At 36.2% G+C, this 144179-nt stretch overlaps 5 protein-coding genes, 1 long non-coding RNA gene and 1 other non-coding gene across 7 annotated transcripts in view; 6 read left to right on the forward strand and 1 right to left on the reverse strand.

Annotated features, from left to right (window-relative positions):
• The first annotated feature begins 6233 nt into the window (after positions 1-6233).
• LOC139690130 (uncharacterized) lies at positions 6234-21974 on the forward strand. Its single transcript, XM_071587376.1, has 12 exons — positions 6234-6397; positions 6497-6683; positions 6756-6891; positions 6985-7202; positions 7288-7348; positions 9989-10117; positions 13707-13861; positions 14066-14270; positions 17197-17279; positions 20593-20659; positions 21346-21370; positions 21464-21974. Exons 1-12 carry the CDS (start codon positions 6361-6363, stop codon positions 21496-21498), a joined length of 1338 nt encoding a protein of 445 aa, XP_071443477.1. The 5' UTR covers positions 6234-6360; the 3' UTR covers positions 21499-21974.
• On the forward strand, positions 21826-32576 carry LOC139690129 (arylsulfatase G-like). The gene is made up of 8 exons (XM_071587374.1): positions 21826-22097; positions 23957-24144; positions 24475-24618; positions 26562-26745; positions 26858-27078; positions 27458-27630; positions 31166-31439; positions 31885-32576. The coding sequence occupies exons 1-8, from the start codon at positions 21826-21828 to the stop codon at positions 32160-32162; spliced, it is 1734 nt and encodes a 577-aa protein (XP_071443475.1). The 3' UTR covers positions 32163-32576.
• Positions 32577-50650: 18074 nt separating this feature from the next.
• Positions 50651-104449, forward strand: Gyc32E (Guanylyl cyclase at 32E). The gene is made up of 26 exons (XM_071587937.1): positions 50651-50992; positions 51071-51208; positions 67569-67748; positions 69198-69315; positions 70069-70218; positions 70975-71011; positions 71090-71170; positions 75625-75709; positions 76446-76598; positions 79478-79702; positions 85801-85979; positions 87075-87189; positions 88534-88576; positions 88649-88788; positions 88879-89055; positions 89300-89420; positions 91258-91446; positions 92811-92842; positions 92878-93023; positions 94467-94607; positions 95168-95291; positions 98060-98306; positions 100644-100834; positions 101408-101525; positions 103259-103569; positions 104261-104449. Exons 1-26 carry the CDS (start codon positions 50651-50653, stop codon positions 104447-104449), a joined length of 3972 nt encoding a protein of 1323 aa, XP_071444038.1.
• A 4976-nt stretch (positions 104450-109425) lies between these two features.
• TRNAS-GCU (transfer RNA serine (anticodon GCU)) lies at positions 109426-109507 on the forward strand. Its single transcript has one exon. It is a non-coding gene; the product is annotated as a tRNA-Ser (tRNA).
• A 694-nt stretch (positions 109508-110201) lies between these two features.
• On the forward strand, positions 110202-118201 carry Ras64B (ras-like protein 2). The gene is made up of 4 exons (XM_071588069.1): positions 110202-110586; positions 110874-110961; positions 111055-111266; positions 115817-118201. The coding sequence occupies exons 1-4, from the start codon at positions 110482-110484 to the stop codon at positions 116027-116029; spliced, it is 618 nt and encodes a 205-aa protein (XP_071444170.1). The 5' UTR covers positions 110202-110481; the 3' UTR covers positions 116030-118201.
• Positions 118202-124443: 6242 nt separating this feature from the next.
• Positions 124444-125087, reverse strand: LOC139690881 (uncharacterized). The gene is made up of 2 exons (XR_011701519.1): positions 124982-125087; positions 124444-124699 (listed from the first exon to the last, which is right to left on the reverse strand). It is a non-coding gene; the product is annotated as an uncharacterized lncRNA (long non-coding RNA).
• A 164-nt stretch (positions 125088-125251) lies between these two features.
• Positions 125252-144179, forward strand: part of FucTA (glycoprotein 3-alpha-L-fucosyltransferase A) — a 162146-nt gene continuing 143218 nt past the window's right edge. The window contains exons 1-2 of the mRNA XM_071588752.1: positions 125252-125360; positions 125457-125574. The gene's annotated coding sequence lies outside the window, so the exon portion shown is untranslated. The remainder of the gene's footprint in view (positions 125361-125456; positions 125575-144179) is intronic.

A 144179-nucleotide genomic window follows, 5' to 3' on the forward strand; every position in this document is an offset into this window, starting at 1 on the left:
TTATGTCCCCACCTACAAGTTTTGGCTCATGAGATGAACTATCATCAACATAGTCGCGTCAGCTACAGAAAGAACTTTTAAGTCCAAAGTTATTTCAAACTAATTTCAACAATGTAATTAGACATTCGAACGGCCAAAACGAGCTTTCCTGCCATCGAAAACTTTGTTGTGGGAAAAAATACATTTGCACTTTTCTACGAATTTTGTGGAAACCTGTGGAAAGTGAAAATTCGTCTTCCCACTACATCTCACCTGAATTTGTTGAATGCGTTCAAAAACTATTTGCGTTGTTTCTGTTTTGATCAATATTTCATTTCACTAGGATCGTAAATCGCCTATCGGTTGCCGGGTAAAAGCGTAGACCCCTGAATTTGTACAAATCCGCCATTATTCTGGTGTCTCATTCTTCCACTGCCATCGCTCCAACTGAGGATGGAATCAGGATGCTATGATAAGCTCTCCAATGTGACGTTACCGTCCAACCAACACTTATTAGAGGCAACGGTCGGCCATAGGCTTCCCTGCTTATCCCTGAAAAACTAGCATATTAATTTATTGAAGATTTGGTACATAAGAAGAAGTTCGTCAAACGGAGAGGACGCTTCGTGGCAAAATTCGCTCTACGGTATGATGTATTTGCTAATATATTCCCATAAAAATAACGCTAGTGATGTGACATAGAAATAGCGACAGCTCTCTCACGTCAATACTTCACTAGACGGCAATTCATCACAACGTCCTACTTTTCCAAATGGTGGATATATCATTTGGAACAACATGATACATGAATTATGAAGTAAGATTAATTAAAATATTGAATATAAGTAGTACTCTTAATGGACACAGGGTTAAGCTTTCCAGATCCTTGATATATTAATCGTTGAGCTAAGAACTACTACATAAGCACACCAGCGGTAAAACAAGTTCACCATTTATTACACTACCCGCAACACAAACACCTTGAGGAGGAAAAAAAACATTCGGTTTGATACAATTACGAGACTATACTAGGCCCAAGCGAATCAATCCCGTTAATTATGGCTGGGAACCAAAGGTCAATGGTCCCAAAGTGCGTAATTATGAGACCCACCAACTCGTTGGCGATATATAGGGAGGAGGGAAAACTAGGAGGGCCGCATATGCCTTGCATTTTTCAATTGGTACATTTTAGGGAAAAATAAAGCATACTAAATTTAAATGCATTTATTCCAAAGCGTGAAAATCATTCCCATTGAGGAGGATTCGATTCTGGATTCCTCAATAAACCGCCCAGTGCTGTAGCTAATACTCAATTTATTTTTATACTCAATGTATTCCTTTATTGAAAGCATAAAGAACAATATAACTCATTGTTGCAGAATACTGGGAAAACCCAAGGAAAATATGTGTATGCGTCACTGATCCTTAACAGTGGCACCCAAGCAGTAGCCAATAATGGTCTTGGCAGAGACTTAAGGACATGTCGACATCGGGGCAGAGACTTTCATCGATAGGAGTTGGGAGACGAAAGTCACAGGGAATAAAATCGCATGACCTAAAAAAAATAACATGCGCTGCTTTTAGAAATGATGCTCTACCTTCGGGACAATGCAAGGAATTTTCCAGAAGATTTCACCAATTGCTTAGAGAGCTTCGGGGGGCCGATTCAAATTGCTTACATCATTAGGAAGGGAAGTTTTTCTCGGATATTGAAACGAATTTCTTCACTTGAGGGTCCGAATTTGCATCAGAAAATCCAAAACTGGATATTAAATACTGGTGACTCGAAACCAGAAGCTAAGCACAGGATCGAATGTTTTGATAGGAATAGTAAAAATCCTTCTTACTCTCCGCAAACTCGGCAAATTTATTTTTCTGCCGAATTCTGAAAATCAGCGAATTTTATGCTAAATCCCCTGCCTATTATCTGCGAGGCATTTTTTTATGGATAATTATATTTTTTTTAATGTTTCATATTTCAGTATTGACATTTCATTAAGATTCCACTGTGGCTGGCTTCGATATATTCTCCCCTTAAATTATTCTCGTATTTCAATAAGGTATTAAAAATCAATCAATTCCAGGTTATATTTAAAATGCATATATTTCCGATTCGTGTAGAGTTTGTTTTCTTAACCGAGGACTTCAGTAGCATTAACAAGTTGTCGTCGTATACGATCGAAATTTTTTCAATACATGAAGTAATATATAATTTCATTGTTCACAATCTTATTGTAGTATTGTTAATTATAGGTACCCCTTTACTGTTGATATGATTGGTCATTAGCACATAACTTTGTAATGAATAAGACACGGTATTAAACAAACGTAATATGTCCGATCATAACAGAAAATGAATTCTCAAGTTTTTCCCGGACGCCATACAACGCGAGCATTAAAATTCAAAACGTGTCAAATATTCACCTCATTATCAAATACTGAGAATTTGAGAACCGAAACTGGGAGCGTGACAGGCACCGTGATCAAGTCACCCTGAATGCTCCATGAAGTCTTGCATCTGTAAGGAATGTAAGGCCTATGTCTCACAGTGGAAGCTCAATATTTTCAATATGAAATCAGGCCTAATTTGTTTATTTGCTTTTTATCATGGCGAACAGAGGCGGTTTTCAATACTATAGTGCCTTCCGATTTCAGTTTAGTTTGCATTCTCCATTGCATGCCTGAATAATTTCCAACTTTTTAGCTTTGCACAAAGCCATTCTTCCCCATCACAAGACTTGCCTAATTAGTTAGATAGCCATCAACAGCGCTGGAATGGAACTGGAATGCGCATCAATTAACACGAAATTCATGTTACAACCTCCCACCCGTGGAAGAGATAAACGCTAGGATGAAAATGTGCCCAAATACGATTAGATGAAACTGCGTCATTCATGTTATTCCTAACTGATAGGAATCAAAGTAATTTAGTTGACAAAAAAAATGGATGACTTATCCTACCAAACATATGAAAATAACACACTTACACACCTTTTAATTAAAATATAAGTAAATTTTAATTATACATAGTTATTAATAAAAAAATGGAATAGTGACTAGATACTTACCAAAAATTAAAATGAGAAGTATCAAGTCTGCTGAAATCAATAAGTACTCCATGGGTAAGGTATCAAAAATGAGTTCAAAATCTAAAAGAAAAACTATGAAAAATTACCTATTCACAAAAGGCACAAATTATAAAAATAGGCTCCAACAAAAAAATAAAAAATCAGGTTTAAGTTTTTGAACTAATTTTGTGTCCATGAGTTCAAATACTCTATAAGGATTTACCTATTTAAAAAATTTACATTTATTTACTGCAATTAATAATTAAAAGCCTCTTGATTGCTTGCATAATCAAGTGACAGAATGATGATGATGCCCCTTATGCATGTAGCTATTTAATGACAGCAGGGATAACAATTTTCGGGCAGCAGTGAGAAATGGAAATACCCAGTTCAGAGAGTTGTATAGAAAAACATTATGCTCCATTTTCTTGGAGAAATATTTTAGCCCTTAACAGACAACAGAGGTTTAAGACTGGGTATGAGAGGGAAAGTTGACTATGTCTCAAATGACAGAGGATAGTTGTGATTGACCACTACTTTTCTTCCAACCATTCACTCGATACCTTTTCCCTATCAGAAATCCTGATTTTGCAGAAGTTCCACTTTATCCGACCTTAACGCTCATTCAAAGATAACATCTTTCGAATAATATGCTCATCTCTGCTTTGTTTCACATGATCCTGCAAGATTAAGTTCACTCATCATTTTATCAATATATAGTCCACAAGAATCCCTTGCCCTCCCTTTTCCCACAACCGAGCACCAATCACTTGATATAACAGACCAAAGAAACTGAAAATCCTGCGTCAATTTTTATGTATACCTGATTGTGACCCACGATGTGAATGCAGCATCATATAGGTGTTTTAAAAGGTGAGGATCTCTACTTTTTATTCCAGTGGTAAGAGCCAGATGAGAAATCATGGGTTAAAAGTTATCATAGAACAATGACAATTCTGCATTGATAAAATCTTGAAAATGTAATTGCCCCCTAAAATCCTCTTGCACACCTTCAGCAGTGGTTCTCCTGCATTCCAGCTAATGCTTGGAACTAGGCTGGTTCCCTATGCCCTAATAGCAAGCCTCGGACCCCTTTTATGTCGGGAGGGTAAGAGGTTTTAGATAATGTTCCTCAAGAAGGAATACACAATATTCCCATGCTCCAGTCTTGATCTGACCCATGCTCCATGTAAGCATAGTATACATGGGCATCTCTGTCAGCTCCCAAGATTATCTACTTAAAAAGGCTTAAAATTCTTAAGATGTTATAGCATGCATCTTTAGGGTGAGGAATGTTTTCTCACTCTTTCTTATCTCTATAAAAAAAGCCTAAGAAGTGCATCAATGGACATGAAAGACAAACTGACGTTTCCTAGATTTAATATTGGTTCTTGAGTAATTCCTCTCAGCCTCTGGGAGGGTAATTTTTTCTTCTTTTGGAGAAAATTGTTCTACTTCTTAGTTACGAACTTTGGTGGTGGCTCAAAATCATTTGAATCTTCTGCTTGGAGGCAAAAAAAAATTTGATGATCTCTAAAATAGAGAAGTTGTTAACAAAAAGAGGTTATCACAGGCATTTTTATGAAGTCTGCAAAGTGGTTTACAGCAAGGAAACACAGGATAATGATAAAAATGGAAGCCTGAGGGACTTACTCAGAAAAGGTATTTCATAGCCACACTCTGAAGCTATTATTAGTCAGAAAATTATTAATAAACATGGAAAGATTGCCTATAAAACCCAATTACGTCACAACTTTTAAATTGTATAGATTTCCCCTTTTAGTTTGGCTGACTTTTTCAATATAAAAAAATGCTAAACAAGTAGAAATACATGTACATTTTCAATGATTGAAGTTCAACATTCTCACCATTTATGTGATCCTTGACCTGCTATGAGGAAATACACCTGGATATTTGAAAGTATGATCTGGCTATCAAGGCACCAAACTTAAGATGGATTAAAATAATAATTTATTTGCTCAAGGACCTGATAGTACAAAAAAATTTGCTTAGTGTAGCACAAACCAAATGAAAACCATTAGCAACAAGAAAGTTATTCACCACCCTTTCCATCAACATTAGTAAGGAATTGTATTAATAGTACAGGTGATTATAATTTATTTTATATATATATATATATATATATATATATATATATATATATATATATATATATATATATATTGTTTCCCGGGTCCCGGGTTCGATTCCTGGGCAAGGCACTCTAGGCACCTGCAGCTCCACCCAAGCTCTGTGATTTTCCGGGTACCAGGTCTTCCTGGGAAACCATAACTGGCACAGGGAAAGGAACTGGCTCCCCTACCCTGATGTGTGAACACGCCGTATAGGGCTTAGTACTGGGTGATCTCTACCATCACCTACTAAAGTGACCTTCGGGTTGATTACTGTGTTTATGGTTTATATATATATATATATATATATATATATATATATATATATAATTATATATATATATATATATATATATACATATATATATATGTGTATATGTATATATATATAATATACATACATAATATTATATTGTTATTATTATATAGTTTCATAATTTGACGTATACGTTTCAATATACAAGTGAACTCTAATCCAGTGGGTAGAGCATAGTACTACTAACCATAGGGCCTGGTTTTGATTTTCGCTGAGGTCTCTGGACTCTCTCAGTTTCACTGAAGGTCCCACAATATACAGGTCCTACCTGTGTATCCTTTTGTGAATTTCACACATTCTACATGTACAGGGCTTAATATTGGTATTAGGTAGCTTTGCCATTACTTCGCCGTCCCAACTTAGAAATGATTATTTTGATTTATACATCCACACGCCCCACAAAATACGCAATAAAAATAAAAAAGGTGCTAAAACGTGTGTACAGTAAAAATATATGCATACAATCGGTAAAATGTAATTATTTTCTTTGGTGGTGTTGATATTAACAAAACGATGTTAACTACAATTGGACCTTAAAAGTCGCCGAGTGATAAATAATTGTTTAATGAGTTTTAAAAGGTTCAATCAGCGCATCAATTCATCGTCTACCTATTCATGAAATTTTATGTTCAAAAATTAACTTACGCGGGAAACGAGTATAGCTTCGAAAGCTTCTGTAAAGCATCGTTGATGTCGCTACGAGGCGGATTATAAATGGGCTCGTATGGTTCTTATCGAGCAAATGACGTCTGCTGCGGTTCTAGAGATTCCCTGAGAACCTTGTACTAATTGACTGCGTAGAGCATTAAATGAAATTTTGTCTTCTGTCTTGAAAGCATGTGAATAATTCTGAGTCGATGTGGATATGTCTGTGTCGAATCCATTATTGCGAGAATTAAAAGGTTAGAAGATATTAGCTAAATATCTTTATACTTTACCCTAATCATTATTAATATAAGGTAAACAATTTTTGGTGTTAAAATCTTGGATCAAATTTTCAGGTTACGTTTTGCACTTGGTTCAAGATTCTGTGAAAGAGGAAATCACTGATCAGTATGAACATTTACAACCACTTTGTCAAATTTTGGAAAATATTTTGCAGCAAGGTCTTTTTCACAGTTACTCTATTGGATATAAAGGGGCCGAAAGTTGGAATTGGCTAGAAAAAATTACAGAAGATCATTATGGGTAAAGTATAAAGCCAAGTTAAAACTCGCGTATTTCTTTGAAAGAAATCTCACTCTCTTTTATCATTAATAGGGCTACATTTTCTTATAATGCTGCAGTGGAGGAAGTGAGGAATTGCCGTAAAGTAGTAACACCTCGTGGAAAATTAAGACTTCTTATCCGTACTTGCCTCAATAAAAAATGCCTTCATGTCCCAGTTGAAGCAATTGTAAGTTCAGCATATGGTGTAATATTATCAAAATAAAAAGGGGTGTTCTAGGGTTTATCACATTTTTATGCGATGCCTACCTATTCATATCAGGTTAGATACAAATATCCTACAGGAGTATACCAGACCAAAGATTCCATTCTAGGAGACGAAATTCTTGGCGAGATCTTCCTTTCAGTTCTTTTGCAGTGCAGCAAAATTGCGTTTCGTTTATGTTTGAAAAATGCAATATTTCTAGATGAAACTTGGCAGTTAGCTGAATATGTCATCCATGAATTTGTCCCATGCAAGATCCTAGGATTAAACGTTGGGTACGTTTTTATTGTATAATAATGAAATTATTGTTACAATATCAATTTATTGTTTAATTGACCTAGGTATACTTCATATTTATAGTTTTGTGAGAGAGAGAGGAGTAGTTGTTGGAGTGGAGGAAAGTGGAGTTGCTGGTGAAGATGTAAGTTTATAAATACATTATTGATTGCATTTTTTATATTTGGTATGACTAGCCTGGTGGAGCCTATACAACTAGGCATTATTGAGATATGGTAGCTCAGTTAACATTAGTCAAATCAAACGAGCTCAAATTCTCCAGATTCTTACTGTCATCCCGAAATTCAGAATTAAAATTATGAAACAATATGTTGCTATCATTAAAATTAATTGAGTCATGGGCTTTCAAGAGAAAATATTGCTGTGCTGTGTTTGTTTTTTTTTAAGGTTAGGTTCTATTCACTTGGTAGTTGAGAGATCCTGTCCACTGGTCACCAAGAATGTCATTTTCTAAGATTCCTAGCATGCTAAACTTAGTCAGTGAGGTTATTCCAAAGTTTGCAGCTTTGAATCTCATCTCATAAAAGAAGAAATTGCATCGTACAACAGGATGAAAAAGGGAAAGTAAATGGACTAGCACTTAGAGAGCACTCATAGGATAAAAATAGGAACCAATAGAACCAGGGAACCATGGTGCAAAGAGCGGTGTGAGAATACGAAACATTTCAGAGGCAGGAAAAGTAGAAGTGTATGAAAGGAGGTAAGAAAATTTAATGATGTGATAAGGGAAACATTATATTGATCAAGTGTGAAAAGACACTTGAGCTTTTCCTGGAGCTGTAATAGATTCAGTGAAGGTAAATAAATACAGAGACCGCTTTACAGTAAAGAGATAAAGCTAGCTTGGAGAAATTGCTAGGAAATGCCACTTAGATAACAAAAGCTTGGGCTGAGGAATGCTTGATAGATAGAAAAAGCGCTCATGGGGATAGGTTCAAGCAAGACAATAGGAATAATATCCTCACAGAATTATTAGAGTGCTGATGAAAATGGAGAAAGAGATTTTTTGGATCTATGTGTAATAATTTTGAGGAAGGGATTTGGCCAGAAGTATTCATGAAATCAATTTTAATTCAATCCAAAAAAGAGTAAATCAACAGTGTGTGAGGATAAGTTTATTTTTACATGCATCAAATGTAGTTCTGAGAATCATCAATCGAAGGTTACATAACCCAACGAACTACCTATTTTTTAGTGTTCAAAGACCAGTTTTGGTTTAGGAAGGGAAATGTGATACACAATATCTTTGCCGTTATGAGAACATTAGCAGAAAGGAATAGAGAATATAATCAGGATGTCTTTTTGTATTTCATTGATTTCAAGAAGGCCTGCAACAAACCATAGCCAACAGAGTAGAGTAAATAAATCTGATGGAAGTATTGCTGAATATAAGAGTAGACTGGAGGGATAGGTGACTCATTTTTATTCTATATATGAATCATGTGGCACAATTTTGGTATATAAAGTTCTGTATTAGGTGGGGTAGTAAGTAGGGCTCCCTTATCACCAGTAGTTTTAGTTATGAGGTTATATTCCAAAGAAACTGCAGGAGAAGCCGCAACAGTAACTTTTGACGGAGTCATCCGCTAATGTGCATTTCAATGCAACAATTTCAGAGATTAAAAATCATTTGCCTTGACTGGGATTCGAACCCAGATCCCTCAATATCCTGTTAAGTGCTTTAGCCACTTTAGTTAAAGCACTAGACTTAAAATTTCAGAGTTTAAGAGGATGCCTCGATAACTTAAGTGGCTAAAGCACTCGACCGGATATTAAGGGATCTGGGTTCGAATGCTAGTCAAGGCGAATGATTTTTAATCTCTGAAATTGTTGCATTGTTATGAGGTTATACTCAAATTATACCGACAAAATGTTTGAGGGTGGCATAAGATTGGAATAAGTGGATGATTAGAGATTAGTTAATCGGTCATGAGTTGCTATTCTGTACAGGGTTGACCCCAGAAATATAGGATGAAGTTTAACTGAAATAAAGCCATAGTAATGAGGTTCTCATGAAGTAGAAGTAGCCATTAGGAGAAGATAAGAATTGACAAAAGAAGACATTGCAAAAGGGAATTAAAGACAGGTATACTAAGTTAAGCCATAGAAAAATGATTAGTAAAGATTTGAATATGTAATTTAGATGCAATAGGATTTTGTCCAGTGGCTCTAGTGGTCTAACTAAAATAAGCAGAATCATGAGGCTAATCAAATCTGAAACCTGGCTGTTGCAGCAAGAGGACAATTGCCTCATGGCTGATCCATAAAATGGGCTACCAATACAAGGAAGGGTCAAGCTAACCTTTGTTGTTTCCAAAAAATGGTCGGGTTTATTGCTGAGTTGGATCCCAGTGGGTAAAGTTTTATGTTTGGTAACTTTTTCACATTGGTAGCCAGTATTTTATACAGAATGCGGAATGTCCATCATGATGCCCAGGGCAATAAGGTATTGAATTCTGATAGCTTAAAAGAGTTATTATTAATTGGCACCTTCTGCTATGGCTAGTTTATCTTTTATTCAAAATTACTATAAACCAAAGGCTGATTGGATTTTTGATAGTATGTGCATTAATTTTGGCAGGAATTAAAATTGTAATTGGTCATTTGATGTTCTTATTTAATGAAATTGCAGTATTCTATCATTTTCTATTTATTGAGACAGTCTATTGGATAAAATAATATTCCATTGTCCCTATGTGCTTTTCAATTCCCTCTTGCTCAATTATTAAAATTTGTGTTCATGATGGCTCATTTGTTCTCGTAGGATAAAGTTGAAATTGGTGATTTGGTAGATGAGCTCAATGGGCATTGGATTAGAGCTACACAGAGAGGTCGCCTGTCTTCTTACATGAAACAGGCTGAAGGGAAGCCTATAACACTGAACATACTCAAGGTAAGGCACATTTGGATAATATTTTATCTTAAACACTGGGTACTCTTTGTCAAATGTACAAAGATTTTATCATTATTGTGAATATGGACAATATTGGTGAAATGGTTGACCTGTGAACTGTGCCAGTCAGGATCATTCAACACATGAATGATAGCGTTGGAATAAGGCATCCAGTTCCATGGCTATGTATTCTGTGGAGTTCTCTCTTGGACCTTCTACATTCCTAAAGGCAAAATGTTAGCAATATTTTTTTGGAAGCTGTTATTGCTTTTTCTTAAGATAACTATGACAATTTGGTAGTTGAAGTATTTCAGTACACATTGCAAAATTTTAATCAATAAAGAATTATGCAACGCAAAACATTTTTTTAAAAACACTAAAAGTATGCATATGCCCTGCTATTTCCACTTGCAAAATTCAAGAGGAAATTTTAGATCATAACCCTTTAAGAGCATTGTTTATTTATTGAATGTTGAATTATTATGAATTAACCCTTTTCAAAGGTGTCAATAGTTGAGGAAATACTAATGGTGAAGTTTTATCCCGATAAAATTATTATTTATAGGTTAGGGAGTTGAAGTTAATGTGCTAAGCTGTTTTTGTTAAAATGTCAGGCACAACTGGAAGTCTGGATAGAATTGCCAAATGATGACATATTTTGGTAAAATTTCACCAGGAGGCAATTGTTCATATTTTTCATTGAATGAACAAAATATTTGGAACTCATCCAGCATTTTTATTTGAAAATGTCCTCTCATACTATACTTAATGTGAGTGTAAATACAGCCTGTAAGACAGGCCACATCTTTTTTGTGAGTGGTGTAGTCATGAATGATTCCATTTGAGTTGATGGATGCATTTACAATTTCCAATTTGCAACCATAAGTATGCCTCCCTTAATATTTATAATGTGTTATTAAGTCATGTCATCATTTATAAATCAAACAAAATATGCACGAGCCAAATTCAGTTTTAATATTTCACAATTCAAAACACTTCATAGATGTAATGTCTTATCTAAATGTCAGACACAGTAAGTCCACATTGTGAAATCTTGATTATACCCCTTTTCAAAGTAATTTACAGAAACAGCAATGATTTTCATGATGTATTTACTCCATGCATGCTTCAACAATGCAAGAAAGAAAATTCAACTACAAAGAGATGGATGTAAGATCTGAATGATACCCATTTCTGTCGCAACAGAATATACTTGAACTTATGTGCATGATATAGCCTGGGTATAATGGCATGTGTGAGAAGGCAAAATCAGGATCATGAGATTCAGAAATGAATAAATTTTCAAGGAAAAATCAATGATTAAGTGAAATCATCATTGCTGGTTGGTTAATTTACTTCCTGCTAATACAAAAGTCAGAGGTGTGGGAGATGCTGCAACGGTAACTATTGACGGAGTCATCCACTAATGTGCATTTCAATGCAACAATATCATAGTGTAAAAATCATTCGCCTTGACCTTGTAAAAATCATTTGCCTTTAGCAGATGACTCCCTTCTAAGTTACTGTTGTGGCATTTCCTGCAGTTTCTTTGGACTTTATCAAGGTATAAACAGCCTAAGTGTTTAAAAGTTGGCTTTAACCTTGTGGACTGTGGCACGTCGCGCACTACTATGACTGCCTATGACATTGTATGCACGGTATTTTGTTACAACATCTTGTTCCTTTAAAAAGCCCCCAAATTTTCAGAGTTTAAGAGGACGCCTCGATAGCTTAACTGGCTAAAGCACTAGACCGGACATTGAGGGATCCGGGTTCGAATCCCAGTCAAGGTGAATGATTTTTACACTCTGAAATTGTTGCATCGAAATGCACTGTATGGGTATTTACAAACTCTGTATGGTTTGAACTTAAGAACACTTATGAGAAGCCAGAAGTGGTTTATCAGGATTCTAGATGCAAATAAGCCACCAGATACATTCAGAGAGTAAAAAGCAATCTTTTTCCTAATTTACAAGTCACAAAGTGAAATTTAAGAAAATTTATCTGAGTGAGTGAGGCCAAATAAGCTGAGGAATATTTCATTTTCACTCAAATCACCTGTTTATAAATCAGTTTATCAGTAGTTCTAATTAATAGGAAAACTTCTGCCATTAAACTTAATGTTTGTTTGATAGATGATAGCTGGATTGTACTAAATCACATAGTGTGCAAAATTCACACATGACATTTTCTTTCCCTATGCTGCCATGGGCACCACATAAGAGACACAAAAATACCATATTTTGATTGAAGCTGTAGGTAACCAGAGGCATCATCTAGATTTGAATATGGACCCTTATTTAAACTTGAAGAAAATGCTTCAACTATTGGGAAAATATAGATCTTATCTTGGAGTCAAGCCAAGCCAAGATCTTTTATGTAAATATTTTATTAGTATGGCTATTCTATGAGACATCATTTAAAAGCATATGTTCCTATTTAATTTCAATTTTATATCTATGGGGAAAATTTGTTAACATTGTAACTGGATTTATGCTTATGAAACTGTTATCAATGAAGTAATTTATGTTATGATAGGTCACACCACTGATCATGAGTGCTTGCCTTCATATTTGTTGTTAGTTTCTTCTTGAAGTTCATTCCTTATCTTCCTCTATTTCTACGCATCCATTTTTTTTCTATTGCTATCTTTATAAGGGTGGTATGCCAAAAAACTTGTCCATTGGAAGCCATTTTGTTTTCTTATTGTTTCCAATAGTTGTATGCCTGCATCTATTCCTTTTAGAATTTTCTTGCCAAATTGCTTTAATCTGCATTCTTAAGTTAACCCTCTTTCTGTGACTCCACATTTCTAATACTGTAGCTCTTCTATTTCCTGCAGATGATACTTCATGTAACTCACTTAAATTCATAGTGGTAGTTGCTAGTTAGCTATTCTTCTGGGTAGCTGCTTCTTTATCTAAGCAATTTTGTTCACTGAATAATTCTTGCATTTTTCATTACTGATGATCCTCTTTTTGCCACATGCATGTAAAAATTAGTTTCAATGCGGTACGTTTCACAACCTTGAGCAGGTGATTCTGTCTAAAGAAAAAGGGAATGCTTGAATGTTTTGGGAAATGGCTACCCTTTACACTGAAGTCGGAATTCAGTTTACATCATTCAAGTTTCTTGTTCTGTTCTCATTATATCTTCCATTTTCATTAATTGTTTATCCATTCTTTAATGATTCGAGTTTCTGAATCAAAGAATTCATTGGTGGTTACCTGGGCTAACTTCCGTATTCCTTTAACCTGTATTTGTTTTCAGTTTAAATCAGCTAATATTCAATGTCTTGATTTAATCTATTTCACCACATTTTTTTCATGTTGTTTCCTTAAGATTTCAGTATAATATCTGTTCAAAAATGTCATGATTTACTTGTGTTTCTAACCAATCAATATAACAATTTTCTGTATCAAACCACTTTTTCTGTACCATTAGTTAAATTAAATTTTCTCTGCTTTAGAAATAATACTGTGCATGTTAACTAATCCATAAGGTGTATAACTTTTAAGTAATTATTTCCTTTCCTTCTCCTATTTTTCTGTATTCATCCACTTCCAATGATTATGGCATGACTGTATAGGGTCATAATGCAGTGGGAGAGTTGTATCCCCCAATTGTCAGACTTCTCGGTAAGCTTCAAGTTGACACGACTGCCCTAGAAGCTCGTTTTAAGGCAAAATTGTCTTCCAAAGAACAGCGTCCCATAAGTGGAGTACCTAGTACAAAGAATGAAAGGTAATCAGTACCTTTAACTGTAATGTGTAAAATTATGAAAAATATTTCACTTTTATTAGATTTTTCAATAATATGCATGATTCTCAAATTTTATTCTTTGATTATTTTTCACTTAATTGAAAATATACTGTAAAATAAAATTTAAAAAATAAAAAGTAAGCTGCTATTAGATGATATGATTCTGAGATTGATTGTAATTTTTAGGGCAGGCATACCAGTACGTTATTTGGGCATAGTTTCAACTGGTAACAGAGGTGATGTAAATCAAATTGATCGAGCCATCACTGCTGTGCTTCGCAATCGCATGAGCAAGATTAAATCTGGGGAAAAATCTAAAGAGGATAAGGAAGAAGGTCAATTTGAAATACAGGACATGGGCATACAAGTTTCGTCAAGGCAGACAGGAAAGGTAAGGAGTTAACCTGGTTGGGAAATGGCCAAAGTCAGATTCAAAACGATAAAACTGTGGACTTAGAAACAGTATTGCTCAATGTATTATGCAGATTCTAAAAGCTTCAGGTATGAACTTTGTGCATACATAGCCCTGATTTAAATTCTACTTTAATGAATTTTGCCTTGAGAAAATCATGTAAAGGAGCTGAGAAGCACTGTATAATACAGTTGATCAACTTTCGGTGGCCATGTATAAAAAATTTGTTTTAGCTCACAAAAATTTCATCACAGAAAAGGGAAGTTATAAAAAAACTGCATAAACTACTAATAAATATGGTTTGTATTAATAAAAAAATGAAAAAATATTTCTTGAAATGTACATCATAGTATGAAAACATTGTTTAAAAACTTTCAAAAATTTTATAAAATTGTTCCAAGTACTTCATTCATGAGATTTTTTGGACCTTCCACGTCATGCCAAAAACTGCCCTTCCAGTGAAGCTTAGAGAATAGGAGCATTTGACTGGCTAACTGAAATTTCAAAGACTGCTGTCATAAATCAAGGCTCCACCAGCACATTTCAAATGATCCTAGTATTGCTAAAAGGGTCTTTTTTGGCATCATGTGGAGTCCTAGAACAATCAAAAAATAAAGTAATACAAAAATTTCATGCAATTTTTTAACAATTTCTATTAGATTATATGAAGTTTCATGGCAAAAATCAATACTCTCTGTGATGTTATTCACATTTTGCAAACATTGGTAAACCTTGAAGGGATCTATTTTCATTGATACTTCAGGGATTGGCTTGTGTTTTTATAGCTTTTGTTGTGTACAGGGTCCGTACAATAAGTATCGGGACTGGTTCCAAAAATCAACATTTATTGTAGTTATCATTACAATTACTTAATCATCTTCAAAATACATTCCTCCTGCATCGATACCCTTAGTTCGGTACGTCTGCCACTCATCAAAAGCCTGCTGGAAGTCAGTTTCCGGAATACTCTTCAGAGACTTTGTTGTCGCCGCTTGAACTGCCTCGATGGAGTCGAAATGATATCCTTTGAGCTCCTTTTCAACTATCCTTTGAGGTAATAACGTTATCAAGAAAATCTTCATCTTCCTGGGTGCAGTCCAAAATTTCTTGCAGAGTGTCCACCCACGACAGTTTTTGTTCCTCGCTCAAGACTTTCAGCACCAGCTTCGCGCACGCTTTCCTCATCGCAAGATCCTCTGTTACAATGGTGTGGACGGTTCCAACTGAAAGGCCAGTTTCCTCACTGATAAGAGTGATGGTTAAATGTCTCTCGGAGTCCAAAATGTTTTTCACTTTGGCCACCTGAGCATCGGTTCGAGTGGTCATCGGGCGTCCAATGCAGTGCTCATCTTCAACAATCTCCCGGCCTTCCTTAAACATTTTTTGCCATTCAAAAACTCTTGTGCAGCATAAGGTATCATCTCCATAAGCCTGTTTTATGAGTTTAAGGGTCTCCGATGCAGATTTCCCGAGTTTAACGCAAAACTTCACAGTGTAGCATTGCTCGACGGTGCGCTCCATGCTGGCGCAACGATACCACAAACAATCACACGTCCCAAAAATCTACCTTCTGTTTGCTGGAGGCATGCCTGAAGGCGACTGAAATAAAGTGCGCCTGAGTGGTGGGGGACCTCTCTACCAAGCCAACCGGTCGAACTCTCATCGACCGCTCCATTGAGGCTACAGCGAACCAGTCACAATACTTATTGTACGGATCCTGTATGGTGAAATTTTCATCAGCTTGGACGCATTTATTTGTGTATTGCATTTTAAAGTTGACCAAATGTACATTTACCGTATATTTTAGCCCTTTTTTGTAGTTTTACCTTGTTTATAGCCATTGAAGTAAAATTTAATTAATTGATTTGTCAATGTGTATGACAAAAGCCACCAGAGTAACACTATCAATCTGGCAGTAATCTGCTTCAGTGATTTAGGGTGAATTCAGGTGATTTGCATTCTTTTTTTTGTAAGCATGCAGCTCATGTTTACAAAAAAACCTGATCCTCAATGAATGAAAATATGTCTAAAAAACTATGGGCAATGTAGTATAAATGAATGTTATTGTGTTAAAACATAAAAATTTCTAAGTTTTGTTACGCAATGATGATTTTATCAACCTTAATATTTTTGTCCTGAAACATTATGGGTTTAATATATTTAAACACAGCAAAATGAGTAATATTTTCACCTTATTTTGAATCCTATGTTATTAGATGTTTGCATGTTTTCTCGATGAATCAAAAAATTAAAACTTGTGATATGACATAGTATTAGTGTGCAAAATTTTATCTTTATGGTCAATGGATAATATTGAAAATTAAAGTCCAATTTTCTGTGCCTCTGTAAATATACTTTCCTTTTCAGGGTGTGCTTATTCATTCCCCCAAAATTATCCTAACTTATACATACTCAATATAATAATAATGTGTTAGGTAATTTTCATTTTCTTCCCTGATTCATGTAGCAATGTAAAAATCATGATTTTTTGCAACCTAATTTATGGAAAGAGAATGAGGATGATGTATGTTAGCTTTCTTGTTCTATTACCATGCAGTACAATCAGGATGTATTACCTATAGTAGTATCTACCTGAAGATAACTACACACAATGATAACCTCTAAATCCTTGGCATTCATGCTATTTCAAATCAATGCTTAGACAATATGTCTCATGCCTATGTGCTATGCTCATATACTATGGAATTGGTTTTTTGTTACCAAGTTCATGAATCATTCAAAGGACAAGTTTGAATTTTAATGTCATTTTTTAAGAAGTCCTTAAGCATTCACAGTGTTTGTTCTTGTGCAAGTTAAAAAAACCTATTCTTCTGCATTATGCACACCATGGTCTGTTTTTTTCTGTTTCTATGCCTCTCAGAAATAATTTTATAATAACTTTCAGATATTTTTGAAACATTCATACATGGAAATATCATCCTGTGGAGGGCGTTCTGATCTGCCAGATCATTTTGCTTATATTGCTGGGTGAGTTATATGTTTTTTAAATATCAAAACATTAAGGTTGTGATTTCTTGAATTTTTGCAGTATAATATGTCTGTTTTGTCTGAAATTCATACTAGGGTATAATTTTCTTGTATTGAAACCTTTTTGCCACTAAGCATGCCTATTTTAATTAGTAAAAGTGGTAACAACTATAATTTCTTTAATTGTTTAATCATATTCACCTAAGAATACTATATTTTTGAGATCCAAGATTCAAGGTTGCAAGGAAAAAGCTAAGCGGTTTTCTTCAAGTAGGCTTAAAAAATTAGAGCAAATAAAATGTTAAAATAGGGAAGGTATCTATCAGATTTATATAAAATATAAAAGTATTTTGCTTATTTTGTAGTAATTTATTGAGTTGAAGATTGTGTAGTTTATAATTGAAAATTTATTTTAAATATATGCATACACACAAGACCACACCCTGTATATATTTGTGTGTGTGTGTATATATTTATAAAAGGAAGTCCAAAATCGTGTTAGTTACACCATTTATAAATCGAGAACAGCTGTACCGATTTTCATGATGTTTGGTTTTATCGATACGACTCTTTCCAGAATAGCATAGTAACCATTTAAATATCGTAAAAGTATCATATCATCGATTTTGGCGATATATGGTTTTTTGGATTCATCTCACCCCAGAATAGCAGAATAATCATTATAATATCGTAAAAGTATCGTATGGTAATATCGTATCATAAAATATTGCATCGTATCGTTGATTTCAGTTATATTTGGTTTTTTGGATTCATCTCAGTTCTGAATAGCAGAATGACCATTTAAATATTGTTAAAGTATGGTATCATATCATAATATTATATCATAAAATATGTAATCGCATCGCTTCATTGAAGAAATTTCAGCGTCGGGAGTAAGGTGATGCCGTTCCTGGTGATCCAGATGTGTGTTCTACTGGTGCGTGCTCTTCTTTTGCATCATTCGTTTCGGAATGAAAACTAAATTTGTTGCGATGGTTTGTGGGAACAAAAATTCCACGACAGTGGCTGACCACAACCTCTCATCCAGAATAACATTCTGCAGTAGTTTGCGGGAATATTACTTCCTCGCCAGTGACCAACTAGAGACACAAACACCCAAAGCCTAAATTGGAATCCTTCACAGGGTTACAAGGACTCTGTTAAGGATACCTGGTTTTATGAACACATTAAAAGTATCATATCGTTGTATTGAAGAAATTTCATAATCAGAAGCAGGGCGACGCGGTTCTCCATTAAAATATCGTTAAAGTATAGTATCTTAATATTGTATCGCATGGCCTGATGGAAGACATTTTAGCGTCGGAAGAAAGGTGACATGCTTCCTGTCGTTTAGGACACAGCAATGGCTGAAGCAACTATCTCTGCATCTCTAAGTCAGATACGCACATTATTTACTATCATCCTTTCGACATGCTTGCAATCCAATCCACGTACTTTGTAATTCAGAATCAAATTGTTAATGCACTGCATTTATTCAAATCTATTGACTTTGTAACAAACGAATACGAAGTCACCAATTATCTATCTGAATTTTTAAACTCCTTGAATGTGCCTGGCTTACCAATGCTCAATTTTATACAGCTGAAGATTGGCTTGGTGGTCATGATGCTTGGAAACCTAAACCAACCAAAACTATGCAATGGAATGTATTTGGTGATAAATAAAACTGATGATTAATGTCATTCACGCTACTTTACTCAAAGGAAAACCCAAAGATGAAAAAGTTCTCATTCTGAGGATTCCTATGATCCCTACCAATATGGCAGTTGAGTTTAAACGAACACAATTTCCTATTTGTATTGCATTCACAATAACGATTAACAAAAAACAAGGCCATTTGTTGAGTGTTTGTGATCTGAATCTAGAAAACCCATGTTTTTCTCATGGTCAATTGTATGTGGCATGTTCACATTTTGGTAAACCATCTGCTTTATTTGTTTTGCACGTGATAACAAAATAAAATTTTTTGGATATCTGAAGGTGCTTGACTCAAGTGAATAAACCCGAATGTATACATGTATACATTGAATAAAGAAAATGTCTTTCTGACAAGCCATTGTAATACTTATTTTTTTAGTTTTATTGATTTTTTTCTTACATCATTATAAGAAGTCGGATATGATTAAAATTGGTACAGCTGTTCTTGATTTATAAATGTTATAACTAAACTGTTGTATATATATATATATATATATATATATATATATATATATATATATATATATATATATATATATATATATATACATATATATACATATATATATATATATACATATATATATATATATACATATATATATATATACATATACATATATATATATATATATATAATGTATAACACTTAGCACCTTAGCACTAGTGGACAGAGACAAAAACACAGAAACACACAAAAAAGAGACTCACTATTTTTCGAATTTTCGGTGGTCGTTGCCACCTTTATCAAGGAAGAGAGGGACAGAACTCTGTTAGAGTTCTGAGAACAGAGAACAGAGTTCTGTCCCTCTCTTCCTTGATAAAGGTGGCAACGACCACCGAAAATTCGAAAAATAGTGAGTCTCTTTTTTGTGTGTTTCTGTGTTTTTGTCTGTGTCCACTAGTGCTAAGTGCTATACATTATTATTCACGTCCGTGAGACTTTCAAAAAGTGTTATATATATATATATATATATATATATATATATATATATATATATATATATATATATATATACACATATGCATATATATATATATATATATATATATATATGCATATATATATATATGCATATATATATGCATATACATATATATATACATATATATATGCATATATATATATATGCATATATATATGCATATACATATATATATACATATACATATATATATATATATATATATATATATGCATATACATATATATATATATACATATATATATATAAACCAAAACACAGTAATCAACCTGAAGGTCGGTTTAGTAGGTGATGGTAGAGATCACCCAGTACTAACCCCTTTACGGCGTGTGAAAATTCACACATCAGGGTAGGGGGGCCAGTTCCTTTCCCTGAGCCGGTTATGGTTTCCCATATACATATATACACACACACACATATGTGTGTGTATATATTCTCTATCTTCCGATGATGACGGAGTAGAATTCCGTCGAAATTATCAAGAAATAACGTGAGTGATCCTTTTTTTGTGTTTCTATATTGTTTGTTACCATGTAATGTACTATATACATACATATGTATATATTTTTATACTTTGTAATTTGTAAAAGAAACTTTAATTTTTTCAGGGAAACAAGCTGTAACGTCGCCAAAAGTTTTAACTGCTATGTCTTCCATTGCCCTAATGAAGACCAGGTAAGCTAGGTGAAATGATGAATATTATTATGGCATGTACATGTAGACATGCTTTTGTCAGTACTACCCACTGCTAACAATGATTGGCATTACTATACCACCAACTGCCATGGTAAAATGTAAGCTTTTTTAGTAACTTTTAGCCATGAAAGGAATAAGTAGATGAGGATTTTACGGTGTTAATTTCTGATGAATTTCATTTTTTATTATTTTAAATATCAGTATTTTCATTTTTTTCTGAAAATTAAATTATGCAAAAGTTAATTTATTTACCTGTATCTTCCAGCAAAAGGCAAATTCTTGTAGCTGGTGGTAATGCGCTACTTCGCATTCAAAACTTTCCATCAATATTGTGAGCCTAGCTTGATGAAAATATAATTAAATGATTCCAAGCTTTATATTTCTTTGCTTTACCTTTCTCCTCTTTGCCTTGGGTACAATTTCTGGTGGCCTAGTCAACTAGAGGATTTAATGGGAGGAATGGAAAGCATTTATATTATTCAATTTGACTTAGGATCAACATATATTTCCTATGCTTTTATGCTAAGTCCTATGTACTAAAAATTGACTGTCTGGGTGACACCATACTGTTTTTAAAGCCTTTGCTATAACACAATTCAATTTTTGGCATTTCATGTATGTTTACATTTCACAATTTTTTACGATTGGTCTTTATTCTCTTGCAGATTCGATTGATTTTACAGAGCATCGGTGAGTTTTAAAATATCTTATCTGGAGTCATTGTTTTTTTTTCAAATGTTTTGTTAGCCATGCTAATAATTGTTTTTTTAAATTATATTTCAGGCCAAGGATTTCAGAGGACTCACTGGGCAGTTTGAGTCAAAATTGCATTGATGTTTTTGATGTCCTCAAATAATTTTATATTAATCTTTCTATGATGTTAAATTTTTAATATAATTGACCTGCAAAGTCAAGATAAATATTCAGCAGAAATTTTATGCCAAAGAACTATTCCAGTCACTTTTATGAAACTTTACTATCGTATGATGTTGTAATAAGCAATGGAAGAGTTAGGACTTTTTAAGTGGTCTCACGAGCAGTTGTTGGTATAAATCCAATTTATGGTGGTAACAATATTTTATCAGTATAATTCTTCAAGTTACATCCATCCTTAAAAAAGTTAGCTAAAAGCATCACTGCATATCATGAATTATTTAAGCATATTTCACATGGTTTTACTGGGGTTTATACTTCACCCTTGCAATGGTAAAGATGGTAGTCATGATCATGTTGATATGTTGGAAAGCCTAGCTTTTGAAAGAAAACCAAACATTGTGTTGTTGGTGGCTGATGACATGGGTTGGGGTGATTTGGGTGCTAACTGGCTTTGGGCTCCCAGCACTGTTGAGTTATTCTTGCACAGTAAGGCCAGGACAGCTACCCCAAACTTGGATAATCTTGCAATGGGAGGTCTCAGGTTTGTCTACTATTTTAATGTTGTCCCTTTATATGTGTAATTTTTAACAGATGTTACTAATAAAATGTGATGGTCCAGTTTAACCCGTGTTTGATTTTACTGCAAAAATTCATGTCATGGAATGAAAGTTTTAAGTTTAAGAGACATTGAAAAATTTTTCATTAAAGAAATTCTGTAATTCTGCAACTAATCAAGATCTGCTTTTTTACTTATGTTATATTTCCATGAATTTATTGCATGCAAGTTCATTTAACTATGGAATATTTTTCTAGTATTTTAATGCTGGTTACTGGAAAAACTTTCTTTCTGTCAAAAAATTAATGTTAACATGTCAGGAATGGATTACAAGTCAATGCATTATTAAATAGAACATTTAAAATTTACAATGTGTGTTTCAAAATTAGCTTGTAACCACACTCAATAGACATTTTCAGACATCTAATCGGAATTTCTTATCAAAATTAGTGGCATTTTAGTTCAAAACACAAATGTTAAAAAAGAGGTAAAGTTGCAGGTACTGAAATATCATATTTGAATAATTGTCTCCCCATTTGTTGGCACAATGCTTGCAACAAATATCTGGCTAGAATTTCATTCATTGTTATGATAATTTTTAATTCATAGATTCATCGGGAAACAAATTGAGATTCGTCCTCAAAAGTTATGAAATTATCATAGCAAATTAATACAGTTTTATAAAGTAATTTAGATGAAAAAATATTGAGTGCCTCCTGAAATTGAATTCCTGGATTAAATGAATCCTCCCAATGTGATTTAAGAGTGAAAGAGATAGGGTGAGGCCATTGGATTTGCACACTGGTATTTTTTTTCGATCTAATTCTTGGACAGACAATTTGTTTCACTATCAAATTCTGTAAATTGACCCATGCTTAACATTTTGTAAAATCTAATCTAGTTTAACTCTTTAGGTTAAGAATTTCCACATTCATTTATTATTCCACCCTTGCGACATCCTATAATCTTGGAGTAATAATTTATCCAAAACAGCTCCCTGTTTTGTGTCTAATATGAAGGGTCAATCGAAGCATCAACATGAATAATAAATTCTATTGATCTTGTAAACTAGTATTGCATATTAAAATACAGCCGTATTGTATTGCCTTGTTGCTTTAGCACACACCCATTTACCCCTGGACAACTTAATAAAAAAATGAAATGCGTCTTAAGTTCACTTTAATCAAAGAATCATTGTAAGTATACTAAACTGGCTTCCGAACCTCTTAATTTTAGATTGTGGTTAATGCGTAGGCCCCAAACAACCAAAGCGAATTTAGCAGAAAATCAAAAATTTGAACTTATGATGCAATGCAAATGAAATATTACATTATTGGTGGCTGAAAAGTTCATGGTTAAAGCTCTGTCACATTTGAAAATAAATTATTGTAGCTCTGATGAGCATGCTCATTCCAAATATCTCCATTTATTCCAATACTTATCTTGCATCAAAACTGAGAAAAAATTTTTAAACCATACTGTTCAAGAATGATGCATCATCATCTAAGTAATTTCTGGCCAAGGAAGATATTTATGTAAAGAATCTAATGCCAGTCATGAGTATCCACTTTTGATGCAGTAATGATTCTTTTTATGATTTATATTTTAGTATCTGCTAACTTATCATATTAAAAAAAATCTTAGTTAATTATTGATGACCTCCTATAATATTTGATCGGAAAGATGTTTTCATAACTGCTAATCATTTTAGATGAACATCCTGAATTTCCTTCCTTATAAAAACTTAAAATGGGCTTTGAGGTAACTACCATATCAAAAGATTAACAATACTTTAGATCAAATAAGAATATCAATCGATAAGAAATGCCACCCAATTTTTCTAGGTTTACTGATTTCCATACTGCAGCATCTGTGTGTGCACCTTCAAGAGCTGCTCTTTTAACATCAAGGTTGGGACTTCGTACTGGAGTGGTTCAAAATTTTAATGTTGATGCAATTGGAGGACTACCTAGCAATGAAACAACAATTGCTAGAATGCTGTTAGATACTGGATATAAAACTGCTATGTTTGGTAAGAATCAAGCTTTTCATTTAGGTACATGTATTTAATCTAGTGGAAGACTGGAGGTCATAAAAATGAAGATGCTGTTATCAGTCCAACTAAATAATTTCTTTGTAATTGGAGATTTGAATGGATATAAATTAAGATGCTTACAGCAATTAAGTCAGAAAATTACTCATAAAGAGTGTGAAGTTTCCCAGAGAGATGAATAGTCAAGAGACACAGAATTGGCATTTATCTTCTCTCAAAGAAAAGATTAGTTACTATTTAACCCCCTGCACATAAACCATATTGATGTATTTGTAATCATTTTCTATAATTTTGGTGGTATTTGAATAGGAAAATGGCATTTAGGCCTCTCTGAAGGTCACCACCCATTGGACCATGGCTTTCAGAGTTATTTTGGTGTGCCATATAGTGTTGACATGGGCTGTACAAATCCACCTGGTTTAAATATTCCACAGTGCTCTGGTTGTGCTCAAGGTAAGAGTTATTTCCTACAATAATTATGACAATATTAGTGTAAATGCTTGTCAGTAAGGAGGTAATCAGAAACACAATCTTGCATTAACTAATTTTTAAATTTAATAACATCCTATTTTCATTGAAATGTCATTGCCCAAGGTCCCTCAAGTATCAATGCTGTCTATGCCTCGGTGATAAATATTGCCACCCAGAAGATCTTTTTCATTAATAATATCAATTGAAATTACATAGCCTTTTGTTTAAATGCATAACAAATATTTTCTTGGGAGCAATATATTAAAGGCCCTCTTTTGAATTTGTAATTCCAACCATAATTAACAATAAAACTTAAAATAAAACTCCTATTACTACTAAGTAATCCAGGGATGGATTCATCTTCTTTTGACTTGACAGACTAAAAATCATGTTGTTCAATTTTTTTATTTTATTTTCCCTTCCAATTTCCTTCATTTTCTTAATATGTTACCATTTCCAATATTCTGTCCCTGTCCTCTCCAAAGGTCCAGAGACCTTTGTTCCTGAGTATGTTACATTCATTTATGTTATCCCAAATAATTACTATATCTTGGAATTTCTTTTCCATATTAACAAGCCATGCACCCTTCGTATTTTATTTAACAATTACTTCCAAATCCTACTTGTTGTTTTGTCTCTTCCATTCTCTCAAAATTTTCATAAACTGCAACTTTGATTTTGCATTTGGTGTCAGTATTTTTTCTGTATCCATGTGCAGATTGTGATTGTACCTTCTCCTATATGCTATATTTTCTCTGGTTAGGTATATTTTTTTTCGAGATCTTCCTCTATTCAATTCCCAGTTTTTCCATCATGCATTTTTCATCCATTGCAAGGCATTCAGCTGCATAAAGGGCTTCTAGCCACACTATGGGGCAATAATGTCTCAATTTGGCATTTATGGATAAAGATTTTTTATATACATTTTTTAAGTTGATAAGCCATTTCTATTTTTTTCTTCCCCAAGTTGTGCAATCCCATCCATTCTTCTGGACACTTTTAATTTTCACCTTGCATGTTTCTTTTTGCAATAATCTCTATATATTTTGGACTTCCTTTTTAAGTCATATATTTTGTTTTCTGAAATGGTATTTGTAAGCCTGAATTTCCCCACATGTTTGGAGCTGACTTATTATGTCCCCTTGTCCATACATAATGAGTCAGAGAAGATTACAAGTTTACTCTTGTATGCCAAAACAACCATCATTGAGTTCCTCCTGTTATACTCTATTTGAATCCCATTCTGAAAATCCTTACTACTCAATTCCTTTTACTGCTTTCATATTATTTTTCAATGGAGTTGAAAAGCAGAGGAAAAGCCTGTTCCCTTGCTGTACCCTTGTCTTTGGTTTGAATTATATATATATATATATATATATATATATATATATATATATATATATATATATAAAATGAGGCCCACTTCAAAGGTAAAGGGAGCCAAATAATAATTAATGGAATTAAACTTGGGATTGAGAAAAATAAAGTTAAAAATATGAATGAAGAAATTTAATTGGTGGAGGAAAATTAATCTAATGAGTGCCATGGATAGATGAATAGTTGTCTCCCAGCTCTGGGAGTTTCTAAGGTGCCTACTGCATCAAAATTTCTCGTATGATATCCCCATGCTAGCAGTTCTCAAGGAGTCTCTTGTGTCAAATATCAAATTGTAAAAATTATAATATATTGTCAGCACATGTTAGAAGCTTCCAGAGATAGGATACATCAGTCAGTATGAGTCCTAGTGTAGATTTTACTTTATCTAATTTAATTCAAAAAGATAATGTATCAGTATTATAATATTAAAATGAAATATTCCACTTTAAGAATAATAACTTTTAGGAAAGATGAAATTAGATTTTTCTACCGTATTTTCTAGTCTGCTCAATTATCCACTTGGATAATTTTCTCTTTCTTTGTTTCAGATAATGATTTACCAGAATGGAAACATGATAGACAAAATAAGTTTATCAATGTATCAATATCAAATTGTAGGGGTGATATAGCTATTCCATTATTTAGCAATCACTCAATCATTCATCAACCAGTGAAGCTGGAAAAACTATCTGCTCTCTATGGAGCCTTTGCAGAAAACTTTATTTTCAATAGGCAAGTTACTTTTTCATTTAAATCTTTTTCATAAAGGTGTTATAAATACCCAAACGTATCCTCCTCTATTTGCGAAACATGAGTTGATAACCATTTGTGTATTCATTCACAGTGATGATAATGGCCCTCCGTTCTTCTTGTATGGTGCATTTTCACATGTACATGTCCCTCTCCTCACGGCTCATGGGAGTAACCAGAAGGATAAAGTCTTTGAGGAAGCGCTTGCAGAAGTTGATGAGGTTGTAGGACGTATAGCGAGAGCAGTTTATAAAATAAGGCTTCCTCTTAAAAAATCCATTTCTTCATCTCGAGAAACCCTTATTTGGTTTTTAAGTAAGTTTATGGACTTATATTTTTGTTCTTGTTATTAAATCATGCAGTGTAATAAAAAACATAATTTAATAGGAAATTTTCATTAGAATATCGAATATTTAACTTACTCAGTGGATATACCTGACCTAATTAGAACTGTTGGTGAGAACAGCCGTGTGTTCTTGAGCCAAATTATGTTTTTGTTCATCTGATTACAACAGCTAATGGATCAAATAATGCATTCCTATGCACAAATCTGTAGTCTTATGTACTATTCATTTAAGTGTCATTGGTTGTGTATCATTCCAGCCCATTTACAATCTCAACAGCTATGTTGAACATTTATAAAAGAAAATCTAGCAAAGGACCTCATATTTCATATAAATATTGGCTTTGTCAGGTGATAATGGCCCTTGGGAAGTAAAATGTGAGCTCTCTGGATCATGGGGGCCTTTCAATGGAGACTGGCAGAGAAATCCATATGCAGGAGGAGGTGGAGGAGCATCAAAGCAAACTGTTTGGGAAGGAGGGCATAGAGTCCCTTCCTTTATTCACTGGCCCTCACGTGTTAAGGTTGGTAATAAGTTGTATGACATTAAAATTGCATCTAGTATATAATTGTTTTTTTTAATAATCTACTGTTAATATGCTTCTATGGCAGGATTGATTTTCATCTGAAATTTACCTGCAGAAAAATTAATAGTGTACATATGTAATTACATGCTTAGGGCAAGTAGGCTTTGTAGTTAGTTAGTTGTCTAAACCTCCATAGTGAGACAACTCTTGATTGATATATGCTGAAATAATAATAATAAATCATAAACACAGTAATCAGCCCAAAGGTAGGTTTGATAGGTTACTGTAGAGTTCACCCAGTGTTAAGTCATAGCCTGACGGCATGTTAAATTCACATGCTGTTGGGCAGGCCAGTTCCTTTCCCTGTGCCAGTTGTGGTTTCCCAGGAAGATCTGGCACCTAAAAAATCTCACAACTTGGTTGATGGTGAGGATGCCCAGAGAGGTTTACCCAAGAATCAAATCCAAGCTCTCGATCCCTACTTGAGGTGCTTTGTGGAGGGTACTTTGAGTGAGTACGCCGTCCGTCAGATGGGACGTTAAACTGCGGACCTCTTGGCGCCTTTCGTAAAGAGTAGGCTAATGCCGACGCCGGGTTTCTCTCCACCCTTCATCCTTTCCTGTCCATCCCCTATGGCGCAAATGACCTTAGCTGTCGGTCGCCTCCCCTCAAAACTACTACTACTCAAATCCAAGCCCTCAAGGCAGTAGTCCAATGCTCTACCCCTGTGCTACCACAGCCCACGTAATAGTAGTAATGAATTTATTTGCCCAAAGGTTATATTACAAAAACACTAGGTAGATGGTGCATGTACATTATATAAGGCATGTCAAAAATGAGTAAAATGCATAGAGGCTCAACTGAGATACAAAATATGGTACTAACAATTGCATTTAAATGTAGCACCTCATATTAGCACATTACACGTAACATACATACCAATATCCATTAAAAATCAGACAGCAATAATTTAAAGTAGACTTAGAGCATTGCTATTAACTTATAGTATGGATCCATATTAAAAGGCCTTGGTACTTTTCCACAAATTTTTATTATAAAGCACAATGTGTTTCACCGACTTGCAGCATCATCAGGTACAAATATACTTAACAACAGTGCGAAAATATATACGCTCAGGACAGAGTGGGGGTGGGGAGGGGAAGGAGGGCCTGAGAGGGGAGGGGGCGGTCGGGTACATCGAGGGGTTGGTTTGACCAATTCCAGGCTAGTTTCTCAGAAAGGAGTGGGGTGGGGGACGGGAACAACTGCTCATCTCAAAGTGTCAAGTTGGGGTTTGCAAGGTGCCTTGGTATTTCCATTTGCTCGAGAGCGTCCAATTTTAATCCTGTTGGGAGAATATGTAATATTTCTGGGAAAAAGTCATTGCTATACAGCCGTACTGAAGGGTGATTATTTTGCATCTGCATCAATACACTGTGGAGACGTGTCTGCCACTTCTGGAAGGCACCCTGAGACTCCTTGATGGGAATGTCTCTCAGGAACATTGTAACATTATTTTGGATGTTTTCTATGCTATCCCAATACTTTCCTGTGAGCTCTCTTGTCAGTCAGGGAAACAAAAAAAGTTGTATGGAGCCAAGTTGGAACTGTAAGGGGGCCGGGGGTACCACTAGGGTGGTACTCCGGGTTAGGAAGTTAGTAATGATGAAAGACATGTGGCAACACTCAGCACAAGCTTCACACAGACCTTGTGCATTTCCAGATCCTTGGGCACTATCCCATATACTGTAGATGTGGATCCATATACTGTAGGGTGTCAGCACTTTCCTGGGTGCGTAATCGACGGTCGGAATGCAAAACTTAACGCACACGATTCATGTCTTTGTCGGCTCTGTCCGTTGTTGGGCGTCCAGAACAGGGCTCATCGGTGATCTCCTCCCAGCCCTCCATGAATTCCTTCTGCTATCTCCCAGACTGTGGCCTTGGAATTCAGTCTTCCTTGGAGGCCTCTTGAAGCATCTGGAATGTTTTGGTTGCATTCTTTTCAAGCTGTACCCAAAACTTAATGGCGTATCACTATTCAAATGAATGCCTCATCGTGCCATGTCACAAAGTCGAAAAACACACTTCACGTGGAGATGCACATTTCCGTTGAGACTGCTCAGAGCAAGCTGGCGATTGACTGCATTGAGAGTTTAGATCCCCCCACCACATTTCCTGACCACTTTTGCCATGCTGCCATGGATGGTTGCATCACAATAAAATCATGTGCATTACTTTCATAATATGCGATGTATAGAATATGATTACTTTTTTCAGGTTAAAATAAATCAGAAATTCTATAATAAAAATCCCTCAATGCGTTCTAATATGTCTAACTGGAGTATTAATCACCATAGGAATACAATATTCCATTTTTATGTTAAGGGAAATGCAGAGACCTAGAACAAACACGTTTTCAGGGTAAAGTCAGAGAAACAAAACAAAAGTTTAAAATTTTGTAAAACCGGTGCACATCTCTGTGGTCAGTGGCAACAGTTAAAGCTTCAGATATTCCTAGGTATTCAGCCAATGACAAGTGTCAGCTGGAAATGAAAGCACTAATTTAAAGCAGTTGGGAATTGGAAATGTAATCTAAAGAGATAAGGAATGAGGAGCTTAAAGTCATTGCTAAAGAGTATTTTTATTTGGGAAAAGAAGTGTGTAAATATATTAGTTCTGTTCGCTGTTTCCCTACAGTTGTGGTCTGATTAACAAATATAATGATTTAAAAGTAATTTCCACATGGAAGTACAGAAATCTTCTCATTATGTGATGGTTCATTCTATGAAAAGTGAATTCACTGAATGTGAATTGAGAAATTACCTTGTAAAAGCAGGACAGAAAATCCTGAAAAATATTAATCTTATATTTCTCTTATTTTTGGTTATGCTCTTTTCTTCTGAGGTATGATGTCACCATATATGGATAGTAGTTCAATGACAAGTTTTATCAGTTGTTGTGTATTGTCATGTTTGTTGTTTGTAGTCAATATAAATTTAAGACTTGATTTCAAATTTAAAAGTAACTCTGTGCATGTACAGTTAACTTACCCTATGTTGGTGATAAACCAATTTCACGAATTACTTCATTTCTCACAGTACCTCCTCTTTCTCATAGTATGAAATTTTATTCAGGTGACCTCAATTTTGCATCATGGTGAAAGTTTGCATAGTAATATTAAATTCTTATAATAATAGGTCAATAATATATTCAGTTATAACAATTTATAAGTTAATTGGGCTCCTGCAGCTCCACCCAAGCTATGTGATATTTTGGGTACCAGATCTTCCAGGGTAACCATAACCGACACAGGGAAAGGAACTGGACCCCCTACCCTGATGGTTGAATTTCACATGCTGTCCAGCTTAGTACTGGGTGAACTCTACCATCATCTACCAAACCAACCTTTGGGTTGATTATTGTGTTTATGTTTTTTTTCAAATGATGTGAGGTCTGATAATTCACATTGCCTGATTTATTTGATGTACCATTAGTTGGCCTTAGCCAGTTCTTTATGTGGTATTTATAGGGTGGAAGGGTATCTAAAGAATTACTTTCTGCAATGGATATCATGCCAACACTGGCATCCATCAGTGGAGCCAACTTACCAAGAAATCGTTTGTTTGATGGACAAGATATTTCTGATATCATCCTGGAAAATAAGAAAGATCATCCCTACTACTTAGGAAATGGATTGAGTAGGACAAGCAGGACCTTGTATCATCCGAACAGTGGAGCTTCTGGACATGATGGGGAAATTGGTGCTATTCGAATTGGAAATTATAAGGCAGTCTTTTACTCAGGTTTGAGGGCCATTTTTGTTTAATTGCAAGTACAGTCAGTAAGACATCCCTTTCTGAGTTAGAGTATTGTGCTGTGGTTTTGGTTACATTTTGTAACTTTATCGTATATATCTGTTTTTCTATAAGTGTTTTATTTATCCATTGAAAACTTATAAGTCTCTATTTATAAGGCAAACTGAATGTTTCAATTTTGGTTGCATTAAACTTACAGAAATGAATGCCAAGATGAAATTATGAAAACTCTTTAGTCTGCATATGCAGGTGTGACTTTGTGGAAACGAAATCTTCTGCAGTAAAAAAAGTGTATTTTTATCACTCTCTCTTATTCAGCAATTTATTGTATACAATACATTTCAATATCAATGCTCGATGGTGAGTTGTGTTGGAAAGGTATGTACCTTCAATCAATATAAGTGAAATTAATATGGTTTTTATTCTGTTTCAGGGGGAGCACCTGATTGTTCAGGTTATTATCCTCCTAGAGCAAATCATTCTCAAGATCCACTTGTATTTGATTTATCAATTGATCCTGCTGAAGCAAGCCCTCTGTCTTCTAATACCGAAGTTTATAGTTGGGTGAAATCTCTTGCTAGTGATGCACTTATCTCACTCTACAATAGCCTTAAAAGTGATAACATAAGCACAGTAACATTTGCAACTAATCCTGAAGCACGGCCATGCTGTGCAAAAGATAGTTTAGTGTGTCGCTGTCCATGGGATTAAGCAACTCTAATTTGCTTGGTGAACATTATCACTTTCAGTAATCAAACATCCTAAGTTTTCTAAACTTTGCAATCTGAAAGCTGAACTGTTCGACTGCAGTGGAACTGAAATGCAGTGAACTTCCTTGGACTGCATAATTTGGAGAGTGTAATTTTGTGCAGAGTGTGTGGATCAACTTGAAAATGATATTACATGGATAAGAATAAACTTCATGTGGTGGCTCTTTGACACCACAAGGAGAGTTTAAGTGTGCAAAAATAACCAGAGCCCCTGTGGAAGACTTACCTAATAGAAATATTTTTACATGCTTGGAGAAATTATTTATTTCATCTCTTGTCATCAATAGCATGTATTTGTTAAATTAGCCATTATATATAATTTACATGTATGCAATTAACTATTTCTTTAATAAGACTGCAGCTTAAGGATTTTGAAGCACTCTTCTCTTATTCAGCAGTATGCACCTTAGTACAAAGGTTGAGAGTATGACTAATTGGAGGGATTTTGACTAGTGCATGTTTTGGGGCAATTTTCTGAGTTGCTCCCTTCTCACTTTGTTCTTGTTCTTCACCATGTCATCCTAATCTTCTAGGATGGCATTGAGTTACTCTGCAGGTGCCTACATTGACAGGACAACAATCCTGAAGCAGTATCTGAAATGACTTTGCAAATTGCAGACAGGGTGTATGCAAAACTTCTGCATCTGCTCTAATTTTCTGCTATGTCCAGAACAGACATGGCAGAACCAAATTTTCTGTGAGATGTAAACACAATATTACTCTTATCAAGTCTGCCCCATTGTCAACTGTTGATGCCTATTATAATGGAAAGTTGGCTGACAATTAGGCAATAATAATTAATTCTAGGATAAACATTCCTTTGGGTCATATATTTTTTATTCAGGATACATTCACACATGGATACATTATAGGATTTATTATAGGATACATTCACACATGCATATAAACTCATTCACACAGTGTATGTAGTCAGTGATACTGTATGATGGAAGAAGTGTGGAATATTGATGAGTAAATGATGTGCCTTTGCTTCTCTACAAGTCCTACTCTAAAGCCTGTGCTATGTGGTTTAAGCGCCATAAACTTGTTACTTGTGAAAAAGTTTTAATTTTGCAATAATTTGAACAAATGAGATACAGCATTTCAATTAAAATAGCTTAAAAGTAATTTTAAAATTCATAACACATTACAAATATTATCTTCTCGGATAAAAAAAATTCTTCCTTCCTCTTCTTCATCAAGATGTGCTAAGGCTTCATTGATTCCATTCATTCCCCAACCTAGGGTACAACAATAAAGCAATTGGGAAAGAGCATTACAATGCCTGTTATCAAGAAGTAGTTGTATAATTGCTGCACAGGCATAATTTGGTATTATGGCTTTTGGGAAATAAGAGGAGAAATATGTGAGAACTATTTACTTTATAAACTAAACATTACTAAAGGAACCCTGGACATATTGCAATTAATAAACTAAATTCCTTGCCTTTCTGAAAGAAATGTTCTATTCTGATTCATTCACTATTTTGATCCATAAGCTGATCATAAAGGTAAATATCTCATATTTATTTACCTCCTTCTTTATGCTGTCATAATATTCTCTCTATTTTCCATCTCTATTTTCTCCTCTCTTCCTTCATCCATCCCTTATTTTCTCAGTCTCTATTTCTTCCATCTTTTTTCCCTTTTGTCTTCTTTCTGCTTTCCTTCTCTCCTAATAGCAATTATATCATGACTTGGCAAGGAACCTGTAATGAAGGAATGAGAAATTTAACAAAATTTTCCTTTCCTATTCTGTTGAAAATTTCAATAAAATGCAAATAAGTAAAACTATGTCTATGGCAACTGTATCAATTTCTTAGAGAAAATATGGAAACCAGAACACAGTGGAAAATCAGCCAATCTTCAACAATATGGGATTATGTGAAAATGTTTCTCTAATTAGCAATATGATGATAATAAACATTGTATTGCTGAATAGGATAAGAAACCCCAATACACACTGAGTGATCAAGTTCACTAGTCCTAAATGCAATTGTCATGCAGGGTTGGGTATGTATTTCCCACACCCACATTTTAAAAGCCTCTAATCTACGCCTATCATCCTGCTTCAATGGCCATGTTGTCACAGAATACATAACTACCCTCCATATCAAAGTTTTAACAAGTCTCTTCTTAACATCCTCACTCATTGTCCCTGTCGTCAAGTCCTTTCTCTTTATGAAAGCTTTTTTGCCCAATGTATTTCCTTATGTCCATACTTATTTGACCATTTGGTCCAAAACACTTCCAAGACACATAAACTGGTCTACCTGCTCTAGTTTTTGCCATCCTATTTAAATGTTTAGCTTAGCCTTTGTCTTGCTGGGAAACTGCATAACCTTTGTTTTATTTATATTGATTCTCATCCCATATCCATCACCTGAATTTCCAATTCACTCAGCAATGCTTCTAACTCCTTGACTGGCTGACAAAATAGAGCTTGGTCATCAGCAAACCGAACTGATTTTATGAATTCCCTGCTGAGTTTCATTAATGTGTTCATGCTTGCTGGCCTAAGTTCTTTACCATACAGTTCTTCTATATATCCCTTCCATCTCTTACCCGACTTCTCTCTAACTGTTAATTCAAATTTTCTCTTCTTAGTTTTCGATAGTGTTTTAACCTTCTTATGCAGCGCACCAATTTCACCCTTCCTCTGCAAACTCTCCATAACCTCGCTCTGCATCTTCCACCACGCTTCTTTTCCGTTATTAGTTATCGGTCTCAATTTATTATTTAAATCTTTGTACTTTCTTCTGCCTCTGTATTTACATTTTTCCATTTCCTTCTCTTGTCTATCTTTCTAATCATTTCATCCGTTATCCCTGGTCTCCTTGCCCTTTTCCTATACTGATATATTGGTTGTGGTTCTTTTGTACGGCTATCTGACCTTCAAATGTATGGTTGCAGCGTTATAAATTCCACAATGCCTAAAACGGCAAAACTTACTCGACATTTTCTATCATTGCTCTCGATACTATCTTTTCTATCATTTTAAACCAGCGAATCAATTGCCACCAAAATTAATGAGATCTCTAAAATCAACTAAAATAAATAAAACAATTTATGGCGTCACTTGGTGGAAATTCATCATATTGAACTTAAAACTAAACCACTTAGCTTTTCCTCATAAAATTTTTATTTACAACCTAGTTTTCATTATGGTATAACATCATCAGGTAAAAATACAAGTCAAACACAGTATGTATAGCTGGGGAGAGGAGGGAGGGAGGAAAGCAAAGATTGGTTGAGGTAGGAAGAAGGGGCGGAGGAGGAGGAGGAATGGTAACATTGATAAATTAGCAGGCTGGGAGAAGGAATTAATACATTTTTGAAAATATAAAATAAAAAATATATACATTGTTGAAAAAATATATATTGTTGAAAAACGTTTTGCTTGGCGTCGATTAGTTGGCAGAGGAGTGGGGGAATGGGTATTCCGAACGGCACTGGGTGATTAGGTGATTAAGTAGCAGGCTGGGAGGAGTTCTTACATTGTTGAAAAGGCTTTGCTTGATGTCAATTTAGTTGGCAGATGGGCGAGGAAAATATAATAACGGGGAAAGCGAAGGGTAAAGAAATTCGTTGGTCAAAACATCTCCGTAACCCATGTGCTGAAGTATTTCTAATTGCTCCAGCACATCGAGGCGGTGACCTTTCTTCTCAAAGTGCAGGATTTCGGGGATTAAATCGCTGCTGTGACCACAGTCTCTCAGATGTTTGGCGAAGAAGGACGTAGAGATGTTTTTTCTAAAGCATGCTCGGTGCTCCCTTATTCTCGTCTCAAATCTCCTTCCCGTCTGGCCTATGTATATCCGGTTGCAGTCTTTGCAGAGGAGTTTGTACACCCAACTCTTGTGTATGGGTTTAACTTGGTCCTATTAATTTTGATTTATTGTAGAAGGCCGGTCTCACCTTTTCTTTTGGGAGGGTTCTTTGTACTTTTAATGACAAGTGGCCAAGAAAAGGAAATCTCCGCCACTGTGGCTGGTTTTCTGCAGATGTGGGAGAACTTGACAAGGCTAACTTGGCTAAGCGGGATAGTTTCTTGGCCGCAATCAAAATTAATCAACCTGTTATGCCACACGAAGGACCATGGATGGAAGGAAGGATGTTATACACTGGGGTATGTCAGAGAAAACGGTTCTACTGTGCAGTGAATGTACTTATAAATAAGAAATGGCAAATAAACATAAAATGAACAAAAGGATAATAATTTTATGACTGAAATTCTACGGGGGAATTGGTGATTTTTTGGAATATACAGGGCGCGGCAACATAACTTTCTTTTTTGAAAGCGTTTAGCGTTCCAAAAAAGGAAGTTATGTTGCCGCAACCTTTTTATACCTTAATCGGGAAAAAATGACGACACATAATAATTCTATCAAGAATTACAAAAATAAAAAGAGAAACTAAACAACAGATCACATTATATTGACTGACGATTGAAATACTATAATCGCGAATGAGCCCTTTAAAATTAATAGACTTGGGGAAGATCATTCAAGCCATAACGAAATGAAACCAGAAACCTCCCTTGTTTTGTAGGATAACACTTAGCTTAAAAAAACCCTAAAGGTCATACTATTCCATTATCCATCCTAATCCTATTAACGCCTGTCCTAATTTTTTCTTCCTTCCTTAAACCCTCTCACCTCACCCAATTACAAGCCCAACATAACTTCAGCCTCCGTTTCATTACATATTCCAGATGGCGTCGCAGGAATAACTCCACGACGAGTTCGGCATTTCGCACATTTTCGTTCGTTTTAGTTTGTCGCGTCGAATGGGACGGAGGGAGGAGACCCTCACCAGTCAGAAGAAAATGTGTTGGGGTCTCGCAGCACGGATCACATACTCTACACTGAACGTAGAGATGGACTTGCCAAAGATGCATCGCGATCGAATTAGAAAATTCTCCTCACTTCCTCATTTCAACTACGAAGGAATTTACGTAATCACATCTCAATTCATGTCGAAGAAGTAGATCCCGTTCAAATTGTAGGCTTTTATTCAATCTACTTTTTATCCGAAATCAGAAAAATTTCACTCGCTAAAAACACATTCGACCGTTGAGTCAAAATTGTAGACAAAAAATTACGTTTCAGTTTGACAACCGGAAACCCAAATGTTTGCATTGATGAAGATACACAAACTCGGCAACAAAATGGGACCCATAATCACAGCTTCAAACTCCCCCTCCTACAAAATTGCCATGAGACTTTCCATTCCACTATTAATTTGCTTATGATCTAAAATTAGAACTTTCACAAGAAAAAGGAAATACAAGAACACTTCCCCGCTCAACCATATGAAATAAGACGTTTGGATAAACTCATTCGCGTTGAGTATGTGGCAAAAATGTTCCATTCCTATTCTTTGAGAAAGACCCTTTCAGAACGAAATAACTCGTAGAAAGTGAACTTTTATTTAAAAACAGCTTTTGAGAAATTAGCCCATTTGCTCTCCAAAACAATACAGAAGGTTCGCAAATTTAAAGAGCAAGGTAATATAACTTTTCTAAGAGTTTTCCAAACGGCTAAAATGAGATGAATAATAATATCGCCGGTTATTCTTTAATCCAATTTTAGGCTGGAGGCACATATATGCCACGAAATTAATATTATCTTCGTTTTTGCGATAATACACACAATTCTAGCTTTAAAGACATACAAGAGTGCATATATAAATGAATCATTTATAATGGAATACAAAGCGGAAGACCAAAGTAGCTGGAAAACTAATCATAACGACAAATACACACCTCTCACCCCGACGACGACTCGGTATTAACTGGACTGCTCGAACCAATCATATACGGGATCATGTTTTCGCGGTGGTTGAGTGACGTCACGAACAATAATTTCAATTGAATAAAATATTTTAGAAAGCAGCAAAAAAATAAACGAAATCACTTAACAATATTTCATTAAAATTCTTATGAATTTATTAATCTTCATTTTAATTCCTTTATAAATTTGTCTTTCGATTTTGTCATGAGCAATCACGATGTTTGGCTTTAGTAATGGCGCTAATAAAAGCAGCGGGAAAATCATAAAATAATTAAGTGCTACTTTTAAGAACTATTAAAATAGAATTTTTTTGGGGCAAAGTCTAAATAATTTGATGATAAACTCTCTAAGGTTTAATAATTAAATTGCTAATATTTTTTTCAAAAGGCACCGTTGCAATTTTATTTAAATATTCCAACGATGTTCGTATTCATAATATCAGCGGTTTACGCATAATAAAATGGAATACTTTCATGTACCATTTATTACTTGTTAATGATTTCACTTTACGAAAAAATCTCGTAAAAGCTTTGCGAGCATGTTTATTTCTTTGCCTCGTTAATAAAAACTAAAGAAACTACATTTTGACACTAAAATGTTTTTAAGGATAGCAAATAAATATCCAATTGAACCCTAACTGAAATAAACCTTTTATGTTGAACCTTTGTTTTGGCTTGAAGTGTATTCCCTCGAAAGGTAACACCGGCTCTTCTTTTGAAAGGTAGTTTTTCTATCAAATTGAAGTCACAAGGGTAATTCCCAAACCGGATAGGAGATGGTTGGCAAGATCCAAGTGATGCATTCCTTCGCTTCACGTTACACTCAGTAATGCAAAAGCATTCAATGACATAACATAGCCGGGGTTTCTGCGGGACTTAGCACTTAACACTACTTAACACAATATCCGTGGCACTTTACGTAACTGAACACACAGAATACATTCCATCTCACTTCATCAAGTCCATTATTGCGTACTCTTCCCCCATCTCACTTTCACCCACGTTCACTTACCTGTCAGCCTTCTTAAGAGAATAGTCTCACGATACCACTTTTCGTCCACGTTTTCTGCCTGCCTCAGTTTCTTAGACAGGCGGGTACTAATTCATGGTATACCAACACAAGTTTTCATTTTTATTGAAAACAATATCCTTCGATTCCCTCTCACTTTGAATTCTTGTTTAAGATGTCACTCTCGAATAGTACACACTAGAGGAGTGACTGGAGTTTTGTTTAACCGCCGAGAATGAGAATTCAAAGCCCAAATTCCGTCCCTGCTCTCAAGTCGAAGATATAACTGAGCGAGACTAGCGGCCGAGTAAGAACATGACGAGAGCTCCCGCTGATTTTCCCGACTTCTGTAATGCGTTGATGAACACTTGAGGCAGGGTGTAGGATGTGTGCTAGAAAATTGCCAAATGTACAATAAAATGAGGAGGATAGTACATTTGAAATGTGTGCACACTCAAAAATGGACTTCGTGTTTTCCTTACCCTATTCGAACAGTGCATTCGGTTTCTTTCCCTAAGAAGGAACCGAGCTTTCGTGGCCTTCCGTTTGGACGAATGCTGACGCATTCCTCCTTAACAATTTTCGTGCCTACTATTTACTCTCTGTTCATGGTCACGTAGGTACACTGCTGTCCACTTTGCAATGAGTGTCCTACCCTTAAAAGAATTCATTTTATTAAAGTTCACGTTGCTTAATCGGTAATAACGTTTTAAATTAATAATTAAACATAATATTTTTGACGATATGCTTTGAAAACTCTAAGGTTTCGTTATAAAACCTAATTATTATAAGAAACCAAACAATCGCTGTGAGTCCTTCGACATCACTACGATTCTATTCGGCTGGAGCAGGACGTTTTGCCGGTAGTCAAAAGGAAACCTCATTACAATGTGAAAGCTGGATAGAGTATGCCCTGACGCCCGAGCACGTCAACAACAGACGACACATGGATGAAGTGAAGAAAATTGTATTTGCCAATCGTCGAATCACCGTTAGAGAAGTTGCTAAGTACCTAAACATATCGATTGGCTATGCCATTCGATTTTTACCAAAGATTTGGGTATGACACGGGTCGCCACGAAATTTGTACCAAAATTACTCAATTTCGACCTAAAACAGCCACGCATTGACATTGCTAATGAGGTGTTGGACTCTATTCGCAACCAACCAAATTTACTCGAGAGGGTCATTACTGATGACGAATCATGGGTTTATCGTTATGACGTGGAAACTAAAGCTCAATCACCACATTGGAAGCTGCAGCTTGAGCCAAGACCGAAAAAAGAGCGCCAAGTTCGGTCGAATGTGAAAGCTTTGCTTACAGTTTTCTTCGATTGCAGGGGCGTGTTGTATCATGAGTTCTTTCCACAGGGTAGAACGGCAAATAAGGAATATTACCTGTAAGTTATGCGCAATTTGCGCGAGGTAATCCGCCACAAACACCCGGATTTGTGTAAGAACAAAAATTGGCTTTTGCACCATGACAACGCCCCTGCTCACACATTGTTACTTGTGGGCGAATTTTTGGCCAAAAACAACACACTTATGATGCCGCAGCCACCGTATTTCCCAGATCTGGCCCCCAGTGACTTTTTCTTGTTCCCAAAACTGAAGAGGCCCATGAAAGGACGACGCTACGCTGCGATTGACAAGATACAGATTGCATCGAAGGAGAAGCTGAACAAGATCACAAAAAAGATTTTTTGAAGTCCTTCGAGGATTGGAAAAAACGTTGGCACAAGTATATAATATATAGTGGGGATTACTTTGAATGATAAAAAATAGATATTTATGAATAAATCAATAGTTTTTGAAAACACACAATAGTCGCGATACGTTTTGAACAGACCTCGTACACCCAAGTTGTATCCCTCATAGCCGACTCTGTTGGTCATGCCCTTCTAGCTCCTACACCAGTTTCCTCTTCTGTCCCACATCCAAATCCTCCCCCGCCTCTTGAACACCAACACATTTCATGCCAATTACGGAGTGCCATAAATTAGTAAGATGTATCGCTCGTTGGACGGCTATTTTTTCGCATGGCTGCGGATTTAGCCAATACTCTCAAAAACCTTTGACTGGCAGGCATTTATGTGATTTGTCCCCCTTGCTCACCTCTTCTTCCCTCCGCTCACCTTTGCTCGATTATGTAAACTCGAAACCTCGATCGAAAGTCACCATTCTCACGATAATAAGCCCTGTTCTGGGATTCTAAGTAAGTGTAATGCCGCATCTGCAGCGTCGTCTTCCGCGTACAGAACGTTGTTTGCCTTATGCGAGGCATTGCGCCTCGTGAAGGAGTTTTGGGATTTAAGCTGACCCGATGTAGACCGTGATCCTAGAAGTAAGTCTTCAAATGCATGTATAATATTTATTCATCCTTGTTTTTATTTATCCTTGGATTGATAGAGGCTTGTTGCACTTCTTTCAGTGATGAGAGAGAATGATCGACATTTAGAACAGCAGTAACAAAGGCAGTTGTGTGAGAGTTGCATTCTGTATTGCGCACCTTTTAGTTTTCTTTATATATTTGTATGCATTCATCCAAAGAGGTGGTGGCCAGCTCGCGGAAAGGATGTCTCAGGAAGTCGGATCGTAAGTTAAATATAATTTACTTTCTTCCAACCATTTAATTACCCAAACCTTTGCTCATTCATATAGGCGGCGCTATAAAACGAAATACAATTGGATGGCGTATGTATGTATATGTAGTACTACTTTTTCTTCTGCTAAATTCCGTCGAAATTGTTAAGAAATAACGTGTGAGTGTTCTTTTAATGTGTTCTTATATTGTTTGTTGCTGCCCAAGTTTTTTATTCAACACTTCCGTGTTACTTCGACGAAATCATATATATATATATATATATATATATATATATATATATATATATATATATATATCAAATTTTGAGATTTTTAATGACTACCAATTTCTGAACCCTTCTGTGACCACTAGAAAGCATATGAAGGTAATTCATGAAAAAACGAGACGCTCGAAGACGTGACTTGGTGTTAATGTTGACGATGTAAAATGATATAGTGAGGGGGCTCGCACTGGGATATTCAAACGTATTCCACTGAATCTTTTCCTTCGCAACCGAAGCTGAAAACATCCACAGCATTAAAATTTCCGGTAAGTCCCCTAGGCAAAAAGCAACTTCAACATCGACCGTTGAATTGTCTTCGAATAACTACACCACCCACCCGCCACTTCCTTAATCCTCTGGCTTAGACCTTTACGTGACCGCCAGCGAACTCAGCGGACTGAAAAGGTGATGAGGGCGAAGAGGCGAAGGAACCCGATGGCCGCATCAACATTCAGAAATGCTGGATGACTGTGTGGAAGAGAAAAAGGGGACGCGATGAAGAGACTGGGGGAAACGACAATAAAAGCGGCAAGAAGGGGGGGGGGCAGATTTGAAAGCAGCCTGGAGTATGGGAGTCGGGGAAGGAACCGCTAGCCTTTCCTCAGCAGCCAAGATTTCCGACTGAACAAACAAGTGACGCCTTTTAAGTGCCACGAAGACACGGGGAACAAGGGTGATGTTTGCCCTCCACGCTTCTTATTATTCCGCCCGTAGTGCCATCAACACATTCGCCTTGCCTCCTTTCGCACCCCTATTCTCTCCTCTTCCTCCTCCTACTCCCACCCCGCCCATGACCACCCACGCGTCGCCAAAGGAAAGAGCGAAGGAAAAGAAGAGATTGTTTCCTTCTCCTTCCCTCCCCGGGACCATCGCAACTCATACTCGTGAAATCCTCGAATCCCCTCGCCTATTGAATATGTATTTATTTTTCCGGCGGAGGCGAGCGGAGTTGGCGAGGCGACCCGGCCAATCAAGCGTGAAAAACGAGCGAAGACACCCGTCGCGCACTTCCGTCGTCCCGTTCGCACCCGTAGCTGCCTTCCGGAAGTGAAGAAAAAACCCTCCGGTGAGTTCCCTTGTCACAAATATACAGCAATCAAATCTGGGTTATTATGTGTCGTCTCCTAGTTAACTCGCAAGTCGATCGATTTTTGGTTTTTCCTGTGGAGTAAATTTTGTCTTTATTATTTGATCGATTCAACGCTATACGCTGGGAAACAAGAGAATTAGGAATCATGTTTACTAATTGCCGTATGTATATTACTCGTACAACTTTGTATATGTAATTATGATCAAAAGATCCTTTTAATTTTTGTTCACCAAATTTACCCTGTTTTGTTCCAAATAAATACCGTTTTGTAATTAATCACTAGAAAAAATGTTTGTTTTCGTTCTTTACATCCGATGATTCTTTTGTTCCCAGCAGTTGTTTTTATATATGATTTGAATTCAGCAAAGAATTTAAGCTGTGTCTCACTCACTCTTCCTGTAGGATTTGTAGCTTCCTGATATTTTACAGTTTTCAAATAATCATTTTCTTGGGCAAGAAAAATTCGAATGAAAGGTTACTGGTCTGCAACCGATGAAAAGACTGATTACTTATCCTCCGCTACTCTCATATATGTACATCTAATTATGGTGAGCAGTGAAGTTATTATATAATTCAAACTTGAATGGCAAGTGTTGAAAAATACAGTCATTTGATATTTGCTGAACCATCGAGTGAAATTTACATTATCCTCACATATTTCTTTCTGGGTGATAATATTTATTTTTTTCAACGCACGACACAGTTTTTACTCCTAAGTACACGTTTTTAAGCCGCAGTGTTTTTCTATCTACTGATGGCAGCCTTAAATTAATGTGGATTTGGCCAATTAATGGCATTACATTTAAATCCGGATTGCATTTGAATTGCAATCGCGGTCGAATGATAACTCGAGATTTTTTTCAGATTCCGGAAATGGATGGGTTAGCTCATGGGACCATGCGAACATTGATATGGGAAAGAATTGCGAACACTGAACATTAACATAAATTTTAATTATTAAAATATTTTAACAGATTTATTAAGTAATTTCTACTTTTAATATTAACCTTTTCCACTATTTCGCGTTCTTACAAGGGCAAACTGATTACTTTATTAGCTCACTTTATGCAAATTTCTGCGCGTCTATCCAAGATCCACCACAGCAAGGCATAAATCATTTTTTTTAAACCAGTAAACGGAGAAAAACTGTACTTTGTACTGCTTTATTTCTGTTAATAATTAATATAAAACAAAACGTCTAATAACCCATGGGCCTATCGTTGTCAATGTTTGAACCTTAAAATGAGCCTCCCGTTTACGTAAAATTGATACATGAACGTATATGACAGTTTTATGCCAGGAACACGTGCTATAAAATAAAATACTTAGATGTCAAGAAATATCTGAAACTAAAATCCCTTTAACGATAAAATTATTAAGAATGTGCGAAGATTTTATTATTAATGGAATAAAAATTAACATTTTGCCAATATATATAATGGTTTTAATACGTTATGATATTAGAGCTGGTATTATGATTCTCTGTTAATGCCAATGTTGTACTCTGAGTACCATTTTGGCTAAAGGTTCATAATGAATCTCTTTTAGAACTTTCGTTACAATTAAACACTGTTTAATTAGTTACAGGATAAATCCGTGGTAAATTATTGTAGCGAAAGAAAAGTTTCGAAGAGCTCCCCTAAAAGACCTTTTGCAATGAGAGCCTGCTGGTTGCTTTAAGCCCTAGAATACCAATTATTGCTCAACGTGGGACATGCTATAGGGTATGCATGTATGAAATCAGAAAACATTCGTAGTATTATGCGGAATTAATCGAAATGAAAAATACATGAGAAATATTGATAATACCACGAAAACGAAAAATACTTACCTTTTGAATAGATTTGTTTATAACATTTTCCAGGGAAAAACTACGCAAAAAATATCGGTTTTCTGGTCATTGAGACCAGGGTAAAATGACTATTTCATTTTTTTCGGCACATCATATTTTCTTCGCCTAATGATTTAAAATAGAGTGCAGGGCCAAAGAAAATCATGACAAGGTACTTATAAAAACTTCTACTAAAGGAAGAAGACATTTTCCTGAAAAATGTGCCTTTCCATAGCTCACACTTTAGTACCCCCTGTTATTCAGGGTAGGATCGTTCTCGGAGGACTTCACAAACCGGATGCCTCCTATTTTACTCCTCCTCCCGATGCATTCATCCGACTTGTCATTTATTGCGGAGGAAACGTTGCAGAGAAGTGCGCTCCGAGCCCATTCACTCTGGAACCATTGTGAAGAGCCCACCCACGGAAGGTGGAGGCATGTCGCTTGACTCTGTCTCAAGCTCAATGCCCTTGTCCCGCCACCTCTTCGCCGCCACGCGTCACCGCGACCCCTGCGAATTTTAGACGCCTCCCACGCAAAATCCGAGTCAGGCGTGATGTTGTAGGAAAGGAGTGATCAATGGGCATGATTGAGGCGTAGTATTCACTAGACTACGCCAAGCGCTAATTTATTATTTCCGAAGCGAAGAGCTTTTATGGGCAAATATTCGAGTAGAAAGGAAATGTAGTCGAAGAAAAGCATTTAGTATGGAACGGTGTATAATGGGTATTATATCGTCTACTAACAGTTAAAAGATTTCTCTTTCATAGACGATGATTAAATCATAAATGGAGGGGTATTATTGACTACCACGAGATCAATGACCAAAAGTGAAAAATGCAGTACTAATAATCTTTAGGATCAGATGAAAATAAAAATATCTCATGAATTAAACATCTTATTCCTGAAAGCTTATTTGCTTCCTATTATCAAACACTTAAAATAGGTGAAAAATATTTTTTTATTTAACGCAGTACAATTTTTCGCTGTGGTTTATAAACGTTTTATGCAGCCCTCTAAATACGATTTAGTTCACTTTTTAGTTCAATATTTCATAAATTCGAATCTGCATTGTAAAGTTAATCACACCACCTCATTCAATTGAAAAGGTTTTCACGGTAAGTACTTTTATATATTAAGTCAGAAACATAGATAAAACTGCCATTAATATTTTATTTTTTAGGCATGGGGACAGGATTGGATGAATTTGATTAGTTGGTCAATTACTATGGAATACAACCACGAACTCATAGAATCTCAAATCCCCGCTCTGTGGATTGAATATCTGCTGCGTCGTGACCAATAACAAAGGGTCACAATGCAGGGTAATTTGTTTCATGGAATCTGCAAAGGTTTTTTGATATGGTTGCCATTATTTGACGTTTCCTGCTTATTCCATACACAATTTCTAAGCTAGAAAATTTTCGTAGCTTTATTAACTTTGGCACATAGTACGGATGTGTGGGTTCTTTAACGTCTGAAAGAGGATTAATTCTCCACGAGAAATACCTATGAATCTTATTCCAAACAATGGTTTATCTAAATAGATGTTAAAATTCCAAAATACTACTGGAAATTATCATATGAACTTCGCTCGTAGCATACAGACACGCATGCAAAACTCACCACGCATATACTTCACCATCAAATATTATGTACATTTTGTATCTGTTAAAAATTCATAGACGGAATGTACTCATTATGGAAATAATGGACATAACGAGCCAAATGTGTTCAATATTGGATGTTTTGGCGTTGTACGTAAATAAGATCGCCCTGCGTAGCCACAATGCAAGCATTGAAGACAAATTGCAGCTACGAATGCACCACCGGTTTTAATGAGCTTAAATTATTTTTGAGCAAAAATAACGAAAGACAAGGAGGAGCTTCGAGTAATGTGCCATTTACCATTTGAGAACAACAAATATAGTTAATTCTTGACGCGTCATTATGAAATACTAAAATATATCATCCTATTGTCGGAAACCGTGACGGAGTAGCGTCGAACCAATCTTAAAAAATTATCGCATAAAGACTGCGGTAATAGTATGTTCCAAAATTATCCATCAAGCCATTATAAAATCAATGGTACAGCGTAATTAAAGTTATTGAAAATATTTTAAAGGTGCTAATACCGAGCCTTTTGGGCCCATTCGTCAACTTTTCCGAAGTTTAGTTCTACCAGCAGGCCAAGAAGTAAGGTGTGTGTAATAAGTGTGAATTATTTTAAAGCATCCTTGACATTGTGTGAAAAATTGCTTGCCCAATAGTTTTCGTTGCGCATTTTTTCTCTGAAAAATGCAAGGTATGAATGCAAAGGAGGCGAAAGAAGTATGAAAGGGTGGTGCATAATGAACGAAAGTAAAGGTCAGCTTCCTACATGGTAATTTTAAATTTGGCTTCCTCAGATAAAGTCTACCCCAAAGAAGACGAAGTGAAGGGTTTCATGTTCGGTTTCAGTCTATATATTATTAAATTACACAATAGCTCGTAATTTTAGTTTTCCAGATCGACGTTTTAGCCAATATGGGTGACCAAGGACCGGAAATATTTCCGACCCAACTGCTATCTTTGAAATCAAATGTCTGTTATTCACTTGTGTGTATAAAACTTGTGAAAAAATAGGTGGATGAATATTATTATATTAACATGTTCCTTTTTGCTTTTGCAAATATTTAGATGGAGACACCGACTGTAAAAGATTAATATTGTACTATCGGCGTCATGCAATTCATTTAAAATGAAACCCAATTCATGAGGAGACAAATAGCATTTTAGAATCCTATATAAAAAAGGCTTTTAGAATTTTATTATTTCACCAAGTAATTAGAAAAGTATACTTATCTCAAAATAGATTAGTTTTTTTAGAGACTTTACCTCTTTTCTCGTCGATTTGAATATGTGCATTAAATTTTATATAATTCAGAATGAACTGCAATTTCCTCTAAGAAAATCTGTTGATTTAATTACCAGTTCTTCCCATCCATTGCAGTTTCATCAGTCATGTGATAACAAAATTATCGCCACAATTTAACGAGAGCTCATTGAAGTATTTGGACCCTTGTTAAAAACTGACGTACTCATTTCTTCACATCACTAATTGCTTCCTTGTGTCGAAGAGGTATTGTGATTGATTTGAATTAGAAGAGTCCTCATCAATTTTCAATCAAAAATTAACATCCTGATGGCACGATTTCGCAGTATTCCGATGGCTACTTAAAATCAATCCCAATAGAAATCAATTAAAAAATTGTTTTGGAGTTTTATAAATAACTGAGCTTATTCTTGGCTTTCAGTGAAATATTTGATTGAATTTTCCTTGAAAAACCTATCAAAGTAATACATTTATTCTAAATGAAAAGCATTTTCAAATTTCAAAATCAGATTCTCTAATAATCCGAAAGCTGTGATAGTAGCAGCAAGGTAAAAGAAGACATTTTTGACGCAGGTTATATTTTCATAAGTACCCTCTTATGTGACAAAATTTAGAGTAGAGATATTTCAATTGGTAATTTACATTGAAGTCAAATGCCGATGTGCCCTACTAGCCATTTCTCTTTCCATCTCAATACCTTTCACTGCTTTAGTACATTGTTTTTTAACTTAAAAGTGATCATCACAAACGAATGAATATTTCATATCAGACGCCACGAGAATCAATCCGCGGAGAACGTCCTGATGCTGCACTGCGAGGAACTTCAATTCTCCGAGGAGGAAATCTTTCGGAATATTTTTTTATCATCGTCACAACGAGGCCTATGGGGTAAAATTAAGTCAGGGTAAGGTCGCTCATTAAAAATTGAATAATACAAGTTGTTCGTCAAGCCCTCTTATTCAAAGATCGCGGGTTTGAGTCCTGCTTCAGGCAAGAATTTAATGTAAATTCCAATGATTCAACCCCTGAGATAAATGGTGACAGGACAGCAGGTTAATCGAGATCCAGGGAACTCATGTGGCAGCATAAATGACCGAATTGCAATTACATAGAGTTTCAAATAGTATAAACGTCGGAAAAATAACACTGTTGCCGTAGCAGATAAATTTGAGTTCACAAAATGCCGACTGTGCTTTATTACTTTATCAAAATAATTTATGAAGGCTGCATCGAGTATCCTTCTTTCAGTTTTACAATGAGTAATTTGTCAAAAGTAACAAATAAATTTTCCAAAGCCATGTATCGATAACTAAGTGTATAAGGTACGATCCCATATTCTGATTATTATTCATTTTAATTCATAAACTCAATTGGTGGTTACTTTTATTTTGGAAAGAAATGCACGTTGATTACCTGAGAAGTATCTTTTATAATGGGGAATTAATGTATTGATCATGCTCTAAAAACGCTTTAAAAAGTGGTCTATGGTCTGGAATTTGTAAATCGAAGTCAAAGGGTGATTTTTCTGGATTTGCTCTCCAGCCTCGGGTCGTATCTGCGAGGCAGTGCACCACATGACAAATGAGACTCCAACTAGGAGAACCATTTTCAACTAGCAACTACCAGAAGTCTCGTTGTATCTAAACTTTGAGCATCGGACTCAACGCACATTCAAATGCTTAGGCATATTGTTAGCCCTTTTTCATAGTTAGCCAATCGCTCTTCTGTTATGCATACGATGTTTACATATTAGTTACTATACGTGAGTGATTACCTGAGAGTGTCCAAGGATTTAGAGAAGTTGATCTTTACTGTTTGGATGGGAGTATGTTCTTAAGGCCCGAAACATAAAAAATGGATCGTTTCGAATTCTCCAATCATCCTCTTTTCTCTGCGCGTGGCTTGACGCTTGTGAGGAAGCCGATGTGATTGATGACACCCATCCCAGACGGGGCGTGACGAATAGGCGAAATCTCCGATCACCCGAAAGTACATGATCCGAGTGTCTGGTTGAAAGGGACCTTAAACAAAAGGAGGGCAGTTTAAAATCTTATATTTTTGGCATGCCTTGCTTCGAATAGCATTTATTATCGCATATACATCACCTGTCACACGCACATCTCTCTTCTTCACTCCCGTGAGAATATCCGCGTGTCCGCCCCCCCACACCCCCAATTCATGTCATCCCTCCCTCCACTAACGCCCCATCCTCCCCCTACTTGCGGACCCCCTCCTCCCCTTGCATACACCTACATCGCCATCCGCCTTCCCTCCTCCCACGAGGTTGAACACCCCCCGCCCCCCTGAACGACCGGTCCCCCTCCGGTCGCCACGCCAACGCACCGAAGGGGAGAGGATGCCACGCGCAGGGCTGCAGGAGTTTATTTTGCACCACCCTCCCCGCCACTACCCCCGCACCCCAAGCGCCCCTTCGGCGTCTCGGCTGACCCGCATCTCAATCATAACATACTCCGCCAACATTCGACGCGTTGCCCGTGGATACGGCAACGGGGACCGTCCCCATAACTTTGATCCTACTCTCTTTTCCCTCCAAATTTCCTAATTCACTCGGACAGGTAATAATCTTTTGAATTTTCTCCCCTTATAAAAACCTCATCAATCTCTCTCCCCTTACCATTTCCAGGGAAGTGGAAAACATTCCGGCGGGAGTTGGCGCGCTTTTTTATCCAACTTTCTCTTTACCCAACCTTTGATCTCGGAACAAAATTGATTGAACGCGTTACTAATCACCGCTACCCTAGATAGTTCTCCGCTTTATATAGTAAAGTCATGCTTCTCCCGGGGCCTTTTTCGGAAGAATTTCTCCTTTTCCCCGCCATCTCGGGCCTGCGTCTCCGCACGAAGATCGTCCCTCTACTCCTTCTCCTGCTTCCCTGCACCCTTGCTTCCTCTCCAACGGTCCCCGAGTCCCCGGCGAGCATCGCTGACTCCTCATGTCCTGACATGGCACTTCCCGGAAGAGAGGGCAGCACCAAGAGCGAGCCGACTGACACCGGCAACGGTTCCTTGTCTCCTCGACTCGAATCCTCCGCATCATCCAGCGGTGGGACGTACCTTCCACTCCACGACTACCTGGCGGGCACGTGGGCCCAAGGTCCTAAGGGCGACGTCACCATAGGTTTCCTAGGCTCCTACGACGACAACAGGGTTGTCCTGGGAGCCCTTCCACTGGCCGTAGCAAGAGTCAATGAAAACCCGAACCTGCTGCCGGGCAGGAAGCTGCGTTTTGTGGCCGCCAACATCGGCTTCGCGGACAACCCCACGGTGGAGGAGATGTGGAGGGCGGCCGACGGCGCGACACCGACGGCCACGGCAATGGGAGGCACAGGAGGTCACCTGCGGGCCGAAGATCAAACGATTCAGAGGTCCCACCCGGCAATCTCCATCCGCAGGATGACGGAGATGAGGGACAATGGAACCATCGCCTTCATCGGCCCCGACAACACTTGCCAGCCCGAGGCCCTTGTGGCGGCTGCGTGGAATCTCCCCATGATATCCTACGTGAGTACTCCGTTGAGTTTCGATCGAACAGCCATTAACTCAAGATAATCAGAAAAAAATGAGATAGTTTTCCAATAAAAAGAAAATTTCTGTCCGGTTTGCTTAGTTTATCCATCAATTTGATACGGTGCGCACCGCGTCACACGGGTCGCTTTTCCGTACAGCGTTTCGTTTGAGAAAACTTCCTAACCGAATCGTATAAAACAAATCTCGTGGCAGCCTTTTATGCAATACAATTTCCATTAAATCGCATTTGACGACCTGAAACGGGTTTATGTTGTGCCTATCATCTGTGTTCCTTTAAGGGCTTAGATATTTACCCTTCCTAGAGATAAAAAGCTATTCAGCATATCCAGCTATTCTCCATATTTTCTTCTTTACGGTTCTTGTGTTGATCTTAATGTCGTTTTCACTATATGATCGCTTATGATTAGTAGTAGCAAACCAATTGTAGGAGAAAATATAAAGTGCGTAAAAATATTTCTCGTACAACCTATCTTGTAATTCTCGTTCTTTTTATACATGATCTAGGAAAAATTTCATTTGTGAGTGACCTTTCAATTAATATGTATGTATTCTGATGGCGTTGAATACCAAGCCTAGATAATGGCGAATGAAATTCTTCAAATCCTTATTTTTCAATTAAGTTATGAGCAATAAGTTTGGCAGAAGACGCTACATTACCATTACAAATACCGCTACCCATACTTTTTCCATCAAACACTCAAAACAGTTTGACACAGTAGTCATATGGGATTTATACTTCGTCAAATTCAGTGAACTAAAATACGTGCCACACAAGAAATTCACCAATACTGCAAAAAAAGTGAAAAATACGGAAGGGAGATAAGCAACAGGATGGCGGGAGAGTAATGCCTTTTACATTAAAAGTAATCATCACTAAAATATAGAAATTTCATTCCTATCAAAAATGAAAAACATGCAACGCTAAAATTGGATTTAAAATGTATCTACAACCAAGGGAGAAGGCAGGATGGAAAAACTTCTTTCTTTCGTTGTTTTTTTTCTGAACAGCAAACTGAAGATCAACGGGATAACAAGCCAATTGCCATGAAATCCCCTCAAAAACTATCTTCTTTTTTCTCCTATTATTTTACCTTCGATAATGTAGAATATCAATAGCTTGACCGACTATCTCGTCGATTTTAAGCATTTCAAAGGATTTAAGGCTTATTGAATTTTAGTTGATGAATTTATTTGAACTAAATTTTAAAATATTAAATAATTCCTGCAAAACCATCCCTTTACGTCGAATTTGAAATAACATCTTTATAGCATGAAATTTTGAAAAAGCATCTTTAAGTCAAATTTTCATTCTAAAAGAGCTATAATATGTATTCAGCGACGCATATTACTTGGAGTTTCTATTGCACTTATCCGAAGCGTTACTCAGATCAAAATTAACTTTTTATCTTTATGTCCACAAAAGCCCTTTTACCCATAAAAGTGACATCATTACATACATAATGATTTAACTTAGTAAAATCAACTTAATAACTTTGTACCATAACTTAAAACTATAAACATTTAGAAATAGTTCTAAATTAAAGTGATAACTCATAGTTCTAAATCCTGAGTATCTGTCTCTCTTCATGAAATTTCCCTTTCTCTGGGAAGGCTGTAGTGGCTTCCCAGTTACTTGAAACCAAAAGAAAGACCCCTGGATCGTCACTGTACAGTACTTACTGATGGACACTTTCAAACCATAGTAATGTATGAGGCCTATGGAGTTGCATTTTAGTGGTGCCTGCCAAGGCGTCGTTCCTGTTAATGTAGGTTCGTCATGAAATGCTATGCGCACTATTTAAAATAGATGGTAGCTCCTATCTGTCTGCAATTGGGTATGATTTTGTAGCTGATGATGTCTCAACAATTTTACTAACATAGCTTTACTCGCAATTTTATATTTTTTTATTACACTGTAAATAATCACTTTCCCATTTACCATATTGATAGAATTTTTCCTATGACATCTCGAGCGTCTCATTAGCATATCCAGAAAACAAATGTTAACAATAGCGTTATCATCCAAGAATAATTTAGATTCCATAGCTGTAAGTAGTGTTCGCATTCATGAATAAGTGTATGTAAATGAAAGCATTCGTTTTTAAATCAGATAATATCGCTCACTCTGAGATCAAACAAATGCCGGAATTAACCTTACTTAGATCTCCATATTCATAGGAGAAAAGCAAGCGTCGTAGTGTTATAAATTTACCCCATTGTCATTTTAAATAGTTGACTTATGAGAACAGCATGGCTGGGTACTTTCCGGACAGACCTCATATTTTTCAAACTTAATCTTGTCCATGTGCGTTTACAGTGTCTGCTATTTTCAGTTCTCATTTAAGAATCCTACTCGCTGAAATTGATTCCATCGTATCACCCTTACGTTTATTGAAGCCCTGATTAATTACTTTTCAATGATAGGATCGCCCTCATGAGCAATTAAAAGTCTCTGTTGCCGCAAGTAACCTAATGAGCCGTCTCGCATTCATTGTTTGGAGTAATCACGCAAAAATAATTGCCTACTATTTCCTCCACTTTCCAGTACCTCCAAGGGAAACACGTAATATGATCTACCGTTCCCTTTCACCTGTTACGTGGTGGCTTTCCGTTTATTTTTCGAAACTGCTTTGAATTGGAGACCGGCTTGAATAGCGAACGTGCTCTTGGAAGCAAACCAAATTTTATTTCCTTCCATTTTTATGTCGTCCCCGGGGTAGCAGCACGTGGAAACAACCTTTAAAATGGGAAGGAGGGGGGCGATTTTCAATATGAGGTGGAGAAGCTGTGGGAGCTACTTCTAGAAGGGGGGAGAAGTGGGTGTTTGTTGGAAGGAGACGATATAAACTCTAAAAGAGGGGAAAAAGTGAACCCATCTCGCTCCACCGTCCCCCTCTCATCAGAACCACTACGTTCGGGGATCTTGGGTAATTCGTCGGCAAATTGAACATTTCTCGGGAAAGATTGATTTTTCCGCCCACTCCAATTCATTTTCCATCTATTCCTTGAAGGTGTTGAGTCCATTTCTCCGCGGCTTGGTATGAAGCCGCTCCTTTTTGAAAGAGCGCAAAGTGTTAGAAGCGTCACAACTTCGTCCCCTCCTCCGAGTCGGTAATCCCACCGCTTCCTCCTGGGGATTTGTATGCTGATTTCATGAATAAAAAAATTTCCCGAGCTCTCCGCACGATAGTCGTGCAAATCAACTTTTATTTTTTGATAATGGAACGAGAGTTCACACCACAGTTCAAACGAGTAAAAATAGAGATCGAATTCGCCTTGTTCGGCAGTTCACAACGCTGTGTTGAACATAGAATTTTGCCTAATGAATGTATCCGTATGAAGAGTCACCTAAACTCAACTTATAAAAGTAAACAGTAAAATGTAGGCATTTATGGACACGAATTGAATGGTTTGTTGTTTTTATCTGTGGATACTGGGCACATATAAAATATGACCGTGGCTCTGTCTCTTAAGAATGTGCATCAGCATTATACCCGTCGAGAACACGTACAGGTATAAGAGCGCACAAGAGTGAGGTTGGGATATTAGCAGTACTATGGAATGTGTGTTTTAATTACGTAAATACTAAGATAACTAGGTGTTACTTCACCTAAGAATTGTTTTAATAGTTTTAATTGAAGTGTTCTAATGTAGTAAGAAAAGGAGTCGTATGGGCTGGTGTTGCGTTCTATTCCCTATAACTTCTCGTTTTCGCCATGCCCATTTTTAGGGTTAGAATAATTTACTCGATATTTCAACATTAAACTTTTGCGTTCTGTATCTACTTGTACTGATGCGCCAGTGATGCTAATACTGTATCTTGTTTTTTAACTTCATTTATAATTCAATTGAATGGCTGAATTTCAATGAAAGCAATTTTAAATGGCAAATTAAAAGTTAAGGTAAATAAAATTTTACAAGTGATAATTAAAATTAATTAGGACAACAATGGTACCCTGTAATAATCCCCAATTATTTAATTAAATAATTATTGCAATATCATTTAAATTAGTTAAATTTTTTCTGACGAAACAGATTTGTAGGAAATAGGTTTGTATTCAGTAGAAAATTTTAGCAAGAAATAAAGACTGATTTCGATTTACGAGTAAGCATTGCTCTGATCGATAAGTTACCTGTTTTGAATAAAGTATCGGAAAAATAGATTAATCGCAGATATTGCTACAATGCCTAAAAATTCTTCGAAGTACATCCCTTTAGCGTCGATGCACTTTTGCAAGCGTCTTTTCCATTACTCGAAGGCTTCCTGGCAGGCGGATTCCGGAAGGTCCTTAAAGGTACTCGTGCAATCCGAGGATTGATTTGTAGCAGCTCTCCACCATGCTATGCTGTTTCGGGCGGATCTCTTCACTTCCTTATAAGCTACTTACTCCGACACTTTCCATTACCTCCTTCTCGTCTCGTCATCCTAGACCTTGCTCTGTGATTTTCCCCCTCTATGCTTTAATGAGGTATAATCGTCAGTAAACTATCGTGCTTCACGATATGTCCTTCTTTTTGTATGTGCTCTCCATAGGCTTCTCTCTTCACCCACTCTTTGGAATACTTCTACATTTTTGACACTGTCTGTTTATTTAGGGCTCGTCATTTATCCGTTTCAATATATTTCCATCGCCTCCAATCTTCTTTTCTAAGATGCTCCTATTGTCCAACTCTCACATTGGCAGACAATTAAAATCCACTTATAAATCTGAACGGTTATGCCTATCGTAGTGTTATTTGCCATTAAATTTTGCTTCCTCTGATAGAAGAAAGCCTTATTCGTCATTCCTACTTTACTTACAATACACATGCTTCTTTCATCATCAGTTCTTCTGCTGCCTAAATAGTAAAACTCTTACGCATATTTCATTGGGCCTTTCCTTATTTTAATTTTATTCCTTATATTTAATGTTCACCATTAGCTTAGTTTTAACCTTGGTTAACTTAAAGTTGTACTTTTTCATTGTATTCTCCAAATTTATTGGTATCCTTGTACGTTCTTCTTTCTCCTCTGTTAGTGTAGCTATGTTATCCGCCAACTGCAGTATATTTATTCTCCCTCCTTGAATTTGAACACCTCTTATCTTTTTTGTGATTTGTTGATTGCCTTCACAACATACGCATTAAATATCAATGCTGGGAATGAGCAACCCTGCCTCACTCCTTTCTTTATTTTTGCTTCTTCCCTGATTTCAACCGCATCTAATCACCGCTGCTCGATCTGTATGTTTATAGGGCGCGTGTCAATTTCCTGCCGTTGCAGTATCTTCCAATTTCCTTAGTGGACAGAGGTATTATCATATTTCCGCTATCATAACTTTAAAGAAGGCTTTATCAAGGTTGAGTAATATGATATAGTCGGTTTATCTTTCTAAATCCTCCTCTCTACGATGGATCTAATAGGGAGGATAGCTTCTCTTGTTCCTCTACTTCTTCTATAACCAGATTGGGCCTTAACGACAATTTTTATTCCTGCTATTATATACGTATCATATGTTAGGCTATGTATCTGTATCATATTCTTATTTCTTGGACATTTTAATAGGTCCTAGAGTATATCGTCGATCCTTGTTGCGTTTTTTGCTCTTAAATCTTTTACTGCTGAATCAAATTCAGATCTAAGAATATAAGATCCGTTTTCATTATTGTCGAAATTGGCCTCTGCTTCCAATATTTTCGCATACGTTTCTTTTCCGCCATAAATATTCGAAACATCCGTCACACTAGCACCATTATTAACGTGGAAAAGGAACCAGAATCACTGAAGAATTGCCTTTTTGAACTTTTATCCATATACCTACTTCGGTATTATAAAAGTTTACAAACTCATGAATATCGCTCGCTATCAATAGCGAATAGTCTTATAGCATAATTTATTGTAGCTAACAGAAGCCCATACTCTCGTCGACAATGTGCTCAATGCAAGGGAAACTGGGTGATAGAATTTCCAGCTCCCTAAAATTAAAATTGTATAAGAGGTCCTGGGAAATGCCTGTTTACCTCCCTCAGTTCATGAGTTCATAATTAAATAAAAGAACACCTTAATCTCTTCATGGCGCATTTTGAATATCAATTGAATTAATTTCTTGAATTTGCCCTTTACTTAAAGATTTTTCAGTTCCTTAAATCAATCAATTTTTAATTTTTTTAGAGTCGATTCCTGATATACCCCTCGTTCCTTCGTCCAGGAGGAGGTGATACACACGCAGAGCTTCATTTTTTCAGATAACTGCTCACCTAGAAGAGCATTCAATACCTTATTTCTACATGTTTATTATTTTAATATTTCTCCTCCCTTTAAATTCTGTGGGTTCATCGTAGGTCTCTATCTTCCGAGCGTCAAGCAAAGATCCCACTGAGGTTTGTAATGTACTGGATGACCTCATTGGCGAAGAAAGTTTTTGAAACATAAAAATATTCTTTGAAAAAGGAACAAAAATCTTTGAAATTAGATCGCTCTTCACATTTCAATCCTAATCTGCTAACTTTTTATGCATCGTGGCTAAAGCCAAGTCCAAACAGCTTCCCTTATTTAGAGCATTGAACTGTTGAAACCAAATTGTTGAATATCGACTGTGAAATAAAAGCCAGTAAAATAGATAGATACGTATTTTTAAGTGTAAACTCTATCCACCATGTTTTCCGGAAAATAACCGGGTTCGGTTTTGGTAATACCAACAGTATTGAACTGAGCACAACGCGAGATGATGCAGCAAATTATGGCTAATTGGTTTCTTCTACTTCATGAAACTATAAAATTCACAAGTTATATTTCCGATATCATGCTTCTTCTTTAAATACCTAGTAAGGCTCCGTAGCTATGAATTTTCTTTTGTCTCAATATCCAAACTCTAAGTAAGGTTTGATATTGAGTGGTAAAAAATGTACTGTTGACTTAGTAATATATATTAAAATGTAGATATACTCTTAAAAAAATGTTCGAGAGCTTCTTTAAAATACCAAGCCACAGAGATTCACTGCAGTTGACGATAACCGTTAATGATTTTAAGTAAAACTTCAACATCTATTCCAATAATTCAGACTACAATAGTGAATTATATGAATGCATGTAATTTCGAGAATCCTGCTGTATTTCCCATGTATAAATTGCTAGTTAAGGCACCAGGCTTTGCCTGAATGGTCATTGTAGTTTTTATAATAGAGATAAAGGCGACAAAGTGATAAATGACCTGGCGTATACATACTATATATAAGCGCATCGTCAGATAACTGGCATATGTACTACATTGGTCTGTTGCCATCAAAATCGTACCAACCCTCCTTCCTAAATAGAGGGTGATCAGGGGTCGATGAAGAAAATGTGGTACGAGTCAAGGTATTGGCCTTGATGCTCTTTTAGGATGCCCCACCTGTGGCGTACGCGCATCGCCCGCCGTTAAAGTGGAAGGGGAAGTATATTTGGTGGAGTGATTACCTGCAGGAGGAAGAAAAAGAGAGTTGGGGTGAGAGCCGATATTTGGTCGGCAGAAAATGTAAATTTAAATTTGCATGAGTCTGTGAGTTTATTTAAAAACCCATAATCTATCCTCTAATGGGCACTGTACCTTAAATAATGGAAAATTTCCATTGATATCAGTGGGACCGTTTTCACATCATATTCCAACATTGTTTATCTCTAACAGACAAGAATTAATCTGGACCCGTTTGCTTCCTTGCACATGAGAGGCGTAGAAGACACGCAACTGCTTAATTCTGCATAATGTATGGATAAAACCTTAATATTTTATTGTTGTAAAGATTATAAGTGCTAAATTTATAGATTAAGAGAAGTACACCTCCCAAATAAATTCATATATTTATACACATATATATACATATATATGTGTATGTGTGTGTTATAATTATGCGTATTATCATTTTAATAAGTATACTCTTACCAATAAATTGAAATCTTAGACTCGTGCTCGTTCATACGCCAATTTCTGGGGCGCTCTACAGCCTGCTAATATGCCTCCAAAGAGTTTTCCACTCCAAAATAAATTCCTAGTGTTTTCTGTGGTTTCGTAAATTTTCCAAGCCAGTGGCCATTCTGTTTTTTACTTTGCGGTGCAGGTTTTTAAACTACAAATGTGAAAATAGTGTAGCTAGATATTCAATTAATAAGAAAATCACGCTTCAAAGCTTACAAGAGTACAAAAAGTTAAAACTTGCACAGGGAAGCGAGAAATATTTATTCAATGACAATGAATGATCCAGCTGAAAATCAGTGAGCCCTCAGTTGCTAAGCGAAAAATGAAATTAATTTCTAATAGCCAACAGAAATTTTCGTTATACATTATTTATGTTTAATGTACGAGTAATGTCTCATATATTCATAATTGGCATTCCAGATGATATTTTATTTTGCTTTGCAAAACTTCCGAGTGTTTGTATTCCCTCAGGTAGGAGTTATTAATTTTTTGTTCCATATATTAATCATTGAACGATGAGTTTCTAGAATAATTTATTAATATCTTATATTGATATTTAGTGAAGCATTTTTAACTAAAGTAAGCTTAATAAATTTTGCCGCATAATTTAACCACAAGTTGTGGTTTTTTATAAAAATAGATATTTGTATTTGCAAGTGTTATAATTTGTAAAAAATATCCCGAAGCATTTGCAGACGAAATCGCTATTGACAATCACCACTCAAATAGAATGAGAATTTGGCGCAAAGCCAAAAATTTCAAAGTATTTCCTAAAATTTTAGTTATAGGGAGACATTTTAGCATTAAATGTGGGAGAGACAATGAAGTTTCATTTTGTGGAAAAGAACTATATCCTTACTTTATTCCCTCCACTACACCAACCTATGAAACTGTTAACCTTTAAAAAGTTCATGTATATTATTTTTAAATATTGATTCAATCGAGTTTATTTCAATCGAATCGAGAGAATCGAATAAACAGTAAACTGACATTCAGTATTTATTTTTTTATCCCAAACATGATTAAAATCCAACCAATTTGATTACTTTTAATTTATATTTTTATTATGAAATAAATATTTCTTCCCTTAATGATTTTACTGAGTTTTTATTGAAAAATCACAATCATCAAAGTAAATAAATAACATTCCATTAATAGTCAACAAAATTTTGATAAGTCACCATTATAATAATTCATATACAAAACGACATGCGTAACATGTTATGGAAACAGTCGGAAAAAGTGAAAATCAGTCAAGGGCAAAACGTGCTCAGCGGTCCTGTACGTATATGAGCATTGCCATTTAAATGGCAGTAGATATTTTCGTTAATGTAATGCTTTTCGTTAAGCATCCCACGGAAAAATTGCAGACTGTTTGGTCACATTCGTAATTTCCTTACCTTAACCTTTATCAACATGTTCAGCGAGTCAGGAAAGAATACAATTACTGGGATGGGGCATATGAATATATCAGTCAACCTCACTCCTGGCATGACAATGACTAAAATCGATCCAGGTCATTCGAGGAGTGAAAGCTACGGCCTTGGCACTGCTTCGTATATTAAAGGAAACGCGCGGGCATCTTCACATTTATTACGTACGCGGAGTCGACCCAGGGAGAAAATAGTATGTAAATAGAATTCTATCATTCTACCAGCACATCTACTGCTCAAGACTGCCGTGAATGACTCCGCGACAGATTCTTTTATTGGAATTGGCGATATGTATGTCCAATACTTTCTTGCAAATATGGCGCCCAATTCTATCTTCCGGTTCAATACCTTTAAAGCAAGTATTTCATCAATAAATAGTGCTGTAGAATTCCAGGGAATTTTTATGAACTATTCTGAAAAGGGAAAAGGCAATCAAGCTGAATATGAAAAAAAGTAAAATGATATCACAACTTACGTTACCCTGAATAGTAAATATGGGAAACCCCTAAATTTTGCTCCAATCTTATGATATGATTTCATCAAGTTTCTATCGAAATTTCCTTCATTTTTCAGGTTTTACTAGTTACTTAATTTGTGTCACTGAGAAAAATACATTTTATTTAGATCCTTAAAAGGTTCATAATGGAGGATAAGCCGGCACACAACTTCAGTTTGTTACCTGATGATGATGTAATACATCGAAACCTGGTCGTAAAATAAAAATTTTTATCAACTGGAAAAGTGCTACGATCAGTTATTCATTATGTTCGACTTCCACCACATCACGCCAGAATAGGCTACTAAATAGGTTCATAATAGTTTTAAATTACAGTGCCACATAAAGAGTAGAGAGTTAATTTAACTTCAAATAATGAGCCATTGGTGACCACTGAGGTCTACCATGTCTGCTGGAATTAGACTTCTGCAATGCAAAAATAGACTTTGTTAAAATTTAAAAGTTGATAAACTAGTGTAAAGGGGCATAATCAGAGTAATGTGACGTGAAATTTCACCCGCGATCATATATTATTGCATTGGATTCTATAAAATTTAATTTAGTACCAGCATTAGGAACGTTTACCATAGGCATGACAGAACAGCCCGATCCAACAGTGAAAGAAAATTATCAGCGTGAAACTATCTTAAAGAACAGATCTGTAGAAGAATCCCGTTGAAAGGGCCCATAGTTACGGTTTGGTCTATGAATGTACATCTGCTCCCGTAGTATTTAACTCATGAACGAGTAAGCAAAATCCAAATTTCCATGGATTTCATGTTCAAAATATTTGGTCATCGTTTTCTTTCAAGATTTCAAGGTATCACTTTACCATTTCGTCGATGCAGTTCTAAGTGCGGTATTGCCTGTACTAAAAACGTAACAACCTGTTTATAACGGTGTTGAAAGCATTCTCCACAAAATTTAGACTCCTTTACCAACAGCTTAAATCGATGGCAACAGCCCCAAAGGACAAATCGGATCTTTTACACTGGTTAGTGTAGTTTCCAAGTTAGTGTATACATGTATTTTCATAACAGCATTATACTTGACGCTTATGAGAGCATTTTAATTTTCAAAAACAGAGACAATCTCCTAAACAGTGTCACCGGACCTATTTCATATTCCTCGCTTTTCTCCCTGTTAAATTTAAAATAGCCCTTAGTTCATTGTAAACCTACAGTCTCTTCAACGTTTGTGCTTCTCATCCCTTCTCCTTTCCCTTCCCTAAACTATCAATTCTCCGTTTTTGAGGTATTCCCTTCATCCTCTATAAAGTTTTTCCCACATCCTCAACGGCTATTTGTCTGTAGGTTGCCTTTCACTTCTCCCTACCCCACCAACGTTCGCTAAACGGTTGTGCTAAGCTTCCCCTTCACTTCCCCCCACCTTTTTGCAATGGTCATTTTCTTGATCGTGTAATTCCCCCTCCCCATCACTACATAACCTATCTTTTCAAACTCCTCTACTATCAGCTTTGTCTATTGGCTCTTGTCTCTTTCACCAACCCCCCTCCCCCCACATGTTACACTATATATTCTTCGGATTGCCCTTACCCTTTCTCACTTCGACTTTTGTTGTCGTGACGATTACCCTTCAATACGCTGAAGAGGGCTACTTTGTGGCCGAAATACGCGTATTCGTATTCACCTTTCTTTTCCCTTTCCTTTTTACCTTTTACCCCTTCTTGACTTGTGGCGTTAGCCAACTAATTTCATTTGTACTTTGTTTAGAAAGGTAAACTGTTTACGGCTATTGGATTTTTATATTCATTCAATACTACTAGCCGTAAGAGCTCAATTCTATCAATATAACAGCATCATCAGATTCAATTTACGTTCGGTATCTATGATTTGAGGAATGTTTATAGATCTTATGTGTATAAAACAATCTTAAATACTCTCCGTAAATCCGTCCTCCTCACTTATAAATGAGCATTTACAAGAGAAAACACACCATATGACCTAATTGAATTGAATAATCACCTGCGATATAATTATTTTTGCATAGTTAATAATAAGAATTTTACTTGAAATCAATCATGGTAATAAATGTACTACATCCAATCGAGTATTTGAGAATCACAATTAAATGTTTATGTCACTAACCACAAAAATTGGCCATCAGATTACTGCTGGGACTTATCCTACCGGAAACACTCAAGCAATCGACCAAACACGCGCACCGCACTTTTCGAGTAATTCAATTATCAGCCAACCCCCTTGTAAATTTTTTTTCCTTTATTATTGGTTTGAATGGCTACATTTTTATATCCGTTAATATAAATTGCAATCTTATTTCAAATTTATGGCAGCTAAACCGTTATGAGTATGACGAATTAGGAGGCAAAAAACGTATTGGCAGTTTTATTTTTCGTAAAAATATTTAATTGATTTTTGGAGAATCATTTCCATTTTTACTTCCTTGCCAATACAGTTATCCTCCTACTCCAGTTTTATGTGCAAATGTTTTCCGTTCCGCACGTGTGCTTTATCGGTCGCTGCGTTCACACCTTCAAATTGAGGACTAAGGTGCCACGAAGGAAAGGCAAAAGTGAAGAATTGCTGTGAACACCAAAGTGACCGCGTGAAAGAAGCCGTAAATATTCCGAGGGCAAGTGTTATTCAAGATCATATTCTTTAACTGCGATTTATGTTTGGATAAATGTGCCATTTATAGCAGGGCATCGAATCTTTCTGTTTTTTTTTACTCACGGTAGAATCGGGGGCACCAAACGTCCTTCCAGAATAGCGTAGCTGACAATTAAATTTATAATTTTCTTCCTCTTTTATTTATTGAGAACACGGAAATAAAGAGGGAATTACATTTTTTCGAGACTTTAATTCATTTGCTTGTTATGAACATGGCTTATTTTTACGGACCCCTTCGACGGCTCTATAAAAATATAAACCATTTTATGGGACGAGCAAGAGGATGAGACCCATTAAATTCTTCGCGGCAGGAAATGTTCACAGTAGAATAATATCTAACAAATCCATGTCAGTCTTTGAGAGTCTGATGCTATCGAGAAGTTGTAGTAAATATAATAACCTTATTCCTAACCTAGCACTGTTCTATGATGTGGTCAGTAACTTAATTTTGACTTAAAATCTCCTAAAATAAGACGTTGTGCACTTCTCGATTCATTAATAATGATTAATGTTTATGTAATGATTCATACCTCTGTTGAATATTAAAAGGTAAACTTAATTCACGATCAAGTATTCCAATTTTATTAATTGAAATGAATTTGAACGCTAAAATTTAAAAAAAGTTAATTTAAACGATTATAAGCACTCATACTTTCTGAATTGTTATTTGTGTTAAGCAATTTCTCATAAAATCATGAAAGATACGAGTATACAGATTTTAAACAAAGGCCCGAATAACAAGAATTTATAAATTGACCTCTGAAGTACCAAGAGCATATGCGCAGATGTCTAATGAACAATATAATAAATACATTTTAACCTTTCGAAAGCGTTTATAATAAGGAGCGAACTAACTTAAACTGATTAGGTACGGAGTTTTTAACCGCGATAAAATAAAAATGAGATTCAGCAAAAAGTCAATGTACCAAACACTGTCATGTCAATATTGACGCTGATGCTTCCCTGCACGCGCAGGGATATGTAGATTGGCTCATGGCGTTCTGAAATATGAGAAGGATTTTCAGGTGGGTGTGAGGCTCGGCAGCATGGGGGAGAATATCGAATTCAAATCACCTCTGGGGTGGAATCGGAGAACACCATGCGTCAGAGCCGACCGTACTGCCGCCGGAATACCACTCTCAAAGCCCCTTGCAGTTCCCGTTAGGAGGGCCCATCTGCCCATCGAATCAAAAGGGTGTTTAGATTAGGACGGAAGATGTGCGCGAATTTAATGTCGTTCTCTTCGATTCAGGGTAGTGCCGCACTAAATGGATAGGCGAAGAGAAGATAGGTGGGTGGTTAATAACATCGTTTTAGGTGATCCGTCCGCTGGATGATAGACATCCTGAGGTAATATGACCGCGAATTCCATTTAATTGCTAATTGAACTCTATTGTTTCAGTTGAGCACTATTATATTTTACCAATTCATTTAAATCCGTCATTCGTGAAAGTGAATAAGTCCAGACATACTGTAGTAGAAAAATAATGGTAGCATATTAATTGCTCTGATTCTCTCCCTGTTTATTCTGAAGCCTCCTTTTTACACAAAAGTATAAACAGTTGACTCAGGGAAGTCTGATTTAAAAAGCTTAACGATAATGCGTTAACTTAAAGAGAAGAGAAGTTTTCACCACAATCTCAGCTTCATTTATTATTATAACGTTTATAATTTAATTTCCATATTATTAAAACCAAAAACGTAGTAACTTGAAGAATATATGGTTAAAATTATGTTTAATTTGGATGAATAAAATTGGTAACTCATGTTGTAACGAATAAATGACGTCAAACATCTGAATCGTAGACATTGAAAGCATCAAACTCAAAAAAAATAGAGAAGAACGAAAAATAAGTTAAGCTAATTCAATAAAAGCCTCATGGGTGGAAAATCGGAGCTAAATGCGCGTTATTCATGTTTACGTTTAGCTCGTACACATCTCAATGGATAGGGCTTCGAAGTCAAAGTTTCCAAACTTTCTATACATAAATTCGGCGAATTCATACCTTTTCATCAATCAGAAACACCGAACAATGGCGGTGACAACCCAAATGGGGCGCTCATGTCTCCTTTTCTCCCACACAAATAAGGAGTCGCTTCTTTTAAGGTTTCTCCTGGCTGGAAATTTTCTTCTTATTTCACTCTTTTCTAAATATGAAGCGCAGAGTAATGAATTTCCAAGGAATGCGCTCCAGTGGCCGTTTCTATTACCAATTCCTAATGTAAATAAAATATCCTCAAATCATTTCTTCTGAGAAGTATTTGTGTCAAAATGTAGAATGTAATGAAAACCCTTAGAAAGCAAAACGCCCCAAAGAGAGGCAAATAGATAGGAGTGTTTAGGTGAAGGCGAAGTGAGGAAAACGAACTCCTGTCAGCGCGTAGGAGGTCGTAGGACGTCATCGAGGAAGGAAAAAAGAAAAAATATTTTGGAGAACATACGGCTGCCTCAAACTATCCTCAAGAGCAATAATCTGGATCGAATATTTAACTAAGAGAGTGAACAATGAGATTGTTTCAATGTTTTTAACTTTATTGAAAAACCTCTATAAATAAACCATGACATGCCGTGTTTTAACGTTTAAACTTTTTCGATTCGCAGAACTCCGAATAAGAATTATACTTGTATATTTATAGATAAAGAAAGGCAAGTGGAAGGCTGCGCGATAAAAGTTATGGGTTTATAACCCAACTTTGGAAATTGCAAAACGATTTTTTAACAAAAAACTATGTTTATTATTGGCTTAAAAAGGGTCTAGTATCGTGAGCAGTAACTTATGAAGCACCTCTGATTGTTTGTTGATTACGAGATTTCCCTTAGCTCACGGATAAGTATTCTTCATTATTGGCTGCACATAGGACATGTTAGTAAATATTGGAGTGCATACTCAAATATAAAAGAAAATGTTACAGTGATGAAGAAGAAGTGGTGAGTTGTAGTTTTCCAAAGACGCTGATTTTTTAAATACTGAAACGAATGCAAAAATGTATAACATGTTTTAAGCAGAAAGGAAGAAAACTTAGGTATTGTAAAAAAACTATAATCAAACGTAGATAAAATTATCTGTGTGAGAAGTTATAGTTCATTAAACTGCGTGAACTAAAGACGTATATGGATACCCAAAATGAATACAAATAATTATTCGCTACAAATTCATTGATTTATTTTGAAGGCATTTTGAATTTTAATAGATAAAGTTATGGGAAATTTTAGGGAAATTGATCCAACTATTTATCAGCTATACTGTTAATTATATTTTTTCAACAAAAAATTCAATTCAATTTGTTGAATTTCCTCAATTTATTTACGAGCTTAACAAATGAGAACAAGTATGTAAGCATGAAAGAAATATTAGTGGAAGTATTTAAAGAATCGAGTGCATAGTAAGGTCAATATTCTTTTCCAGAATACTTTTATATAAATCTATGATAAATTCTTGACCCATAATTCCGTAATATGCACTGTCAGTATCCACATTTTGTTTAATTTCGATGCCGGAAACACACAAAAGATGGGGTTCCAAGGTTGTGACCATTATTTTTAAAAATGTTGAATAAAACATAAATATGTTCTCTACGTCAGAGAGAGAGAGAGAGTTTCCGGCATTTGACTCTGAAAGGACTGTCGCACAAATTTTATTCTAATTTTCAATTAGTTTTTAAGTTAAACAAAATAATGTCTTTTAATAATTGTTGTGAAACATACACACTACCATTCTCTTCAAATGCTCGCCAAAATATTAGGCATTTTCCGTTCCTAATGCCCTCATAGGAGTGTGTAAATTATTAATGCTTGTACGTCTATCGAATTTTCCTCCCCAGAAATGCACCGACAAAAGCGTATCGGACAAGAGGCTTTACTATACCTTTTCCAGAACTCTACCGCCGTCCTCTAAAGTATCCAAGTCTGTTGTGGCTCTTCTAAGGACGTTTAATTGGAAAAAATTTGTCATGGTGGTCGGCAGTGAGCCCACGTGGATCCAGGTGAAAGAAGCGATCTCCGTAAGTATTTCTAAGTGCCCCACGTTGAACGGAATTTGATTGCTTTCATGCATCTCATTTTTAAAATAGGACTTAATTGATTATTGCTCTTGCCTCAAAATTCATCTTTACTGGGAACCTTTATCCTCAGGTGGTATTCCAGAACCCGGATGCTCCTTCCTAATTCATTTACATATGAACTTCATAATAATTTAACACTTTTATGGCAAACCTTTACTCAAACTAAAGTTATGTCCCTTCATTTTCCTTCTTGATTGAAGGAGTCAGGCTTTTCCTTGAAATTTAACTTTATTGTAGTATTATATATTCAGTAAAGATACTCAAGAACCCAAAATGCTTCTTAAAACATTACATCCTATTTTTTGGCCATTACCACATTCTATGATAAGCTTTGACCTTTCGTTTTGACTTTATTATTTAATTTATCAATTGTCTTTTCAGTTTTTAGATGTCTAAAGCAAGTGGACTATATATTTAAAATATTCACATTATATAACTTCATCGTTTAATTTTTGCACTGAATTAAAGCTATTTCTTTGAAAATAAAAGAAGATGATGCTTTTATGAACGCTTTAACCCACTACTTGTGGAATAGCCTTTATTGCATGGAATCTTTTATAAAAATAATGTAAATAAAAAGTGTCCTTTGAAGACATTCCAACAGCTAAAATTTGATTAGTGAGGAATATATACAATGAGATATCTCTTTTATTTACACTATTTAACTTTCAATATATTTCGGGCGATTCGCATCCATTTATCGGTGTGAAACTCTATATTAACGTACCATTTGTCACTGTTATTAGTATGCACTGGTTATTTACCGTGACATTTACCAATTTATCGTTGACATAAGAACTAGCAATCATACCATCGTGTATTTTTACTTCGTGTTTTGAAATGGCTCGCAAAGTGAAACATCAAGTTTAAGAATTAAATTTCATCCACCTCAATAATTGGCCTATCAAATTAGTGAACAATTTTTAAGTGATTTCTCAATCAGAAATTGTAGCATTTCTTGCTTAGGCCTTACCTTCCAATTGATCGTCATCGTCAGACCAGAGTGGGTTTTTTTTAATTTTGTAAAATCGACTTTGCTGAAATCTCTCCTGAAATATTTTATTGGTATTTTTGAGGAAAGAAGCTAAAGATTGTGATACAGAGTTATATTTTATCACCTGGCCTTCAATTATTCTGCTTACTATGAAAGCTGTTGAGCCACGACGGTTTCGGTCTAAATATTTAAAATTATCATTTACGCTTCATCAGTTAGAGTCACAACAAAGCATTCGTAATCAGAAGAAGTGTAAACCAAGGTCTATGCAAAAAATGTGGTCATTATTAAAGCATTTACATTGTTTAATTTTTCGGGGAAGACATTATTTCATGTTCTTTAGAAAATAATATAATTTTCTTATTAACAAATTCAGTTATTATCTACATTTCTAGGATCTATCGAAACTCTATAGACTGCAAATAATTGACATTTGCCAGTTTTCGGACTACATTCCGAATAAGTTTGGTGAAATGGATCACATTGTCTCCAAAACCTACCAGCGAACTCGAGGTTAGTAGAACTTCATTTTAGCTATAGTAACATGCTTTTTCATGGATAAAACTTTAACAAGGGCCTCTAAGCCACGGTCAGTGAAGGAAAATTATCTCAACACTTTAGAAAAAATGATAAAGTTACGGTAACTCATAACGAACGGTACCACGATACAGAACGGTAACACTGTTAAGTTTTGACTAGGTATTCGATTCAAATACCCCAGATGTTATTTTAATGAAGAGCCAGTTCACTCATTTTCCCTTGGCCTGTCTAAAATATGTATTTCATTATCTATGTGAGTGAAAATGATGAATTGGAAATTGCTTTCATAGCTAATTTCTAAAATTCTTCCCAAATCAAAATGATTTCTAAAATTTTTGTACTAAATTTAACATATTTTAAACCAGACGCAGTATAACAAATGATCACAAAAGATTCTTAGGTTTCCGCGGCGTTGAACTGCTTGTCTCTTCATTTCCGGGTTCTCCTTCCGCGTCAGTTTCCTTCGGGTGGCGACAGTTTCGCTGGCCATCCTGCCTGCGTCTTCAGGTGGAACACCTTCGACCTAAAGACGCAGGCAGGATGGCCCGCGAAACAATCGTCACCCGAAGACAACCAACGTGGATGGAAAACCTGGAAATGAAGAGAGAAGCAATTACAAAAGATTTTTACTAGTAATTATAATTTCAAGTAAAATGTTTCAGTCCAATAAACTGTGCCTGCAAACTATATCACGGTATGATTTCATTCATTGCTTTTTCATTTTAGTGTACGTTTTCATAGGCGAACACATAGCACTCGTGGATTTTGTCAAGTGCCTTCACAGGAGAAGACTTTTGGACAAAGGGGAGTACGTCATCATCTCTGTTGATGATGAGATTTACGACCCGAAAAGAAAGTTGAAGATCTTGGAGCGGGGTAAGTTTCTCATTTATCATCTTGTCTTGTCGTTAGTGTCATCGTGTGCCCTTTTGCTATATTGACACCGACCAGGGAGCGAAATCTTCCTAAAAGTCTGGTTTCAATCCTTCGTCAACCTGGGTGAAGTTGCGGGAACATTTTTAATACACTAAACAATTATGAAATAAAATTACTTCAAAGTTTCAATTTTTTGTAGAAAAAACCAAGAAATATTTACATTGTACTCTCATTAAAAACCTCTATTTATGACTCAATCTAATGACTTCTACTGTAGGAAGAGAAAATATGAGTGTGTAGTCAGCACGAAAATAGGAAGTGTAACGAGATGCATGACGTGTTGCTAGAAAATTAATTGACCGCTTTCGCTACGGTGCCGCACCGCCACGGCGAATTTGGCAATGCCATTAAGGATAATTTACTCCGCGGAAGTTCTAAAAAATTCTACGTAATAAGGGCTCTAATTTAAAGGAAATATTATTTATGTCTTATGCAATACATAATAGAGGTTTATCTTTAAATGACATTACCTAACGTTATGGACAACTATTATGCTTTCAAAATTTTATTTCGCAAGAATTCATGTTACGCCTAATAAACAAATAAAAATGAACGAAAGTAATCATTCGATAGATATACGAGATATTCGTAAATCAAATATTCGTTATCGTATACAATATCGTAAATTCGATACTCGTATTGTTAGACTCATTTAGAAACGGAACTGAAATTATGTCTTTTATTTTTCTTTTCCAGATTACTTGGACCCATTTCTCAGAGACGCCGAAATGAAGCAACGTGTACCCGTCAGCTACGACTCGAAGAGCAACAACAGGTTCATTAAAAGGCCAATGTATTCACTCAATGGCAGTGAACTCTATTTGACGGACATCATGGGATTCCGCTCAGTTCTCAAGCTGACGCCTTCACATCCACGCGACCCGGATTACGAGTAAGGCTAATTCGGCTGCATAACCTCTCAGGATTCTTATTCGAGTTGACAGATCGGGGATTGCTTCTCATACTAATGTGGTGGCACGGTGACTGTCCTTCATAGCGTTTATAATTTTCATATTCAGGGGTTCGCAGGTTTAGAACTCGGAGTAGCTGCATAACCATGTTTCAATTTTGTTACAAATGTTTATTTAAAACAGTAAAAGGAGCCGCAAGTTCCTTGTAGCGAATCGTACAAATTGACGGCTGAAAATATGCACCTCCCGAATTAGGGGCATGAGAATATCATCAGCACGGAAAGTACACCATCACTTCCAGGAGCACTGTTTTGGAGTTTTGATACTCAATGTATTACCAATTAAGGTCAAATTATTGTAGTCGGTTCGGCGTGTAAGGAAAACAATCATATTTTTAAAAATCCTCAAATTCCTTTTTAAAATCCACTCTGAATAATATGCAGAATCATCGTATCTTTACTGCAGTTCTGAGGAGCCATAAATCTTTAAAAAATCATCCAATAAGTCAAAAGTTATTTTTCAATATGTTCTGTAACTCATCTGAGTGCGAAGCTGGAAGAAAATAGTTCAAACGCTGTTTCTTATTGAATAGCCTTTAAATATTCTTTAGCCTATTTGCTATCTATCACTGTGCAAAATAAATGCAAGAAATTGAAAACTAAGCTTATTTGTGAGCTTTCTGTAATTAAAAAAAATATGTATATATTTTTAATAACCCGATATGATCCATAATAAAGGTAAAAAAAACTTCTTTTATAGCACAAGAAATGCGCGAATAATGGTTGCTTTAGGTGCAATAGTCGATGCATATTTTATTGTTAATAACTGCTGGTTCCTATTTTCAGTGTTTCACGTCGAAGAATATTACGAGATTTCGGACACGTGAAAGCTTCATAAACATTTTGAATAAGTTCACTGGTATTTATGTTTTTGAAATCTGAAAAACACAGGTAGAATGCTCTCGGTTCAAGATTTCTTTTGAGTCCCGGTATGGTTTATTTTTTCTGTTCACAGGGATATGACATTTTTCACGTAAATGATTTTTAAAATTTACAAACAGATTTTTTCAATTGATCAGCAAATCTTAAAATGAAATTACCGTTTAATATCTAATGCACAAACTAAACAATTTTATCAGATTAATAGCGCAATAATTTTATCTCCAAATCGATTTTGAAAATAAGATTTATAATAATAATAAAACATTTTTACTGGGGTGAGATTGAGACGAAATAATACCTTCTTCCACACACCCCTTATGAGCGATTTGAATTACTTGATATAATTCAAGCCGGTTCTTATCTTCCAAACGTTTAATTTTAACGCAGCTTAATTGAGTTTTTATTAATGTGACCAGCTTGCTCATTAGACAATCGCTGTAATTTACTTTTCCCTGCTAATTTAGATCAAAGAGCTACAAATCCATTTTATCAGCGAAGTTTATGAGGAATGCGTTGATGGCCTTTTTATTATAGAGATGTGTAAAATATTCATCGGTATGACGAGATATTTATATGTGAATGTGCCTTCAAAGTTGTAAACCATTTCTAGTGTGTTTAGTTTTTTGCTGATCAGTCCTAAGTGAATAAGTCAATTAGATAAGAATAGGTTATAATCCAAGTATAAATGCAACAATATTAAGAGTATTTTTGGTATCAATGGCCTCCGAAAAATATGCATCAGTGTTAACAAGAGGAGTGATACAGGGGATTACAGTAGCCCTAGGGATTTTCAGCGTACACTTGGAGGGAATCAAAAAAAGAGCCATGGGAACAACTGGGGATAGGAATAAATGCCGGGGGGGAATCATAACACCGCGGTTTGAGGATGAACGAGCCTTAATTAGCAGGCCAGCCACGGGGTTGTAATTGCGGAATGCGTTATATGATCACTGTAAAAGGTACAGGTATGTGATGAGAATAAATTTAAATAAAACAAGGTTATGAGGTATGTAAGAATCAGTAACGCTAAGTTAAGCATTGGAGGACTAAACTAGAGCAGGCAAAACAGCTAATCTACCTATCTTGAAATAGTTTCAGACCAAAAAGGTCGTGGTAGTTGGGGAGTAAGAAATCGACGAATTTCTCTAGGAAAAGATGCTTTCACAAGGAGGACACAGTTGATGACAGGGATATTGAGTAAGGATATTGGGGGAAGATTGGTGAAAACATGACATGAAGCGTGATTTCGCATGGCGCGGAAACTTGGTCGTGGAATCAAGATGATAGACATGCATGGGAGACTACTGAGATTTGTTTATAGAGAAGGATGAAAAAGGTAAAATGATCGGAAAGAAATACAAACGAAGAAGTTCAAGGAATGGTAGGGGAGGGGAAGGGGAGAAATTCTAAGAAGGCAGGAATTGTGAATGCAGAGTATTTTAAATGGGGATGGAATGTTGAAGAATGTAATATAAGGGAGAACGTTAAGTAGGAGAGGTATGGGGAGGATTTTATCGTAGTTTGGGATATCAGATTGGGTATTGTCAGGCTAAGAAATGTCGGGGCATTAAGTTTGTGTCCTTCCAGCATCAAATATAAACAGTATATTACCAAATTATTATCGTAGTAAAAATTCGTGTACTCACTACCTATGATAAAATATTTTTGCAAATTTTATATAAAGGCATAGTTTACGTTCATATGTTCAACGTTTCATTTGTTACGAGCAATATGCCAATGTTCTGAAAAAATAGTGCAATCATAACACGAGAGCCAGGAATAGTGTAGTAGACTCGTTCAATATGTGTTCTACAAACTTAAAAGCGATGTGTATAAAAATACATGATAAACTTCCACAACATATCAAGAGAAGAATAGCACTTCCTTACTTAGAAGAGCAATTCTCAATTCCTGACGCACAATTTTTTTATTAAATGAATGACTTTATGCATTTTATATTTTATGGTTCGTCTTATGCCTACGCTTTCACGCAAGATCGTAAAAGTATTATAAAACTCATAAACTCGGGGGACAGAGGGGGAGAAATTCCTCATCACGTTTTCCCTAAATGAAGCCTTGGAATACGGGTACATTTATTCCTTGACCAGGTAGCTTTGGGCAATAGGAATAAATGAAAATTTCGAACAATGGATTCTTTAATAGTATTTATCCTAAACCATACCTTTGAAGACTGAAAGAATAGAACCTTTACCATTATCTACACGCTGTTTTGTTATACATTCGGCAGTTCCCCTTAGTTCCTTAGCGAAGAAGCCATATTAAAATATTAATTCCAATATAGCGTATTCGACGTAGCACTCACATCACATCTGGCGAATTGTGAGAGTAAAGACGTCTATACGAGTATGATGACGGCTTACGAGAATGTCATTCACTGAACTTCGTAAATAAGTTGAAATCAGTAAAAAAAGACGCAATATAAAAACAAAAAAACCTTTGGGTCATTCATTGGCACATTTTACGTTTCTGCATACGTATGTGAATTTAAGTAGCGGAAAAGTTTGAATAGATATTTATAAAAATACTTCAAAAAAAATATGTTAGCTTATTGGTCCCCAGTAACATTCCTATCTGATTTCTTGGTAATTGATATTCTATTTTTTATGATTTTTCATATATTTAAAGCAGTTTCAATACGCTCTCAAAAAGTATTGGCGCAATTTTCACCGTAAATACCATTTACAACTGAGTAATTTGCAGCAGGTAGATAACCCGATAGATTCAAAGAAATTTTTTAATGAAAAAATAATGTCACAAGGGTACTACATCTTAATGAAATGGTTGACTGAAGAATATATTCAACCGTAAACACAATTTTGAATGATAAGGCTTCGCAAAAGGAAATCCATAGTCCTATTCTTTGATAATAATTGCGCCAGAATCTGTAGCGAACTTTCGGTAGATTGTCGAAACGTGATTCCCTAGATGACTTTTACCATCTAGGAAATTCATAAATTTTCATTTTCATTCATATCCTCAATCATAAATTAGCTCCTAGAAGTTCATTGCATGGTAATACCTGTAGGCATCTACGCCCCGTGACCCTGAAAATACGTATACATTTATATAGGAGTTCAATGCGCGTGACCTTTGCTCCGGATGATCAGTGTCAATAGCTCCGTCTATGGTTCATTTTGCCTTTGCCTTCTTTCCTCAAGGTGATGTTCGGTTCTCCTTTCATTATTTCATTCAGTGTTATTGGTCTAACAGTACACGTATCACAATACTAGTGGCATATATTTTTAAAAGCCTCGCAGTACTACATTTCTCTTATTATTATTGTAAAAGAAGGCAACCAATTGTAAAATATTTTGATCGGTCTGTGAAAATATTTCTAAATCCCTAGAAATTCTAAAGCTCTTCTTACCCTTTAAAGACCCCTTTTCTCTTACCACCCACCAAACATCACCCTGTAAATATTTTTCATTGGGAATAATTTTTTTTAATTCCTAATAATATTTTCTTTATTTCAGGCAATTCTGTGAAAAGATAAAGACTTTCTCAGTTAGGTCACCTTTTTGTGTGCCTTATCATCACACCATCTTTGAAACCTTAACGGTATGTAACATCATTTTTATAATATGTAAAAGTTACATATTTTGCTTTGCATAAACATAGGTATAATTTTAATATAATAATCTTCATTTCATGGCACATTGTATTCATATTTGACCTTCAATGTTTTCAGAGAATACTAGTCCAATACAAATTAGTCCACTGAGAATTCGTAGATATATTCTTTTTATTTAGTTAAAATTTATTTTAACATTCGGCATTGCAAATGTGTGCACAAATTGATATATCTCAGGGAAACTACTGCCATTAGAAGCACAAAACATGTATGAATTTTAGACAAGCATACATTAGTTAGTAAGTATATGAGCAAGAAGCCAATCACATCGGCTTTAATAATGCTTGTTTGATGGTCAGATGTGCCTCCATACCACCAAATTAAATCCTTGCTTGTGAATCCTTTCCTTATCTGATTTCTGGAAAGTAAATACACTATATGAAACTTTCAATTGGGTTGAAATTAAGACTCGCTAATTTACATAGATTTGTGCCATGCGTCATCCAGGTGTGTGAAGTGATCATAACGCAGAAGCTGCATTTGAGAGGTCTTAAAGCAAAGTGGAGACTACATGACACCGTTTTCCTATCAAATTATATTTGTTTTTCTAATTAAATATCATGTAACATTATTAACAATTTTTTGTGCCAGTCTGTAATTCACTCGTATTACAAGTCTGTGAATTTTTAACCATGCTACTTTCTCTATCGTTGAGTAATTTAGGTCCCAATAGGAGCTGCACATCTCTATGATGCTGTCATGATATATGCTAGAGCTTTGTCTGAAGTTCTTCAGAATGGAGATGATCCACGTAATGGTTCAGCCATCCTGGAGAGAATAAAAAATCGATCATACCACTCTGTTCAGGGATATGATGTAAGCTGTCATTTTTTTATTGTTATGATATTTTGCCATTTGGACATCATATATGAACTGAAATAATATTTTAATTTTTTATTCATCGTATAATTTTTGTCCATCAAAACAATTTTATAAATGGTACATGTAATTGTACTTCAATCGGGCCCTCGAGGGCCTCTTCCCCAGAGATACCCACGCTCTAGACCCTCCATACCCACCACCCCATCCCGCTAGACGAGGAGACGGACTCTGCAAGCCACGTGGTTAGCCTTTCTTCCAAACCCCTTAGCCCAAATCTGACTTCCCTTTTGAACAAGGGCCTCTCTTTCATCCCCACCCCCAGAGTAAACCACGTGACAATCCTATTGCATTTCTGCCGGAATCTCCGGTGGAAGGCATTTTGGGATTCCCAACACTCCAGCAAGTTTTCAGACCCCTTCACAACGCCTAGCATAAATTCAAGCCGGCTTCTGCCCAAGAACCCAATCCTCTCCCCCCAAATCATCCAATTGAAATTTTTATAAACCTTCTCCTGCCAGAATTTCCAACCCGTATTTCCTCAAGTCCTTAAATCCTCGACCCAACCTGTCTCCTACCGAATCCACTGGACTAAGAAGGCTAATTAAGGATCCTAATACAACTCTCGGATACGTCTGCATACCGGCAAATCCCTGAAGATCCAAACCTCGCACTTACAAAAGAACTAATTGAATTTCTCGTGGCCAACGGGCCAAATGAGTGTCTATCTCCTTCAGACCTGTCCCACCCCTCCCCTTCCCACCCACCCACCCCTCATTTCTATATCCCTCCAAATATTCCCAAACCTGGGAATCCCGGTCGGCCGATTTTATCCTCCCGTCACTCCCCAACCGAAAGAATTTCTGCATTCGTAGGCCACTATCTCCAACCGATAGTCCATTCCCTACTGTCACACACCAAGATTCTTACCATTTCCTGGAAAGGCTAAAATCTACCTCCCTCCCTGTAGATACCGATATTACTATGGCCACTATAGATGCAACATCCCTGTACACATTGATTTCCCACTCAGAAGGTCTCTCCACTCTCAAACATTACCTCTCCCAACGCCCTGAGCCACACATACCCAGCACAGATTTTCTCCTTAGTCTTTCCGAGTTTATCCTCACCCGCAACTCCTTTTCCTTTAACGATAAATTCTTCTTGCAAATCAAGGGCTGTACCATGGGCAGCAGATTCAGCCCTTCCTATGCAAACCTCTTTCTTGTTCTCACAGAGAAAAAATTCCTATTAAAACAACTCCTGAAATCTATTGTGGCTCAGATACATCGATGATATCTTCCTTCTCTGGCCACATGGTACCGATTCCCTGAAAACTTTCATTTCCGACCTCAATTCTTCGTCCTCTGTCTCCTTCAATTTTACGGTTTCCTCCTCCCAAATCACCTTCCTGGATGTATACGTAACATTAATAGACCAAATATTTCACACTTCTGTACATATAAAACCTGCTAATAAACAACAATTCTTGCATTATGATAGTTGCCACCCACATCACACCGAAAGCTCCATTCCTTATTCTCTGTCCATATGAGGACAAAGAATTTGCAATGACCCTGACTCCCTTGATAATTTCCTTTCAAATCTACACTGTTCCCTCCTCAAACGAGGTTATCCCGAATCCCTTCTGAACAAAATGATCCGAAAACATGCCTACACTCCTAAACCTTCCTCCGTCCCGGGACCCAACCCTCTTTCAAATTACACCACATACTTCCCGGGCTTAGAATCTCTGCGATTAATCATAAAAGATCTCTACCCTATCCTCAAAAATCATAATGCCACCGCCAACCTTTTTCCCAAATGTCCCTCTGTTACTTTCAAACGCCCCGCCAACTTATCAGATCTTCTCAAATCAATTAATTCACTCCTTACATCTCCACCCCGTCCCAAAACCACCTCCATGCCATGCAATAAACCTAGATGCAAAACATGTCCTAATCCCAAAACCAAAATTCCATCCCTTTCCCTCTCACTTTTAAACTCTCTCCCACCAATTCCCTAGTCTACTTGAACATCTAGCAATGTAGCTTACCTGCTGAAGTGCCAACTTTGCCCTGCCTTTTGTATTAGACAGTGTATCACACCCCTCAACATTAGAATCAATAGCTACAGGGCTTCCTACAAGAATTCTTCCCTGATTGGCATGCTTCCAATCTCCAAACACGCCTACGAACACAACACTCCCTTTGATAAATGCTATAGTGTATCCATCTTAGCATCCCTACCACCCTCTGACCCTCCACTGAGACTCAAAACAATAGAGCAGGCCTTCATCTGGCTCCTAGCTTCTTGGAATTGCCCAGGCATTAATATTAGACTTTAATTAACCTGATCTGCACATATTTTTATCCCCCCTCCACCCCCAACACCTTCCATATTATCCCCGCACTTCTAAAAACCTCCCAACTCTTCCCCACCCAAGTGTTCTCCTCGCAAACCTTTCCTCACCTTCCCCTTCTATTCAGCGCTTCAAGCCCACTGCCTTTATTTTCCTCAGTTCTGTCCTTCTCTTCCTTGAGAAAGGTGGCTGGGACCACTGAAAATTCAAACCTTGAGAGTTTATTTTCTTTTTTTGTGTGTTTTTGTGTTTTTGTCTTTGTCTACTAGTGCTAACTTCATATGCATTATTATTCATAATATGTATATATATATATATATATATATATATTGTTTTTTATATGTTAATGTATATAAAACAAATGCTATTTAGCAGAGAAAGAGTTAATTGAAGATCCAAAATGTTGATCAAGAAGGAAAAACCTTTGATGCATTCAAGTCCCTTATGGTAAATGTAAATGTTTTCAATATTATTTATGCTATCTGTAAAGTATGGCTAACTCTGAGTTTAATAGGTGTTCATTGATGAAAATGGTGATGCAGAAGGCAACTATTCAGTAGTCGCTCTTCTTGATGATGATCAGATGAATGGTAGTCTACGCATGAGTATGCAGCCCGTGGGTTATTTTCAATATGCCATGGCTGATGACAACGACCACAATTCAAGTCAAGATGATGTATCTGACATAAATGGAAAGGAACTTGATTTTATATTATCTCGCCCAACAAATAGCCTTCCAGTAAGTATTCACTCTATTGTATATCCACATATTTACAGTTAAAGAGAGAGTTATGTCTCAATATTTTTATTTATTTTTAAACTTTAGTCTGACGAGTAGAGATAACTTCCAAAATTCACACAAATTTTGAGGGCGAAATCATATCAAATGTAAAACACAATATTTTATTCTAAAAAATGTCAAATTTAAATTTTTTACAACTAAGAGCAGTGACTTAATTTTGCACGTCTTAATGGCTTTAAAAATTCCATTTTCATTCCTCTTACTCTGAATAATACCTGTTTCCAAGCAGAGCAACATTACATATATATATATATGGATGATTTCGTCGACGTAACACGGAAGTGCCGCATAGTGAATTGGACAGCAACAAACAATATTTTTTTAAGGTAATCTACCGGTTAAGGTAGGTTTTTGGATGGACACAACTACCAAACAAATATTTTATTACTGACAAATTCCAAAGAAACTGCGGGAGATGCCGCAACAGTAACTTTTAACGGAGTCATCCGCTAATGTGCATTTCAATGCAACAATTTCAGAGTGCAAAAATCACTCGCCCCGACCGGGACCCGAACCCAGACCCCCCAACATCCGGCCGAGCGCTCCAGCCACTCAAGCCACCGAGGCGTCCTCCCAAACTCTAAAAGCCCCAAAATTTCAGAGTCTAAGAGGACGCCTCGGTAGCCCAAGTGGCAAAAGCACCCGACCGGACACTGAGGGATCCGGGCTCGAGTCCCAATCAAGGCGAACGACCTCCACACTCCGAAACTGTTGCATTGATATTTTATTACTCCTTACAAAACACAAAATCCATCATCCTACTCTATATCAGGTCCCTCTTCATCTCTGAGTACTTTCTTCCTCCCTTCATCCCGTCCAACATCCCTATCCTGTTCCTTCCCTTTCCTGTTTTGCCCAACATTCTACCCTCTATCACAGTCTTCAACATCCCACTGCCGGTCAACACCCCCTTCATCCACTTTTCCTGCCTCCATAGGATTGCTCCCAACAAACCCTCTCTTCGCCCACCATACCAAGTACTTCCTCATTTGTTTTCTTCTCTGTCCATTTCACCATCTCCATTCTTCTCCACACCCACATTTCAAAAGCCTCCAATCTACGTCTATCCTCCTGCTTCAATGACCACGTTTCCGCACCGTACATAGCTACGCTCCATATCAAAGTTTTTACGAGTCTTTTCTTAACATCCTTACTCAACCTCCCTGTCATCAACTCCCTCCTCCTTGTGAAAGCCTCTTTGCCTAGCGCAATTCTTCTCCTTACGCCCCTACTACTTTGACCGTGTTGGTCCAAAACACTACCGGGATACGTAAACTGTTCTACCTGCTCTAGTTTTTGCCCTCCTATTCTAATGTTAATCTTAGCCTTTTTCTTTCTAGAAAATCGCATAACCTGTGTTTTATCAATATTGATTCTCATCCCATACCTGTCGCACTGAATTTCCAATTCACTCAGCAATGCTTGCAGCCCCTTGGCTGACTGACAAACTAAAGCTTGGTCATCAGTAAACCTAACTGATTTTACGAATTCCCCGCCCACTTTCATTCCTACCTCCAGTTCTTCCCATGCCTCTTTGATCATTTCCTCTGCATACAGGTTGAACAGCAACGGCGATAATGGGCAACCCTGCCTTACACCCCTTCCTAGCACTGCCCATCCTGACTCCCCGTTTCCCACCCGCACCTGAGCAGTCTGAGACATGTACAGGTTGCGGATTAGCCTCCTTTCCCTCCAATCTATTCCTATTTTCTGCAATATACTCATTAGTTTTTCCCAATTCACTCTGTCAAACGCTTTTTCGAAATCTACGAAACAGGCAAATACCTCCTGGTTGTGTCGTATATTCCTCTCGATTAATAATCTCATTACTGCAATGGCATCACGCGTACCTCTCCCCTTCCTAAACCCAAACTGATCATCCCCTAAGTAATCATTTGCCCTACTCTCTATCCTTTTGTTAATGGTCCTGAGAACAACTTTAGCTGCGTGGGATATCAAACTAATTGTCCTACAGTCCTCACATGACGTGGCCTTCACCTTTTTCGGAATAGGAATTAAAACTGATCTCACAAAGTCTTCCGGCCAGATTCCCTCCTCATAAATACTACGGATCAGCCCATATAGCCTCTTCCTCCCACATTTTCCTAAGCATTTTAAAAGTTCCACGGGAATGTTATCTACCCCCACGGCCTTATTTAGTTTCATCTCCCTTAATGCCCTTTCTATCTCATTGTCTAGTATGCCTGGACCTAAGCTGTCTTCCTCTACGTCATATTCTTTTTCAACATCTAACTTTGTTGGTCTGAGTTCTTTACTATACAGTTTTTCTATATACTCCTTCCATCTCTCTTGGATCTTTCCTGCGTCAACTATTACCTTACCCGCCTTATCTCTAACTGTTAGCATACTATAGCTCTTCCTTTCTTACTTCCCGATAACGATTTAACTTTGCTGTACAGCGCACCGATTTCACCCTTCCTCTGCAGACTTTCCATATCCTCGCACTGCGTCTTCCACCATGCTTCTTTTGCTTTATTTGTTGCCCGCCTCAATTTATTGTTCAATTCTTTGTATTTCATTTTGCCTGATTCTGTATTTATATTCTTCCATTTTCGCCGCTCATCCATCTTTGTGATCATCTCATCCGTGATCCATGGTTTCCTAGTCCTTTTAGCGTTAACGGTTCCAATAGTATCTTTTGCGGCATTAGACAACCCTTTCTTGATCATTTCCCATTTTTCTTCGATAGTACTAAGCCCTTTACCATCCTCCATGATTTTCTCTACCACCTGTTTGTATTCCTTCCTTTTCAACCCATTTAATGCTTCTACATTCCATTTTCTAACTCGCCGCCCCTGCCTTATCTTTTTGAAACGTACGCTACATTTCATAACAACTAAATTGTGGTCTGAGTCCGCATCCACTCCCGGGAAGCTGTGGGAATTTAACACACTGTTCCTAAACCTGTGTCTCACTAGGATATAATCTAGCTGATATCTTCCTGAGTCACCTGGCATTTTCCATGTATACCTGCGTCTTTTGTGGTGTCTAAACCAAGTGTTGGTGATGACTAACCCCTGTCTCCTGCAGAACTCAACTGCTTTCTCCCCACGGTCATTCCTCGTGCCTAAACCGTAGTCCCCCACCTCATCACCATCTCTTCCTTCACCTACCGTCGCATTCCAATCCCCCATCACTATCAAATGTTTCCCTGCAGGAACACACGCGATCATGTCCTCTAACTGATCGTATATCCTATCGACCTCTTCTTCCATATGGTTGCTCGGTGGCATGTATACCTGAATAATAACTAAGTTCGTCGGTTCTGCTTTAATCTCCACTAGTAGTATTCTATCCGTTACCTGCTCTATGTTGACTACGCTTCTTCATACCTCTTCATTTAATACTATGGCAACCCCTCGTTGGCTCTCGTCCCCACCGCTGTATATTATTCTATACTTATCACTCCAGTAATCCCCGCTATCTTTCCATCTCACCTCGCATAGACCTAAAATGTCTATACTTCCCCTTTCCATCTCTCGCTTAACATTCTCCAATTTCCCTGTCCTCATCATTGTCCTAACATTCCACGTTCCTATTCTAACTAATTTGGTCTTCTTCTCCTGCGTCTTCTGTCCTGCTGCTGCTGGTTTTACCTTGCAAGGGTTTCGTGGGATGACGACCGCGGAAGCCTTGCCTCCCCCGCTGCCGGGCACGACACACGGCCGATTGGGCCGAGCCCCGTGGTTGCCAGGACTCAAAATATCTCTATTGTCCATCATATTTTTCTTGGGAATGATAATTGAGGTGGTTTCCCGTTTCCCCAGCACAGCTCTAGGGGTCATCGGAACGCACAAGCCCTTCCACCACGTCAAGAACAAACAATATAGACACACATAAAAAGATCACTCGCGTGTTATTTCTTAATCATTTTGAGGGAATTCTGCTCCGTCTTCATTGGAAGATAGAGAAGTCATAATCATTATTACTTCTCTATCTTCCGATGAAGACGGAGCAGAATTCCATCGAAATGATCAAGAAATAACGTGTGAGTGATCTTTTTATGTGTGTCTATGTTGTTTGTTGCTGTCCAATTCATTATATATATATATATATATATATATATATATATATATATATATATATATATATATATATATATATATAAAAACACAGATGTAGATTTTTAGAATATAGAGACACAAAGAAAGGACACTCACAATTTGTTATTTTACGTTTCGACAGCACGGCTGTCGTCTGAAGACGACAGCCGTGCTGTCGAAACGTAAAATAACAAATTGTGAGTGTCCTTTCTTTGTGTCTCTATATTCTAAAAATCTACATCTGTGTTTTTATATATTTGTGTGTCGCCGATGAGCGTTCCATTTCGAAGATATTTTATATATATATATATATATATATATATATATATATATATATATATATATATATATATATATATATATATATATATATATATATATTTTTTTTAAGCATTGTGTAATATATAGTTTTAAATAATTCTGAGCCAGACTGCCTCCTTATCTGCTTGATGTCCTTGAAAGAGCAAGTTAAACTGAAGTTTCACTGAGAAAGTGTTCTAAAACGTGGCTGGTAATTACATGTTGTTGGATTCAGGATACTCTCTTATTTGTATATAACCCAACTTCTAACACTCTCATATGCTAGTAACATATTTACAGGTCTAAACATTTGGAGCACATCAGGAACTTTTATCTTTTGGATAAAACAGTTTCAGGCATCACTCGGTGGAAAATCTTCAAACTGAACTTGAAATTAAACCACTTGGGGAAAAGACAAATGGCTTAATTTCAGGTTCAATTTTATCTTTGGACTGGAACAATAACAGAGATTTCCCAGTCATCTGAAAATTCATTCTATTACGAACTCATTTTAATACATTTCATAAAAATGATGCATAAAAACAGAGCAAATAAAAAATTACAGGGGGTGTAAATATGGTTGATGAGTTAAGTAAGGTAGAAAGTGATTGCTCTGACATAAATACTGCGGTCTTAAATTACAATGAGAGTGTAAATTTTGCTACTATTGAAGAATTTTTTTAATGATTCCCTGATTCATTGATGTATTTAAAAGGAAGGCACCAATATTCCAGAGTGTGGGAGCCCTCAAAAAGCAAGTGTATGCTTCTCTGGCCATTCTCTTAAAAAAATATCCTGGATCTCACAAAGCTGTAAGCAGAATTTTGAAGTGACAATGTTGGAGAAAGTTTTGCTCCATACAATGTCTAAGGAGTCAACTCTTCCATAGCGGCTGTTTATTTTCTTCTCACATAAAATTAATATAAATAAAAATGCAAATAAATTGTCTTTATATCCTAACTTATTTTCTTTTTATCATCGGTGGCATTCTAGTTGCACATAATCCCAATTCTTCACATTCATAAATAAAGGTCAACAAATCAAAAGTCAAAATGACTGTGACCTACACAATTTCTGCTGCTCATCTTGGGTCCCATTCAATACATTTCTTCTTTCTCTTGATCCTTTCCATTTTTACATATAATAATGATACAATATTATTTCACATCCATTCTGATGTGTAAGCATAGGGAAGCAAGCAATTTTTGTCCTCTGGCACCTCTTGGAAACCATGAGTAGCTTACAATCAATTATCTTCCAAAACATTACACAGAGGCTTAAGATGCATTTATGTGACCCCATTTTGAATAGTGAAAGGTCAAAAGAAAGAGCATCCAGATCAAAGAGTGAAAACTGAAGGGCTGAGAAGGAAATGCTTCAACAATTTGCAAAATATGTTTTCTGGCTTTTTTCAAATCTTACAGCTCAATGTTTGAGGTACTGCAACCTAATTTTGACCTTGTTCTTTGAAATAATCTAAATATTTAAGCCTCTCTTTGACTTGAATGTTACCTTTCTTACCTATAGATATTTTTTAAATAATAACGATTTTATTCTGTTATTTTTTACATGTTGATATTCGCATAAATTGTGCATAACATTGTGAATCTCCAATCATCGTCACTCCAAGTTAAACCTTTGTGCTAGTATAATTATTATTATTTTTTGCAGACGTTCAGATACTATGACGAAAATCGCCCAATTCAATGGGTTGGAGGCAAAATTCCTAAATTTGAACCAACCTGTGGATTCCAAGGAGAGAAATGCATTTATCGAGCTGACTGGAAAGTTACCACCATTTTACCATTATCTGCCTCACTATTAGTTGTGGCATGCATTTTTGCAGTTAGGTAAGTGGATAATATGACAGTATTTAAGAATAATAACACCTATGCATTTAAATGTTATAGCATATAGTAGCTCTTCAGCAGACTATGTCTTGCAGAATCATTGGTTTGATTTTAATTTCACGATCCTACTTCCATACAATGCACTCAATGACTTGCCCAATCACATCAGGTGCCAATCTTCTTTGGGCATGGATCTTGTTCGATTTATATGTAATTAATCAAGTTAGGGTAAATTTTTGATGGACTCTGGTAATGCACAATAATGTACTCATAGCCTCTAACTAATATAACCTAAAATAATCCTTACTTCTCCACTCAACTACTTACTAACTAACTACCACTCAATCTTTAGCTCAGTTTATTTTCCACCTCCCTTCATTTGATTCAACATGCGTATGTATTCTTTTCTTCCCTCTACCTTAATTTCTTAGAATTCCCCCATCTACATGTATTACCATCTTCAGCGTCCCATTGCCCCTCAGTATCTCTAGAATTATATCTCATTATATCACCTATCCACTTGTCCTGACTTCTTTGAATTTCTCACAATAGCCTTCCCTCTTCCAAAACCATTCTTCTTTTTTTTCCTTTCTATCCTCTCTTAACTCTTTTCAAAAGCTTTTTTATCTAATTCAATTCTTTTTATGTCCTTACCATTTTGCCGCTATCTTTAATATACTTTCTAAATATATGAGCTGTCCTACATGTACTAGTTGAAGTCTCCCAACCTTAATATCTATCATAGCCTTCCTATTTCTGGAAATTTTCATCACCTTCATTTTCTTATGATTAATTCTTGTTCCTTAGCACTCCTATTCTGCAATGCACTTTGTAATGGTTATAATTTTGGCTGACTGGCTAAGTAATGCTTGATCATCAACAAATCTGATATGATTGGTTGTCCACCTACTTTTACTCCTGCCTCCAGCTCTTCCCATGCTTCCCTTGCCATTTTCTTTGCATCTACATAGAAAAGAATTGGTGAAAACAGACAAAAATAATGGAAAAAGTAAATTTAATCATTTCTATACCTTAGAGTTCTCATCACTACTAGGTACTATTAATGAAACAAAATATGGAATACCTTTTTCCTAGGCACTACAGATATGAGCACAAACTAGCCTGCCTTCTCTGGAAGGTTGACATGAAAGATGTGACGATAATTCCAACGGAAACAGTAGAAACTTCAGTTGGCGGAACTAAAAGAATGGTAAATATCTGTCTCTATCTACATGCATGTCATTTTCCTGAATAAATTAGCAAGGGTCTTACAAATTTAATTTTCCATTATCCTCTCAAAAGAATGAATCAGTTTTAGTCATTAAGGTGAGTGTATTGTTAGTAAAATGCATGGTGGAAAATAATCAATTTTTCATGCATGCAGCTCATTTATAGATTTTTGAGGAAAAAATATCATATCTCAAAAATAAACATGTATGAGTCAAACCGTATTTGGTTAAGGTCTCAAATTTTTCGATCATATTCTAGCAACTTCCCTGGAATTCTCTTATCTAATGTTAAATGTTTGGTTTGGTATTCCAATCTTTGTAGAGTTTTCTCTTTCTATTTATGATTACATGTGCATGAGAACAGTTGCTTGCTTTAAAACAGTGAATAATGAATTATTTTACTATCTCCTTGTATGACGCTCAAATCTAACACAAATCCAAATATATCATGCATGTAAACTCAACACACTTGGATGTACCTACGACTTGTAGTGACCACATAGTCATCTGAAACATGGGGAAGGAGAACTTATTTGAGTGCAGAGGGAAGAACATACAAACCCTTTAAACATTTGACTATATTCTATGAGGCCAATGTTGTACCATGTGTCTGCTTACAGTGAATTAAATTATTGTCATAGACTATCAAATTGCTTTAGAAAATGTTTGTCTTACATATTTATTGGGAAAATTAAAAAAATACATTAGCAGCCTTAATAATTTTAATAGAATACTCTCTATGGTATTAAAAACTCAGTTTTGAAACCATGACCAATATTAGTGGGAACATTTGAATGTGTTTTTCATTTCATCAAGTAACATGTTGTCATCGAGGTTGTTGCAAGTCACTCCAAGTGACTAAGGAACCTGGTGAGCTCTAAACCATTACTAATGCTTCTCATGTGACCTTATGAGCAGGTTTTTCATATATTATTACAAAAAACTATTGTCAATATGGGCCTACACACAAATGTTAATATAATTTCATTTTACTAATTTTTAATCAGCATTTACAAAGTCTTAAGTTATCAACGAATGCCATTTTTCTGTTTCTACAAAACTGTATCTATAACCATAATGTTTTAAATCAATGAAGAAAATTAATGGAGAAATAAGAAGCATAAATGTAATTTGGAAATCTGAAACGTTGCTGGAAAAATATTTCTACATATGCTGGAGGTTCATTCTTTATATTCATTATTCTCATTCAAAATACTACCCTTTTGCTGATAACTATTGAAGTGTATTTAATATCACAACAGACTTTATTAAGGCTAAGCTTCTATATGCAATAATTTTACATCTGATGAAAAATTTTACCGTAGATACAGGTATGCCATCAGAGTATTTATAGAGCCCCTGGTTCTAGCATCTTGGCCCCCTCACCTGCCAATCACAGGCAAGGAAGTGACGCAAGAGGTGAGGGTAGTGGGGGTTTAGGGATGAATGCAGGCGCTGAGGCCAGCCCTAAAAGAGCATACACCCTCATTGGGCTATATAAAGGTGGAATTGTAGCCATTAAGCCAATCCATAAGCGTAGTGTTGATCTCACACGTGCTATTCGTAAAGAGCTGAAACAGGTAGGCCTTATAATCAGGAACCCTATCTCACACATGTGTTGAAATGTTCGTGCCTAATGAAAGTGGTTGTGGCCACCACATTTCCTTCAGATAAGAGAAGTTCGTCATGAAAATATCATTCCATTCATTGGTGCATGTGTGGATCATGGAAACTTATGTATTTTGACGGGATATTGTGCTCGTGGAAGCTTGGAGGATGTGCTGGCCAATGATGACTTACATCTGGACCACATGTTTGTGTCATCTCTTGTTGCTGACATGCTGAAGGTATTATTTTTCTTTTCAGTATATATTGATTTGAAGTGAAATTATACGTATGAATACATTGTGTGAGCTATTTTTTATTAAAATGCTGTCAAAATGCTATAATTCTATACATCAATACTATTTGCTTTACACTCTACTAGACTATACCAGTACTACATACTATGCACTAATATGCTGTGCACAATACTTATACACTTTAAGGATACTATAATCCTTAAATATGGTTTTTCTTCCGAATATTCAGGGAATGATATATCTCCATGACAGTGAAATTATTTCCCATGGAAATTTAAGATCAAGCAACTGTCTTGTGGATAGTCGCTGGGTTTTGCAGATATCAGACTTTGGTCTCCATGAACTCAAAGGTATTTTTAAATAAAGTAAAATAATTTGAATTATCTATTTCAGAGTTCATCATGATTATTATGTTGTTCAATGGTTTGGGCTTGAAATAATTACCATGAAAAATATTTGCATGGACATATTTTCTTTTTTTTTTAAATACATCAAACTCCAATATTGCTTTGGTATTTAAAATTAATATTATTAAAAATATATATTATTTTGTGCTTTTATCCTGTGTACTATCTCATTATTCTGAAAACTTTGGAAAGTAAATTATTGGCTGCTAAAATTAAATTAAGATAATGCCCTTTTTTTATTACCTAACTCAGTTTACCTTGGCCATTATATTTTATGCATATGCATCATTCCTCCTCAGTTAAACAAATGATTCTTCCCTTGACCTCTTCAATTTTGCTCAAATTATCTATGTGGGCAGTAGTGTACTTCAAGTAATATACTCTAAACTGATTTTAGAAAAAATTAGGTTTTCCCATTTCTCCTTAAACTGTGGGTCAAATCATGTTTTCACTTATTACTCCACCATTGATTAGTCTAGACCCATGACTCGTTTCTCACATGGAAGTTGTGATTTTAAATATAGTATAGGACCAGTTTAAGTGGTTTAGGTATTTTTTTTCAAGTGAGATTAGTTAAAGAGAAGGAAAAGTTGGAAATTCTCATATGATATTTTCCTCAAAATCTAATTTACCTTCAAAAAGGGGGTCAGCTAGTCTAGTGGGTGGAGGGCTAAGATACAGACCAGAGGGTCCAGGTTCAAGCTGAGTGGTATCCACAAACACCCTTAGATCCACCCAAGGTGTATGATTTTTTGGGTACCAGATCTTTCTTTGAAGCTACTGATGGCTCAGGGGAAGGATCTGACCCTCTCCCACCCTGAAGGTTGAAATTCATTTGCTGTTGAGCTTAGTATTAGATGAGCTCTTCCCTTGGCTCTCCCCAAAATCATCAGGTGATTACTGTGGTTGGTGTTAAAAACCATATCCTTTTGGCATGATAGGCAGGGCTGATCCCACCATATACTAAGCCCAACAGCATAGAAAATTCAAGTAACCAGGCGGGGGGTCTAGTCCCTATCCTTGTTACCAAGAAGACCTCGCAAACAAAAGCACCATATAGTCTGGGTAAAGTTACAGGTTTTTCAAAGTCACTAGGTATTGAACCTGGACCCATCAGCCAGCTACCAAATACTATAATAATAATAATACTAGAAAGCATCAATTCAAGAAACTCAGCCTAATGAATGAAGAACTACCAGCCCAGTACATACATTTGTATTAAGAAAGCACAGGTGGGTGAGAAAAGAGGTCTCATCTCCTTCCCACAGAGGAAAGCAGTATGTGTTTTTTTTCCATAAGCAATGTGAGATTTATATTGTGGTGTCTCTTAACTGCCTAGAACATTAATTCAACATTTGCAGAACTACCAGTTTACCAAATAAGTTAAAAAATACCCATTAAAGTTGGCGTATATTATCTTATAATATGTTCAGGCTTACCAAAACACTACAGTAAGATTTTTGCCTTTTGTGAGGTATTAACTTTTTGCTTTAGATGTTAATAACTATACGCATTGACGCTCCTTTTGACTAACATCCCAACCCATCTTCATTTTGATTACATTTTTGTTTTATTCTTATTCACATAAATTAAATTATCTAACTCACATGGCAACGAATATAACCTCCTTATCCAGAAGTTCTGCAGTAACTCTACCTTGGCCTTTTTAAAGTATCAATACAGCAATATCAATCAAACAATGCATCCTCAATCATTGGTAATTGAAAATTTATTAAGGCCAATCATTTATTTGAAAATTTATATCTGTTTTCTTTCATAGCTGGGCAAGAAGAGCCAGATCCTGTGAAATGCAGGCGGCGTTTACTTTGGCGTGCTCCTGAACTATTGCGTGATGTTAATGCACCTCCTAGAGGGAGCCAAAAGGGAGATGTTTACTCACTAGGTATTGTGGTTTATGAAATAATTGGCAGATCTGGACCTTGGGGAGATTGTTGCTACCAAGTTGAAGGTACACATCATGATATTATACTGTTGATTCAATCATGTTTTCTCTCTCCACTCTAATTTAATATATTTATATAAGTATTACCATCTGATATTATGAGAAATAAATGTAAAATATATTCTCATTAATTATTTTTTCATGTTAATAAAATATATAAGAATATTTAAGCTGACACTGTGACACAAATTGATAGTTGACATTTGAATTCTGTCAGATTTTAACAAAGCTTCTAGAGATCAATAGAGTTAATGAGCTAATGGCATTAATAAAAAATAATATTTATCATCATCTAAGGATTGGTACATAGATCTAATATGGGACATACCATAAGTTTAGAGTACATATTGTTCACAGCAGAAAAGTGATGAGGGATGACACAAAAGAGTAATAATACAGTACACAGCAAGATTAAAATTACAAATCAATCATTATTTTCAATATCAGATTCGATATAAAGTGAGGCAGTATGGATATAAATAGAAATTTATGCATTTGGGTATCATATCTTTTCATTAATAAAACTCCGAGATCACTATAAATTATATTGTCATCAGTGCTTGCAAATGTTCCATGCGTTTCAACTGACATTGATATCCGTGATCATGATGCACTTATCTTGTATATAAAAAACCTCCTTCTAAAATTCCTCATAGGTTAGTTGAGTTTTTCTGCAACAAAATTCAATGATTATTAAGTAGGTACTTACATGTATTTACAGTCCCAGAATTGCATGGATAGAAATAGCCATCTATTTCAAACAAGTATTGCATCATCAAGCATGTAGCATTTAAATGAACATATGCATAATGATTCATGCAGCATAAATTTATTCATTGTTTCAAATGATAGCTGGAATATTTATTGAAATATTTCAATTATTTTTTGCCATATTTGTTACAAATTAGAAATTAAGTATATTTTTTGGCAGATTACAGTAGTGCTACAGCTCATGATCCTTTAATAAGCAAACCATAGTTCATGGCTGAACTCTGAATGAATGATGCTGGTCTCCAGATTAGTAAGATTTTACTGTAAATATAAGTTTTTAGGGAGGTGGGAGTTTAACTAGGGGAAAAATGCAATGCAAAATTTACAGAAATGCTGAAGGTTATCACTCTCTTCAGCAACACGTTCTTTTATGTATTATTCCATTATCTCAATAAAATTCAGTGTAATATATTTTAGCAAACAAGAATTGTAAATTTCATAATTTAGTAGGCACTGAGTTTATGATATGTGACTTGTAGTTCTTAACACTTTTATCCTGACTTAATTTTCTGCAATTAATCATTCACAGAAATTTTGGAACGTGTGATTTATCCTGAAAAATATTTTGGTCCTAAATGTGAAAACGGTGGAAGTGCAAGATTTGGAAGCATTAAGGGAGGGCATAGCAGTAGTGAGGGGAGCAACCATTCAGACCACTCAAATCAGAAACGTGTATTCAGACCACCCACTGAGGGACTGGATGCAGCGGATTACGTGATACATTGCATTCAAAGCTGCTGGGATGAAGATCCAGAGCAGAGACCTGACTTGCGTTTTGTCCGGGTGCAAATTAAGGAGATGCAAGCTGGATTGTGAGTATTTATTTATACCCTTACTCTTTTATGTTATAATTAATTTAGATCATATCAAGTAATCAGGTTGGCTCAGATTCACTATCTGGAAAGGTATACATTGGTGCAAATTTAATCTGGCTCAGCATGCAATACAGAAATTTGGATAAAATTTTGGGTTAAGGGTCATCTCATTTAGTTACCCCACATTTAAGATTACTCTTAGGCATGCTTAACTAAAGTCAAATTAAGACAAACCACTTCAATCCAAGAATACTCTTACATCTACATTTAAAAATCTTGTTCCAGAAAATCTTCAGATGAGGATTCTTGTGGTCTTTGTATTAGCTCTTAAACCTTTCCAAGAAAATACATATAAGCTAGCATATTTATATTTAACATATTAGATATACATTTACCATTTAAATAAGCAAGCCATTGTAAATCTGGATTCACAAATTGCAGTATTAAATGAGAAATATTATAACATTCCTTTCTTCATCTAAGTGTATAAATACATACTAATAATGTGTTAAAAAGTCATCCTAAGGAATATAAGAAGACATTCATGAAACTCACAGATATTTTGGTACCAAGAGTTGGGCCATCATCAACAGAATTAGTACAATCTGACCCCAGTGTCACCATTTCCCCAAGGATAGAACAAGGCTCCTGCACTGTAATCATGAGCATCATTAACACTGATGCCAAAGCAATCTGTCAGCTAAATGATACTTCACTTCATGAATCTCTTTCCAACAAACCCAATCCTGTATTTCAATCAAAAATAACTTCAATTTTCAAAACTCAAAGATCCAAGAAAGGGTTTAGTGAAGTTGATATCACCATTCTTTCTCCCCTCACCCATTTACTTCATGCTTGTGCTTGCTTCCCAAAATGCACAAACCAAATTATTCAGGCCAACCTATCGTTTCAAATATCAATTCATCCACAGAATGCATTCTGCTTATGACAATTTCCATCTCAAAATCCTCATCTCTGCACTTCCTTTATCTGCAAAATGTATCACTTTTTAGAGAGACTTCTTAGTCTACAATTCTCTCTGCAAAGCGATATAATAATGGCTACAATAGATGTGACCTCCCTACATATTTTCATTCCCCACAGTTAAGACCTTGCGTTTGACACCACCTTTCTCAATTCCAATCTCCCAACGTCCCAGGCACCAATTTCTTCCTATTATGTAATGATGGATCCAAAAATGTTATGGCTATACCTGATAGCAATTTGTTTTGTTGAAACCAGATTGTGAAATGAAAAGATTTTAGAGTAAATACATACAGTGTTATTTTTACCCAAGAGTCATTATTTCCACCATGCGATGGATATATTTGTTGGTCTTATGCTAATATTTATCAGTTCTGGGTGAGTTCTACCCTTGCCTATCAAAACATCATTTTGGTTAATTGCTGTAGCAAGTGGCAAAATTATTATAACTTTCAGGAAGCCTAACATTTTTGACAATATGTTGGCAATCATGGAAAAGTATGCTTACAATCTGGAAGTTTTGGTTCAGGAAAGGACAATACAGTTAAGTGAAGAAAAGAAGAAAACAGAAGCTCTCCTTCATCGGATGTTGCCCAAGTAAGTAGAATATTTCTTGCCCTAAAACCTGAACAAAGACTTATTTACCTTTCATGATTTTCAACTTATATCCTCTCCTTGTATCATAACATTGCAATTATTACTACCTAAAAATATAACAGATATTTGGATGAAACATAGCTTAAACATTATAATGACAATCCATTTTGCTCCTTTGAGATGCAGCATTATGCTAATAAAATATGCATGTCTTATTGGACTATCATTGTGCATGGAATATGAAATAATCCAAGTTGTGTGGCTCTCAATCCATTGAAAAATATTCAGTGTGGTACTTTGGTGCTGAAATTTCACTCCCCTCCTGGGTAAAAATCATTATATTAACCGTGAAATCCATTGTACAAATAAAGAGTTTTACCATAAGTATACTTTTATCAATTTCCTGGCTCTCTCCTTTAAAGTAAAACATCATAATATATAGATCGTGGTAAAATCACTTTATTGAAATAAATGATCACAGCATTTGCAAATAATTATTCTACCTTCCAATTGTTGAAATAATTTCAACATAAAACGTACTCTTTTTCATGAACCTTGAGAACTGTTGCTGAAGCTCTGAAGAGAGGGGACCCTGTTGAAGCTGAAAGCTTTGATTGTGTGACAATATATTTTAGCGATATAGTTGGTTTCACTGAACTATCAGCAGTCAGCACTCCTTTAGAGGCAAGAAATCATTTTATCACTCACATTTTAAATTATAATTATTAATGTAGATATTTATTGATGGAAATAACTCTTTTACAAAAAGACAGGCAAAAACGTATATTAGTTCCATGTTCCACGGTTAAAAAAACCTTCACATACAGATACAAATTACATAAAGATAAATTCTCATTATTGAGAAATAAAATATTGTTTAGAATTTAAGAAGAATCTTGATTTGCAATGCATAACAGGCAATTTCAGGGGACATACAGGTACACATACATACCCAGTTAGATTAATTAATGTGGGCAAAATATCATTACGAAATGATATTCCAAATAAAAAAATTGAAACAGAACTTAAAATATATAGTTTTCCAGATGATGGCACAAAATGAATAATGCTAGTGGTAGTCATGAGGGTAAAAAAGAAACTTTACACTTCCAAAATATTGATGTAATAATTCACGACCATGGTTTCGATACTGCGCATTGTCGTCAGGTAACATACATCAACATTTTTTCAACTTATATACTCTGGCTCCAAGAGGGGAGTAAGGGAGAGGAGAGGGGCTAAGGTAGGGGGATTAAGGGAGAGGGGGTAAGTTGAGTTTAGGTGCAGCAACCTATTAGTGGCCTAGGGGAGAGGGAGGGTATGTATTGGAAGGTTACTGGCTCAAATTTGCGAAAGTTTATATTAATTAAACTATTATTAAATTAAGAACACAATGTAACACTCCACCGTTCTTAGAAATAGCGGCAAAAAAAAAAACATTGTGTTCTACATTTAATTAGGGGGGGGTTTGTCTACAATGCTTTGAGCTTTATTAAGGAATGGTTGATCATCACTGCCAGGGTGAGGGTAGGGTTGGTGCGGAAAGATATTGGAGTCTTTTAAAAATTTTAGGAGGGGAGAACGGGAGGGGTATAATGTTTCATTGACCACCTCAAACCTGTCAGACTGAAGGGATTGCCAAATTTCCAACTCCTCCAAAGCAATCAACCTGCATCCTTTCATTTCAGTGTGAAGAATATTTGCAGTGAAGTTACTGGTGTGATTTTTATCTAAGAGGTGTTTGGCAAATTGGGATCTGCTGTCTTTCTTTGTGAAGCATGAATGGTGTTCTTTGATCCTAATGTCGAATGTCCTCCCTGTCTGTCCAATATAGCCACCTAAACTCAACTTACCCCCTCTCCCTTACTCCCCCTACCTTACCCCCTCTCCTCTCCCTTACTCCCCTCTTGGAGCCAGAGTATATGAGTTGAAAAAATGTTGACGTATGTTACCTGATGATGATGCACAGCAACAAAACCATAGTTGTGAAACATTAAATCTTCATTGTGGAAGTGTTAAGTTTCTTTTTACCCTCATAATTAAGGAATTCCACAAAGTTAAACCTGAAACTGTTATGTTTAGTAGAAGTCATTAAATAGACCGTCAGGCATTGATTGAGAAAATTTAGCCAATGGGTATTAGGAACAACCTATTGATATGTACAGATATTCACACAGCAATAATTTTTATTCTAAAGTTCTTCAAGTATTTTTATAACATATTTTTAAGGGATCCTGATGAGATAGAAATTAGGTAAGTATAATCACATTTGACATTTCTCATAATTTGGCTTATAGGCGTATAGGTAAGTGTGATTTTGTGCATGATATCTAATTTCAAAGAGTGCTTCATACCTTGTGTTATATGAAGGAACTCTGAAAGATATTGCCCTTAGGAGTTCTAAGGAATCAATCTTGTTTTTCAGTAATTGATAAAGAAAAGTTATGTTAGTTTGTAGAATTAAAAAAAACAAAACTGTTACTAACATTTCCATTTGTGCATTTAAAAATATTTGTCTTTTAATGAAACTGTGGGATATTTATAAGAAATAATGGGAAATTTAATATACATCCATTGATTTACATTTCACCCTATTAGGGGTATCCAATTTGCTAGCAAAGGGGAATAAATACTGTTTTATCAGCTTGATTAACAGACCCTTTTTTTTTACTTTTGAATCAATAAGATGGGAGAGAATTTTAAATTTAAGCATTTGTTCGTTTATTTTTTAACTGATCTTGAGTTATGCATAATCACTTTTCTTATTAGAAGCTTCTTCTTATATTGTGCAGCATAACTGTAGCCAGAAAAATTGAAATACTTTCCTGAACAATGGCAAAAAATGAATGGTTAGACCACTCCACATGTAGCTAATTATATACCATTTATTCCTTGAAGAGAATGTTTTTGTAATTAACAAACGAAGATTAAAGAGAAATCAAATTTTAAAAATGAAATCTTTGGAAAAAATTTAATTTCTGGCGGGCAATTAATTAATTTGCATAAAATTTGGCCATTTGAGTGCCACAATTATCAACCTCAATGTTGGTTTGTTAGGTGAGGGTTGAGCTCATATATTACTAATAAATCCAACAGCATGTGAAATTCACACATCGAGGTAGAGCGGGCTAGTTTCTTTCCATGTGCCACCTGTGGTTACCCAGGGAAATCTCGTATTCAAAAAATCACATAGCTTTGGTGGAGCTGAGGCTACCCAGAGGTGCCCCAGGATTCGAATCCCGACCCTCCAATCGGTAGCCCAGTGCTTACTCAATGGACTATCTCATCCCCCATTTGAATACATGTTTATAAAATCTACCACTTTCTTTCATTTTTGGATTTGATCTTTTGCATATTTTGTTAAATGTAAGAAAATTATTTTTGTACCTAATCAAATATTACTATATTATTTTCAAGTAAAAATAAGGCTTAATACTGGTTTCTTCTTGCAGGTGGTTGAAATGCTGAATGATTTATACACATGTTTTGATTCAATCATACCTCGCTATGATGTCTATAAGGTTGAGACAATTGGAGATGCTTACATGGTAGCCAGTGGACTTCCTGTGAGAAATGGTGATAGCCATGCTGGAGAGGTGGCTTCTCTGGCTTTACATCTTCTCCAACGCATGAAGCACTTTCCCATACGTCATCGCCCCACATCTGAACAGCTGTTGCTGCGCATTGGCATACATTCAGGTGTTGTACAGGCTATCTGAGGTATTTTGCTATTGGTAAACTGAATTGGATCTAAAACTGTCTAATTCAATCAACACATTCAGGCTAATTAAAATACTAAAACTAAAAATTGTGAAATTTTGCAAAGAAAACTAGGCTAGGAAAAAAGGTTAGAGCCATGTGATCTTTGTTAGATGTATGTATTGCAATATTTTCTCTGTGGTGGTATCTTTACTCAGCTCTTGACAGGGGTGAATCCAAAGAGAGGACAGTTCACCCTCTTGGGCAATATTTGTCTTCAATAAAATTTAAAATGAACATTTCTCAGATACTCAACACTGCTTTTGAATACCTTTCATTCCTCAAGTACAAAACTATATAATTAAGGCCACACTATGGTCTCTAAATTCGGTATGATTGTTTCAAATTTATCATAATTTTCAGCTTTCTTTTTTGGAAAAAGGGTTATGAAATTATTTTTCTTCGTATTTGACAATGCTCCCTTTCCCACCCCAAGAGGTTCATTACTGGTTCTTTATAGTACAGCATAACAAAATGTACAAAAAGGAAATGGTAATTTGATAACATAATTTCTTATAAATTAGGCATGTCACTTACGTTTCAGATCTTCATTTAAAGACTTGGTTCCACACTCTACATGTGAAACAACGCATGTACTCTTAAATTTAGAACTCGGAGATGCTTATCATTTCTTCCTGGTTGAACCACCAAAATGTTCAGAATAGACTGTATTTTACTTCAGAGGAAGGTCTAAAATAAATTAGAAGTGGCGATAGATGACCTTATTATGCCTGTTGGGGAGGCCTTTTGGGGAATATGCTCATTTGCAAACCCCAAGTTCACAGGCTTGGGTCCCACCATAGATGTGAATATTATCAGATTTGAATTAAGTTTTAACTGTCCTAAATTTACTCAATAAATAAACAGGAAATTGCCAGTTTGCGGATATTTTTTTAGAATAGGTACTTGTATTGTACACTGAGAGCCATTCTTGTGCTATTCTGTCAAATTTGTCAACTAACATTCCATCTGTGATGACCTACAGGTATTTTTCTGTCTCCACAAATCTCTCAGAATTGAATCCATTGCCCGGGACTAGATGAAAGATGTGTCGATTTCATTTCACATATTTAAAGTAAATTAATTTCCTCATTTGAAGGATTGAATTGGCTTTGACATTGAAGGCTATTTTGAGTTATTTTTTGGCTACCTATGATTCTGCATGGATAATGAACAGATGTAATGCATCCATTGAGGTTGTATGTCCAAGCCTACCCAAAAAAATTGCAGAATTTTATAAAAAGAGATAAAACATCAAAAATTATTTTCTAATTCAATATAATTACAAGTTAATATAAATGTTTATGTGTCAAAAGCTTGGAAAGGGACTGCAAAAGTCAAGAGCTTTGACATATTATAGTTGCTTTGGTGAAGAAGCTTCTAATTACGTAGTTAATGTCAAATTAGGTAGAATTATCATTCACAGGAGGTGTCAACAATTGTCAAATATCATTCAGCATTTTAATGTTCTGGAAAAGGAGCTGTACACTTGTATTTTTGGTGTAATTTTCAAAAGAATATTTATGTATTTTTGCCAAGTGCTCATTCAAGCTTTTCTTATCTCATATTATGAGGTAGTGAAGCAGAGCCAAAAATAAACATAACTCTGTGGTTATCTCTCAGTTCTGACCATAATTTCTTTGAGTGAGGGCACTCTGCAGAAAGATTTCCATTTAGCTGTTTACAAACATAATAAGAAGATCATCCTCTTACAAAATCATATTCAAGCAAAGCCAACAGTGGGCTAAGGTTGGGAGGGGAGATCTATGCCAAAGTTATAACAAATATTCTTGAGCCTTGAGCAAACTTAGAGAAAGGGGAATGGATGCCCACCCATTGGGTCCCAAGTCATGGCCTTTAAGTGGGCCAAAGATAAGCAAAGCAAGCAGAGAGCAGTCCCAGTCCACCAGTTGAGGGCCTCTGGTCTATACATGTATTCTCTTAAAGATTGAGGGGAGGAAAAAAGGAAACAGGAAAATATTTCTTGCATATGTTAAGCTATTCAAATTACCAGATTTTACATCATGTTATGGCAAAATAACCTTCCACAAAATATATTCATCACACTTAAGTATGGCAAAAATAAAAAACAAAGGTATTCAATGATTCAATCCATACTCTGTTTAAGAAAAGGAAACTTTTATTTGCCCCTAGGCTCCAAAATCTGAAAGTAAGTACACCTGTACCCATTTGAACATGTGTTGTAAGCTCAGTCATGTTTTGTTAATCAAAGTTCAATTTTCTTAATGGTTTGATTGATACAATTTATCATTTCAGGCCAGTGTGTTGCTGGAGTAGTTGGTTTGAAAATGCCAAGGTATTGCCTTTTTGGAGATACTGTTAACACAGCCTCACGAATGGAATCTTCAGGAGAAGCTCTTAAAATCCACATATCAGAGGCAACCTTCCTGCTTTTAGAAAGGTTGGGTGGCTATTATTGTGAGGAAAGGGGTCTTATTCCTATTAAGGTATTAAAAATTATTTCATACTAATTCTAGCTAATCTTTCATTTATCTACTCCTAAGTCATAATTACAAAAAACAGGTTTTACAATGATCATGCTTAAGGTTAAATCTATCACATTTTCATGAATTGAGGACAGAGGGAGTCATTTTGATATCTTGAATTTTTACTGAGCTATATTATGTGACACTTTGATTTACATTTTTGGTGACCTTAGTTGTGGTATAAGTGTCACAAATAATTATTCATGAAAATTTTTAATTACTGATATTGAGCAAAGCCTATTTAGTGTTTTTAATTAAGAATCTGGCATAATTTTGTAAAAATGTCAGTGCTACTGATGAAACTGGGTTAATAATAATAATAATGGTATAAAAACTTTATTTACCAGCCTGATTTCAACCTAATAAAGCTTTTTTTAAAGATGCTAATGCATTAATAGTCCAAACCTAAATCTTACAGTAATTAATCTAATTTCTTAAATATTATTCCTTTAACTTTTTAAGAAGCTCCAAAAAAATGAAGAATAAAAATATTCAAGTAAAACTAAGCTGATTTTGGCAATTAATTTTTCTTAGGGTAAGGGAGAGATGAGGACTTATTGGCTAACTGGTGAAGACCCATCTCACCGAAATGCCCACAAGTCTTGTAAAGATTCTCAAGAAAAGTCATCAATTGCAAGTGTACATTCTGATGGTAATTATGCTTTACACTCTTATATGCCATTCTATCAACATTTGACAAGTTACTTCTTAGGAAAATGGTAGAAAAGGGTTGTTTTTGGTAAAACAGAAACTCTTCAGTTTGCTTTACCAGTTAAGTCACTGGGAAAGGATGTACTAAAGCTAAGCTTTGGAGTCACAAGTTGTTCCCTCATATTACTATGTATTTATCCCCCAGGGTTGAGACAGCTTGTATGAAGTTATATTATATTCAGTTTGCTAAAACAAATTACTAAGCATATCTTTAAATTTTCTGTTATTTCACATTTCTCCTATTAATATTACGTGTATAAAAAATTACGGCAAAAAACTTCAGCTGATTATCATGAGCATTTAATATTAAGTAATAATAGCATAGTAATACATTACATAATACCTATATGATTTGATCATGTCCATTTCAATGTTAAATGAGGGTGGGAAATGAAGAGATATATAATAAAGATGAGGAGATAAATAAGAGGAGTTGGAAGACGAATGGTTAGGAAAGAAGAAGGGAAAAAAGATACTCCACAAAGTACACCACTTAATCCTTTAAGATGCTGCATTCTTACTATTTTAGTGAAATACTACAGCTTATGAATGAAATTGACCGTGAAGATTGCACTGAAGGAATACTGAGAAGCACTTTAGTTTGTGGATGGGTAAGGGCTCCCGTAGTTGCTTGTGGATTTTGGGCACTACGAGGGTGTTATTTATTGAAGAGCTATGGGGGGGCATGATTTACAGGTACTTGGATGATGTTAAAGGGAGGAGGATGAGGAATGAGATGCAATAAGTTGGATAGATAAGATTTGCTTGGGATAGAAATGGTAGGTGGAGGAGAAAATTAAGATTTGCAGAAAAGAAATAAAAGGTACAGCTGTTTCAATGTTAATAACACTTACAGTGTGTATTTTTTAGCCAACATTCATGAATGAGAGTTAGTGAAGCAGTAATTGCAGGAAGGGGAGGAACAGGTGAGATAATGGGTTCTAAATCTTTTGGTGAATTTTGGAATGATGAGACAGACAATATGGATCAAGCAGGCAATAAGGGTGGCTGGGCTTTTTAGAAGTTGAAAGTCATGATTATCAAATAATTTGTTTCTATGAGATGCTTGGATTGTTACAATTATGATGCATGTTCTTTAAAACTGACTCTTGAGTTCAGATTAGGTTCACCCCATGTTTGACATGTTATTGGATGGGTGGTATTTTTCCATGTAAACTTCAGATTTTTTGTGTGGAAGGGCTTGTATTTTTTACGTGGCATTAGGTTTTTAATTTAAGTTTGTTGAAGAAGGCTATGGACTTGCCATGTTATTTGAAAATATTGGGAGGACCTTCCATTCAGGAAAGAAAAAAAGGGATTTTTACAGATGATGATGCCTTTTTAAAAGGGGTAAGATACACAAAATTTTGCAGTTTCCCCTCACTACAAAATTGATGCATATACCACTTCCTATATTGGCATGTTCAGCACTATAAAATGTTATAATTTACAAACTGGCCATCCCCCTGATGCCTGAAACTATTGCATTAGATCATTTTCCTATGGGTGATAACAAAATGCCTTTCCTTCATTGCAGTGTGAGCAATGATGTTATTTATGTAAATAAATTAATTTATAGCATGCATTACGGATCATACTATTTCTATGAATTGATATTGTCAGTCATTTTGTCTTTGAATACTTGTGGCTGAGATCATTTCCATCTTTTCTTAGGACCTCATGAAGGATTTGCATCCAATGATGAAACTCCAGATCTCCTGAGACATCCTGCTGGAGCTGAAATTATAAGGGAACAATGTCCTAATCATCTTCCAGTGTTTACTCGCTCCTCCTTTCCAATGATTTCAGCATCTTCTCCAGCATCTCCATGTACTACAGGCAGACACTCAAGTCTAAAGAATGCACATTTTCTGTCATCATCTCATCATCCAGTTTCATCAACTTCTTTACCAACAAAAGGATGTCCCATCCTAAACCAACTTCACTTAAGAGCAGTTGCCCATACCTTTGGGTTGTCTAAAAAAGTAAGGATTTCATGGTTTTCAATTGACTTATTAAATGCCCTTCTTGTCATATTTGTCAATGTTTCAATTTCAATTGAAAATAACATTTCAAAGTTGTGACATAGTCTGTGAAAGTGGAGGAGGATGCTGGAAATACGTGTTTATTTTTAAAATTTCCGATTACAACCTTCCTATTTCTTCCTTATTCAGAATCATACAGATATCTCATTACTTGGATACAAATTATGGACAAAAGACAACTTGTGGATAGCAATTTACAAAATACCTAAAGGAGAGTAAAGAAGTGAAAAATCAAAATATGTATTAATATTGCACCTTGCAAAGTTGATATTTACCTGATAATTTCACTTTAGAGAGCATAAAATATAGCCAAAATGTTGAAATCTGCATTTCACTTAAATATTGAAAAGTAATGGTGTAAATTTAAATTTGATTTTACAAATTCATCATTAACTTTAGTCCATTAAGACGTTTAAATATTATTAATATATTCTGTGGAAACATAAAGTTATTTAATTCTTCCTTTTTTATTTTAATGGCATTCCAAAGAGTATCAGCCTCAACTATCTCTCACATTTAAAAACTCTATAGGTACCCTCAAAAATATGTAAAGGAGAGTTAAGTTACGTTTTCACCACTGAAATCATCTGCTATTCCATGCTTTTTTTAAAATTACATTCAATCATTCTAGGTATGCCCACCTGAAGGTAATTTAACAGCTGGTTTTGTAGAAAGAAGATCCCCTGGACAATTTGGAGCTCTAGGAATAGGATGCACTGCAAATCATCCAACTGCTAAGTTGAAACTTCCTCGTTCAGCTCCAGCAATAACTTTTATTGATACTCCATCAAGTCCAAAGATAAAAGGAAATATTTTGTGATGTTTATATCTTTTTTTGGAAGTGGTAGTCCACTGGGTAGAGCGCTGAGCTATTTGCCAAAGGGTCTAGTTTTGATTCTGGGTAATGCATCTGGACATTCCCAGCTCCACCCAAGCTGCGTGATTTTTCAGGTACCAGGTATTCCTGGGAAACCACAGATGGCACAGCGAAAGGAATAGCTCCCACTACCCAGATGTGTGAATAACACATGCTGTTGGGCTTAGTATAAGGTGATCTATACCCTCACCTATCGAACCAACCTTTGGGTTATTCACAGTAGATATTTCTTTTGATTAATTTCCTCATGTGTACAATAAAATGTTGGATAAACTATTCCGAAAATGTTTTTCACATATTCATCATTTTGTTGGTGAGCTGCGGTAACAATATATACAGTGCAGTCTTGTCAGCAATATTTCATTTTAGAACCTTAGTGGTGAACACAATCAGTCACATGTGCATGAAACAAATTTCTATTTATTTCATTTCCAATTTTAATAACTTATTATGAAGCAAACATATTTAAAGTAAATGTTCTTGTAAGTTAAAAATGTCAACTCATTTTTTCACATAATGTAATAAAACTTTACTTCTGGATTACTTTGATGATTTAAGGGTACAATTAACTTGCATGAATTGAAGCCTTGATTAGTTGCAGGTAGCTATATTGTGTAGGAACCCAAGTCATATAGTAATGCCATGGAGTAGTATTATTTTTTCAGAGTTAAAATTTTACTCGATTGGGCAGCATTTATCTGATTGTCTTGTAAGTATTGACTTACAATTCGAATGATTTGGAAGATCATTCGTAGAACTATAAATGCTTACCAATACATTTTTATGGCAATAAATATAAAAAGTAAATGGTTCAGAGCAATATTTTTATGTTATATTTGAAGTGGTCATCTCTTAAATTTATTATGTCACATGACTTGTAAGTCGAGGAAGTTCACAAATTTCTTTTGGATCTTTTTCCAGTACATTTACTATATTGTTTCAAAAGGTAGCAGCACAAATTTAAAATATGCAATCCAGGAATATTTTTACATGAGCCTCTAAACCAAACACTATAGCAGGTAATATGAGATTTACTGAATCCTATGGTTTAGAGTTTAATGGCTAATTTCAAGATCTCATACTTTGTGAGGTAATATGCAAAAGGTGCTAATGTTAATGCACATTTTTATAATAAATGAGGGTGCAATAACATCAATGGTCTTTCTAGACTAAATCAAAAATAGCAGAAACCATTGGTTAGAAGTCCTCTTATCTTTCAATAAGGCAGGTGGTGTGGAAATAACATTTAAGATAACTTTTTTAAGAATTTTGATCATTCAGCATCCACTGTAAAGGGTCCCATTCCTTGTTCATTTTCAGGAATAAATTTAAGGCTGCTCTCAATTACAATCTCCTGCTTAAAATCACATAGTTATTGGCTTGTTTCAATTAGTTTCTAAGTTAGAGATTAAAGATGTATCGTAAAAATATCAGCAGCAGAGTTTGTCTAAAATATGGTAACTCTGCAGTTTATTTTCAAAGAAATAACAATTTTTCCTAAATGTAAACAAAGAGTGGGCAGAGGCCAAACGAAGGCTAAAACATTACCTAAGCATGGGCCAGAGGCTTTCATCTTGAAATCCAGCTATAACATAAAGTGAATTGGCAAAACATGTGCATTATTCTCTGGCATCAAAGCTGGAAGTTGTACTGTCTAACTAGTGTTGAATTCAGTGAGGAGGAAGGGATGTGGAAAACAAATTCCCTTGGCAGGTAGGTATGTGGTAATTATCCTCTGTCCAATGCTATAAATGAAGCTCAATAAAGAACCATCTGAAAAACTGGCAGATTATGTCCTTTCTTCCTCAGTAAATATTTGAATCCATGTATTAATTTTCAGTCTATTGGTTGGTGGATGGGTAGAAGGCCCAATAATACATGGTCCCTATCATCATTTGAATGTTATAGATATTTTTGTGCCATTGCCACAGTGTGTCTTATTGGCAACATCGTTTATTTCTTGCCAAGATAATTACAATTACTATGGAAATAATTACTGGAAACTTATAGCATAAGTGAAGTATAAAGTTCCTGTTAATTACAACAGAAAATAAGAAATTGTCTGTGCCATATATATGAAGATTAAAAAGCCTATGTGAGGGGCAACAAATTTGTTTAGGTTCATAGCTCTGTTTGCCATATAATTTGTAGGTAATTGGAGTAAATTTTGATTCTGTATTAATATAGTGAAATTGAATCACCCCTTGATAGAATAAGTTCAAATGATATTTGCATACATATGAGTCGTAGTACTACAGGGGTAGAGCATTGGGCTACTGAAGATTCCACGTTCGACTTCCAGGCAAGCCTCTCTGGGAACCCAAGCTATGTGATTTTTTAGGTACCAGATCTTCCTGGAAAACCATAACCGCCACAAGGAAAGGAATTGGGAGTCGAGCCCTGGCCCTTTGGTCAATAGTCCAATGCATTACCCCCTGGACTACCACATCCTACATTTTTACCACATCCCTATTTATATTTGTATTTTTGTGTTCTCTTCTGCCATCTAAGTGTTAGATTGCTCACGTGAGTGCTTCTACATATTCGATATGTATAAATGTTAATGTATAACACTTTGGTGAAAGTCTCATGGACGTGAATTATAATGTAAATGAAGTTAGCACTAGTGGACAAAGACAAAAACACAGAAACACACAAAAAAAGAAAAGAACTCACTTGGTTTCAAATTTTCAGTGGTCCAAGCCACCTTTCTTGAGGAAGAAAAGGACAGAACTGAGGAAAATACGGGGCTAGAAACAATGGATGGAAGGGGTAGGTGGGGAAAGATTTGCAAAGGGAATAGTTAGGAGGGGGATTTTTAGAAGGGTGGGGCTAATATGGAAGGTGATGGGGGAGGAGGGGAGATGAAAATATGTGCAGATCGGGGTAATTAATGCCTAATATTAATATCTGGGCAATTCTAGGAATCCAGGATCCAGATGAATGCTTGTTCTATTGTTTTGAGTTTCATTGGTAGATCCGAGGGTGGGAGGGATGCTAAGTTGGATACACTATAGCATTTATCAAAGGGAGTGTTGTGTTTGGAGGCTTGTTTGGGAATTGGGAGCATATCAATCAGGGAAGAATTCTTACAGAAAGCCCTGTAGCTATTGATTCTAATGTTGAGGGGTGTGATACACCACACGCCCTTGCGGCGGCTTGCGGGGTATTATGTAGATGTAGATGTACTCTGTCTAATACAAAAGGCAGGGCAAAGTTGGCACTTCAGCAGGTAAGCTACATTGCTGGATGTTCAAGTAGAGTAGGGAATTGGTGGGAGAGAGTTTAAAAGTGAGTGGGAAAGGGATGGAATTTTGGTTTTGGAAATAGGACATGTTTGGCATCTAGGTTTGTTTATTTCAGAGCATGGGAGTGGTTTTGGCATGGGGCGGGGATTTAAGGAGTGAATTAATTGATTTGAGGAGATATGATAAGTTGGTGTTTGAAAGTAAAAGAGGGATATTTTGGAGAAAGGTTGGTGGTGGAATTATGGCTTTTGACGATAGGTTAGAGGTCTTTTAGGATTAATCGCAGAGATTCAAGGCCAGGGAAGTATGTGGTGCAAATTGAAAGAGGGTGGGTTTCCGTGGTGGAGGAAGGTTTGGGAGTGTAAGCGTGTCTTCGGATCCTTTTGCTACGGAGGGATTCAGGATAACCTCGTAAGAGGTGTGATATGGGTGGCACCCATATCACACCAAGGGTAGGCAAAATTTGTCATAGGCAACCCCAAGTTTTTGAGAAAATATTAGGTACAAACATTTTTAAACTGTGTTGAGGATTTACTCAGTAACATGTGAGAGTTTTTGAACCACTGGTAATGTTTAAAATCATAACATAGCAGAATTCACAATCCCTATAAATCAAAATAATAGTTATTTATTCCTGGATAAATTACATCCAGCTATTATCAGCCATTACAGCCATCTATGAAAGAAAAGTACCATAAAGATACCACAAATACCAAAATATAAAATATGATGGTAAAATTAAAACATTTTCTCATTAAAGATTAACCAGCAGCTGCATAAAGTACTATGCAAGTCTCAAGGTAAAAATGTTAGCATTAGGTAAAATTAAATCTGAAATATTTCCTTCGCAGAAAACTTCCTTGTTTTCCTCAAACATCAACTGGTCTTGAGGAAAGAAGAAGTTTGCTCCTTATTACCCAGAATATGTATTTTAAATATACACTGATATCTATATATAACGTATCATCCATATTTGCTTTGATCAGGAAAAACGTTTTGGATACTTCACTCGGTAAAAGAAAATGATTTGCGCCGAAAGAGAATAAAAATGCCGAATTATTGTAAGGCCTCTCTGTTAATAACAAACACCTAGGTTCATAAATATATATTGGGAGCATGTGACGGATAAAAAATATCCGCATTAAAATGGCTCGGGATTGGATCATTGGATTTAGATCGACGAAAAATGTGGTAGTCTTAATCTCTGTTATTATCGAACAGTTCCGCCACATCACACCTGAATCTGTAATATATATAAGTTATTGCTATACATTAAAATGATAGATAAAGGTAAATCTTCATCTAATTTACGTTTAGGCTTGAGGAAATAACAAAATATTACATCGTAATGGAATAATCAATATGATAAGTCTTACAAATCCCGGTAGAAATGGTAGCTGGACAGATTATTGAAGTTAAACATCGCGCAATGGAATGCACAAGGAGTACTCTGTTTACTATATTGTTTTGTCTGCCACGGCTCATTGATATACTGATAGTACCATCACATTAATAACTGCACACGATGTTTGAGATTTAAGTAATGTTTTTGTAACAGTACGGCAAAATGTTATGTTGCCAAACAATTTAAGGCACCCAATTTTACACTTATTAGCACAATAAATTGTACAAATTCTATAGGTTATGCATATAGTAACCCCGAAATTTAAGGACGAGGTGGCCGAGTGGTTAAGGCGTTGGACTGCTAATCCAATGTGCTCTGCACGCGTGGGTTCGAATCCCATCCTCGTCGAAGTTTTTTGTGTCGCACGACGACCTACGTAAATTGCATGTTCTTGAATGCCGTGAAGTTAACAGACAAGAAAACATGCCCAAATGGCAAATTGAAAGTCAAAGTAATTACTTCCGCGATGATTATAGTTTGAATTGCATTAAAATATACATCATTTACCCTTCACAAATATTATATCAACATTTTATTTACTCAAATAGGCATGACCTAGCCATGCGAAACTAAAATGAAAATATAAAATACAGTGTGTAACTAATAGTATGTTGCAGCTATTTTTACTAACAAGCGCCCTACTTTGAAGCTATAAATTTAAACTGCTCTTTCGTATTTAAAGCGGTATTGTGAAAATTGTTCTACATAAAATTCTCACCAGAAAAAGAAAATTATAGGAATATCATTTATGTTTTAAGAAATCTTTGATAATAATTTCTATACTTCGGTAATATTTTCTCTGCTGCCTATTTTTTAATTTGTTACACCGGGCTCAAATTTCAGTCTGCTAGTTGTTGCGCCACATAATGCTTAACAGCCATTCCAGGTAGTTACATACTTGGAATTCACGGATAAAATACCATAAGTGAATACCTTGGTGAATATTTAAGTTTTAAATGCAATCGTAATCCCTTCTCTCAGAGGAACGGCAACAAGTCCAAAATGATACGCTTGCGTCATAGCGACCTCGAACCCAAAAAGGAATGAGTTAAGTTGTTCCTCCCACATTCGTAGCAGTTTCGGGCTGCACGCTGGCTTTCAAGATTTGACAGCTGTAGTGTCTTCCGTAGGGCGTAGCAAAAACCGCGAGCTTTCTCTTTCCGACCGTATGGAGCAAGTTAAGCAAGCAGTAGGCGGCGTCTTCTCCATACAAGGATAGTATGAGAAACTCAGTCGGCCATTTTAGTTTTATGTTCTTATTTTTGTGAATCTTGTGCGGTGTGCCATTGTTGGTTTTAGGAAGAACTTCAGTCTAATTCATTATGTCTAAGCAGGGTGACAGGCAAAACTATTCACAAACTTACAAGTTAGTAGTTGTAGGCGGTGGTGGAGTTGGTAAATCAGCAATTACGATACAGTTCATTCAGGTACGTTTTCTGTATCGTGTTCTTGCAATAAACAGATGACTGATAGCCCACCTGGTTTTTGAATTGATTTCATTTTGCTTTTATGTCGCCTTTTCGTGTTGAGGGTAATGCAAATGGAAATTAGAAGAAGCGAAATTTAAGTATAGATAGGAGGTAGTGATTCATCATGTTGCGATCTATTATTGTCCCGGCGCGACGGTCCCTTTTGGCGGTTATGTAGGTTGTTTGCCAAAAATTACATGGAATTAGGATTTTGGATGTTAATGACTATTTTTATTTGTTTTCAGAGTTACTTTGTTACCGATTACGACCCGACAATTGAAGATTCTTATACCAAACAATGTGTCATTGATGATATTCCTGCCAAACTTGACAGTGAGTTATTTTTTCTAGTGGTAATGGTGTATAATTTAGCATTAATTTTTAAAGTTTGGAATCGTTGTCTAATATACTGTACACTGTTGACAGTTCTAGATACAGCTGGCCAAGAAGAGTTTAGTGCAATGAGAGAGCAGTACATGCGCTCCGGTGAGGGTTTCCTTCTTGTCTTTGCTGTAACAGATAGAGCTTCCTTTGAAGAAACATTCCGTTTTCATCGACAAATACTCAGAGTGAAAGACCGCGATGAATTTCCTATGCTCTTAGCAGGGAACAAGGCTGACCTTGAACATCAGAGAGTGGTAAGTGACCTGTCTGTTACCTGAACTTCATCAACGCCATCATGTGCGTGATGTTTCATGCCAATTACAGTTTCCGGCAAAGAGTTACATGTTTATCATTAATAATGGCCATAATTAATGGAAGTAAGACGTCACCTCTAACGTTTGCTTCATAATTTTCCTAGTCTTAAGGAAATGCTACAATGATCGTGGCAAAACTTACAATGAATTTTCATAAATCTATTCCATTTGAGAACCTAATTGTATAGAAATGTGAAGTTTTAGTACCATGCCTTTACTATCTTAAGGTTGCTTTAGGCTATTTCATAGGCCATGGCGCAGCTCAGAGTGTTTCATGCTCAATACTGCTGCAAAACTATTTTAAAGAAATTCTTCTACCATGTGCCAACCTTTTACGGTGAGTGGACAATAGAGAGAGTATTTTATAATGGTAACGACACCAATCAAGTTCTGAATTTCCTTAAAACAATTAAGGTTATCTGTAGTAATTTGTGACGGTAAGTGTTCTGGGAACCCTCCCTAAAGGGGGTGTGGCCTTCAATTACGCCAATGTGTTAGGAATGGGTTTTGGCAAAGTGACAAGTAATGACGTTGATGAGGAGGTTCAATGATGGTTGCGTTGTAATAGTGTTGTCTGCAAGTGCCCCAAGAAAGTGATAGTGAGATTCATCCAAGTAATATTATTAAATAGACATATTCAGCTAGAGATCAGTGTAGATTCAAGGTTGCATTTTTAATGCAACATTTCTGTAAATAAATTTTTCGTGTTTATTTCATTCCTAATGAAGCAGCATTTAATGTTCAAGCATTTGCATCAATAACCTGGGACTATGATAGTTATTTTTATCTTTGACATGAAAAATGCGATTATCAGGAAATCATGATTGCTCTGTAAATAAAATTTTTCTCTGCAAATGATGTACAACCTTTAATTTTTTCCTATTAATTTCCATTGAATAACTCGCCTTTACCATTGTAATGGTCTAATAAATGGATGACTAAGCCATGAAAGGACTCCATAAAAGCGTAGCAGATAATTAAGGATGGATTAAGACATTCTCATGTATCTTTTTCTTAAAATATTAAATAATTTATTTCTTACGATATTTTCTATTTTCTTAAAAGTTTCTCCAGTTAAGAAGAAAAAGTATGTATATCTTGATAAATTAAGAATGTGTAGAGGTATTGTCGGTCATAATATTGTTACCATGGCAGAAATTATTAAGGCCTAAGGTTCTCAACTTATTCCGCTCAGCATCATATATGTCATTACAATTTCCCTAGAAATAAAAAAAAATCCCTTTTATACTCTTTCATGCATGATAGGTATAACTGGCAGTTGAATTCACAATGCTTTTTGTTCTTTATTTTTCTACAGTATCCAGTGTACAATTAATATTCCCTGTTGTCTAACTGTTTGCACCCTGGGAAATGGAATATTTACCACCCGAGGGTGCGAATCATAGTTGATAATCAAATACAAATAGTATCATGCATCTCATTCCTTCCTCTTGAATTGCACCAGTGCTTTTTTGTAGAAAATATGAAAATATTTTGAGAACCAAAGGGTTTCTGGTTTATTAAATGTTCAAGGCTACCGGAATCTTAAATTAAGTGCAGTAGGGTATGAGTTTGCATGTATAGATAGAGGATATTCCATCTGTTGTATTTAGCCACCATGAGAAATCACATCTCCGGCATTATAGGTATTTGTCTCCAATCTAGTACCTGCACACACTATCACCAATTCAACTATTTGGCTGAACTAATTGACTAATCAGCTGGCTCATAATAGTAGGTCCAATGAAAGTAGAAATACATTTTGGGAAAGCTTATTTGCAACCGCTAATAATAAAAAATGTAAAGTGAATGAGAAATACTAAACAATTTTAGTCTAAAAACCCAGCACTTAAGTATAGGGTTGTAGTTAGTGCACTTTTATGTCCTGGAAAAACCAGGTTAGCTCAGTCATGTGTTGCATTTGGAAAATGTGCCATAAATCCTTAGGCCTTGGAAAATTGGTTCCTCATGAGGAAATAAATAAATGACATTAAATTTATATATCTAGGTCAACTTACGACGTTCACATGATCTTAATAGAATAGTTTGTAAAGGCTTATGGTTTGATACCATCACAAACAACTTCATTGAGATCATATGGTTGTGGTATATTTGGTCTATTTTAATTTCATCCCATTCATTTATTTCCACATTTGGCACTACCTATTAACAGCCTAAGGAGTTGTTCATTTTTTTTACTTATTTTTAGCCCATGATAGCTCACCTTAATTTGTTATTAATTTACTGATTTAAATTGTTAATGAAGCTGCAAAACTGTCCATAGTGATTTTTGACAACTGATGTACATCTCCATACAATTATAGCCAACAATTCAATGGTTTGAGTGTTTTTTTTCAAGGTAACAGTACTATTGAGATTCAAAATGCATTGTAACTTTGACAATGACATGGTGTATAGTTTAAATTGATTGGGATCTTATAAATTGTTAGGGATTGTACCAAGATTTTGTTAAACATTTTGAATATCTCTAGATTCCAAAAATAATGCCCAAGTCAATTTGCTACTGATCCAAAACTAACTAAATATATAGTTGCTTTTATTGTTGTTGGGTCTGGCTAAATCAAGTGATCAATAAATGGATGTGGACCCAAAAAATTGTTACTTTTGGAAGATATTGGGGCTAGTGATTCGTACAATGAACTCTGTTATGGAAGTAATTAAGGTATGCAAAATATAGAAATATTACCCACTTAAATGATCATTCAGAACCTTCAAAGTTACTAATTTCAGCATAAAATATTGTACATGAATTGTGTGATGAATTAAAAATGGCAGTGTACACACTGGTTGATATTAAGATTTAGTGGCATTAGTCACAGTAATCATCAAGTTGCTTTTAGGAGAGGGTGAAACTCATTACATACTGAGCCTTATGACTTGTAAAATTCACACGTTTAGAATAGATGGACTAATTCCTTTCCCAGAGCTGCCTGCAGTTTCCCAGGAAGATCTGATAACTCAAAAGTCATATCACTTGGTTGGAGTCCATTGTCTCCGGGAATCAATAGAGAGAGAGAGAGGTCCTCTCCAAATTTCGACATTTTATTTTGAAACAGTCGAGTGCAGGTAAACCAGATAAGTCACATGATGGGTTGCCAGGGAAGATATCACCAATGTTTTAACCATTCCAGAGGGCCCGGGTTCAAATCAGAGAAACATTCATCACTCTCTGATCTGTGTAAAGTTTCTTGCAACTAAATATACTTGTTTCACAAAAGTAGAACTTTTCAAGGCTGGCCAAGTAGTGTCTACAGCAATGTAACAGAAAGGTGACTGAAATGAATAAAAACTTAGGTGAAGATCATAATCCTATGGGTGCATGATGACAGAAAGGAATTCTCATATTTTGCAGCTCTTGCTGTAGCAGTACTGTCACTTCTTGTTTTGATTGGTGCAAAATAAATCGAATATCATTTCCAATATCTCAGCCTGGTGCCATTGCCATAGCTTGTCTGGAACATTTTGGTCCCAGATGGTTCCATCCAATTCCCATTTTGACTTTGATTATTCCAAAGAAACTTCCTCTCAAGGGAGGTGTTTTTAATTCATTTTCCAGTGTCCCATCAAGTTGGTATAATATATGACACAGTTTCAGGTGTAGCATGGTGAAAATCATTCATGTTGAAAGCAGGCACTTTGCTTTTCCACGTAGAATCTTTTTTATCACAACCTAGAAACACACATAATACCACAAAGAGCCAGAAATTTAATTGCCATGGTAGTACTGAAGGGTATTATGTGCCATGCGAAATATACTGTGCAGCCATAAAAAATGTAGTAATTTATGAGACACTTGAGAATTTAAGAATTGATTTAAAATTTTGCACTTTGGTTTCTTCTGAAACTTATCAGACTTATTACTTTTCGAAAAGAATCTTTGCAATCCAAAAATGTTGAGCATGCCCTTGGGGATAAATACAGGTTGGGTTCATGCTCCCAATGAAGTGTATGAAACTTAAATACCCTTGCATGAATTTAATTTTGCTCTCTTTCAATAGACTTGAATAACTTTATCTTTATAAAATTCTAACCATGTTAAGGAATTAACCTAAAAATTTTGGATTCAATTTTTTCTGCAGAGCTAATACAAATGCTTTAAATTTAACTATAAATCCTGTTTATTAAATTTTAGCTATTGCCCTGCACCAGTGGGTGCATTGCTATGAAAATGGTGTCTCTCAGCCCCTAAGTGTGCTGATTGATTAATAAGATAGCGGGTCTTTTGGCTATGGATTCCAATACAAACTTCGTGAAGGAGTCTGGTGATATCTGAATTATGGTAGTTTTTTATACTATTAATTTAGATTTGCATGAGAAATGGAAGAAGTAAATAGGGCAAAAATGAAGTTTTCATTATTGTTGGCATGCCACTTTTCTTGAAAATATTTTGAATATCATTTCTAGAAAAGAAAAGATTCTACGTGAAGTAGTGAAAGAGAAAAATAAACATGTGAATGTATTTATTACAGGTTTCAACTCAGGAGGCTCGAAACCTTAGTGCCCAGTTAAGAGTACCTTATGTGGAATGTAGTGCCAAACTTAGGGTAAATGTTGATCAAGCTTTTCATGAGCTGGTACGTGTGGTGAGAAGGTTCCAAGCTTTAGAGAGGACACCTGCATCAGGAGGTGGTCAGAACAAGGGAAGTAAAGGGAAGGGAAAGGGTAAATGCTCCCTCCTGTAGGACAAGGTTATTTTTAAAAAAAAGAGGGAGCGTCAAGGAGACTAAATCAGGCTTGCGCCTTTGTTAACAAAATTGGAGGCTTTTCTTATCATTAAGCTTCTAATTTAAACCATTAAGGATAACACCAATATGTTGTTAAGGGTGCCATAATGTTGTGGAGTGAGGATCACAGTATGAGTGGCCTTATATATTTACCATAAATTCTGAGAGTGATTTTTAAATTGTCATGGTGTTAAGAATGCTGTGCTGGGATGTCTAAGTTACAGCTATATTGATATGTGTAGGTTGATCTCCTTTAGAGCTGGTAAGAAGATCTGGGTAAATCTCTCCTGAAAAATATATGAGACACTGTCATAAGTGGCATTTGCTTCTGAGATGTTTTACTGCAAATCATTTGACACAAAAAGTAAACAGGCTACAAAGTCAAGCATTCGAGAGGGTTTGATTACCTATTTGCCTGGAGAAAGGCAATTTCTGGTGATTTGACTTGGGCAATTGTTGAATTAATATTACTCAAAGAGATCTTGATTTATTTTTTATAAGTTCTCATAGCACATGAAAGAGCATTTTAATCAAGGAAACTCTGAAACCAATTTGTGTATAAAATTTTTGATCTAATTTTAAATTATTCTGATAAACTACAAGGAAGATTTACATATCTTTTTCTTGGTCAAGAACAATCAAGTTTGTAAAAATGAGAAATGCTCCTTCTTGCCACTTATTTTATAAATTAATCCAGTCATTTTTTTCTTATTTATTTATAAAAAGTAACTATATAGTCTGAAATAATCCCTTTTGTACAGCAATGAAATGAGATTGGAATATATGCATATTTTTTATGTAAATTCAGGCAAAACTATTTGGGACATTCATTTTGTAACAGTTTTTTAAAGTTATTTAAAAATAACTGGACAGCTATAAAGTGACCATTTTTGTACATTTGTGTAATCAAGTGAGGAGCTGGAATTGTGTCTGGCAGCGTAAGTCAACCGGTTTATTTTTATTTTTAATGTTGATGTATTTGCACCAGTTCATGTCTTGTCATAGGAATGCACAGTCTTGCATTTATGTTGATTAGGGACATGGCCTATGCTATATTTTTATATAAATGAAATATTGTCTTACGCTTTGGCTGTAATTTTGTGCAGCAAATGCTGGAGTCATAGTTTGATTCTTCTTGATTACTGCAACATGCCAATCCCAAATATCTATTAATGGTGCCATAAAGTTCGAACACCAATTTCTTTTGGATGTGTATCTATTTTTATCTTGTACATTTTAAATGCTCAAATGCCAGCTTATAAAATGTATCATATATGCTGAAATACTTGAAAGTTAATATTGATACCTATTATCATAAGACAAAACTGTTTTAGATTTGTTGATGCATTATTGTTGTTTTTAAAGGATCGCTTGAATGACCTTTACTTATCTTGGCAATTTGTGAGAAAATCGTGGTGCTATGTTGCCTTGAAATTTCATTATGTATATCAAGTTATTTTTTGTCTAAAGGGTGATGTTCTTCTAATACAAATCTGATTAAATATAGATAAATAAAGTTGTGAGACAACATACATATTTAACAATCTATTATGTAATAGATAATGCTTCTATGAAAATCTTCCATGGCTCTATATCAGAAATTTCTTTCATGTGCACAGTTTGAAAATTGGCCAATATTATATTGTTACAATCACAAAAATGAAATAATTTTAAATACACAAAGAAGCATATCAAAGTTTTAAAGTCATATACTGCCAACTTGAATTTCTCAATATGCTTACCATGCAAACTATTTTATAAAAGATTAGTATTGGGTCTCATGTTTTTAACTTGCCAATTATAAATATGTTTGATTAAATACATTGTGTTCATCAGTACTTCTTGCGGGTGGTACTACACTTCCTACAAAGCGTGTATTTTTACATGTAGTTGCAGTTAGAAATTACTCTATGGTTCAAGAAGAGTGATTTATGTTGAACTGCAGCAGTGTATGTAGTTGAATTTGTATATTCTTTACAAAAAATCTATGGAAATTAATTAGTATAAATTTGTAAGTTATTTACAATCTATTTGTGAGCTTAATTTAATTTCTAACATTTGCAAGTGTTCCAGTTGAAAAATGTAACTATTTTTGTGCAAGTAAATATTATTAAAATTACTGCAGTTTTATTTTTGCCCATTTATTTTTTTTCTCAAGATCCCCAATTAAGATTCTTTTGCTGTCATCTGTCTGGTATTCATCTTTCAATTTTGTGTAGTGGATGCACTGGGATAAAAATTCTGCTCATGCATCTATCACATTGTTCTTGATGTGCTTGCATCCTTGTTTTGCTAGATTCCTTGGAATGTATTAAATTTGATCATCTGCGTGAATGTAATATATGTTCCTTCTCAAGCTCATGGTTGGGATAAGCTTGTCGCAATAAGCTGGATCAAATGCCATTATGTGCCAAGACTAATTGATTCAGATTCATTAGTTAGCATTTAATTAAGCACTAAGAGTTATCATTTGCACACCTGTAAACAATAGGCCTGTGATAGTAAATGATGTCTCAACTTGGAAACATAAAAATGGTTTTATGAAGATGCATGACTATATGTATAGCCATGTTTCCAGTAATGCATCCCAATCTGAGCATATAGGATGATGGTATTCATTGGATTTCTCAGTACAAATACAAACATGTATTTGACAGTGCATACATATTTTCTGCCCCTTCCATGCATTCAAAAATGATCATTACTATCTCTAACCTATATTTGCCCGATGACTTAGCTTTCACAAAAGCTTATGGAATTGAGTAGGGCAGACTGGGACTGGAAGGGCCACTTTCGACTGACTGGCTTAAGTGGGAGGAAGGATAATACCTTGGTGCCTTATTCTAAAATGATCCCAAAGGTCTCTTCTTTTACAGCATTGAAATGTGCCCTACTTCATCTACAGCTATGCCCTTTCAGACTTCAATTTCATGGGCCTGTCCCACTGCAGTGGTGGACAGCGGGGAGGCTGGTGTAGACAGTTCTCCTCTTTTCCTACCTGTGCACAATGGGGATGCCGTCCTTGTGCAATGACTCAAGTGAACTGAAAATTACAATACCATCGTGTATTTTTTGTTGAAAGTAATAAAAAACAATTTGGTTCATACTCCTGGTGATTAATTTAACATGGCAATATTTCCATTATCCTAATTTAAAAATTTTCCAATCTACTCTTTATCTCAAAGATCCGATTTTGGAATCATACCATACCATGTTCGATGATTTCGCATCTTTTCATTATATTTATGTACAAGTTATTGATAATTCATTTTCTCATCCTCTTGAATTTTCTTTCGCTAAAGCAAACATGCCTCTCTTCATCCAAAATACCACCTTCTTGATTTTATGCCTTCCAAAATTGATGTGTAACTTAGTCCCTGTTTGTTTCTTGAGAACTTCATAAAATACATCGTTAAAATTAAATTAACTTCACCTCAAACTACCCACCGAATCTTTTAATGCATTCAGCAATGTCTGAAATCCTTTCGATGCCAGGCTAAGGGAAGTTTTATCATTTGCGAATTGATTTGATCAGCACACCCTCATTCCTGCCTCAAACCCCAGAAATCCAGCAGTAGGTTAACAAAATGAAATCTAAATTCAAAGATTTTCTGTACATACTTCCTGTCAATGCCTTTATCCAAGGGATTTGCCTTACATACAGGCTGCGTTCTGAAAATAATACAATTATTTTTTTAAAGTAATTAATTAAAAATGTATGCACAAACACTAGAAATTCTACAAAGCACTGTCCTTGGGCCATGACCGGTATGTGCCCTGGACGGCATCTTCGGGGCCATCTTGATAGGTCTTCGCCAAGGCAGAAATTGATCTCTTTTATGGACGAAAAACGGGTTCCTTTCAGGGCCACCTTAATCTTAAGAAGAAGTCTACTGGGGCAACGTCACTACTATAGGGGTGGTGAGGCATCGTTGGTACCTGGTGTTTGGCCAGGAACTCACGGACTCGTAGCGAGTCGCCAGGTTGCAGAGATGTCTTTTCTCATCCTGATGACCCTTTTTTGGAGTCTTTCCAGCACATTCAAGTAGTAGGCAGCATTAACTGTCGGTCCTTGAAGAGCAAACTCCTTATGGACCACTACTCGACTGTCAAAAAAGACAATGAGTTTTGCTTTCACTTTTGATTTGCTCATCCTTGCCTTTTTGGGCTTGGGGGGCTGGTTGGTGTGCCACTCAAAGAGCTTTGGAGTCTTTTTTTGATCGTATTCAAAAACCCAGGTTTCATTACCAGTGATGATGATGTCCAAATAATCAGGTTCATTTTCAATAGGTTGCAAAAGTTCACTCGAAATTTCCTCTCGGTTGGTGTTTTGGTTGCCTGACAACACCTTGGGCACGAGTTTGGCACTCACTTTACTCATCGCTAAATCTTCAGTAATAATGCAAAACACATCAGTAGACGACAATTTCAGTTCATTGGCAACCATCATGATAATCAATGGTCAGAGTCCGACAATTGTCGAACACAAGCTACATTATTATCAGTTTTGCTGGTTGACGACCGCCAAGAGCATTGTTTGTCATGAACCTCTTCCCGGCCCTCCTTTAAGGCCTTTTAACCACCTTGAAACTTGTGAGTAAGACAGAGCATTGTTCCTGTTAGTCTCACAAATCATTTTGTTAGTCTCCTCAAGAGATATTTTTGGTTTAGCACAAAAGTTAATCACATAATGTTGTTCAATCGTCAATGCCATTTTTTTCGCAACACGGTTGGCACGCCGAGGTTTACAATAACTAACCTCCTGCCACTTCCACAGCTTAAAGAGCACTAAGACCAGTTTCGCGGCAAAGCTTAATGTCCTCTGTATTTTAGCACTATTATTTTCCCCTGATCACTGAGACCCCAGAACAGTATTCATATTGTTTGAGCTCATTATTTTGGAAGTTCTAATAAAGAGTTGGTCAGCAGAATATTAAATTAGGTAGCTCTAGCCTCACACTACTTGAATTCTGACCATAAATGCAAACCAGATCATGGAAGGCCCTTCTGTGCAGCTTGCTCTTATTTTCCAAATAAACCTCAAGTATCTAAAAAAATAAGTGAAATAATTTAATGTGAAATCGAAAACAATGTATTTTATGACACTGATGTATCTAAAAAAAATAAAAGGATGACTCCTGCTGTTACTTGGCAACTCCTTAGTGAAATGTAGATTATCTCTAAAGATATCAAAGAACCGCACTAGTCTCCCCTCTTCCATTCACGAAACTGGGCAACCCAATGAAAATATTTGACCTTCCATTTTATTAATCAAGGTGGAAAGAAAAAGACATTATATAGTATTCTTTACAATATTATTAAGGATCCTTGGTTGGTTTCATTGTTTAATAATAAAACCTCATATTAACGCTGGAATTTATGGTTTTAATGTACATTTTTACAGTCCCTACTCACAGAGGAGCAGTTTTCCTACTAATCTCTATGCCACATGATGAGAGATTCTAATAATTATTAATCTGGCTTTGAAGTTTTTAAACTCTTCTCATAAGGTGTGGCATTTTTTAGAGAAAATATTGTTAAACACAATATTATCACACTTCATTGTTCAATAGTGGGTTATGGTAGTCCAGGGGTGGAGCGTTGGACTACTGACTGGAGGGCCCAGGTTCAATTCCCAGGCCCTTTGGGCACCCTCAGCTCTACCCAAGCTATGTGATCTTTTGGGTACCAGATCTTCCTGAGGAACAGGCCTTCCAAACCCTGAAGTGTGAATTTCACACGCTGTCAAGCTTAGTACTGGTTGAACTCGACTATCACCTACCAAACCAACCACCGCTTGATTACTGGGTGTGGTTTTTTTAAATTGGGGTATACATATCTGGTATCCTGAAAATGGGAAAAACCCCATAAATGAATCATATCTTACAACTTTCCTATTTAAAAATTTTCCTATGATATTAAAGACTGCTGAAGAAAATGCAAGACCATGTAAAGAAATTTAAAATAATGGAATTGAAATGAATATTTAAGAGTTGGATTGATGCAGATGTTGATTTATTCTGATTCATGTAAGAAGCTGGAGAATAGTATTTTGCACAAAACCAATTGCCTCACTAGTGACATCAAATCACCTCTTACAGCTTTCAATTGGTTAAATGCCATTGCATTTGTATATTAATTGTTGGGATCAGTCAGTAGGTTAACAAAGAATATTTTTACAGTATTATTTATTTATCGACTTGATTGGGCAAGGTTGAGACTTGTAGTCTCTTCTTCCTCATAACCCTTATATTTCAGCCATTCATTGAAGACGATTGCATACAACCAAGCCCTAGATGGAGGAAAACCCACCTAGGGTTGGTAGGCAAGGACGTTACCACCACCAGGGCTGGCTGAAATGTTCCCATGCCAGGAATCGTACCCAGGCCTCCTGGGTGATAGCCAGATATCCTAGCCACTGGACCACAAGGGACAGTGAGTATTAAGACTACCCTAAGCTAGCTAGCACTGCTGTGTAAATTTGGATTTTTCCAAAATCAAGGGCATGACTTTGCTAATACTTTCTTGAAATGAGAAATTTTGTGATCCCTTATTGATTAAATTAATAAAAATGTTAACAAATCCTCCCTTACAACAAGTTTTCTAAGCAATATTCCTTGTTTTAAACCTCCTTCATACCTTTCAATTCAAGGAGAGCAATAACCACCTCAAACTCAATGGAAAAATCATACATAAATGAAACTCAAATTCCTATTGTTAAAATGGATAACTAGCTGGCACACACCCAACAGAGTTAACATAAATAAACTGAAATCTTTAATGTTCTCTTTCATCCAAGTGAGAAAAGAACTGTAGCCCATAAATTATATATACTGGCTGTAGTTAATAGAGTTAAAAAAATACACAAGTGTGGGGCTGTATATTAATAAATTACTGGAGTGGGACACATCAATTTAAATGCATCTGCTATAGCCTCTTGCTGCTAAATAAAAAGAACAATAGAGTTCACAAATGTAGGAATGCCTACGTACAATATTAATGCTCATAAGCTTATGCACTAAAGTACTTGCGTCTGGTGTATTGCCTTGGAGGCATTCACCAGAACAATTTGTCTCTTTAAGCTGCATTGCGGGCCATCATATTCATATGCATTAGAGAAGCTGATTGCAGAAAAGTTTTAGAAGTGGAAACTCCTACCAGTTGCAAGTATTAATGCTTTTGGCTCCACTATTTGACTTCAGGAATTTAAAACAAAAATATATCAAATGACCAATAGATTCACATATATCAACCCACAAATAAACAGAATTATGCCATTACGTAACAAAATCCTGATTTATTCAGTAAGGCATTGTTAATTATTCAATAAGCTTCCAGATTCAATAAAAGTTGCAAAACTATGGTTAAATCAAATTATTTATAGTGGATTGTCTTGAATCACCTTTCGTGGCAATTATGTTAAGATTAACAGAATGTGATATATTTATTGTAACATGCATTCTATTTTTTGAAGTTGACCATCTGATGAGACTAACAAATGTTTTCATATCTTCTGCGACCTTTTAACATTATTATTACCATGTGGAATTTTTCATAAAATTTGCTAGTCTGTAACTATTCACCCTCATCCCCCATTTAACTTTTCGCTTTGTTAGGGATTTGCATGGAAATTAAAATTCTGCCTGATTATGGATTGCATTTTTGTGCATTCCCCAAATATTCCTCTCTTTGATGACGTCCCCATAATGGAGTCAGCTGTGACCATGATCCCACAAGCATTCAGCAAAAGCATCCAGACCTCATTTATCTCGGAAATAATTGTATTTTTCTAACTTGTGTAATGTAGTCATAATTTAAAAAATCTTATTTTCCATCGAAACTGAACCCGAGAAGGATGCTGATTTACAGTATGTAGCAATTACGTGAATCACCATTACAAAGCAGTAGTGCCAAAATTCAGACAAGCCATAGAAACAGAAACCACTTTGTAGTTATACAATGCATACCCAAGTTCCCGTTTCAGTGCACATTTTGTGAAATTATATTATTTGTGATACCTGGCTGTAGATCATTAGTTTGAAAACGGCAATAGACAGAATAAGAGGATACTCCTTCATAAATGCAGCCATCAATAATGGTTATGTTAGGGTGCAAGTGCAACATCTCATTCCAAACTAAGTATACAGGTGGCTTGAATTTCTCAAGCAGTCATAGTTCATATCTTGGTTAAGAGTGGTTGATTTCTCCGCAATTCTTTATCCAGGTTTACCCCTATTTGTGCTGACCCGTTATCTTCGCACATTTCCGGGCAAAGCTGTTAAAATTGCCTTCCACAAAACAACAGGGAAAATATAACCAATTCAGTTACATTTTCATTAATTTGATCAGCAGGTAAATAAATATGCACCGAATCTAGAAAACATCTTTAAAAATTTATTAACATTAACTTACAATATTTACCATTAACAACGCAACGTGCATTTAATAACACAATGAAATTCAACAATGCATAATCGTAAAACATTTCTGACCTTACATTTAATGGAATGAGAAACTCCAACAATTTTACCTTATGGATTCGGCCATGTTACCAATATATTCTAAATCCAAGGGAAAATGTCGCATCGCAAGGAAAATCGATGGTACTGCAGTATGAGCAAGGCGATGCTGAAACAAAAATTATTATGTCAAACAAATTATATTACACACATCTTTGAGCAACACAATCCTAGAAAACCCACGAAATTGTAGCCTAATTGTTCAATCATAACCACCACGAGGTGACATGAAGATCAAACTAGGGAAACTTTAGTGTAGCACTCTTGCTTGACCAAATAAAACCAAGTCGGGCATTCACTGGCTCAAAAGAGTGCATTATTATTCCATTCATTTCAATCATTAAAATTCATAACTTCCTCCAACACTATAAAGATATTAATATTTACTCACATTCTGGCTCCTTCGACAGACATTTCCTCACACTGTGCGAAGTGTATATCGATTTTCCAAACTTTCGATTTCGTGCACACACAGGGATGCTCTTCATTGGCTGAATCGCCGGTAATATTGGCCGTCCTGTGCTGCCACCTAACGCACTATGGTGAACTATCGTTCCCCAGCAGACACCTACCCAGAATCGTTGGGGCAGGAGCAGCTGGGAGCGGGATAGAAGGCAAGTATTGGTTGTCCGTTTAATGCATGTTGCGGCACGGGGGCAAGTGGTCGTATGCGCGGTAGCTTAATTTCGTTTTTATTGTATCGTGAATACAACTCAGTCTAGTCTAGGTTTCATCGACTTTCTCTAGGTGTAGAAGATGTCCACATTTATGTAATTACCAAATATAGGAATATTTTGGAATATTGCGTTGGAAAAAGACATTGTTTCAGAGAGAATAATTGTAATATTACCATTTATCACTGACAGGGAGACGAAAATATTTTTTGCATGAGCGTCATGCAGACTATTGGTGACACCGGCGTTGTATTTCTCGCCTTCACTGTCTTCCGTGCGGAATGTACCAGGACACCAAAAAATTAAAAACGTGAGTAAAGTCCATTTTTTGGCATGCCGAATTTTGACGTATAAGAGTATAGTGTGAGTACCTATGTAGCGAAGTATTCGTTCAAAGTAGTTACGCCTTGCCGTCTTTATATATCCAAGAAAATATGAACATTTTGTGCTTAGTTTATGAAATTACTTTACCTTGAAAATATTTATTTAGGCAATATATTTTTCTTGGTTCCCGATAGTTAAATGAAAAATTAAGAAGACGTTCAAGGGTTAATTATCATGGACAAATAGTTATATGAAGCAATTATGTAAATAGGGGTTTTGCATGACAGTGGTTGAAATCGTGGAATTAGACTTGACTGTGTGGGAGCAGCCAGTCTCTCATTTCTTTGAAATAATTCCTTGTTGTTACAATCGCCTTCATTAAGTTAATGGATTAAGTATTCTGAGTATATGTTACTTTAAAATCCTATACAGCGAAACAATAAAAATATTTATTCGTTGGGAATAGGATAACTGAATATATTTTATTCACCCAAATGACACGACAAAAAGATAAACTTTCGGCCGATGATATTATTTTAGCAAGTTAATTACTGAATGCTGTATTAATGTTTGATTATTTTATTTATTTTCAATGAATGCGCTTTTTCCAGAAGTAAAATAACATGTAAATACGCGATGAGTGACTAGCAATTACGATTACAAGCCTATATATTTTACGTATTACGGGTCGCTTCTACGCATATTTCTAACAGTGTCGTCCTTCAGTTAATAAATTATGTAAAATTATATATAGTATGACCAGCAGTAATTTATTTTAAGTTAGATGAACTGAAATCCGTAATTGATAATATTTTAACTTATAAATAGAATGAAACACAGGGACTTCGAATGCCAATTATGTTCGTTCATTTGGCTAATTAACAATTTTGTTTAGTGTTTCATGCGTCGTTTTTTTATGTCACAGTTCAAATATTATTTTGGAGGTGTATGCGTGACTAACATGGAAGATAGCTGGCCTTAATCATAAGGCAAAAGAATATTTCTAAGGTTTTTATATTTTTGCGGAGTTGCACGTAAGCAGTCCACTCAATGGTGCTGGACACCGAGCCGTTTAAAAAGCGATTAATTTCTTCGCCACCCCGAACGATGATAAAATTTCGATAGATTATATTTCCAAGGGTTCTTTCCTCACTGGTATTCAACATTCCAGTTCGTTGGAGTGAACGGATTGATTTCATTCACCGGCTTCTCGTCGGTCATTTGTGAGCTCTTCAGCGCGTCCATTGGTTGGAGGTTTGAATAGCGCCTCATGCATGGGGGGTCCTGGTTTGATAATCGAAACAAGGGCTAATTGTCCCCTCGAATATGTCAGTGCCGATGAGGAGTGAAAGAATAAAAACTTCTATGCTTACGTAAAATTTTAACAGTGAGAATTATATCACAGCGAGTGTCATAATTTAGCCAAAAACCAAATATTTTCGTATTGCAAAGGTGCCTAATGAAATGCTATATCTTTTTATTTCTGCCGTCGTAAGAAGAGCTATATTAAATGCTGCCAGGAGTTATGAAAATGTCGTCTCGTAAAAAAACGTAATTCTCGTAATGTAAGGCTAACAGTGAAAAAATCTCTCCAATGTTTTGTGAACATTATACACAACTTAAGTCGAACATTCGATTGTTGTTGTCGGCCTCAAATGTTTAACGCATACTCCGCATATTTAATTTCCTGCCAACCTGGATGGTTGATGTTTCCACTGTGTGAATTGATGACTCACTGGAACTTTTAATTGCATGAAGGATATTTAATTGCATTGAATTTCTTTTATCTACCGCGTTTATTGAATGTACCACTTCGAAATGGTTTTCAGATGATATTCTATGCCATTCATCAGACACATGTTTCTCCGGGCGGTTCATTAATCCCAAGCGTTGGAAATTCATTACAATTGTTATGCACACTTATTTCATAGAAAAATATCGAGTATACCTGTACATGTTAGCGTAGTTAATATCGACCCTGTTCCATTTCTATTGGCTCATGATTGTACGCTTTTGAACTTACCGCGGCATGATAGCTGAATTCTGAAGAATTTGGCAGCTGACCGAAGGGTATGGGTTCCAAATCGGATATCACTTTAGTGTAAGCCTAGAGGGTGCGATTTCGTGGATACCAGACTACCTGGAAAATCACACGTTCCCGTTATGTCACCATGATCACGTCACCATGTTCCTTCCCTGAATGCGTGAATTCGCAGACCAATGAAGATGTACAGCGAGTGATCGGACTCCGGGTTCAAATCTGTTCGCGTCTGCTTTCAGCACGAGGTGAAAACTGCACTTGCTCGTCTACGTTCGGGTTGACGACTTCGATCGTTTTTTTGGCTGCTTGATCCGCTCTGTTGAAAGATCCATGAGAGCCTAAAATCAATCGTTTTGAGGTATTTCCGACGCTCGAAATTTTCTTACGACACCCGTGCTCGTTAATTCCTAATTGCCATGCCGTAAGTCTTGCACTTCATTAGTGAAAATCCCGATGATTGAACTGCTTCCCCGTCCACGTTTTTGTGGAGGATGGAGCACAGGTATTACGAGACTGCATCTGTTTAATTTTGAGCTGTCCTGTGAAGTTGTTCCAGATATGTTTTCAGATACACCAGCCGTATGAGCATGCATCACCCTCCTTTTTACATCTATTTCCCCTGGGAAAATGAACAATCGAAAGAATAAGTCATGGCAGAGATAGCTTAAGACGAACCAAACGCTATGAAGTTAATCATTGGACTTGAGGGGTAGAGACCAATATTTAGTCCTCGGCTGCCACCATTTCATTTCCAATGAAGCTCTGCAACTCCTTCGGTTGGGGTTCTATGCTAGAATTAATTCAGTCTAAGGTGTTCCGATAAATTTTACATCGGACTGCATAACATAGAGCGTAAAAGAGGGACGCTCAAGGTTCTCCTTTATAACCATTCGATTTACGTTAACATGTCACGTTTTGAGTACATAACGGGGATGGAAAGCGCCGCGAAAAAAAGGTCATTCGAATCAAACTAGGACCCTTTCATCAATCGCCATGGAAGGTCAAGTCATTACTGACTCTAAATACCGTCGCTCATCACCAATTTCAAATATGTCCGAAAATGTTTCTCATATGATAGTTGCGAGGTTACCACTGCTGAATTAAAAAAGAATATGGTGTATTCTAGTTGTCTGACGTTATTCTATCGTCTCTCTTGTACAACCTGAGTCGCCTCCTTTAAAACTACCCCTCCACTCTATTCAAATCACCGTTCGAACTTCGAGCGTTAAAAGGGTAGTTACTTAAGGTAGTTACTCTCAGAATTTATCGGTGGGACAGCCTTGAAAGTTCTGATATAGCGAACGGGCTTTCTCTTAGGTAACTTATATCGTAGAAGCCACAGTAAAAGATCATAAGGTAAAAGGATAAGGGATTTTAGGTTAGAATTTTAGATCCTTGACTGAAAACCATTTAATCCAAACGTGAATTTCTCCCAGAAAAATCTCAACAATGACTACACAGCATGAAAAGCTCTGATCGGATTTTGGACTCTCGACCTTCTGGTTCTCTGGCGAAGGGACCGTAAAAGCGTGGAATAATAATTAACGCTTTTGGTATAGATTATATTGAATATCAGCAAATATTTTGCTAAATTCTCCTTCTGTCCATCCAGTTTGGTGCAATATCTGCGCTGTTGCTAAAAGTATCAAAATAAACGTTTCAAACGTGTGACATCAATGAACACGGTGAAACATTACACCTCAAATCCCTCTTTCTCTCATCTAGATTATTTTAGATCATTTAATAAATCATAGTTATCAACCCGGAGTATGGTTCGATAGGTGAGGGTGGAGCTCACTCAGTACTAAGCCGGCGTGTGAAATTCACACATCAGGATGTGGTGGCCAGTTCCTTTCCCTGTGCTGGTTATGGTTCCCCAGGAATACCTGGCACCCGAAAATTCACTAAGCTTGGCTGAAGCTAAGAGTGCCCAGAGGGATGCCCGGGAATAGAACTCGGGCCCCCCGGTAAGTAGCCCAGCTCACTACCTAATGGGCAACCACGCCCCTCGATTATGATATGAATATAAAGAAAGAATATGTATGGAAAATGAAAAAAATAAATGTATCCTTTTATTTTCTTATTATTTAAAACCAACCGGTCAAGGACAGCAAGAAACCCTGAAAAATCCAATGCTGCGAACTTAAAATAAATCAAGCACTTCTAAGTCCTGTTTAGCAATTTGCGTGAAACCATTTGCTTTAGAATAAATTATTCTTCTGATGCGCATAATTGTAATTCCCTTTACTCAAAATGTATCTTATTCGTTTTTGCGTAAAGTTTCGATAAGAAATGAGTGGTGTATTGAAAATAAATCAACCAATCCATCGGAAAGCAAGTCGCTGAAATGCTAATGGTGTAATCATGAGTGGCTGTGATGAATACGTATCGGTGAAGGATGCACGCATTTTTAGGAATATGTTATGCCTATTTTTTTGAAGAATTTTATAACTAGTTGAGTTTTAGGGCTGCAAGAGAGTTTGCAAAATGTATGTTAAACTATCGTATAGTTTATTGTGGTATAAATGTCTCTTGGTTGATGTTTAAATTCATGAAATGTAAACACTGAAATAGTCTTAAATTATCATGGTGCATCTATTTTGAATTCTTCAACATGAAGATTTACTTACACAGCAACAATGTAGTCGACATAAAAACTGTGAAGATTAGATGGCTCAGATTTGGTCATCAGTGTTATGTGCGCATGTCTGTTAGTTATCTTGAATAAAGTTAAATACTTCATCTATTGTGCGCTGCAGTTTTGCGGTGGATTAATTTTAGGCTGAGAGATGTACTACTATATGACGGTGACTTCAATTGTCATTATTTTGAATAATCGATGACATTTTGGAAAACGTTAATGATCTCATTACGAAAAAATTGTATTAATATGTATCGATCATGTGTGTGAATTTCACCCGAATATTGTTCTTGTTGTACACCTGTGATTTTATTTTTAATGATTTCTATGTCGAAATATTTAGAATATGCCTTCCAACCTGGAATATGCCAACCCGGTGAGTGCGTAAATCCCTATCATACCTCGAGCTACAATGTTACAGTGTACACATATGATATTATTTAACTTGAAAATTATTTCGCAAGCTTAAAACAGGACACACCTTCTATCGTCCGTATGTATTTGCAAAGTTATATATGCGATTTCTCATCTCTAGAATTTTCCTGAAATACACTGTAAATAAAATTCCGTCTGTTTATATCTATACTGAAGTTTTTAAATAGTTTTATCGGGGTCAATACCTATGAAAGTATTTCCTAGTAACAAATTTAAGTCATTCTCCTCGTTAACACCACAATCTTCCAGTTTTTCCTTTCTGTGGAATTTTTCCAGTCTATTGGCTAGACTTATGGAAGACACTGGTATCCTCGTTATTAAATATACTCATTTATAATCAACCTGGGAGAGGATTAATGCAATTGGTTGAGAATTTATTTATGCACAATAATGTTTTGTAATCAGAATTAGACAGGCTTCAGTGGGACAGGTGCATTCGTTTAACGTTTAAACACATACCCACACGAATATGATTCTCTTTTGTTGCCAAAGCAATTGAGATCTTATGTTGTAATATTTTCTAAAAACTTAACCGGAAACAAAAACCTCGGGTAGAAAACATGCGCGAGGTATATGTAGCGCTAGCACTAAAATGTAATGAAGATTATATCCAGATTTATTTTTAACTTTAACCAAACTGAGATATATTTCGCAGCCCTAATTCCCTATTATTGTACTCTAATGTGGATTTCACGCCTAGTGACTTTTATTTCGATGAATGCATATGAAAGACAATTGTATTGCTACTATCCTTCATTGTTTGTTTACTAGCTGTTGCTTCGTTTATCTCCGGTCAGCTGTTATACCGATGTCGCCAGCAGAAGTACTAACTTGACTCCGTCAACCTTATACCGTGATAGGATTAGCTGTTAGGAAATGGCTTCACAGCGAACGAATGTTAAAAGTATTATTTTTTTGGCGATAGTAGCTCCATAATGAGTTTCATTTTATGCATATCTAAAAGCGAATCTTCGACCTCCTATACATAATTTTCACTTGATGTGCATTCTACACCTTATCGTAAATCTAAAGATTATGGGTCCTGCATGTAAATTGCAGTCCACCCAAAATGTGGGCAAGCTTGACCTTCCTACTGCGCTATAAGCTATCCGCCAATGTAGGACCTGGAGCAACTCTGGGCGAAGTCGATCACGGATAGCATTATAAAATTCACACGAATTTGTACGATGAAACATGGAAGTGCGCAGGAGAGGGACGGACTTTGGGTTCTCTGCCTCTGTTGAGCACTCTTGCCTCTTTTCGTATGGGTTCGCCGTTAGATTATGCAACGTGGAGTACAGTTCTTCGAGAAGAGGTAACTAATCACACTCTAGGGCGTGTGCGACATCAGATACATACACTCCAAGCCAAGTAAAATCTTAGCCAAATCCGCTTCCAGTTGGCAATTTCGACTTTTCGCCGGATATGAAGCTATAAAACCGACTCGAAAACCGCCTCTCTTTGGTATTAGTGACCGGGATCAACACCGAAAACATCTCAGCAACGCCAGTCGCTCATAACTTCTCCCATTTATAGTGTTGAAGGCTCATGCCCCAATCGGAATTCTGGGATGTTTTTATTTCGGATTTGTGCACATGATATAAAATACAATCGATTTAATTTTGACAGAATTTGGATAAATGCACCGAAAATGTCGTGAATTTGTACATTATGAAATAGCCTGTGAAGAGCAAAGAATCAGATAGTTTTTTTTTATCTTACCCTCCAGTTTCGTCTGTACATTCTATTCGGTGATTTTACTTACTGGCTCATTGAATATTCAAGGCGAGTTCCGTAGCCGCTCCTGAACTCGCTAGCGAGTAGTGCGCAAGCTCATTTCGTGTAAGCGACCCCTGAGGCGCAGATTAATAAGCTGCGGGCAGGAGGTTAAGAACTGAGCGGAAGGGTATCGTAGCACCAATCAAAAACTTGAGGACAACGCTTCAGTCCTAGAGACGAGGAGAAAACGCTATTTCAGGTAGACTGCCACCGACTTCAAAACATAAATCTAGCCTAATTGCTGTTTATATCTGCGGGATTGATGCTTCTCTTTTCGACTTTATCAGGAGTTTCCTATTTCCGAGTGATTTTCGACCTCGATGCGAGGGTTGGAGAGTGTGCGCCGGAAAGTTATCGGAGTGGATTCGCTGGTAGGTTGCCAAAAACTACCGATATTACATCGGAATGTCTCTATTTTTCGGAAAACGAAGCTAATTTTGGAACAATTCCTGCAGTTATGACTGCAGACGGGAGGAGATTTTGATCTTGGGTTAGGCGTTTCTTACAGCCAATGGCTTCCTGCATTCCTGAATGATCCAGGAGAAACCCATTGTAACCAACCTGAACGTATGTAAGCAATCATTTTTTTTGTAGAAACTCACTATTTTCCTGCGTAGTGTTAATGAATTTAAAAGATATTATTAAACAACTTTTAGGTATTTTTTCTTTTCATTGTACAGTATTGTAAATTCCCGATTTAAAATCTCATGCGGGAAGATTATGTACGATTTATTTGCACGATATAGATTTTATTTCAAGAGTTTATCTTCATTTATAGTCGATTAATAATAAATTTAGCAGATTTTCGAATTTGATACATTTTAAACACTAAAAATATACCGGATGCAGCTGATTTTAACAGAATTTATGCCCTTGAATTAAATGAATTTTGAAAAAAAATAATGTAGCAATGTCGAAGTATAAGAATCATTCGCCTTGACCCTGATGATTTTTAAGGCGAATGTTTTTAACGTTTTGAAATTGTTGCATTATAATGCAACTCCGTTAAAGTTGCTGTCGGGGTCCCTCCCGCATAAATAGGTTAATAGAATAGTTAATAGAATAGGTTAACACTTTTAATTGTCATCGACGCTTTCAGCGCGTTTGTTGAGCACGCTGAAGACTAACCAGTAAATGGAATAACATAAACTTTATCAATAACTGCCGTAATTATTTTTGAGACACCAGTAAACCTTTTCCTTGTCTATAACCCATGAATGAGACTTTAAAAATTCAAAGCTTGATAGAGGAAAAAAGTTGGGGATCGAGATGGTGCGGGGGTTAACGTACTGGCTTCCCACCCAGAGGGCGCGGGTTCAAATCCCGGCGGGATTTAATTAATAAATTAGATGAGACTACTCTGGGGACTCACATAAGGGAAGCTGCCAGTATTGAACTTAAATCTCCATAGAATTAAGGTACATTTATTCGAACGCAGTTTTCCATCGTTGAATTAATTCATCAAAATTCATTAACGCACTCAATGAGATAATATGATCATCGTGATAATCACTGAGTGAATTTCTTTAATGTTAATTTTAAATAATATTATGGAAATATATATATATATAGTATATATATATATATAATATATATATATATATATATATATATATATAATATATATATATATATAATATATATATATATATATATATATATATATCGTACAAAGAATTCGCATCACGTGCTTGATCACTTTTAAAATGTTTTTAGTATGCTTTCAAAGTACTCTCGCTGGAACTGACTAATCGAGGAAATTTTTCCTATCACTTAAGCCGTGAAATCAGGCTCGTCAAAAACTATTAGGCTTTTTTAATTCGGAATATATGTTAGCATATGAGTTTAAACCTGTATTGTCTACTTCCGGTGATACTTTTATCGCGGCAGTATTTAAATAGACCGTCTCGACGGCGTTGTAAAATCCATCATTCTTATTATCAGAGCCGGTTCAGAAATATGTGTAATCTTGAAAGGTAAAGGTGAGTCGGAAATTATGAGTAAGATTACATTGTTAATGTCTTGGAAAGATTTAAAAAACTACGGAGAAAACGCAGTGAACATTTGCGTCTAAAAACTGCCGCCGGCGCTTTGTGTGTCGCATTATTGTCTCACTTTTGATATTCTACTTTGCCAAGTATGAGTCGCGTATTCAAGCGTCTCCGTTTCATTCGTTTACCTTACCATCGAGTAGTTCACAGAACTACTGGCTTGCAGCGCAATTATTAGGAGCGCCTGACTCCTGCGTAGTGAAGTTCATCCCCTCATCCCTGCCGGCCAACTTTCATCCTTTTTCTGCCCCCGAGATTTTAGCAGCGTAGGGCTTCTAATAATACATTTGATAAGTGCTGCGCAAACACAAAAGGTGCTCGGTGGATTTCGCTAAGATCGATGAAGATGTATCATATCCCTTATGACTTGCCTCTCTATTTTCCCCACCCAACTCGCAGGGCTTTGCCATTACAGCGGCAAGCTCTCGCGTGAACGATAATGAAAGCTCATCGTCTCTGAAGCGGCCAGACTGCGAGTCTCTTAACTTAATGCGCTTCCCCAGAAAACTTACTACCCAGACAGTCGAAATGACCACGAGAATCATCAAACTCACCCGAAACAGTTCCACGTATTGTGTGGAGTCGATTATCAAGCGGAGTATCTGAAACCAAATAAAACTAATTTCGGCTATTTCCCTCACTTTTCCGGAATTCAACCAGTTATTTATTCAAAACCCTGGAAGAAACAAGAGATATTTTGAAAATTAAAATTTTTATCACATTCTCCGGGTCATTTTTGTGCAGCGCAAAATATGCTTGAAATTGATCTTCCATGCGAACACTCCAACGAATGGTACTACAAAGCATTTAGCCTAAAATGGAAGTGGTATTTTTCTAATGATTCAAACATTGGATGTCGGTTGAGTTCACGGAGTAGATTGATTTGTATTAAGTAAGAAATTCTAAAATATTTGGGACTCAATTGAGATTCATTTTTGACCACGGCACAAGATTCGGGGTTGGTTTGGTTCAGGGACCTTTGGCGAATGTAATCTACAATTTACAATGCAAACCACACTCGTGGACGCCTGACTCTTGTACAGTCATCCTGTAATTTCGGTTTTTTTCTGGGGATATATCACTTTATCTCTTCAGTGATGGTGGGGAAGGCTTCTTCGCATTCATTGCCCGTTTCCTATGCGACCGTCCACAAACTGTGTTATGTTATTCCAGCGAGCAATTAAAAATTGTCCGAGCACGTTTTCTATCTGTTAGCATAAAAAGAAAGATGTCTTACTTATTGATATGTGGCAAATTTTTACTGGGTTCAAATATTTACAACTCTCTTTTATTTTCCGAGGTCAGTGCACTTTTTCTTACAGTTTAATATATGAAACACGGTTTTGCCGCTATTATAACCGAGAAGAGGGTCAACAGCGGGCAGTTTCAAGTACCGAAACATGACTCGAACTCGCGCATTATGACCCAAATGAAGTACATATGGCCTATCCACAGGGAAGCAAACTATCCTCTCGCTGAAGACATGCCACCGTTTAATAGTAAGAGTAATTTACTTTCCCACGAGTGGTAATACACTGCTGTTTTACAACCTGTGATTCCCGTCATTGTGCACTGCCAAGAAGCAGGTCTCTTTTCAAAAATGACTCTGAAATGAAAGCGTTGCAAAATCGTTTCATATTTTTCTCTCCAAGTAGAAGACTTAGAGGAAGTAAGTATGCAGTCGCGAAGTAGAGAGGAATTTTCTGTTTCCGGCACCTTTTTGAAGAACCATGGAATAGAGGAAGAGAAAACAAGAGTACGGAGTTCATTCATTAATTTCACATACGTTTTCAAGAACAGAGGAGGACGGGTTTCATGCCTTCCTACGCAGTACTCTACTTCTAAAGTAACTTAATGCCTCCATACTTCTTCCGCCAAAAACAGGACGGGACACTTAAATAATCGGTAGCGCTTTGTTTGACGTACGCATTGCTTCCACCGCGAGGACAGGCGTTCATTCATGCACGTGCACGATTTTCCACACTGCCACCGACGGGTCTTTTATCCTGGAATGATAAAAAGTGAATTACTCGTATGCACAGTACCCTGTCAACTGAAAGTGACGGTATCTATCTGTTACATCTTAATGTTTTTCTGTAAGCGAAGACTAGTCTTAGCTTCGCTATTTTCCCCTCCCTTCTACCTAAATGATTTCCTTTATCACAATTTCGTACTGAAAGCGTAAATTGCATTTAGGACCCTCAATATGTCGTATATCTGTAGAACTATAGGTAAAAAAGATAAACAATAGTGATACGAGTACATTAATAATTTGAAACAAATTATTCTCATACTTTAAAGTTCAGTAATAAATGCTTCACGAAAAAATTTTGCGCTCACAGTCCATCAAAAAATTCAGCCCCATGAGAAAATTGCACAAGCGTATCGGGGTTTTATGTAATTATTCTAAATAATATTTTGAGCACCGTCAGGTCACCCTCATTTCATCCTTTCACTGCACACATAGCGAAAGGCAGGCCACCCCGTGACCTGTGTCCAGACTAAAATTAAGAAAACTTATATTTCCTTAAAATTATAAACACTAATTTAAAATGTAAGTCTCTTTGATGTATCGTTTGAAACTTTTACAGACACTTTTAAGATTAAATACTTTAGTCAATTGATTTTAAATTAAAAATAATAATACATTTTTTAAAAGTATTTTTTAAACATTACATTTTTATCTATTTAAAAAGATTTTTTAACATAATATAATAATGTTTTTTGTGTATTCATGTATGATAATGAAGCTACGTATATGAAATCATTTAAGACATTGCAAGCATATTGACAACATTTTCAATTGTAAACAGTCCTTCGTTCATAAGGCTAATTTTTACGACTGTTTTTTTGGAATCCAGTACTACAAAAGGTTTTAGAAAAATCCGAGAAGAAGTACTAACATATAAAAAATTTCACTTCAACCCGTACTTACTCCCCATTTTTCGTTTGTATTGTCCTGTAGGTCATAGCCTCACGCCTTGCAAGTGCTTGCAAAATAATTCGCATCTATTGGGATAAGAGATGCAAACACTGCTATCGCACCGCTGTTGGTGTTCTGACGCGATCCCGCCGGCGAAGATTGTCTTTTTAATTCCAGCAGGGAAAAGTCTGGATCAATCCTGAGGTGAGGGGAGTATCAAGAAGACATTTATTGTCTCCTTTCTTCACTGTCTCACGGAGAAACATCCTCTCCGCCCAGATATTTAATTGGCCAACGGACCCCGTTCCTATTCGCCCAAACCCTTTCATCCTCCCCTCCATCTTACCCTTTTCTTTATTATGAAGCCCTTTTTATGTCTCTAGATTCCAGTTGCCACCCGACCTCCCACCTTCCCGCGTATAACATCTCCCCCTCCTTCCTCCAACCCTTTTCCTTCACCCTATCACTCTTCATCTCTCCCTACCCTTCCAACATTCCTGCTCTCCCTGCCTCCTCCCATCTATCTGCCTCCTCAAGGATAAGGGTGTGGGGGGAAAGAAGGTGGGGATGTGATATTGGTGTTGGGTTGGTGTTGGGCCCTCCCTTAGGCAAGGGAAGGGTTTTCCGTCCTACTCTGTAGCCACTCTCGCCAACCCTCCGACCCCTGAAATTCGTTGACGAGGGTTTACTTCCAGTCTCCTTTCACGATGGTTGAGTCTCGAATTTCTCCGCTAGAGATGACGAAGGGGCAGGTCTCAGGAGAAAGGGGGAGTTGGGAAGGCGAGGAAGAGTGTAGAGAGGGAGAGAGAGAAAAGAAGCACCTTCGACCTGTGTGCGGGGAAAGCTAAAAGATTATAGATGAAAGAATACGGTTTGAACGTGAGGAGGGGGTGGTGAGGAGGAACGGGGTTTGATTGCCAAATCTCTCCGCAATTTGTTGCAGATCCATTGTCTCAGCATCCTTCCTCAGCTCGACGAGGGGTTTGTTGGGATCGATTGTCAGATTGCCTCGTTTCTCTCAGCTCATGGAGACAGGTGCCTTCGCTTTACCTTTGTACACGCGACGTTGACTTTCCGTTGCGCTTATTGTTAGTCTGCCGAGAGAGTCGACGCCGAAGGATATTATTGCCTTTTTTTTAATGGCTTTCGTTCTGGTGCTGCGACTAACTTAAGGTTTCAGGAAATTGCATAGTACGTACGTCTCGTACATTCTGTTGTAAATGTAGTAAGACGCTCATAGAATAACGCCAAATAGCAGTCATATTTTCAAGGAAAGCAGTCCGGAAGCTCTTAATGCTAACTCGGAAGTGGCATACACATGATAGATAGATAGATAGATAGTGGTCTTTATTTGGGCGAAATTGAGACCAAATGGTCCCTTCTTCCATTTAACCCATCGTCATATACATATTATATTAGCCATTAAACTTATAAATACAGTCATATGTACACATAAATACATATAGACAGACATCAATTCATTAACACAGATTTGCACATTGAAAAGAAAACAGTATATACATATATATAGACACACACATACACATACATACACATACACACACATACATACCTATATTCATACACATACCTACACATATACATACATATCCACACACACATACACATACACACATAAACATACATACATGCATTCATACACATACATAAATACAAACATAAGTACGCACATACACACCCATACATACATACATATACATATATAAATTAAGAATACACCTACATATACTCAAATTAAATGACAGTGAAGTCAACAGTACAATAAAATGAGGAAAGTCTGAGCAAAGAATGAGGTTTGTGGGAAAAGCTAGGGAGAGCGTGGCATTGCTCAACTAGTAAAAACCCACGCAGGAAAAACACCCACGAAGAGAAGGGGGGTGTGAAAAACCTGCGAAAACCCTATTAATTAGAGGAAAGATGCATGTACATTGTAACAATCATTTTTACAGAGTATACATATTATTAAGTTACTGAAATTGAAATGGAGAAATTAAATACATTGACAACACATGCGGAGTAATGAGAAGCGTGATGTTTCTAAAAATAATTACGCAAACTCCTACCGCTTGAGATGACAAAACAAAAAGCAGGGTAAAAAACAAAGTAGGCACAGTGATCTGTATAACAGCTGAGTGGGGAACCATAAATACACATGGGGAAAATGGGAACCATAAATTCTGGAAAATATAATTAAAAATGGGCTAATGATACCAGATAAATAAAGAATAATAATTATTTACCCCATAATAGAGTAAATTTAGTTTTCATTCGCTTTGTTCGTCAGTAATCAGAAGGCATTCAGGCAGCGCAGAACCGATTCTGGAAACTTAAAACCTTTGTGTGCACAACTTTTTACATGTAATACATACAATTTTAGTTACTATTTGCAATATACTTGTCTATGTTTGTCTTGTTTATCTATCATCTGAATATCGACGACATTAGCACTCTACAGCAGTCTATTTAACCCTAGTTGAACTTTCTAAATTACGCTAGGATTTTGATATTTCTATTGGCGAATGCTGTAGTTTCAGACGTGTAATGGTGGAACTGTAACATTTTAATGACCAAATGATAGCAATTTTCCTCTATTTAACATATTAGACCTGAATATGGTGAAGTACGAGGGTCATCCGGAAAGTAGTACCCGTTCGTGAAATAAAGACACAAAAGTAAATATTAACAAACATAAAAAATTTTATTTGAAAGAGGATACTTTAAACTACTTCTCAACATAATCTCCAAGCAAATTAAGGCATTTGTCATAACGTGTGACAAGTTTCTGTATTCCTGCTGCATAGTCCTTCGCCGCCAGCTCATTGAGATACGCGAGGGACCCATCTTGCACAAATTTTTGCATAATGCAGATGGTGTTTAACAATTTCATGAACAATTGTTCGAGAAACATTGGGAAAATGCTCACAGATGTCATCAATTGTGACGCGCCGATCGTTCCTCACGAATTCGTCAACTGAGCTCACCAGTTGGTCTGTAATGACAGACGGTCTCTCCGAACGCTCATCGTCGTGTGTGTTCCCCCTCCCCATGTTGAAGTTGCGACACCACCGCCGAACAGACGACTCGTCCATTACATTGTCTCCATACACCTCCTTTAATTGGCGATGAATATCACATGGGCGAACGTTTCTTGCATTGAGGAATTTAATCACTGCCCTCACTTCACAACTGGCGGCGTTCTCAATTTTTTTAAACATTGTAAACAATCACAGAAACAACACAGGCAATGCTAGCGTCACGCAACTTGGCTCAGAGAAGGCAGACAAGCCACTGAAGCTATCTGACCTCGTCCAGCGGCTACTCGCGTCGTCAGCACTTCATGCGGCACGAACGGGTACTACTTTCCGGATGACCCTCGTACATCGAAACTGGGTCGGTAATGGACTTGCTAACATGTTCGTTCAAAAATACCATAGGTAATCAGCATTTGGCCTTAGTAAATGGATTAGTATCATATAGTATTTTCTGCGGTAAAATATAGTAATTTTCTTCCCCGTCTAATTAATATGGTGAGCTAAGACCTTATTTAGTTTCCCGGATTTGATATTCCTCCTTGGAACTAATATTGTGTCAACGCTCTGGTTCCCCGGAAATCGATGGCAAATGAAAACTTATTGAGACTCCATTGAGATTATTGACTCCATTTCTATGTGACAGGCCTTGAGACAAATGAAACTAATGAATTGCATGAGTAATTTCCTGAGCCTGAGGAATACAGGTGTCATTTTTGTCAACGTAAATATTAATATTGGTCAGTTGCCATACCTCAAAGATAAGATTCAGCTGCTCGAAAAATTAAAAGGAAAACAAATGATTCAAAACCACAAATACTATTTAATATATACGTGATAGCAATTGAGACAGTGCATTACACTATGAAGCTACATAGATATGGTGTAAGTACTTGAAAATTGAGTTTTACATTTGAGAAGTGGAAGCCATGGCACCCCAGATGAGAGAAGAGAAGATTCCGAGAGAGAGAGAAGATTCCGATCGTTGCTTTCTGTGATGCAGCTCTATTAAACGTTTATATTCCTTAAATTAAGCGCTTCTCAGCTATGTTCCGAGTTTTTGAGGAGGTGATATTATGGAATTTACTTGTTTTATTGTAATTAATACCGTGGTGTAAATCCCAATTGTTCAATCAGGAATGATCGTAAAATTTCACAAAACGTAGCGTAGCGTAACGTAGGTTCCCACCCATCCCAAATCATTAAAATTCAATAAATTAATGTTAACATTTTATCACGGGAATATTCCCTTCTAGTGACACGACGCTACGAAGATAAGTGTTGCGTTTGTGGAGTCCTTAACCAATCTCAAAATTTTCAGAAGTGAGTAGATCTCTTGTTTTTAGAATAACTTCCCAAAAGTCACGCTCGGAGTAATCGATTTTTTAAGGAAATGAAAGGGACAACGAACCATAAAACGTTTCGAGTTTAACGGTCACTTTTGTTCGAAAAAACCACATGTGAGTTTAATAGACTGTAATTAGTAAAAAACATTTCCTTGATTAGGTAATCGTTGTAGTTAGTTGGCGCAAAAATCAATAGCTTAATCATTAGTTCTCAATAAATTTCGTCATTAACCCTTGGAATATTCTCACACACTCAGAATCAAGTGAGATTTTGTTCATAGTTTATTGTTGCTTTTCTGAAACGAAGTTAGAAATTAGCCCTGGATGAAGCAAATAGAATTAGCTTTAAACACAACTTGGCACAGGGGAGATTTTCCAAATATTTAAATGTGGTGAATGCCTTCAATCAACATTCGTTACTCAACACAATAATGGGAAAATATTGTATCATTCTTAGTAGTACGAGTAGCATTCCTCGGAACTTGGAACTCCCAACATTTGCTGAATTCCGTAGAAGTGACGAGAGTTCAGTACTTCGAATCCCACACTTCCAATGAGCAAAAGATGAAATAATACTTAAATTTAGCGTCATTTTGATGTTAGCTCACGCACAGATACTATACCGGCGGCATCTTAAGGAAACTTAATAATTCAAGACACGCAAATTTCTCGTTAAAATTATGATATCGATTTTCCACGACCAGCATTCAAGTCCGGCTGTTTTTTGTGGGGAAAATTTGACGTCCAGGGGCTCTTTATTAGCGGATGGGTAATTTTAGCTCTCGGGAATAAGCTTCGTGATACAATAAAGTTGGCAGATCAGGTTCCCGGTGTTTTTCTGATTTCGGGTGTAAAGTATGTAGTATTATTGCCCATGCCCTCTCGACATCGCAGGAGTCATCAAGGGCACGTAATCCTTTTCCTTGGATACTCGTTGGCTCGAAAGAAAAGCACTTCAATAGCCAAGTCACCGATCGAACGGCTAACCCTTGAAGCCCTAATCAACCTACTGAGGCCACAAAGGCGAACGAGATCAGGATGGCACGCCCACCCTCAAACCACACCCCCTTGCCTATGGAATACCGCTCAAGTCGCGGTGAATCTATTTTTACTCTCTTTGATTTTTCCCTTTCACTGAGCTGGATGTTAGAGGAAAACTTCTGTTTCAAATTTATTGCTTGAATTCGATCGAAGAGGGATCGTTTTTGCCTCGGTTCTTTACAGCGTCATTATATTTAGCAGGAGAGAACATTCCACGTATCTCTTTCTCGGAGACGTATTAGACTTGGAGCTAATCAACTCTCACTTTATTTCAAAGAACTGGAGCTGTCAGGTTCATCTTAAATCTTACATACGCAAAAGGTTAGCGAAAAATACGAGTGACTTTGGTTTAAATAAACTCGAATCTTAATGATCATATAGACACACGTAAAACTGTAATTCGTGGCAATTCATACCTGGTGATGACGCCCAGGGGTGGGTAACACGCGTTGTATTTTTTAATAAAACAGTACAAACAGCATAAAGACAACACAAAGTGTGTCCTCAATTCTATGAAATACTCTTCCGCCAAATTACGCGAAACACGGTTGAATGGCTATGAAGCGAGGAATTTCAAGAAAGAAATAATTTCCAAACCTTTTCGGTGTATTGTGTGTGATACAGCCCGTAACATCCAATGCTGGTAAGATTGAATTACCTAATTTATTTTGAACACCATGATGCTCCTATGGTCAAAACCAAGTAAGGCACGAATGGGGCAACGTATTGGTTTTCGTTGACGACAATTTCCACCGCGTCGATACCTAAATGTGGAATTTTGTTTTCACTGCGTGCTATATTGCGAATTGGTGGTCGTTTATGTTATGCTTGAAAATTTGGGATTTTTGTTGGTTAATGTCACGAAATTTATATGAGTGGAAGTGAAAAGGCATTCAAACAAATATTTAATGATTAATTAATTGGAATTGGAAATTGATCCTGTCAGCAAAACAGATTGCGAAATAGGGGGGCGAAAAAAAGAGAGGGGGGGGGTGGAATCCTTCCTATGACGTCACAAGAGTCACTTCGGCTATCGTGACATCTACGTAGAAGAGTATGTTTGCGATTTGTTCCCTGAGAGATAAAGTTCCTATTTTTTAATACTCTGAAAGGGATTGAAAATGAATCAACCTATTTCTGAGGTTATCAACGTACTCATATTTGCAGGTAGCAGCAGTTAATCCTATTAATGACAAAAAATCTTTCTGTTTGTTCAAAATATTATTTATTGAACTCATTAATTCTATATTCGCAATTTTTTGAAACAATAGAATTCCATGCGTT

The sequence above is a fragment of the Hetaerina americana genome, unplaced genomic scaffold (genome assembly GCF_022747635.1).
Source record: "Hetaerina americana unplaced genomic scaffold, ioHetAmer1.1.p SCAF_3, whole genome shotgun sequence".
NCBI classification, from domain to species: Eukaryota; Metazoa; Arthropoda; class Insecta; order Odonata; family Calopterygidae; genus Hetaerina; species Hetaerina americana.

Excerpts from the sequence above, each read along its gene's own strand:
- LOC139690130 (XM_071587376.1), top strand. The coding sequence starts at position 6,361 with ATGTCTGTGTCGAATCCATTATTGCGAGAATTAAAAG. Across the intron at positions 6,398-6,496 it reads ATTATTGCGAGAATTAAAAG|GTTACGTTTTGCACTTGGTT; the intron begins GTTAGAAGATAT and ends TCAAATTTTCAG. Across the intron at positions 21,371-21,463 it reads ATTGATTTTACAGAGCATCG|GCCAAGGATTTCAGAGGACT; the intron begins GTGAGTTTTAAA and ends ATTATATTTCAG.
- LOC139690129 (XM_071587374.1), top strand. The coding sequence starts at position 21,826 with ATGAATTATTTAAGCATATTTCACATGGTTTTACTGGGGTTTATACTT. Across the intron at positions 26,746-26,857 it reads GAAAACTTTATTTTCAATAG|TGATGATAATGGCCCTCCGT; the intron begins GCAAGTTACTTT and ends ATTCATTCACAG. Across the intron at positions 27,631-31,165 it reads ACTGGCCCTCACGTGTTAAG|GGTGGAAGGGTATCTAAAGA; the intron begins GTTGGTAATAAG and ends TGGTATTTATAG.
- Gyc32E (XM_071587937.1), top strand. The coding sequence starts at position 50,651 with ATGGCACTTCCCGGAAGAGAGGGCAGCACCAAGAGCGAGCCGACTGAC. Across the intron at positions 98,307-100,643 it reads GCGCATTGGCATACATTCAG|GCCAGTGTGTTGCTGGAGTA; the intron begins GTGTTGTACAGG and ends TTATCATTTCAG. Across the intron at positions 103,570-104,260 it reads CCTTTGGGTTGTCTAAAAAA|GTATGCCCACCTGAAGGTAA; the intron begins GTAAGGATTTCA and ends CAATCATTCTAG.
- Ras64B (XM_071588069.1), top strand. The coding sequence starts at position 110,482 with ATGTCTAAGCAGGGTGACAGGCAAAACTATTCACAAACTTACAAGTTA. Across the intron at positions 110,587-110,873 it reads TTACGATACAGTTCATTCAG|AGTTACTTTGTTACCGATTA; the intron begins GTACGTTTTCTG and ends ATTTGTTTTCAG. Across the intron at positions 111,267-115,816 it reads ACCTTGAACATCAGAGAGTG|GTTTCAACTCAGGAGGCTCG; the intron begins GTAAGTGACCTG and ends TATTTATTACAG.